The following is a 108,636-nucleotide window of genomic DNA, read 5'->3' as shown; positions in this document are numbered from 1 at the left end:
TGCTGCTTCCCAATTCATTCATTCAATAGTATTTACTGAGCACTCACTAGGTGCAGAGCACTGGACTAAGCGCTTGGAATGGGCAATTCGGCAACAGATAGAGACCATCTCTGCCCAATGACGGGCTCACTGTCTAATGTCACTGCCACTTGTCAGCTGTGTGACTGTGGGCAAGTCACTTCACTTCTCTGTGCCTCAGTTACCTCATCTGTAAAATGGGAATTAAGACTGTGAGCCCCACGTGGGACGACCTGATTCTCTTGGGTCTACCCCAGCGCTTAGAACAGTGCTCTGCACATAGTAAGCGCTTAACAAATACCAACATTATTATTAATCGGGGGAGACAGATGGACAAAAACAAGACAACATAATCATGATAAATAGAATGAAGGGGATGTACAATAAATAGGGTAATAAATAATATATCCAAATGAGCACAGTGCTGAGGGGAGGGGAAGGGAGAGGAGGAGGAGCAGAGGGAAAGGAGGCAGAGCAGAGGGAGCAGAGGGAAAAGGGGAAACTCAGTCTGGGAAGGCCTCTTGGAGGAGGTGAGCTCTCAACATCTCTTCCACATCGCCTCCGAGGTTGGCAGAGCCCGGCCAGCCGGCGCCTGCCGAGGATCACAATTCCTGCAAAACCTCACCGTAGGCACAGCCCCTCCAACGTGGCTTGGTGCAAAGAGCCCGGCCTTGGGAGTCAGGGGTCGAGGTTCTAATCCCCAACCCGCCGCCTGTTGGCTCTGTGACTGGGGCCAAGTCACTGAACTTCTCTGGGCCTCAGTGACCTCATCTCCAAAATGGTGGTTACGACTCTGAGCCCCACTTGGGCCAGCCTGATCACCTTGGATTTATTCCGGCGCTTAGAACACTGCTTGGCACATAGTAAGCGCTTAACAAATACCAACATGAGGAGAAACATGGCTCGGTGGAAAGAGCACGGGCTTGGGAGTCGGAGGTCGTGGGTTCGAATCCCAGCGCTGCCACTTGTCAGCTGTTTGACTGTGGGCAAGTCACTTCACTTCTCTGTGCCTCAGTTCCCTCATCTGGAAAATGGGGATTACGACTATGAGCCCCATGTGGGACAATCTGATTACCTTGTATCTACCCCACCGTTTAAAACAGTGCTAGGCACATAGTAAGTGCTTAACAAATACCAACATTATTAAACATTATTATTACTACGTGCCAAGCAGTGACCTCATCTGTAAAATGGGGGTTAAGACTCTGAGCTCCACCTGGGGCAACTTGATCACCTTGGATCTACCCCAGCGCTTAGAACACTGCTTGGCACATAGAAAGCGCTTAACAAATACCAACATTATTACTAATATTATTACTCTGTGTCAGTTTGTTACACAACTCCAATTTATCAGACTTCAGCTCCGCTCTACCGAATGAGAACAAAACAAAATAGGAGTACTTAATGGGCAATGAAAGCAATTGTGTAATTTTCCCTTTTAAATTTGTAAAATGGCTATAAACGATGACAAATTTAGTGACAAACAATTACAGGATTGTCAATTATAATACGTTTATTTGAAAAAGCAACCGCCTGAATGAGGATTAATGGTTTACAGCTACAATTACTATACAGTAACAGACTTTACACGCTATGAGCTATCAAATCCATTTCCTCCTCCCGTTTCCCTCTTTATTTCCTCCACCTTGCCCTCATTCCCTCTGAGCTCCTCCTCTAAGTGGACATCCCGTTTCTGGCGATTCAAAATGAAATTTGGGCACATTTGCTTTACAGCCAAATTGGACTGCTGGTTGCAAAAGACTTCAAGATGAATCAAACTTCCAAACTCACCTGGGCCAGATGGCATTTACTGGCTTCTCTCACTAACATTTTCCACTTTCTTCCTATTGCCAAATATACTGTTTCTTGTCTACAATTTCACTAGTCAACACTTGTATGCCCAAAGGATTTATGATCCTGAAGTAGCCCAGTGAAGATTTCTAAAGCAAATGCAGTTGGGAACCTATAGGGATTTCGTTAGTTTAAAATTGGTCTACTTACAGTTCCCCAAAATACAGAGTGGGGAGCTGAAGAAGGACACCTTTTTAGTTCACATAGAAACTGCAGGGCGAGAAAACGTTACTGCTGAGCTAAGAATTGAAGGCTTGAGAAGTTATTTCTTTATTCTCCCCTTGGTGCATGTCGCTTATTAATCCTGCTACACTGTGCCCTAGGGGAAACATGACTGGAAGGGGAGAGAAAGAGCGAGAAAAAGTGAGCAAGTGGCTCTGCTCAAGCCACTACCAGGATTATCAATTGCACCGCACAGGTTCCTGATTTTGGATTCTCAGGGCCCAGGATCAACTGTTGTTCTCGATGGGAGACTCCATAATCATCATCATCACTACCAATAACAGGCAAACTAGTATATAATTCACACACGCCCAATGTGAAAGGTCATTTGAGAATGAGGCTCCTATATCTCTTTCTTTTGGGCCTGAAAAAACATGTCTTTCTAAAGATAATTAATAATTATGAAAAAAAATAAACATAGCACATCTAGGGGCGATTTATTAAAAATTGTTCCTATAGAAAGTCAACCTGGTAGAAATAATAGCTTCTAACCTGAAAAATTCATTGAATACTTTAAAGGTTTTTAACTAAAGTCCACCTTGACTTCAAATTATGGGCCCCAGCCCATTTGTAAAACTGGCTAGGAAATTCACAAGAAACTACGGTAATTAGAGACTTCAGATCCAAATATTCTAACCTTTATGGATATGAAATCAATCTACATAAAATCAAGTGGATGCTCAGAAAAAACCCTCCCCAACTTGCATGGGGCTGGATAGTTTGGTCTGAGCTAAGACAGAACTCCTTGAATTGAGAAGTTGTGGCATCATCAATGTTTTTATCAGAAAGTGATTTTATTGAACACAATGGACCATCTGCTGAAAAAAAAAAAAGCCACAGTACTACAATATCTGTATGCAATTCTATATTTTTAAAATCTCAGCATACTGTCAGCTTGGGGAATATTAAGTGCTGGAACTGGCTCATTAGTACAAATGATAGTATTAAAGTTAGCATAAAGATTAGTGTTATGCTAGTATTTTTTTTTAATAAATCCCAAGTATACTGAATTTTCCCCTAGGTTATTATCAAAAAGTACATTTTACTTCTCAAAGATGCTAGATTGGCCAGGAGAAAAGTCTCCTTTATGAACAACCCATTCCTAAAATGCTATATGCTTTAGCCCTGTCCTCTTGATTAATCTGCCTCATTCCCTCCAACTTTAGTTTTGCTCTTTAGAAATTCTGTCCAAGCAAACCATTCCCAAGTTAATGAATGAGGATGCTTCTGGCTTAAACTATTTCACAACACTTGCTGCAAAGAAAACTAAGCAAAACAGCAGAGTAATATCAGTCTATGCACTAAAAAGTCCCCATCCATCTGAAATAAAAGTAGAGTTGTAAGTCATATTAAGGGCGTTGTTTTGCTTAGTGACCATGCAATCACCTATTCTCATACTTGGAAGCAGATACCTAAAATGTCTAGATATTAGCATTTATGCCAATTCTACATACTTATGAAAAATACATATCCAACAGACCTCCAAGATTTTTTTTTCTTAAAAAAGATATTTCTTGCCAAACTTTCATTCTTTCTGTGGTTCTTCAGCTTCTGTGTCAGTTCCGGGCAGTGCAACATTTTGCCGGTATATAAAACAATTGGTTTCACCTCCCAATTCTGCCAGTTGTTCCAAAGAAGAAACACAGGGATAGTGATCCTTTAACATGGCTGGTAGTTTACAGGTCTTGTCCTGAAGACGGCGAGACCGCCTCACAGGGGTGAGGAACTTCAAATCTTTAACTGCAGAATCCGTTTCTTCCAACTGCATCTTCTTCTTCACGCTTGAAGGGAACACACACATTAGCATTTATCCCTGTGCCAAGGTATATTCATGCACAACCTTAGGAGCAGCATGAGCAGAGGCCTGGGAGTCGGAAGGACCTGCTTTCTCATCCCGGCTCCGCCACTCATCTGCGGTGTGACCTTGGGCAAGTCACTTAACTTCTCCGGGTCTCAGTTCCCTCATCTGTAAAATGGGGATTAAGACTGTTAACCCCATGTGGGAAATGGACTGTGTCCAACCTAATTAGCTTGTATCTACCCAGTGCTTAGTACAGTGCCTGGCACATAGTAAGTCCTTACAAAAATGGAACTCCTAACATCTCCCGAAAGAAACAGTTCTCATTGCAGAACTAGCTTTGAGCCAAACAACAAAGATAGAGAATGAACAATTGCCAACTGTAAAATAAACAAATGTTGGAAGTTCACCTCTCTATGAGGCATTTGGGAAAAGCCTTAAATTTACCTCCTAATTGATCTTACCTCTGCAAGTATGGTGTGGTCGACACATTGTATTTAACTAAGAAAGCTCCGTCAGTTTCTCTATCGGGAGTCTTCAAACTGTTAATGGAATCTTCTTGGGTACCATCATCCTGCTGCTCCTCAGATTTCATGGTCACTCTCTTTCTGGAACTCTTATTTTTCATTTTCAAGTCTTTCTCCTCAGACTTCAAATTTGCATCAATGTCTCCTTCATTTGCTACTTCACTGACTTCCTTAATTCCTTCTTCAGTTGTATTAATCGCGTTAACACTCTCCCCTAGAGAGAACAGGTTTTCAGATGATGCCATAAGCCAAAGTTAAAACATTAAAATATTTCCAGTCAAAGTCATACAAGGGCAGACCAGATTTCCAAAAAGGACAAAGAGGATCTAAGGGGAACCCCAGAATCATCCAAGAGCTCTTCACTGTGCTTCCTGAAATGCATAGCTACTGACTTAAATGCATATCCTCAATCCATTCCCTTAGCTCCACCCAAATATGATTTAAAAAATCATATTTATTAAGTGCCTATTATGTGCCAGGCACTCTACTAAGTACTGGGGTAGATACAAGCTAAACTAGTTGTGGTTGTTGTCAAATGCTGTCGAGTCATTTCTGACCCATGGTGATTCCACGGACACATTTCCAGAACGTTTTATCTTCATCGTCTGGCATGTAGTCCATAGACCATAGTTCTTGGTTAAAAATACCAAAGTGGTTTACCATTGCCTTCTTCCGTGCAGTAAAAACTTGAGTATCTGCTGTTGTCTTTGATCAACAATTTAATCACTTGACTCTCTGATGCCCTGTTCCCCAGCACACAAGTCTTTAATTTTTTTAGTCTCAAGAAGAGGAAAGTCATCAAGGAAAGATGTGGTTCTTACTCCCATTGAGAAGGGGAGACAGGAGAGTCCAGGGACATAAAGTCTGTTTGAACCTGAGGCTCTAGGGAAATCCAGTTGCTGTTGGTGCTCCAGAATTCCCTGCCTGTTCTACCCATTTCTCTGCCTTGGGTCTCGTTCCATTTACATTGCCTCTGAGCTGACAGTTTCATAGCCCTTCTCCTTCCTAAAATCCAGGAACACTTTAATCAAATATATTACAAGCAATAGGCAGGCTCTTGGCTGCAAGCAGCAGTCACAAATCTGAGTGACACCAAAGGATATCAATCGTTTTAGGAGGTTGTCAATAACTAGAATGAGGTCCCTTACAGCGGTTGAACAGATTAACACCCACACTTGTTTTTGCTAGGTCATAACCTGTTTCCATTAAGAAAAATAATGCCTAGAATTTCACCAGACTTCAATCAGTGGTATTTATTGAGGGCTTACTATGTGCAGAGCACTGTACTATGAGCTTGGAAGAATACAGTTGGTTCCCCGCCTACAGTGCGATTATAGTTTAGCGTTTTACCATTTGTACCCAGTCACTGTAAATGCATTCCTTCCTGACTTTACTCTGAGGTTTTGGGTCTTGCCAAAATGTGTCTATTCATGGGCACGATCAGATAAAAATCAAAATGGAAGGAAATTTTAATAAAGAACTAGCCCAAGGGTTATTTTTCAGCATGAAAAACAGAAGTCTCTAGCTTACCAACATCAGTCTGCGCAAGGTTCTTCTTCTTTAGAATGTCAGTAACTGTGTGCCGCAGCTCTTCAATAGGCTTAATACAAAGAATTACTTCTTATAACGCAGCCAAAAACCAGACAGAAAAATGGACATTTTCAAATAGTAATTGAGCTGCTCAACTTGTGAATGTTTACACCATTCTGAGATTTCAAATTCTGAAATCTAAGGCACAAAACTCCATTTGGAAGACAAGGACTTCTCACGGGGCGACTTTTTTCTTGATTCAAGCTGGCACATATAGAACTGCAGCTACCAAATAATGACTAAAGCATTCAAATACATGAAAACATTCTTCCAGATCAATGGGTTTCCTAGGGGCACCGCCAACCATATGACATAGAAAGGCATTCAAATGGTTTCGGTGTAGAGTAGCAGACTGTATCATTTAGTTTCTGGTAAATTTCAAGCTAATATTTACTGCTACCTTCAAGATGGTTATTTTTTGATAGCTCTCTTCCTCACCACCCCCACCCTTCATGTTCCCTCTATTACTGACTCACATATTCTCTGGATTCCTCCATTTTTAAAATTGGCTAAAACAACTCTTTTAAGTGTTCTCATAGAGTGGAAAGACAAATTAATTTGGCCTTTGTTTCCAGAGATGCACTTAAAAGATGACTGCATTACTCAGTCACACAAAGTCACACACACACATGCACCACACACACACACACACACAAGGCAAACAGGGCCACTAACTGAGGCAGATCAGGATAAAGACAGGATCTTCATAAACTAAAGAAATTTTTTTCATATCCTAAACATTGGGAATGACTGCATAACATTTTGTTGCATCCTAAGGACACATGGCTCAAATATTTGCATCACTTCATTGTTCACCGCCTACTTTATTTTTTAAAAGAAAAAAAAGCATTAATGAATTTATCCTTCAGTAAGGAAGTATTGGTTGTAGACCCCGACTTTGTAACATAATTCGATCCATTCCAGTTCTCACCTTAGCCCCTGCCAGCAAGGCCTTCTCATAAATGGAAATGAGATCTTCAATAGGATTTGTGATCGGTTCAAGTCGTGCGAGACATACCCAGTATTTGACCAGTTTTCTGGCATCGGGAATATTTTGAATAACCTTGTCCAGTATGTCGAGTACTTCTTCTCTTGGACATCCCTGAAGTTGGGGAAATGCAGTAAGATAAATGTCTCCATAACATGCTTCCAACTGTCCATTTACTACACTACAACTGGTATAAGGAATGTGGAACATAAGTGAAAGTCCCTGATGATTCCCTTTTCTCCCCTCTCAAAACTTCTCCCAGAGGAGCTCACAAACTAAGGAATTTAAGTTCAATTTTCTCTTTCCACCTTATATTCTGATTTGTTTAGACACATGGACTATTAGAGCACAGAGCACAGTTCTGAGCACTTGAAAGGAAGAGAGGTAGTTCAGCAGAAACAAAACAGAGCCCTCCTTAGCCTTCTCTTCTCGAGGCTAAATGGCTCTGGCTCCTTGAACTTTTCTTTAGGTGGTCTCATCTATTAAATAATTTTTTTCCCCACTTCTCTAGGTCCTCTAATAAGAACTGAATATGACAGCCTCTTGGATGACATAGCGCAACCACCAAGAATAATAGGTTGGCTTTTAAAAATCCAATCATGTTGATGGCTTATTCAGCTTCAGAGGCTACCACTTCCCTTGCTTCAGGGAGTAAAGTGGAGCACAAAAGTTGATCATTCAAGCCCCATTGGAGTCAGAGGAACTGGATTCTAATCCCAACTCTGCCACTTGTCTGCTGTGTGACTCTAGGCAAGTCACTTCACTTCCCTGGGCTTCAGTTACCTTATCTATAAAATGGGGTTTCCAATACCTGTTCTCCCACCTGCTTAGACTGTGAGCCCTAAGTGGGACAGGACTGTGTCCAACCTGAGTAACTTGCATGTATTTAACCCAGAGTTTAGTTCAGTGCTTGGCACATAGTAAGCACTTAACAAGTACCATAATTATCAAGTATTATTATGTGGGGCAGGGTTTTTTCAGACTGTGGTTTGTAATTTACAAGATTTCTTGACTCCTAAGAATTTCTAACCATAAGTGTTAGTAGAGGCAAAATAAGCTACATTTTAAAACAATTTTAAAGATGGAAAAATAAGTTATTCTAGAGATGGCTATTTATAAGACATCCTCAGTGCTTTTAGACTGTGTTAATGCTAAATTCTCTCCCTCTGAACTGTATGCTCCTTGTGGGCAGGGACTGTGTCTCCCCACCATTGTACTGTACTCTCCCCAGTGTTCTGCACTTAGTACAGAGTACAGCACTCTGCACACAATAAGTGCTCAAATACCATTGACTGACTGACTGTACTCCAAACTCTTAAAATCTTGTGAGGAAAAGATAGATTTAGGGCCACCAAAAAAATGTGAGAACCCCTAAAATGTTCAAAAGCAAAAGATGATCTCCCAATTGCTTGGTAGTTTAAATCAATTGTAATACCAGTTGTGTTATACAGTAAATATTGAAAAAAATCTTGTTACCTCATTAATTAACTTTAGGCATTCAGCAAAAGAACTGTTAACTTTTTCAGTAAATAATACTTGCTCCTCCTCTTCTACAATGGTGGTCCAGAATGACTCCACTTGTTGTTCTTTCGGCTCAGATTGAGCCGGCGGCATAGAAATAGGAGGTCTTTTTAACACTTTTCCCTTGGAAGCTTTCCATTCAGCCAGGCGAGCTCTACAATTAGAAAAATATTAACTCAGTATCTCCTAGACTCAGTTTGGTTTTCCCTAATCTTTTGGCCAGGTCTTGAATGACCTGATTTCCGAGGGTTCATTATCTGCTCAGAGGGCAGGCCCCTAGGCCCTTAGAAAACTAGCTCATTCAAGCTGTACATTTCAAAATTAGTTATCGTGAGCCCAAATCAACCCCAGCCCTTGGCACAAAATATGTGCTTCCTAAATGCCACAATAATAGTACTAATATTGTCAAACATCTAAAATCTTCAATAAGTTATTGAACACTCCTGCACACCTATCAGGAGTCTGTAATCACGGGCAACATTCATCATGCCACTGACCAAGAGGAACAGCAGAAGAACCAAGAGAAAGCTGGTCCAGGAGAAGAGGCCTTGTTGACCTTTGACTTTCCACGACGTCCCACCCGCTTTCTCCCTGGCACTCCTGCTTCTTCTCCCCAGAGCTCTGTGGTCTGCCCTGCCCGGGGTCCTTAGACTGGTATCAAAATTTAAATTTTTTTCAAGAGACCCAAGGAATTCCCAAATAGAAAAAGCACTTGTAAGCACTAGTGAGCACTTGGTCTTGACACACAGTAAGTACTTAAATACTATAATTACCATTATTATTACTATTATTATTAGAGAATTCCAGTTTATACTGCACAAACAGTGCTTTAGTTTTTAGGATTTAGGTCTGTCTTTCCAAAAAGATCGCTTTCGAATTTGACAACCTTACACTGCACACCACAGTCATCAAATGCTCATGCCCCAAAGACAGCTTACAGATTCGTCCTATGCCAATATACGGTTCTCAAAACTGAATATGACATCATCCAACAAATCTTTAAAAACAACAACAACCCAAAAAGCAGTCATTTTTACCTTCTCTCTTCTGCTGATTCTTTTGAGAGAGTAGACCTCCGAATGCCCATTGATTTTGCCTGCAACGTTGAAGGAGCAGGCTGGGCTGGAGCTCTGGATGTGACAGGCACTGCTTCCTTTTTTCCCAGCCCATCTGAGGCATCGGTCTTGGCATTCGCCAGAGCCGGTTTTCCTGGTGGCGGTCGCTTCTTGACATTAGACAGAGTTGGCTTCACCTGGGATGCAGGTGGCCCTTTCTTGACAGTAGATGGAACTGGATTTGACAGTAAGGGCCTTTTTGTATGAGGCTCTTTGGAGGCAGTGACCTGGACAGAGGCCCTATGGATGGTTTGTTTTGGTATCGGGTCAGGGTGGTTCCTAAGAGGAGGTCTCACGAGAGATCTGATCTGGGAGGAGCCGATGCTCCCAGATTTCGTGGAAATAGCCTCATTTGAGATTCTTCCACCTTTGACGGCACCGCCGCTGGCGGAGGGAGGTCTCACCGCTGGCTTAGAAACGATGGCCGAAGGCGTCGCTCTGGTCAGAGAATGCTCATCCTTGCGTGGTGGTGGCTTTCGAAAGGAATTTATTTTAGATTGAACCACCTTGCCGCGATAGGAGCCAAGCACTGGTTTCTTTGGCAAGTTAACATCAGATTTCAGCTTTTCCGCAATCAGCTGTTCCTCTTTTCGATTTCTTTTAATCAAAAAGGCCTGACTAAAGGACATACGTTGAACTTTGGCATTGTTCTCCTCAGTGAGGGACACTTGAACAATCTGACTGGAATCCCCAATATTTTTTGAGCTTAGAGCTGCAGATGAGTTGGTCAATACAGTAGTGGCTTTTAAAGGAGCCCCATTTCTTTCCATGGTCTGGCTGTTTTTGTCCAGCTTTGTCCTGTTAGTATTTTCTTTATCTTCCTGAAATGAATTGAGAGAGATTAGTTCCTCACATTTCTTCACTTCCATTAAAAAGAGGCCCAGGTTAAGAGATAGGAGCAAGGTAAAGAACAAAGCGGAGGAAAGCAGAGATTTCGATACAAACTTTGCAACTTACCATTTTGGTTTTAAGCTTCAGAGCCTTCGTTGCCATTTGGTTTTTGTTCTCACTTGCTTTTTCCTTCCAATTATTGTTGCTTTAAAAGAAGAAAAAGGATATCACTTTTTTTGTTTCTCTGGAGGAAGCATACAGGTCTAAGATGCCTATAAAAGTCTATGGAATTAGGAATACACCGTTTGGCCAGAACAGATGTTTTTAACGTTTTGGTTTGGAAAAAGGTGGCAAAATAAGGGAATGCCCTTCCAATAACCTGGCACTGTCTGGATATGGTATGGAGCAGATCAGGAATTAGTGTGCAGCACAGCTTCCAAGTGACAACTGACAAACCTTCAACAGGAGTGCAGTCAAAAAATAGAATCCTCAAAATCCATACTTAGGGCTCAACATCAATTAGGAATACTATCAACATAACGGTGTTTTTTCAAGATATACTTTGTCCGACTAGTTGCACAAAACAAGTGAATTAAAATAATTATGTTTCACCTCACCTGACTTTTATCTGCTTTTCCTGCCTATTTAAGCCAGAGAAGGTCTTCCTCCGTGACAGATATTCCTCAATTTTTTGCTTTCTTTGCTCTAATTGAAAAAAAGAAACATGTACAAATTATGTTTACCTCCAAACAAGTACCTCAGCACAACCAAAAGACAACAAAATAGGACACTCCCATCTTAAATACAGTACCTCTGAAGTCAAGTTGGCAAGGCTCACAGTAGGATAAAAGTTAGGGTCTCATAACAATCATGATTAAAGAATAATTCACTAATACTAGAGACTTTAAAAAATATTAGTTAAGCACTCACCTTGTGCCAGACACTGTATAAACCTCTGAGACAGATACAAGCTAATCAGGTAGGACAAAGTCCAGGTCCCATAGAGGCCTCACAGGGAGAACAGGCATTGAAACCCCATTTTACAGAATGAGGTAACTGAGGTCCAGAAGCAAAATGACTCGCCTAAGGTCACACAGCAGACAAGTGGCAGAGCTGGGATTTGAACCCAGGGCCGTACTCTATCCAATGGGCTCTGAAGGTGAACGTCAGGTAATATCATCCCTCAGGAGCCTCGGTGGCCAGTGGCAGAGACAGGAGCCCGGATGCCCCCTTCTACTGGAATTTCACCCGCAACAGTCTGCTGTGCGACTTTGGGCACATCACTTGATTTCTCTATGCCTCAGTCACCTCATCTGTAAAATGGAGATTAAGACTATGAGTCTCCTGTGGGACAGGGACTGTGTCCAACCTGAGTAGCTTGTATCTACTCCAGCACTCAGAACAGCGCCTGGCACATAGGAAGCGCTTAATACCATTAACAAAGCAAAACAAAAAAAAGTCACCCGCCAGGACAGGCTGGGAAAGCAATAGGGCCCGAGAAGGCCCCCAACCCAGATCCCTCCTCCGTCTCCTGCTCTCTGGAGCAGAGCAAAGTGCTCCCAATCAGTGGTGCTGAGGAGTAAGGGGAGATGAAGGTTAAGGGCCTATATCACTTATGCACTTGAGTCCCATCCTCCATAAGCACTCAGGTACTCACCCCACAACACTTATGCACATATTTTTAATTCTTATCCCCTCCCCGGAATTTATTTTAGTATCTGTTTCCCCCCTAGGTTGTAAGCTCCTACTGAGAGCTCACCTCCTCCAAGAGGCCTTCCCAGACTGAGCTTCCCCTTTTCCTTCTGCTCTCTCTCTGCCCCCCCTTCACCTCCCCTCAGCCCCTTTTCCCCCTTTCCCTCTACTCCTCTCCCTCTCCCTTCCCCTCCCCTCAGTACTGTGCTCCTCCACTCAATTGTATATATTTTTTATTACCCTATTTATTTTGTTAATGAGATGTACATCCCCTTGATTCTATTTATTGTTCTTGTTTTAATGAGATGTCCATCCCCTTGATTCTATTTATTGCTACTGTTTTTGTCTGTCTCCCCCGATTCGACTGTAAGCCTGTCAGTGGGCAGGGATTGTCTCTGTTGCCAAATTGTACATTCCAAGTGCTTAGTACAGTGCTCTGCACCTAGTAAGCGCTCAATAAATACTACTGAATGAATGAATGAGGGCAGGGATTGTGTTTATCAATTAGTTTGCACTTTCCCAAGGGTTTAAGCACTGTGCTCTGCACAGAGTAAGCACTCAGTAACTGAATGCCAGTCAATCGAGGGTATTCACTGAGTGCTTCTCTCCCGTATGTCAGACAGGATAAATCAATTAAATGTATTTATGGAGCCCTATTGTGTATTGACGTCTGACTCCCTCCCTTTGCTCTTCCTCCCCGTCCCCACCGTGCAGCCCTTTATTTATATATCTGTAATTTTATTTAATTGATGTCTGTTTACTTGTACTGATGTCTGTCTCTTCCCCCTCAAGACTGTGAGCTTGTTGTGGGCAGGGATTGCCTCTATTGCTGCCCTGTACTTCTCCGAGCGCTTAGTACAGTGCTCTGCACTTAGCAAGCGCTCACTAAATACGATTGAATGAATGCCTCCCCCCCTACACTAATAATAATAATTATAATGGCGTTTGTTAAGCGCTTACTATGTGCCAAGCACTGTTCTAAGCGCTGGGGAGTATACAAGGTGATCACTAGACTGTGAGCTCGTTGTGGGCAGGGATGGTCTTTCTTTATTGCTATATTGTATTTCCCCCATTGCTTAGTCCAGTGCTCTGCACACAGTAAGCGCTCCATCGTTGGGCAGGGATAATAATGTTGGTATTTGTTAAGCGCTTACTATATGCAGAGCACTGTTCTAAGCGCTGGGGGAGATACAGGGTCATCAGGTTGTCCTACGTGAGGCTTACAGTCAGTCTTCACCCCATTTTACAGGTGAGGTCACTGAGGCCCAGAGAAGTGAATGATAATAATAATAACGTTGGTATTTGTTAAGCGCTTACTATGTGCAGAGCACTGTTCTAAGCGGTGGGGTAGATACAGGGTAATCAGATTGTCCCACGTGAGGCTCACAGTCTTAATCCCCATTTTACAGATGAGGGAACTGAGGCCCAGAGAAGTGAAGTGACTTGCCCACAGTCACACAGCTGCCAAGTAGCAGAGGCGGGATTCGAACCCATGACCTCTGACTCCCAAGCCCGGGCGGTCCCTATCAGTTGTCCCATTGTACAGTCCAAGCGATTAGCACAGTGCTCCGCACTTAGTAAGCGCTCACTAAATACGACTGAATGAATGAGTGGAAATACTATGGAATGAATGGATCCCGCAAGCGCTCAGTACAGTGCTTCGCCCGCGGTAAGCTCAGTGGAAAGAGGCCCTGCTTGGGAGTCAGAGATCATGGGTTCGAATCCCACCTCTGCCCCTTGTCAGCTGTGGGACTGTGGGCAAGTCACTTCTCTGGGCCTCAGTGACCTCATCTGTCAAATGGGGATAATAATAATAATGTTGGTATTTGTTAAGCGCTTACTACGTGCAGAGCACTGTTCTAAGCGCTGGGGGAGATACAGGGGAATCAGGTCGCCCCACTTGGGGCACACAGTCTTGTCCCCATTTTACAGATGAGGTCACTGAGGCACAGAGAAGTAAAGTGACTTGCCCACAGTCCCCCAGCTGGCAAGTGGCAGAGCTGGGATTCGAACTCATGACCTCTGACTCCCAAGCGCAGGCTCTTTCCACTGAGCCACGCTGCTTCTCTAGGCAGTGGGGGATGAAGACTGGGAACCCCACATGGGACAACCTGATGCCCCTGTGTCTCCCCCAGCGCTTAGAACAGTGCTCTGCACATAAGAAGCGCTTAACAAACACCAACATTATGATTATTAAATACAATTGAATGGAGGCACAAGCCTGGAAGGAAAGCGTGACCCCCCTCGCCCCCCGACCCACCTCTGAAGGAGGGCTGAGCCCTCTGGCTGGCGGGCAGCTGCAGGGCGTCCAGTACGCTCATAGTCGCCAGGGCGCGCGCAGCCCCCGGCTCTTCGGTTTGAAGCCAGCGACCGCGAGCCGCCCGCCCATTGGCTCCACGGCGACATGAATGGACCAATGGGGTGGGCGGCCGGCGGCGGGGGGGCGGGGCTGCCCCTCGTCTCGCGGCGGGCGGGGATGGACCAATGGGGAGGGCCGACGGCGGCCGGGGGGGCGGGGCTCCGCCTCCGGTCTCGCGGCGGGCGGGGATGGACCAATGGGGAGGGCGGCCGGGCGCGTGGCCCCGCCTCTAGTCTCGCGGGAACGAGCGCCGCGTTTCAAACCTAAAGAGCCGCCGGCGGGGGGCGCCAGCCTCTCTAACGGCTCGGGGGTGGGGGCAAGGACCTGCCCACGGCTCCAAGGACACCAATGCTGTGCAAGATGCCCGGGATCCCCCTGTCATTGTGATGGCGGCATCTGCCACCCTGCATTATCCCATTCTTTATGGCCTTTGTTAGAAAAGCAGCGTGGAAAGAGCCCGGGCTGGGGAGTCCGAGGTCATGGGTTCGAATCCCGGCTCTGCCACTTGTCAGCTGGGGGACTGTGGGCAAGACACTGCTCTGGGCCTCAGTGACCTCATCTGTAAAATGGGGATTGACTGGGAGCCTCACGTGGACAACCTGATGACCCTGTATCTCCCCCAGCGCTTAGAACAGTGCTCTGCACCTAGTAAGTGCTTGAACAAATACCAACATTATTATTAGAGAAGCAGCGTGGCTCAGTGGAAAGAGCCCGGGCTGGGGAGTCCGAGGTCATGGGTTCGAATCCCGACTCTGCCACTTGTCAGCTGTGGGACTGTGGGCAAGTTTTCTGTGCCTCAGTTCCTTCATCTGTAAAATGGGGATTAAGACTGTGAGCCTCACGTGGGGCAACCTGATGACCCTGTATCTCCCCCAGTGCTTAGAACAGTGCTCTGCGCATAGTAAGCGCTTAACAAGTACCAACAGTATTATTATTATTACTTCACTTTTCTGTGCCTCAGTGACCTCATCTGTCAAATGGGGATGAAGACTGGGAGCCTCACGTGGGACAACCTGATCACCTTGTATCCCCCTAGCACTTAGAACAGTGCTTTGCACATAAGCGCTTAACAAATACCAACATTATTATTATTAAAAAGCTCTATTGGGGGTCAAGCATTCATTCATTCAATAGTATTTATTGAGCACTTAATAGGTGCAGAGCACTGTACTAAGCGCTTGGAATGGACAATTTGGCAACAAAGAAAGACCATCTCGGCTCAATGACGGGCTCAAAGTCTAAATCGGGGGAGGGAGACGGACAAAAACAAGACAATAACAACAAGCAGCGTGGCCTAGTGAATAATAATAATTATGGCATTTAAGTGCTCATTATGTACCCCGGACCTATAATAATAATATTTATTAAGCGCTTACTTTGGGTTAAGCACCCTTCTAAATGCTGGGGAAGATACAACATAACCAGGTTGTCCCCCTTGGGGCTCCAGGCTTAATCCACATTTTGCAGATGAGGTTACTGAGACACAGGGAATAATAACAATAATAATAATGGTACTTAAGCGCTTGTTATGTGCTCCGGACCTCTACTAATAATAATGGTATTATTATTATTTATTAAGCGCTTACTATGGGCCAAACACCATTCTAAGTGCTGCGGAAGATACAGCGTAACGAGGTTGTCCCCCATGGGGCTCACAGTCTTAATCTTCATTTTGCAGATGAGATCACTGAGGCCCAGAGAACAATAATAGTGGTACTTAAGCGCTTATTATGTGGCCCGGACCTCTAATAATAATATTATTATTATTATTAAGCGCTTACTATGGGCCAAACACTGTTCTAAGTGCTGGGGAAGATACAACGTAACCAGGCTCCCCGTGGGGCTCACAGTCTTAATGCCCATTTTGCAGATGAGGTCACTGAGGCTCAGTGAAGTGACTTAAACAAAGTCACACAGCTGCCAAATGGGGGAACGGGGATTAGAAACCAGGACCTTCTGACTCCCAGGCCCATTACCTCATCTGTAAAATGGGGCTCAAGAATGTGAACCCAATGTGGGACAGGGACTGTGTCCAACCTGACTAACTTGAATCCATCCCAGGGCTTGGCATATAGGAAGCACTTAACAAGTACCATAATTATGATAAACATAATATGATATTACTATTAAGATAAGCAGATCCCCCCCAATTATTATTAGTTACAAGATCAACAGATTCTCACATGAGGGGTCACAGACTAAGTTGGAAAAGGAATAGGTGGGCAATCTATTTTGCAGATGAGGAAACTAAGGCACAGAGAAGTCAAGCGACTTGCCCAAGGCCACACAGCAGTAAGCGGCAGAGGTCGAATTAGAACCCAGAACCCAGGTCCTCCGACACCCAGGCCTAGGCTCAGGTGGAAATGAGGCCATGCTCTTTGTGTCAAGCAGCCCGTGAGCACTGGGGTAGAACCAAGATCATCATGATGGATTTCATTCATTCAATAGTATTTATTGAGCGCTTACTATGTGCCGAGCACTGTACTAAGCGCTTGGAATGGACAATTCGGCAACGGAGAGAGACAATCCCTGCCCATTGACAAGCTCACAGTCTAGAGAAGCAGCAGAGCTCAGTGGAAAGAGCCCGGGCTTGGGAGTCAGAGGTCAGGGGTTCGAATCCCCACTCCGCCACTTGTCAGCTGTGGGACTGTGGGCAAGTCACTTCACTTCTCTGGGCCTCAGTGACCTCATCTGTAAAATGGGGAATAAGACTGTGAGCCCCACGTAGGGCAATCTGATGACTCTGTCTCTCCCCCAGCGCTTAGAACAGTGCTCGGCACATAGTAAGCGCTTAACAAATACCAACATTATTATTATTAATCGGGGGAGACAGACATCCCTGTCCCACCTGGGGATCTTTAAGGGCGGGGATTGATTGCACGATTCTATTTTTCGCAGAGCTCCTCAACCTCACTGCTTGTCTCTTGACCAGAAAATTCAGCTCCATCCAGCTCTCGCCGGGGCAGCCGGCAGGGACCGAGAAGGTACGGGAGCCAGGCTCCAAGTCCGGGGACGTGCAGCGTGATGGGGTGGAAGGAGCAGGGGTTTGGGGGGTCAGGGGTTCGAATCCTGCTGTGCGGTGGGAGCTTGCGCAAAGCAATGGAGGCGTCGGGGGGCGGGGTGGGGTTAGAGGACGGGGGGCGGTGCCGGCCGGGGCCCGTGGCCATGGATCGGTTCTCGTGGACGAGCGGGCTCCTGGAGCTGCCCGAGGCTTTGGTGGTGCAGCAACGCGGGGTTCGCCTTTACGACGGCGAGGACCAGGTACCCACGACCCCGGGGTCCTGCCCGGACCGGCCCAGCCCCCCCCTTAGGACCCCCCCCCGGCCCTCCGCCCCTTCCCCCCTAATCGCCGGATATCTCCATTTCTCCCTCCTCTTCCGTCCCCTCCCCTTCCTCCCCCTTCCCCCTTTTCGGTTGCCTTTTTAATAATAATAATAACGACGGTGTTTGTTCAGCGCTGACTAGGTGCACAGCCCTGTTCTCAGCATTGGGGGAGGTAAAAGGTCATCAGGTTGTCTTGACCCCCGTTTTCCAGATGAGGGAACTGAGGCCCAGAGAATAATAATGCTGGTATTTGTTAAGCGCTCACTAGGTCCCGAGACCTGTTCTAAGCGCGGGGGGAGACACGGGGTCATCAGGTTGGCTCACGGTCTTAACCCCCATTTTAGAGATGAGGGAACTGAGGCCCAGAGAATAATAATAATGTTGGTATTTAAGCCCTCACTAGGTGCCGAGCCCAGTTCCAAGCGCTGGAGGAGACACGGGGTCATCAGGTTGTCCCACTTGAGGCTTACGGTCTTAACCCCCATTTTAGAGATGAGGGAACTGAGGCCCAGAGAATAATAATGTTGGTATTAAAAGCTCACTAGGTGCCAAGCACTGTTCTAAGCGCGGGGGAGACACGGGGTCATCAGGTTGTCCCATGGGAGGCTCACAGTCTTAACCCCCATTTTAGAGATGAGGGAACTGAGGCCCAGAGAAGTGAAGGGACTTGCCCACAGTCCCACAGCTGACAAGGGGCGGAGCCGGGATTCGAACCCATGACCTCTGACTCCCCGGCCCCGGCTCTTTCCACTGAGCCACGCTGCTTAGCCATGCTGCTTCTGCTCTTCTAAATGCTATTTTTTTAAAAAACCCTACTAGGTGCCAGCCACTAGACTAAGCACCGAGGTAGAGTGAGCTGATCAGCTTGCACGCTGTCCGTGTCTCTCATTCATTTATTCCTACAATCCTATTTATTAAGCGCTTACTGTGTGCAGAGCACTGAGCTGAGCACTTGGGAGAGGACACTAGAGCAAAACTGTAAGATTGTCAACTCCTGGAAGCTCCCTGTGGGCAGGGAAGGGGGCTGTTGATCGCCACGTTGAACCCTCCCAAATTCTTAGTACAGTGCTCCGCACCCCGTAAGTCCTCCATAGAAATGTTAGTGCTCAAAAAATATGACGGAATGAACGAATGGATCCAGTCATTTTTATTGAGCGCTTGCTGTGTGCAGAGTGCTGTGCTAAGCGCCAGGGAGAGCACACTCTAACAGCGGAGATCACTGGCTTCAATCCCATTTGACAAATGAGGTAACTGAGGCCCAGGGAAGTGTAGGGATTTGCCCAAGGTCACGCAGCAGACCGGAGGAGGAGGTGGGACTAGAACTCAGGTCCTTCTGAGCCCCAGGCCCGGGCTCTAGCCACTAGGCCACACTCCTTCCCCTTTGACACCAGAATCCGTGTTCATCGTCCTCGTAATGATGCACTTACTCAGTGCTAAGCACTGTACCAAATGCTGGGGTAGATAGAAGATAATTTAGCAATGTGCAGATTTATTGATCTGTGTGCAGGCTTACATTAGACTGTAAGCCCGTCAATGGACAGGGACTGTATCTGCTGCCGATTTGTACATTCCTAGCACTTAGTACAGTGCTCTGCACATAGTAAGTGCTCAGTAAATACTAATGAATGAATGAATGCAGAGGTATTTGAGTGCTTCCTGGGTGCAGAGCACTGTTCTAAGCATTTGGAAGAGTACACTGATGCAGAGCTGGTAGACAAGTTCCCTGCCTGCGATGAGCTTACAGCCTAGAGGGGGATACAGTAATATAAATAAATAAATTATGGATTTATAGATAAGTGCTATGGGGCTGAGGGAAGTGGGGAATGAAGGGCAGAGCATGGCTTCTAATCTCAACTCCACTTTCCTGCTGTGCGGCTTTGGGGAAGTCAGTCAACTTCTCTGTCTCAGTTTCGTCATCTGTAAAAATGGGGATTCAAAAGCCACTCTTCCCCCTACCTGCACTGCGAGCCCCACAGTGAGCAAATCCACGTGCCAGGGTGAAGCAGAAGGGAGTGGGAGAAGAGGAAATGAGGGCTTAATTGGGGAAGGCCTCTTGGAGGAGATGGAGCGGGAGGGAGTTCCACGCCAGAGGCAGAAAGCGGACAAAGGGTTGGCAGTGAGATACCAAAACAAGGAAGCACTTATTAAACCCTTGGCAGAGTAATGATAATTTGTTAAGCGCTATGTGCCAAGCACTGTTCTAAGCGCTGGGAGAGATACAAGGTAATCGGGTTGAGGCTCCCAGTCTTCATCCCCATTTTGCAGATGAGGGAACTGAGGCACAGAGAAATGAAGTGACTTGCCCAGAGTCACACAGTTGACAAGTGGCAGAGGTGGGATTAGAACCCACGACCTCTGACTCCCAAGCCCGGGCTCTTTCCACTGAGCCGTGCTGAGTACAAAACAGTAGAGTTGGTAGATCCGTTCCCTGCCCACAAGGAACTTACAGTCTAGAGGGGGAGACCGACATTAAAATAAATTACAGATAGGGGAAATGGGAGAGGATAGGGAATTGTACCCAAGTGCTGTGGGGCCAAGGGTAAGTGTCAATCGCGTGATTAAGGGGTACAGACCCAAATGCACAGGCGATGCAGAAGGGAGGGCCGACAGAGGAAATGAGGCTTTGGGGAAGGCCTCTTGGGAAGAGATGTCATTTTTGCCGGGGTTTTGAAGGTGGGGAGGGTGACCGACACAGCCAAACCCATGTGGGGCTCACAGTCTAAATAGGTGGGAGAATGGGTTTTGAATCCCCATTTTACAAATGAGAAAACTGAGATAAAGAAGTTAAATGAGTTTCCCAAGGTCACACAGGAGAGTGGAGTTGAAATTAGAAGTCGGGTCCTCTGATTTATTAGGCCCATGTTCTGTCCACTAAGTTACACTGCTTCTCGTGGCCTTGTCTCTCTTTCCTCTTCCTCTTTTATTTTTCTCCCCTCCTGCCTTTCTCCTTTTCTCCCTCCTCTGCACTTCTTCCCTTCTTCACGCAGATTGAGTTTCTCTTATCTCTGCCCCTTTCCCCCCCGAATCTTAGTTTTTTCAATCCTTGAGTTTATTCTTTATTCTTTGCCAAAGGAACCTAAGCAACCGTAGACTGCTTGGTTGAATTGGCTCTTTGCATATTTAAAAATTTTATTTGTTGACCACTGCACCTTGAAGCACTACACCCTGTCATCCCTCCACACCCAATTGGGTTTAAATAATAAACCATATTTTTTGTTTTGTACAGCATTGTTTCCAACGTGCAGTGATTATTTTTGGCTTCCCGTCCACGTTACTGAAATAATAGTTAAGGCAGCACAGCTTGTTGTGTACGATACAGTAATTGCAAGTGTTATTTTTTCACACTGGGAGGTCATGGTAAAGGTGACCATTTTCTTTGGCTTTATTCACAAGCGCCTGCTATGTTATAGAGTTAATCGTAGGACTTGCCAATTTCCATCTTTTTTTTTCTTGTGAAGGGCTATGGAAAAAGGGATTATCTGAATCAGTGATAACTTTAACCTGGCCTGGCAGGGTTGAATTATAACAACTTTTATTTAAAAACAAAATGAACATGAACAAAATGAAAATGAACTTTTAAAAAATAGTATCAGTGAATTCATTTTGCTGCAGGTTCTTTTTTCTCTCTCCATAGTCCGAGGTATCTCCTTAGTACAAATGCCAGGATCTCTTTCTTTTCCTCCTTATCCTCCTCCTCTTCTCCCTCAGTGATATTTATTGAGCACTTATTGCAAGGAGAGCACTGTTCTAGGAGTGTTTAGGAGCACACAAAAGAAATGAAAGGTGCAATCCTGCCTTCAAGGATAAATTAACAGGGAGAAAATGAGATAAGTAGAGAAGTGCATAAATCAGTTACGGATTAATCAATCAGTGGTATTTATTTGGTAATAAATTACCTAACACTTCCCAAACACTTGGGAAAGTACTATACAACAGAGATGGTCGATATCTTACCTGCCTACAATGAGCTTACAGCTTTAATAAATTGTTACTAAATCAATAGGTAAATTAACGAGTACTAAAGTGACTAATGGAATGGTATGTTCGGAAAGATCTGGCTGTGGGGCAGATAGAAACTCAAATTTTTTACATGGTCAAACAAAAGACTATTTACTTTTTTTTGTTGTTGATTTTTAAATGGTATTCGTTAAGCACTTACTATGTGCCAGGCACTGTTCTAAGCCCTGGGTTAGATACAAGGCAATCAGTGCAGACAGTTGGACACAGTACATGGCCCTCATAGGGCTCACTGCTTTCATCCCCTTATTACAGAGTGACTTGCCCAAGGACAAACAGCAGACAGATGGTGGAGTCGGAATTAGAACCCAGGTTCTCTGACATTCAGGCCTGTGCTCTTTCCACCAGGCCTGAATTACGTAACGGAATTAGGTAATTACATAACGGAAGCTTCTTTGAAAAGCCACTGACACTCCAGACTCAATTTGATGGAAAAAAAAAGCCACACACACAGCCCTCCCCCTTACTCTCCTGCCACTCCCGAAATGTTTGAAATGGTACCCTGAGGGCCGGAAAGTAATGAACCTCCATATGTTTTTCAAATGCAACCAAGGAAAGAATGTAAGTTTCATGTGGTCAGAGAATGTGTCTACCATCTCTATTATAATGTAATCTCACAAACACCCAGTACAGTGCTCTGCATGCAGTTAGGATTCAATACATTTGATTGATTGATTTAGGTGCTAAGGAGAATCTGGTTCACTGTGGAATTACCAAAGATAGTTTTGGGCCTGGTTTTGGGGTACATTAAAGGTTACTAGTGTGTCCTCTTGTTCTCTAGGTAAAGTTTGATGCTGGTGCCCTTCTACTCAGTACACATCGATTGATTTGGAGAGATCAGAAAAACCATGTAAGTACATATTTCTTTCTCATATTTCACATATACTTTCCCTTTTTGAAGCCTGTTTTTTTCAGCGTGGCTCAGTGGAACGAGCATGGGCCTGGGAGTCAGAGGTCATGAGTTCGAATCCCGGCTCTGCCACTTGTCAGCTGTGTGACTGTGGGCAAGTCACTTAACTTCTCTGTGCCTCAGTTACCTCATCTGTAAAATGGGGATTAACTGTGAGCCTCACGTGGGACAACCTGATTACCCTGTATCTACCCCAGCACTTAGAACAGTGCTCTGCACATAGTAAGCACTTAACAAATGCCAACATTATTATTATTATTATTAAATCAAATCAGTTCTTGATCCATTTATGAATTTTCCACATTGTGGTTTGTTCTCTGTCGGGGTTGGGACACGGGCAGAGGTTAGGTAAGCTTAGAGGGGTGGGGGTCCTCTTCAGACTGAGACCCCCCCAACCCCCCGCCCCCAGAAGGGAGGGCGAAGCCAGAGCTTCCAAAGATTCACATTATTAGGAGAACCAGCCCCTCTTCCTGGTTAATGAAGCCAACTCACATCTGAACCCGCCACAGATCTTTGGCCCAAGACTGAAGATCCAAATCTAGTCCAGCTGGAACAAGAGGAACCAGTGCCATACAGGGGCTCACTTTAGTTGGGGCGGTGGGAGGGGAGAGCATAAATGCCACATGCATTTGCGGACTTTTAATCCCAGCAGTCCAAAGGACAAACTTGAGGTTTAGAAAAACCTTGAAACCATGCAAGTCTCAAGAGGATTGGGAATGTGGCAGGAAATCCCCTGCCCAGTCCAACCCACAGGCCCCATGGGCCCAGAAACACCAGCTCTGGAAGCTTACTAGTCAGTCGTATTTGTTGAGCGCTTTCTGTGTGCAGAGCAGTCTACTAAAGGCTTAGGAAAGTACGATGTAACAGACATTCCCTGCCCACAACGAGTTTACAGTCTAGAGGACTGTAGTAAACCGGAAAACAGTCAAGATGGAGGGTGAATAGGAAATTCCCTCTTTTATATTTCAGTGTAGAAAGTGACAGAGTGGTGGTTAGGCCAGTGTCTGCCTTGGGAAGGGAGCTTTCTTATACTCCGCTCACATTCCCACACCAAAACAGCGCTTAATTCATGGTTGATGAAGATGAATGGTCATATGACGATGATGATATGTGTTAAACACTGACTGTGTGTCACACACTGAAGTAAGCACTGAGATAGTTATGAGATAATTAGGTGGGACACAGTTTCTGTCCCACTTGGAGTTCCTGATCTAATGACTTTAGTCTTCTGGTAGAAAAGCCAAAAATGGAATCTGAGTTCTTCCAGTTTCTTCTGGGTCTTGTTGCTTCTTCTGTTGTTAATGTATTACCTGTTTTCTTACAACTGTTTTGGTTTCAAAAATAATTAGTGGGGTGTTTTTTTTTAAATATTTCAGCTTTTGCCTGAAAGCATAAAACAGATAACCTGTTCTTAATGTTTGTTGGTATAAGTTTAGTAATTAAATATTCTTAAGGAATTATGATGCTTCTGGCTTTAAAATAAATATGCAAATAAATATACTGTAATGATCATTTCTAGTATTGCCCTGAAGGTATTATTTTGGATCATTCTGAACCCCCAAAACAACTATTTTAGTTCTCTAAAATTCTTAGGAATTGAATATTTTTATTAGGTATGCCAGTATAGAAAGAAATGCATGTTTCCTTTCACACTACTTTTTATTGTTTTTAATTTTTTTCAGGAATCTTATATTTTTTCACAGCAGTACCCTAAAGATCATTTTAAAGAAGTATTAATATAACAATTGAACTCTGTAAAAACAAACTGGTTTGATCCAACCTTCATTGAAGTGTTACTTCCGGACAGCATTTAAAAATTTACAGATGTTAATTCAGAGACCAAGCATTACCAAATTTTGTATTTCCATTTGATAGACTTATTACCAATGAACCAAGAACATTTGTTTTAATTCCTATACCCATCAACAAATATTTTGAGCACCTCTTGCATGCATGGCAATGTAGTAGTACCAGGAAGCAACCAATCTCATTTATGTCTTTTTTTTAATATCAATTATTTCTCAGGAATGCTGCATTGCTATTCCTCTTTCTCAGATTGTATTCATTGAAGAACAGGCAGCTGGCATTGGAAAGAGGTAAGACGGTGTTATTCCAGGTATCCCTCACATGTAACTAACTGCCATTGTATTTTGAGAAAAGGCAATGAAAAGCAAACCTACCTTTATATACAGTAAGGGGGCCTTCAAGTCCCTTCAGAAAGCAGATAAAAAATAATTATGGCATTTATTAAGCAATTATTTATCATTAATTATGGAATTTGTTCAGTGTCGAGCACTGTTTTAAGCAGTGGGGTAGACACAAGTTCATCAGGATGGACACAGTTCTGGTCTCACATGGGGCTCATAGTCTAAATAGGAGGGGGAATGGGTACTGAATCTTCATTTTACACTTGAAGCACAGAGAATCAACCAGTCGTATTTATTGGGTGCTTACTGCGTGCAGAGTACTGTGCTAAGCACTTGGAAGAGTACAATATAATAGAGCTAGTAGACACGTTCCCTGCCCAGCATGGCTCACTGGAAAGAGCACGGGCTTTGGAGTCAGAGGTCATGGGTTCGAACCCCAGCTCTGCCACTTGCCAGCTGTGTGACTTTGGGCAAGTCACTTAACTTCTCGGTGCCTCAGTTCCCTCATCTGTAAAATGGGGATTAAGACTGTGAGCCCCACGTGGGACAACCTGATTCCCCTGTGTCTACCCCAGCACTTAGAACAGTGCTCGGCACATAGTAAGCGCTTAACAAATACCAACATTATTATTATTACAACAAGCTTAAAGTATTAAGGAGTTAAGTGATTTGCTCAAGGTCACATAGCAAGTAAGTGACAGAGCTGGGATTAGAACCCAGGTCCTCTGACTTCTGGGCCTATGATTTTTCCACTAGATCAAGCAGTTTCTCAGAATTATTCTCATACTATACATAACTAGTCATTACCAGTAAGCTATAAATAAAATGATTATGCTTCATTTGCAGTCAATCATAAAGTTTACTTCTTAACTTGTATTTTTTTTCTATTCAATACATTCTACCAATACAAAGAGATTCATAGACAATGTTTTAAATAATAAATTCAAATGGCTTGAGTTATCCAAATATGCAAACAGTATGGGGTGGGGGGGCCTGATGGATTTTTTTGACATATGAATTTTATGCATTTTTTCATATGGATTTTATTCCCAACAAGTGTTCATTAGGTTGAAAAGAAGTGGCATTCTGTGCAGGAATCTTCAAAAGACACACCACATATGCACTTCTGAGGGAATGGCCCGTTTTACTCCAACAGAGCTACAAAAAAAAAAAGAGAGAGATGGAATAGAAATGGCTTAGTATTTTTGAAAAGCTGTAAAGTAATAGTGTTTTAGTCCATATTATAGTTGTCATTTTTCCATTATCGGGAAACTTTAGTCTGAATTACTTCACTTTCAGAATTAGTGGTGTCCACAGCTGAGGGTTAATTGTATCCCACTTATAGCTTCTATCTCCCTTTCCTGAAATCTTAGCAAAAATAGAGCACCAAGTATCCATCTCTCTGCCGCATTGTACATGTAACATAAACATCTTTTTACAGCCTCAAATTATTAACTAATTTGTTGTTTACCTTGGAGTGAGAGAAACTATAATGCTTCTGTTTGGTCCTCACAGGCTGTTTTCTATTTTTATTCTTTTATTCTAAATAATCTGCACCACATTATAGATCAGCTTTTGACAGGTCCACAGGCATACTGCTGTTTGTAATTTTTTCATTTCTCAGATTGCATTTTGCTTTTCCTCAAAAAACGCCATCCCCATTTTGATGGGTTTAGCCATTGACTTGGTTGCCTTGCTTAGTCGTGATTTTGGAAGCCATATAACATTGCTTTTACCAATTTGTTTGTAATACATGCGTGCCCCCCCACCCCACCGGCCCCCACAGGTTCATTTCAGTAGAAAGAAATGAAAGAAACTACCCTTCCTTTCCAAAATCTTAGAACGAGTCGTCTACAATCGATGCCTAGAATTCCTTAACTCCCATTCTCTCCTAGACCCCCTCCAATCTGGCTTCCGTCCCCTCCACTCTACCGAGACTGCTCTCTCTAAGGTCACCCATGACCTCCTTCTTGCCAAATCCAATGGCTCCTACTCCATTCTGATCCTCCTTGACCTCTCTGCTGCCTTTGACACTGTCGACCATCCCCTCCTCCATACCTTATCTCACCTTGGCTTCACGGACTCTGTCCTCTCCTGGTTCTCCTCTTACCTCTCTGGCCGATCATTCTCGGTCTCCTACGCTGGAGCCTCCTCCCCCTCCCATCCTTTAACTGTTGGAGTTCCTCAAGGGTCAGTTCTTGGCCCTCTTCTGTTCTCCATTTACACTCACTCCCTCGGTGAACTCATCCGCTCTCACGGCTTTGACTACCATCTCTACGCAGATGACACGCAGATCTACATCTCCGCCCCTGTCCTCTCCCCCTCCCTTCAGGCTCGCATCTCCTCCTGCCTCCGGGACGTCTCCACCTGGATGTCGGCCCGCCACCTAAAACTCAACATGAGCAAGACTGAGCTCCTCATCTTCCCTCCCAAGCCCGGTCCGCTCCCAGACTTCTCCATCACCGTGGATGGCACGACCATCCTTCCCGTCCCGCAGGCCCGCAATCTCGGTGTCATCCTTGACTCGTCCCTCTCGTTCACCCCACACATCCTATCCGTTACCAAGACCTGCCGGTTTCACCTCTACAATATCGCCAAGATCCGCCCTTTCCTCTCCACCCAAACGGCTACCTTACTATTACGGGCTCTCGTTATATCCCGGCTAGACTACTGTGTCAGCCTTCTCTCTGACCTCCCTTCCTCCTCTCTCGCCCCGCTCCGGTCTATTCTTCACTCCGCTGCCCGGCTCATCTTCCTGCAGAAACGATCTGGGCATGTCACTCCCCTTCTTAAACAACTCCAGTGGTTGCCTATCGGCCTCCGCTCCAAACAAAAACTCCTCACTCTAGGCTTCGAGGCTCTCCATCACCTTGCCCCTTCCTACCTCTCCTCCCTTCTCTCTTTCTACCGCCCACCCCGCACGCTCCGCTCCTCTGCCGCCCATCTCCTCGCCGTCCCTCGGTCTCGCCTATCCCGCCGTCGACCCCTGGGTCACGTCCTCCCGCGGTCCTGGAACGCCCTCCCTCCTCACCTCCGCCAAACTGATTCTCTTTCCCTCTTCAAAACCTTACTTAAAAATCACCTCCTCCAAGAGGCCTTCCCAGACTGAGCTCCTCTTCCCCCTCTACTCCCTCTGCCATCCCCCCTTTACCTCTCCGCAGCTAAAGCCTCATTTTCCCCTTTTCCCTCTGCTCCTCCACCTCTCCCTTCCCATCCCCACAGCACTGTACTCGTCTGCTCAACTGTATATATTTTCGTTACCCTATTTATTTTGTTAATGAATTGTACATCGCCTTGATTCTATTTAGTTGCCATTGTTTTTACGAGATGTTCTTCCCCTTGACGCTGTTTAGTGCCATTGTTCTTGTCTGTCCATCTCCCCCGATTAGACTGTAAGCCTGTCAAACGGCAGGGACTGTCTCTATCTGTTGCCGACTTGTTCATCCCAAGCGCTTAGTACAGTGCTCTGCACATAGTAAGCGCTCAATAAATACTATTGAATGAATGAATAGAAAGAAGTTTCTGTAAAAACTCAAATTATCTGACCTGTAAAGGATCCAAAGCCATTTCAAAAGCTTACTCTTCCAGATAATTGAATTTCTGCAATCAGTTCCCCGCTGCTCAACTTTTGGGGTCCTTCGAGAGGCAGCAGTAAAAATATAGTGGAAATTCACTGTTCACCTGTAAAATGGCGATCGAATATCTGTTCTCTCTCCCTTTGACCCTGGGAGCCCCAGGTGGGACAGGGACTTTGTCCAGCCTGATCATCTTGTATCTACCCCAGTGTTTGGCACAAAGCAAGAGCTTGACATATGTTATTGGTAGTAACAGAAATAGTACTAATGATAAATTCACAGAATTAAAGAGCCACTCCAGGTGGTAATGGAGGTTTCCTTGCCCAGGTATATTGGAGCTGCAGGCACACCTGTGCCTCTACTAATCAGGTTCTGTAGTTTGGAATCCTGGTGGTACCTGACCTGTGGTATTTATTAAGTGCTTCCTATGTGTTAAGCATCGGAGTAGATACATAACAATCAGGTCAGACAGTCCCTTGTGGGGAGTTCTCCATCAAAGGGAGAGAGAGAATAGGATGTTCATCTACATTTTGCGGAGGAGAAAACTGATAAGAGATAACAGAGAAGTTAAGTAACTTGCCCCAGGTCACACAACAGGTAAGTGACAGAGCCAAGATTAGAACCCTGGTGGTCTGATCCCCAGTGCTACTCTCTTTCCACCTAGGCTAAACTGCTTCAGTGACATAACTAAAGCATTCCATAGCAAAAAACAGGCCCAGATGTGACAGTGACTCAGTTCACTGGACTCCCAGTTGTGTCTGATCCATTGCCTTTCCCCAGGAGAAGGAAGAAGGGAAAGGAGACACAGCCCTAGGGTGACCACACTGTGCTGACCTGGGTTGGAGGAAGTGGTCAGGAGCCATCAGTGAGCCTAGCAAGCCCTCTGCAACCCCAAATCCAAGTTGAAACATCTGCAGTGTCCCTGGTAGATACCCCACTCCAGGGCACATACGATATAACATGGTCAAGCCACATCATGACATCAGCACCCTGGGTTTTGTACTCTGGTCTATGTACTCTGGGTGTGTATATATTTTATTTTAGTTTAGTTTTTAATTTTTTCATAATTTTAATAATTTAATAAATAATTATTTTATTTTAATATTTTAGATAAACATTTTAGTTTACCTTATGGGAACATTTTGAATTCTGGGTTTCAGTATCCATATCATATGTGGAAATGTTTGGGGTGTGAAGAAATGGTGGAAGGAATGGGTGGAACACTTGATTTATAAAGCAGAGCCAATAAGTGGTATCTTTTTCTCAAATAATGGAAGAGATTGGCACAGTCTAGTTGCTAAGGCTGTAACATTTCAGGGGTTGTTTTTGCTATTGGGTATCTTTCCAAACCATGTTGTTGATGGAGCAGACTGTCCCATTCCCATTGAAGTCCGTGCAAAACATTAGTTTTGGATGAGTTCTTATAAATGTCATCTGGCTAACGGGGAAGCGATAAGTTGATGTCCTATTAATGAGGCTATTTTGTTTTCATGTGTCAAAGGTCATGTGTTTTGGCCACGGTTTTAAGCCACTAGGCTCCCTTGAGAATGACTTTTCAGGAAACGGCTTAATCGAGTTCCAACACCCAGAACTATGCATCTGGACTAAGAGGAGTGTGGCCTCATGGCCAGAGAATGGCCTGGGAGTTAGGACCTGGGTTCTAATTCTGACTCTGCCTCTTTTACTGCTGTGTGACCATGGGCAAGTCACTTTACTTCTCTGTGCCTCAGTTACCTCACATGCTAATAGGGATTAAAACTAAGCCCTATGTAGGACATAAGTCCCTGGTAGGACATTCATTCAATAGTATTTATTGAGCACTTACTATGCAGAGCACTGTACTAAGCGCTTGGAATGTACAATACGGCAACAGGTAGAGACCATCCCTGCCCAATGATGGGCTCACATGTACTGTGTCCAACCTGATTAGCCTTGTTATCTACCCCAGCGCTTAGTACAGTGCCTGGCACATAGTAAGTACCTAACAAATACCATTAAAAAAAGAGTAAAATCATCTTGGAGAGAAGAATCCATTTCTTGTAGTTTGTGGTCGATGAGGTTAAAGGCTATTTATTTGTGTAAAGCAGTAGAATTAAGTCTCAAATACTGCCCCAGCTGACGAAATGAACCTTTGTGATGGGAGTCTTTGATATTTTTTGTGTGTCTTTTATCACAATTGTAACATGAGCTGAAGCACACTGGAAAGTGGATATTCTCGTAGAGAATGAAGTAATGAATGCGTGTTCCTTTTTTAGCGCCAAAATAGTGGTTCATCTCCATCCAGCTTCTTCCAACAAAGATCCAGGTCCATTCCAGAGTAGCAAGAACTCCTACATTAAGCTTTCATTCAGAGAACATGGCCAGATTGAGGTAAGCTGCCAGAGAGGCCAGGTTTTTTTTTTTTCTTAATGGTATTTGTTAAGCACTCTATGTGCTAGACACTGTTCCAAGCGCTGGGGTAGATACAAGCAAATCAGTTTGAACACGGTCCATGTCCCACATGGGGCTCACAGTCTTAATCCCCACTTTACAGATGAAATAACTGAGGCCAGAAGAGTTAGGTGACTTGCCCAAGGTCATAGAGCAGACAAGTGGCAGAGCCAGGATTAGAATTTAGGTCCTTCTGACTCCTAGGCCTGTGCTCTATCCACTAGGCCACACTTCTTCACTGTGTTGCCCTGATGATGACAGCTCCTGTGAGTCAGTGTGTGAGCCTCAGTCCTCAGGCTTCAGGATTAGGGACCTGAGCAGAGGAGTTGATTCTAGTTCTTTCCCGACACTACTCACAGTCTCTTTTTCCCTGACCATCGTATTGCTGTTGGGACACCGAGTGCATTAGGTGAGGAGGCAGACAGGTGCAACATGTTGCAAAGTGCATATGCAGTTTTTGCCCCTGTTAGCCAGCTTTGGGCTATGCCCCCTGGGACTGAAACCCAGGTTTCCTGTTTCCCAGAGCAGTGCTTTTTTCACTGAGCCAACACCTCGGCAGTTCTGTTAGGGGCATATTGTCTGTTTGGCCCGATACATTTTTTTTTATTTCCAGTATCCTTCACTTAATGGAAATTGGGGTTCACAATGAAATGTTTTTAGAGCACAAACATGCGTACAGTGGTCATAAAACTTACCCAGGTTGTCCATGGCTGTACTTCAGTGACTGTTTAAATCCTGAATGGAGCCCATCTAAAAGAGAGAAAACTGATATTAGAGAAGCTCAGGAGTCAACACCAGAATTTAAGACCAGTGCACTTTTCAGCCGCTCTCATGCACACATACATTCTCTCTCTCTCCAAGTGATATAATTTTTGAAACTGAAGAACAACTGTCTAGTTAGGGATTGTTGGTGAACCTTCTCAAATATGGACATAAAATATGTGATTTGAAATCTAGGTGAGAGGAAGACATTACTTTTTGCAATAGGAATGCTAATCTCAGAGTCCTGGCCAGATGTCAACTGGGTGCTTTTAGTTGCATTCTTCTGACCTCAAATTTCAACTAGAAAAGTTTTCTCTACTTCATTTTTGAAAAATGGTTGTCTCTTGTTGCTGGCACGTTCGTTTCAGGCTAGGTTAAGTGACTGCTAAGTGGAAGGGTGCTTGTTTGAAACAGCCTCCTTATTGCACTGCTGTTCTTGTATGAAGAGACCACCTTGGCTACAGGACAATTCCTTTTACTGCTCTTTGTCTTATGTGATTGACCCAAAGAAGGAACTCTGTTTAGTGTCTGTGAGAAGTCTATGCTATAACTAGTAATTTTAGAACTCTAATTGATCATTTTTCTAAGTCGTGGATCAATCAGTCTTAGATTTGGATTAATGGATAAAACAAAAGAATGAAAGTGAGGCATAAACAAACTTATTAAACACCTTTGTTTATAGTTTTATAGGCGTTTATCAGAAGAAATGACCCAAAAGCGATGGGAGACCATACCAACTGCCCAATCTCTCCAGATCAATAGAGGATCACAGGTATTTCTGAAATCCGTGTGCTGTTTCTGAACTTCTACTGTTTTCCCTTATATTCACTAATAAAGAACGTGGTTATGAGCCATGCCCCTCAGAAGCATAAATGGTCCAAACACTGCATCCTTTCTTTTTCTCCAATAGACTCAACTGTGGAAGATTTATAGTTGGCTGTGATAATGGACTGGCACTGGCAGCTGTGAATTTTATAGCTCTGGGAAAAAAATTTTATAGATTTAAATAAAATCCCACTTGGTAGCCAATATAAATGGGGATGATGTAACCAAATCCCCCCCCCCCCAAGCCCCGGCTCCTCCTCCTTATTGCACTGACTGATTCTTCTACTGCCCTTGGAGTTAAAAATGTAAATGATAAGGGATATATGATCAGAGAGTTGCCATGCAGTTTGGTTCAAATTAATCCTTGTGAATGGGTGATTGTGCAGTCTCAAATAGCACATGCAATTGCTTATAAGTGCCTAAATTGGGGCTATAAACCCTGTAGCCCCTTATAAATCCGATATTACCTTTCCACTGAGAGTTCCAGTAAAAGTAATAAATTGGAGGATTTAATCTCGTTCCTTAACGTATATGATAAATTTACATTCTCAGCATATCATGAATAGTTTATCTGTTGACTTCAGGTCCTGAGGAGGCACAAAATAGATGAAACAAGGGTTTGGAAGGAAGTTAAATGGCATGCTTTATTAATTACAGCCTTCCCATTGTACTTTGTTCTTTGTGGGTCTTTTCTCCCTTACAGAAAACACAATGTGGTGGGTGAAAAGCTGTGAAATTTCCTTCCTGAACTCTTTTTATTTTCATTCTGTATTTTTGTTTTTCAGCCGGGAAGAATAAGGGCAGTAGGAATTGTAGGGATTGAGAGGAAACTGGAAGAAAAGAGAAAAGAAACTGACAAAAACATTTCAGAGGTAACTATTTCTAGATTTCCACCTCGACCCTCTATTTGACCTTCACGTGCATTTATTAATCAATCCATCAGTGATAGTTATTGAGCACCTACTAATTGCTGGGCACTGAACTAGGCACCTGGGAGAGTACAGCAGTAGCGAGGCACATATTTCCTGCGCTCGGGGAGTTTACAATTAATGGAGGAGACAGAAAAATATTATTTACAGAGAGTCAAAACTGGAAGAACTAGAATAATGCCAGAAATAGTACAGATCCATCTGGATGGACTACCTGGACTAGTAATTGAATGTGCAGATAGATACTTGGATTGTAAAAAAAAAAAATACATCTGTGGGCAAGAAATCTCTTCCCAGATTGAGGGGTAATGGGGAGGGATTCTAACCAAGGTCCAAGATGGACTGCCTGTGAGAATAATTAACCACTTGCCCGATTAAGCTGAGGGCATCCCCAGGCATCAGAGTGAAGGAAGTGTGTTAGAGTTGTGGTAAGCAGACTGGGGTATAATCAACAGCCTCCACTGAGGTCTGTAAGTATAAGCTCGTTGTGAGCAGGGATTGTCTCTCTTTATTGCTGTATTGTAATTTCCAAGCGCTTATTACAGTGCTTTGCACGTAGTAAGCTCTCCGTAATTACGATTGAATGAATGACCCCAAGGGGTCAGCCGGTCATGGAGTTAAGTGAGACTGGGAGTCAGCCAGTCGTGGAAGGAAGTGAGCTCTGGCACAGCCTCATCCTGCTGAGCTAAGAGTGAAGACTGGATGTAGCAGCAGGAAGTAAGAGGAAACTAGGAAACTGGAAGCCAGAACTTGGCCTTTTTTTTTTTAATGGTATTTAAGTGCTTACTGTGTGGCAGGCACTGTACTATGTGCTGTGGTAGATACAAGGTAATCAGGTTGGACACAGTCCCCGTCCCCCACAGGACTCACTGTCTTAATCCCCATTTTACAAATGAGGTAACTGAGACACAGAGACGTTACGTGACTTGCCCAAGGTCACACAAAGATAAGTGGCAGAGATGGGATTAGAACCCAGGTCCTTCTGACTCCCAGTCCTGTGCTCTATCCACAAGGTCACGCTGCTTCCCTGCTTCTGTATCCATGCCTTCATTTAGGTAGAGCTGGGACTAATTTCATAACTCAATCTGCTTCAGGAGATCTTATAGTCTCAAACAAGGTTAGTCTGGATATTAATGAGCAATTTAACCTGAGCAGTCCCTTTTCTAGAAGGATCTGAATTCTCTGAAGTTGCATGTCGTTATAGATAAATGTTCCAAAAAGGGCCTTTCTGGCAAGACAGTGTGCATTTCACCAAGTTCTCTTAAAAAGGCAGTGTTGCACTCTTGCAAAACCCCATGTTTAGAAATACTCACATTGTGGTGGACGGATGGAGTCTTCCATTAAGAATGATAGATGAGCCTGGGCCTGAGATTTTAGGACCAAGAACGTATGTGAAAGAATTGTGGTAATAGTGGTTTGTGCGGCATTCCCTCCCGCCCCCTCATTCCTACCCATATTCGACAGATAATGACTCTTCTCCCCCGATCAAAGCCTTATTGAAGGCACATCTCCTCCGAGAGGCCTTCCCCGACTAGAGGCCTTCCCCGACTAAGCCTTCCTTTCCTCTTCTCCCACTCCCTTCTGCGTTGCCCTCACTTACTCCCTTTATTCATCCCCCCACCCAGGCCCACAACACTTATGTCCATATCTGTAATTTATTTATAGTAATGTCTGTCTCCCCGTCTAGACTATAAACTCACTGTGGAAAGGGGATGTGTCTGTTTACTGTTATATTGTACTCTCCCACGAGCTTAGTACACTGCTCTGCACGTAGTAAACGCTCAATAAATGATGGAATGAATGAGCGAATGCCCATTGTGTTCCGGCTGAGGCACGGAACCCGACGAGATACCAGTAGATGGGAAGGGGTGTGTTCTGCCTCTTGTCTGCTGTATGACCTTGGGCAAGTCACTTCACTTCTCTGTGTCTGTTACCTCATCTGTAAAATGTGAGACTGTGAGCCCCACGTGGGATGGACTGTGGCCAACCCGCTTTGCTTGTATCCACCCCAGCATTTAGCACAGTGCCTGGTCTGTAGGAAGTGCTTAACAAATGTCATTATTATTATTCTGTATATTATCCAGTGCTGCTTACATGCATGCAGTTTCTACCAATACGAAAACGTGAGGCGAACAGATTCATATTGTCAAGTGAACATTTCCTCATTCTCCAAATGTTCTAGCCAAAATGTGTAGTGACAACACATGTTCCGGCAGAACTAAGTGCACATTGTTAACAGGCAAGTAGTGCAGTCTAGTGGAAAGGGCATGGGCTTGGAAGTCCAAAGACCTGAGTTCCAATTCCGGCTCGGGGAATAGCTTTCTATGTGACTTTGGGCAAATCTCTTAATGTATTTATGTCTCAGTTTCCTCATCTGTAAAATGGTGATTCAGTGTCTGTTTTCTAAGTGACTTGCCCAAGGTCACATAGCAGACAAGTGGCGAAGCTTACCGTGTGCAGAGCACTCTATCAAGCACTCAGGAAAGTACAGTGTATCAGAGTCGATAGATATGTTCCCTGCCCACAAGGAGCTTACAGCTAGAATCTAATAATTGCAAATCTCTGGAAAATAATAATAATCGAAGTATTAAAATAAGTTAGCCCAGAAAGGGAGAAATAAGTGTTCCTATAGTCAAGGAAACTACGTGAACATCTTTTTTTAAAATACTCCTGAGTCTTCCTCTTCCAGGATTTCAGTGGGAACTGCAGTTGTCCAGGTGGTAAAAGGAAAGCTAGAAAAAGAGTCAGCATTCTGGTGCCGGGGGCGGGGCAGGTGTGTGCCTGGGTGTTTTATAGAGAACTCAACTTCGACTTCATGTTCAGTCACGCTAGGGATGGTGATTGGTATTTGTGTGGGTGGGTGTGGCTGACAGACCAATGCTAAAGGCCAAGAGTCCCTGCCAGGTAAAACGTAATGCAGACAGCAGCACACGGCAATTAATGCCAGGATACCACAATAGCATATTCCTTTTCTTTAATCCTCGGCAGTTGACCTTAAGATAGTGGAAAGAATGTGGCAGTAGTGAAATAAAGAACTTTTCATTTACACATCTGCATGGACTGTGACTAGAAACAGCCCTTCTTGCAAGTACACACCTAGAGTTACTTCTCTCTAGGATCTTTGAAGTGAAAATTTAAAAATTACACCCAGTTCCTCTGGAGTGATTAAGTCACCAACCGCGTCGAGAAGCTGTCCAAGTGTAATATGCCTGTGGGTTATTAACTAAGAAAGTTTTTACCTTTGTAACTGATAGTATTTTGCCAGTGAAGTTTGTGAATACTTAGATGTAAAAATAAAGCAAAAAGGGTTGTCTTGTTAATTATTGTTTATTAACAATGAACTTCCGCATATTTTTGTATGGTTAGAGGAAATCCATATGTTTTGTGTTTAGCGTCTTTGAGTCGGCATATGTGTGCATTTGTTGTTTGCAGTATTCAAAGGAAAGCCTGGTTGGTGTTTTTTTCCCCCCCGCTTTAAATGTTACAGATGACTTAATTTCAGAGCGGGTGCCCCGGTTTTCCCACAATAGGTTTCCTGCAACTGCTGTTTGTTGCTGATAAGAATCCAGTGTTTTAGCCTTTTGTTTATCTGAGGAAATTCCTGTTAGGTGTGTGCACCTTCCGCTTTGTTTCCAGGCCTGCCCTTGGTGAATCGGTTATCAGAGTTATGCCCAACGCATTACCCATGCAACAAAAACTTTTTACGGATGGGGAACTCAAGTCACCCTGTGCATTTGAGGTGGATATGAGCTGACAGACCAAAACTTAAATTCTTGACATTCAGTACTAGGAATTATTTTAATTGAGAACAAGATGGATGAATGAGATAAGAATCTCTCTTTTGTCCAACTGAAATTTCATTTTACTGTTTCCTTAAGAGTAGTACTATAGAAATTGCAAGATCATGTCTTTGTTGCAAGAAATTTCCCAATAGAATTAAAAATTAAGCCTCATTCAGGACTGTCCATAGCAGTTTTACTAATTAATGTTTTTATTCTAGGGGTTTAAAAAAAAAATAATAATTGGTGGATGACATGGCCATCCAGTAGTCAAAGACCAAAGCCAAAGGTCTTTATAAAAACACCTACTCTTAATGAGAAAAAGGTGATGCCAAAATAAGTCTTTCTACAGTATTTTGCCAGTTCTGGCAACGAATTGAGTACATTTGATTCTTGTATTCCTCTCAGGAAATAGTGTCAGCAATAATTCTTTTGAGTGGGAAAAACCAAATCATTGTATTCTATTATTGATTATTTTATAGAAATGTGTTTAGCCACGTTTTATTCCCTCGATGCAGTTGAACTTTCTTGGAAGGGAGAGGTGTTAGATTTTATCTTTCTTTCACAGATATGTTACTAGTTTGCTCTGAATTTGAATCATTCTTTTTCAGTTTAATATTTGATTTCATTATTACAGCATCAGCTACAAATATACCTAACTTTTCTTTGCAGAACACTATACATTATTTTTTTAACTAAAATTTTCCCAAATTTGTAATTAAGAAGATAAATTGAGAGAAACCTTACTTGACTATTTAAAACATCACAATTTTTTGGTAGATTCCTTTTAAATGTTCATTTCTCATTTCAGGCTTTTGAAGATCTCAGCAAACTAATGGTCAAGGTATATCATTTGCATATGTTGGCATGTCTTAATTCAAATCAATTTTCTTGTTTTTAAACAAATGTTATAAAATTGTATCTGTGAATCTGTGCATTTTCCTAGGCTAAGGAAATGGTGGAGTTATCAAAGTCAATAGCTAATAAAATTAAAGATAAACAAGGTGACATCACAGAAGATGAGGTAAGATATTTTTACATTTTCTAAGTTTTAGAAGCCAAATCTCATGTGTCTTTGACATTCTACATAGTCTAAGTAAATAAGTGTTTTTGTGGTCTACCAGTTTTCCTTATTTATGCAGTATTTAATGACCTGGGGTAGAATGGAAGTTACTGGGAAAATGAGGGTGTTATTTTAGCTCTAACAAGGTTATCAGTTAGGTAAAACTTTTTCCTGTACTCCAAGCCGTAAGTGGCTAATTCGTTTCCCTGGAGAATTGAAAGAATTGGCTTTACATAAATTTGGCAGGGAGTCACTTCTTTAGCTATAAGGGTGCCAGAAATCTAGACCTTAGATTTCAATCCAACTTTTACGGTGCCACAGGGTCTGTGTAATATTTAGCCTTAAGTCATATATATTCATTGTATTCTCTCTGGATGGTAAGGTATAGATGACAAGGAGGGAAGAAATTGGCAAGGGAGAGGAGAAAAATCTTAGTCCGATCTTCAGCATTGTTGGAAATCCTCTCTATTGAAGTGGAGAAAACCAAATCAAAAGCAATACAGTGAAGTCACCTCCCAGCCATTTGAGTGTTGGACTGTGGACCTTCCCTCCTCATCCTTCCTTGGTGCTGGGTCTGGAGCAAAGTTCCTAGCACAGGATGTCCCTTCAGGCCCAATTTGGGGTGGGAAGAAGGCTAAGGGGCCGGACTACCTGCCGAGCCAATACTTCCGCCCCTTCACCTGCCTCCCTTATATCTTCTGGGGCTTCCCAGGGAACTTTTTTGTCCTGTGCCATGGGGATTAGGCCAGGGCTAATTGCCCCAGTTCACATGGATTAGATCTGCAGTTAATAATAATAGTCATAATTGTGGTATTCATTAAGCACTTACTACGTGCCAGGCACTATATTAAGCGCTAGGATAGATACAAGGTAATTGAGTTGGACACAGTCCCTGTCCCACGTAGGGCTCACAGTCTTAATCTTCATTTTACAGATGAGGTAAATGAGGCACAGAGAAGTGAAGTGACTTGCCAATTATCCAAAAGGAATTGGGGACTCGTGTAGAAATTAGAGGTTTGAAACGGAAGTGACTGCTTTGATCATCCTTTTTTTTTCTCTTCTCTCCTGTTAAGACTATCAGGTTTAAGTCCTATCTGTTGAGCATGGGTATAGCCAACCCAGTTACCAGGGAAACATATGGCTCAGGCACCCACTATCACATGCAGCTGGCAAAACAACTGGTTGGAATACTACAGGTGCCCTTAGAGGTAAAAAAAAACAAAAACTCCAAAAGTATCCACATTGACCTTTTTAAACAATGCATGTATTCAGCAGTCAAGAACCCTGATGAGATTCTCTTTTCTAAAGCAGCCAACTTAAATAATATAGTACATCTATTTTCTTTCTATCTAGAATATTTACCTGGTCTGAGTGAGAATTTCATTACTAAGAATCTTCTCTTGGTTTTTCATATGCAGCCTCTGTTCTGGATATTTCTTCAAAGATTATAATTAGCTCTTCAATCACCTGATTCAAGCAGGGTGATTACTTTCCTCTGTGTACAGGGTGAAATGTTTCCTTGTGTATCCAGAATATCTTTAATTGTTGTTATATACTATCCTGAAAATATGGTAAGACTGACTTAAAACAGAGGTTGTAGAAGAATTCATACAGTAATTTCATTCTACTTAGACTCTCTGGCCAAGACCTAAAGGGCTAACTTTTTAAATGAATCAGATCCTTAGAAATGTTTTGTATAACACTTTGGAGTAATAATGTCGAGGATTTTATTTGGAGTTTGACATGACCTTGGTTTCTCATTTTCCCATAAGCATATTTTTCCGAAACACCACAGCTTTGATCAAAAAAAGTATTTTTTATACTGAGTATGGACATACTGAATATGTGGCACTGAATTTTCTTCTTTCATATTTAGGAACGAGGAGGAATAATTTCACTTACAGAAGTGTACTGTTTGGTAAATCGGGCTCGAGGAATGGAGGTGAGAAAATGCATCGTAATCATCGTAATCATGGTAGTTAAGCACCTACTGTGTGCCAAGCACTGTGCCAAATCCTGGGGTTCATACAGTATAAGGAGGTCAGACCCGATCCATGACACACATAGGCCTCAAACTCAGAGAACAGGCATTTCATCCCTATTTTACAGATGAGGTCACCGAGGCATGGAGAAGTTTAAGTGACTTACCCTTCTGACATTCTTTAAGTGAATCCGGACCTTCTAGAAATACTGCTGCCCAGCACAAAGCAGGCTGGAGTAATAGTAATGGCAATTTTTGAGCTCCCCAGTATGTAAATGTTCTGTACTATGCACTTGAAGTTAATCAGTAGTATTAATTGGGCAATTACTCTGTGCAAAGACACTATATTAAACACTTGAGAGAATACAGTAGAGTTAGAAAACTATTCTGCCATCCTGTGATTCCTGCCCTCAAGGAGTTTACAATCTAACTGAAACCCTGTCCCCACCCCCGGGAGTGAGAGCTGTCAAGCAGCAGTTTTATTTTCATTCTTTGACTCTCAAGCCTCTGTCCCCAGGCCCCCTAAGAATGTCTAATGAGAAGCATGAAGTTGTCATGGTCTGGCTTCAGCCCCCCTCACGCCTTCTCTTGCTCCCTCTGGAAGTCTGATGGAGAATGAGTCAGATAAATGCCTCACTTCTCTACCCATAGGTCTTTATGAAACTGAAAGGGTTTTTTTTTTCTTTTTTTAATAGCATTTGTCAAGTGTTTATTAGGTGCCAGACACTATACTAAGCACTGTAGATACAAGCTAATTAGGTCGGACAAGTCCCTGTCCCACATGTGACTCAGTCTTATTCCCCATTTTACAGATGAGGAAAGTGAAGCGACTTGCCCAAGTCACACAGCAGGCAAGCGGCCTAGCTGAGATTAGAACCTAGGTCCTTCTGACTCCCCGGCTTATGCTCTATTCACTAGACTGCGCTGCTTCTCTGCTGGAGTTCTGCTCCAAGTCAAAGTGACCCTGTGTGGTTCAGTCTCAGCCTGGTCATCCTCAGCTCACTGGGAGGCTGGGGGTGGTTCTGGGACTGTCCTAAAGAGTTGGGAACAGTTTGTTTGCTCCAGAATTTAAGGCCTGCCTTAACCCTCCTGGGGGTTCTGTGGACTGGATGGTCACCCTGGAGGCCAGCACGGGATTGAGCGAGGGGGAGTGCATTCAGTTGGGCAGTGTCTCCAGATGGTCAGATTTTCACCCCTTCTCAGGTCACCTCTTCCCATTCGGCTGGGTGTGTCAACCAGAACACCAGAAGTCCAATTATGTCTGTTATCATCTTCCTGTCCGTTTATTTATTAAGTTGAACTGAGTTATTCATTTTCAAAATGGGTAATGTGCTCTTTTCTGAAAACAGTTACTCTCCCCAGAAGATTTAGTGAATGCTTGTAAGATGTTGGAAGCCCTGAAATTACCTCTAAGGTAAGGACTTTCTCTGTAGATTTCTACAGGTGCAGTGCATGTGTATGATTGGGTGTGTGAAAATGTAATAAGACTGGGTAAAGAGTTGTGTGTAAGTGTAATAAGACTGAGTAAAGAGGTGTGTATAGAAGTGTAATAAGACTGGATAAAGTGGTGTGTATGGAAGTGTAATAATACTGCGTAAAGAGGTTTATGTGTAAGTGTAATAAGACTGGGTAAAAAGGTGTGTATGGAAGTGTAATAAGACTGGGTAGAGAGGAGAAACCCAGCTTTGGCATGCCAGCACTTGATGTCCAGGTCTCCTGAATCATTCCTGCTGATGAGAGGGGTGTGGTATGTTGGTAGAGAGGAAAACCTTCCTCCTCAAGGACTCCAGTTTTGTTCCCTGCAGGAGTCAGTCTTATGAAACCAGATAGCATTGAATTCAAATGGTTCATTTCTCCCTTAAAATCCAGATATTTTCAAATCTCTTATCTCTCTTTGTCCTCACAACAACTCTGTGAGGAAGGCAAGAGCAGGAATTACTGTCCCTGGTCTGGGGATGGATAAACAACGGCCCAGAGAGGTTAAATCACTTGCTCAAAGCCACACTGGGAAAGCCGGGGGACCCCACAATTTTTCTAGGCCACACCGGTTTTGAGGTGAGGATCCGATGAAGTGGTAGTATTCTAGCAGCCCAAGAAATCCTCCGTCCCGTCTGTGGACTCACATTTGCTTCCCGTGGCTTCCTTGCCAACTCTGAAGAAGGTACTTTACTAGCTTTTGGTTTTCCATCTGTCGGTCATATTTATTGAAGGCTTCTTGTGTCCAGAGCAACGTACTAAGCCCTTGGAAGAGTACAGTATAACAGAGTTGGGAGACACATTCCCTATCCACAAAGAGTTTACAGTCTAGAGGGGGAGACAGACATTATGTACATTTCTGTAATTTATTTATATTAAAGTGATGTGGGGCTGAGGGAGGGTAGAACAGAGGGAGAAATTCCAAGTGCGAGGACAACGCAGAAGGGAGTGGGAGAAGAGGAAATGAGGGCTTAGTCAGGGAAGGCCTCTTGGAGGTTTTGAGACTAGAATAGGAGTTGAGAGCTGTGGGTTCTGTTTATTCTTGCCCTGCTGACCTCCTTTGGACCTTGGAAAAGTCACTTAATGGGTTTCCTCGCTGGCCTCTGCATTTCCCCAGTGAACTCTTAAAGGCTGGAACAGATCCCATTGTGAGGAGCCAGAGGTCTGTCCAGAAGGACGACTCAGGTGTTTTTCCTGACCCTTAAAGGCTTCTGTGTTAAACGCTTATCCCTTTTTGTAATCAAAATAGTAGGTATAATAGTAGGCATAAATATACACTCCCTCCTTCTTACTCCCCATTCCATCAGCCACCTTCACCCTTTCCCAAAGCCAGGGTTAGGGTGGCCAAAATCCTCTCATGAAAATGATGGGGTGAGGTGATGGTGGAGTGAGGCTTACAGCCTCCCAACTTGTCAGCGGGCCCTTGGCAAATTCGTAGAAAAACCACGAGGCCCGTGTACCCAGGTTTCCTGTCAAATTTCCAAATTTACACCGTCTGCTCCACCCGGGGTTTTCCATGGTCGATAGGCAAATGCTTCTTTTCCTTGAAAAGTTTGGCATGGATTTATGATATTAGAAAACTGAGGATATTGTATAGGTGATATTTTTCTGATGGGTCTTTCCCAGGCTTTTTCCTCAGGTTCTGGTAGATCATCTTTCCCTTGATTCTTATGCTTGAGGAGAAAAAAAATTGTAGGCTTAACAGTCAGGCCTGAATTATATACTAGGTTTGATTTCTCTAAGATTCTAAACACTCATGTTTACTGGAGAGAAAAGGATAGTGTTAATGGCCTTCAACCAAAAAAACCTGTGTTGATTTGGCAGTGTATTTAACGTTATCTTGTTAGCACTGGATTTTAAAAAATTTCTAAGGTTTTAGGCTACACATTTATGCTGAGATTCCTAGTTACTCTATTCTTTGGTCTTCTGTGTGTCATTTCATTGTCAGTACCACCCCGCATGGATATGTTGTGGTTTTTTTTAAGTTGAATTCTCACTGTGGCTCTGGATTCCAGATGACCCATCCTTGTCGGTCTTGTTTCCAGGCTCCGGATTTTTGACAGCGGTGTCATGGTAATCGAGCTTCAGACCCACAATGAAGAGGAAATGGTTGCTTCGGCTTTAGAGACAGTATGTGAACTTAATTTCCATCAGTTATGAGTCTGCTAAGAAAACTTAAGCACATTAGTTGGAAAACCTGAGGAACAGGATTTTCGTTTGTGCTTACGTGCATTAAAGAACAATTTATCAGACCCATGCTTTTTAGCGTCAGGTTATTTATAGAGGAATAAGGTATGTTTTTCTTAAAGCCTCTCCTAAAACATCAAATTATTCCAATAATCCCATTGGGAAAATTAAAACAAAATGATGATATAGCAAAAAGCCTAGCCCTGGGATCCAATTTTTAATTTGATTTACATAATTGACTTTCTGTCTCTGTCCGCATTGGCACTCCTATGTTTGTGCTGTTACTGCCAGGTTCCTGCCTCTCACAGTGAGGAGAGTATAGTTAAGGGTGGCTTAACTGGCCTAACTGCCAGTGTTGCTCACCAAAGAATTACACATACTCTGTGTATACTGCCTTTATAAGCCCGGAGGTAAATTGGTGTAATCTGAACAAATCATGTTGGGTGACTTCTGAGGTAAATTTATGATGTGGAAATCTCAAGAATTTGGATTCGTTTCCAACACCTACCATTAATAATAAGACCCAGCCCAAATGAAAAAACTAAAATACAGTCATTCAGAAGACACCTTTCCCTCTTCCTTTTGGAAATGGAATCTTTCTTTTGATGGTATCAGTCAGTGGTGTTTAATTGAATACTTACTCTGTGCAGAGCAGTAGTCTGTCTATTGGGGAGAGAAAAAGTAAAAGTCCCCGCCCTCAAGGAGCTTATGATAATAATGGTGGCATTTTGTTAAGTGCTTACTGTGCGTCAAGCACTGTACTAAGCATTAGGGCAGAGACGGTGTCAGGAGATGGGACAACAGCCCCTTCCCACATGGGATTCACAGTCTAAAGGGAAAGGAGAACAGATATTGAATCCCCATTTTACAGATGAGGAAACTGAGGCACTCGCACAAGGTCATGTAAGCAGGCAAGTTAGGGGGTGTAATTAGAATCCAGTTCTCCTAACTCCAGTGTAATGAGAGGATAATACAGTACCACGCTAATATTTCCAAGGCAATATAACTTGCTTGGGGTATTCATTTCAAGTATTTTTTGGAACCTTTACAACCTGGGTAAACTCACTAGTGGTGAACAATGTTCATTTTTACCTGTTATTTTTTAAATGCTAACAGTAGTGCTTGTGCATCCAAATATTTTTCTTCTTTCTGATAGGTGTCAGAAAAGGGATCCCTCACATCAGAAGAGTTTGCCAAGCTTGTCGGAATGTCTGTTCTCTTAGCCAAAGAAAGGTAAATAAGACCATTCTTTTTTTTATTGTTATTATTTCTTGTGGTGCTTGTCTCTTTCTAGTTTACCATAAGCACTAATCAACTGTTTTTTCTTTGTTGTTATCCTCAGGCTGCTTCTTGCTGAAAAGATGGGCCATCTCTGCAGAGATGACTCGGTGGAAGGCTTGCGATTCTATCCAAATTTGTTCATGACACAGAGCTAAGGATTTTGTTCTTATAATTGCTTTTGTGCATTCTTCTTCTCATGCAAAGGGCAAATAAGTCAACTGAGAAACAAAACCTTGGCCCCACTGGGAATTTTACGTCTTCTCCTTGCTGTACATCAACCATTTTGAACATTCTGATGCAGTAAAATGCTTCTCCATCTCTTCCAAAATAAAGTGTCTCAGGACGCTTTTTGGGATGAAAATGGGAAGGTGCTAGAGGTCAAAGAAAGCAAAGTAAATATTGTGTAAGTCTGAGAAAAGATTATTTGTTCTTCACAGTTGAACTTGATACACCAGACCAACCATTTTGTGAAAAGGGAGGTCATTTTGTATGAAATAAAAACATAAAGGATAGTTTGAATCATGCTGGCGCTGAAGGCATGATTTAAATGGATTTAAATCTATCCATGTCAGATGTGATTTCTGGGAACACGCCATATCTGCAGGAATAAGGGATGGGTGACCCCTTTTGGGACAAGATAGATGACAATGAATAAAATGAGGTGCTCCCCCACCCCCCCAGCCCCAGGGCTCTTCGAAGGAATCACAGGTTATATCTTCTGGCCAAATACATATCTCTCTTGGAAATAGAACCTTTCCTTTGGCTGGCATTTACCCTCTCATGCATTTATTCATTGTTGTTGTTTTAACCAGTGAATTTGAAGATTTCAGCAAATCCATCTGACTTCTAAATCGCAGTGTATTTTTTCACTGGATTGAAAGGGCTGTTCAGACATGCCCTGAGAAAACCACTCCAAATTTGGAAAGTTAGAAGATTCAGGGATTTTTTTTTCCAAGTCTGTTGAGAACACCTCTCTCCTGTATACTATTAAAGAGATAACCGAAAGTTGAATGGAAGGCAAGAAGGCAAAAGTCTGATATTTGAAAGTTGATCTGGCAGTAGTTTGAAAAACCATAGTTAGGGGTTGGGATTTCTTGATTTATTTTATTTTATAATGAATATATTTCCAGACCATCATATGTCAGTTAATCATTAAATGTGACTTTTCCCCCCTGCTTGGTAGGATATATTTGTTAGAACCATAAGTGCAAAAAGCCCTGCCTTGGAGCATTTGTTGATCTATTTATTAAGTGCTTCATAACTGGGCTCTTGGGAGCAATAAAGACAAGAGCCCTTTTCCTTAGGTTTATGATAATGGAACTTCTCTGGTCATTTATTGTCAAGATAATAGTTTTTATTTTATAGGTTAAATTAATTGGTAGCATAATGTACATATTAGTAAATCACTGTCACAAAATAAAACAAATTGATTTTTTTCTTTATCCTCTTTCCAAAAAAAAAAAATACATCCAAAGGGAGAGTCAATCAGAGTTTTTCCTCCAAAGAAACTGGAACCCAAAAGTATACTCTGGAATCTCTCAAAGTACTAGGTCCCACCATCTTATCTCCCAACACCTCCTGAGGAAGAGGAACCAAAGGATAATACAGTGGTGGCAGCCAGCACCTTAAGGAACCCTTCAGGAAATTGCCGCTTGGCTTCCATTGATGGAGGCCAGTGCCAAGAAGCCTGATAATAATATCACTGCTATTGTTGGAAAAATCTTTTGCTCTTAAGGAATATTGACAATTGTAGTAATAGCAGTCAGATTTATCTAACGCCGAAGAATGCAACACACACTACTAAGAGCGTGGGGAAAGTACAGCAGAAGCAAAAGATACATTCTGTGCCCATGAAGAGCCCACCATCAAAATTCAAACTATTTGGTAAAATAGCCTGTAAACGTGAACATAATGTAAGTGATGGACTCCAGGTTGGGGTGTGTGAACAGCTGAAATGGGAATAAAATACCAGTCTTGAGTCCTTATGACTTTGGATATTGTTTGATATTTAAGTCACAATTTTATTCCCCACAAAGATTGACCATTTCAGTGGTCTGAAATGTTTTGATACAGTCTAGAGTAGCAACTAATCTTTTTAAAGCTTAAAGGACCTTGGCTTATGGAAAAATAATTCCTATGGAAAAGAGCCTAAATGAATTATAAAACTGAAACTGGAGATTTACCCAATGAGATAAAGCTCTCTGGGGAGTAAAAATGGGCTTTTGACAATTTTATCTAAGCATTTCAGCAGGACTGATTAAATCTAACAAGTCCAGAAATGGTAAAAAATACTTTTAATTGTAAAGTTAATTAAAATCAAAATAAAAGTGTAAACTGCAAATGCCCCAAAATGTATTCTAGATATATACATTTCACACTTCGCTGCTGGACAGACTCCCCACCTCCATACGTCTCTGGTGATGGGGACTGTAAGCCCATCAAAGGTCAGGGACTGTATCTGTTACCGATTTGTACATTCCAAGCGCTTAGTACAGTGCTCTGCACATAGTAAGCGATCAGCAAATACTATTGAATGAATGATGAGGGAAAAAAAATACCAGAGCTACACATCACAGGTCCTGAGGTTTTTAAGGGGTGGGGAGGCAGGGGGGTGATTGAGCTGAGGCTGTGGGCCTGCAAGCCCTTGGCCAGCAATGCAACTGCTAGGCTTTACCTGATTAATTTTTCTTCCCAAAAGTCATACCCTCCCCTCACCCTCACCCCCACTGCCACTTGGATACCCCCACCCACAGCACTTCAGTTCAAATTTCATTAAAATATCCTCTCTCCGTGTTTCTTTTCTAGTTGTAAAATTTGTCTGATTCCCCTGCTACATCAGAAAGCCTTGCAATCAGGTAATCAATTAGAGGTATTATTGAGTACTTACTGTGTGCAGAACACTTTACTGAATGCCAGGGAAACTGGGTATAGGGATGGACTAAGGTTTTTACAGACTAGAGAGCAGGGACTATCAACAAACTATTGTACTGTCTTAAGCACCGTGACCTAGTGGAAAGAGCAGGGGCCTGAGACTCAAAGGACCTGAGTTCTAATGCCAGTATTGCCTTTTTCCTGCAGGGTGACTTAAGGGAAGTCACTTGTCTGTGCCTCAGTTTTCTCAACGGTAAAGTGGAGATTCAATATCTGTTCTCCCTCCTGCTTAGACCGTGAGCCCCATGGGGTGGGGGTGGGGGGCAGGGAGGCCAGGGAGAAGAGGAAGAGAGGGAAGGGGAGGAAAGGGAGAAGAGGAAGAGAGGGAAGGGGGAAAGGGGAGGCAAGGGAGAAGAGGCACAGTAAAGAGAAGGGGAGGTGAGGGAGAAGAGGAAGGGAGAGAAAAAGGAGGGGAGGGAGGGGAGGGAGATGAAGGGAGGGGAAGAGAAGGGGGTGAAGGGGAAGAGGGGAGGGAAATGAGGAAGGAAGGGAAAGAGAGGGGAGGGAGGAGAGGAAGACAGGGAAGGGAGGGAAAAGAAGGGGAGAGGGAAGGGGTGCTGCCCCGTCGTCGAAAGAAGGGAGCGAAGTGTTGTCCCGCCCCGCAGCCTCCGAACCCGTGCGGGACCGGCCGTGCGGAGGGAAAGAGAGAGGGAGGGCGGGACCGCCAGCCCCGCCCCGCTCCTCCTCCTTGCTCCTGCCCGGGTCACCCCCGCACCGCCCCGCCGGGCGGAGATGCTCCGCGGGGCCCGACCCGGACCAGGCAGACACACCGACACACAGACAGACAGCTGACCGGCCCGAGGACAGGGCTGCCCCGCACCGCCCCGGAGCACCGGAGCGGGGGCGGAGAGGTAAGAGCCCCGGGCCTGCTGCCCTCCCTCCCTCCCTCCCTCCCGGGGACCCCCAACCCGCACCTCCTCCACACCCCAACACCAGACCCATACCCCGCCCCCCCGCCACGCTCTCTTTCTCCCTACAAAGTCCCCTCTTAAACCAAAGATGCACTGAGCACCGACTGTGTGCAGAGAGCTGGGGCGAGCGCTTGGAAAAGACAGCTCGCCAACAGAGAGAGAGAACCCTTGCCCACAGCGGGCCTGTCCACCTTCCTGGCTACCTGCCTCGACCACCTGCCCATTTGGGGGATTGGGGACACTTTAAATAAAACCTGGCACGGAAAGTGAGGGGACTGAGGGTCTGCTCAATGTGCCATAAATAATGCAAGCACTCCCTTAGGAAAGGGAAAAATCCCACCGGGGTTTGGAGACTAAGTGAGGGAGGCCCAAAAGTAAAATATACCGGATTTCGTTGGTAATCCCGGGTCTTCCGCTGTAGGGAACAAAGTAGAAGATGGGCTCGGCTTGCCTAAATTGATAATACTAAGAATGGTTATCTGTACAAGCGCCGGGGTGCATACAAGCAAATTGAATGGGACACAGTCCTTGTCCCACGTGGGACTCAGGCTCGATCCCCATTTTACAGATGAGGTCGCTGAGGCACAGAGAAATGAAGAGACTTGCTTGAGGTCACTCAGCAGACAGGTGGCGGAGGCGGGATTGGAACCCATGACCTTTTGACTCCCAGGTCCGTGCTCTATCCGCCGAGCCTTGCCGCTTCTCTAATTTTAGGAAACCAGCAGCTTGAAGATATTGCTCTCTAGCCCCTAAGCACCCCACTTTTTTTTGGATCAAGCCTTTACAGCCTTGGGGCTGGAAAGGAGAATAATGCAAGGAGAATATCGTTAAAAAGTTTAGTTTTGAAAGGAGAACTGTTAGCAATGTTCCTTTTTAATGCCTCATATATATTCTATCTCATTCCCTTTCTAAAATGTTTAGTTTTCAAAGAACTCTCAGCAACGTTCCTTTTTAAAGCCTCATTCATATACATTCTCTCTCACTCCCTTTCTCTTTTTCCCCCTGGCAGAGATCCTGTCTGCCAAATCTATTGTACTTACCTAAACACCTGGTACAGTGCACTCCACACAGGCAGTGCCCAATAAAAGCTATTGATTGATTTCTTTCTCTGTCTGTCTCTTTATCTCTTCCACACCCATCCAACTCTGAGACGATAAACCAGGTTCTAGGCATTCTTGTAAAGATAAATGAAGTTGATGAGAATAAGCAAGCAACCTGAAAGAAACGAGCAAGCAATTTAAGCAAAGTTGCCCAAGAATTTACCGAATCTGTGGCCTCTTTTCTAGTTTGTGGAATATCTGCTTTTAATAGGGGCACTTGAATTGGCACGAACATCAAAGATGCATAAGGATCTGGTTATTGAAAATATTTGATGGGTAACTGCAATTTCTGAACAACCTTAATCCTTTAGTAAAATGCATTATTATTATTAAAGTCATCAGTATCATCCAGGTCTTTCCCCCTAAAGAAAAAGGAGAATTAAAGACAATGTTTTCATTCCCTCAACATCTCCACCCATATAGATCCCCCTATTTAATTTAATCATCAAGTAAGATGAGAGAGTGATGCATTTAATGTACCAGTTTCTTAATTCAGAAGAAGTCGGGGATGATCCTTTTGTCAAATTTCTAAAAAGTTGAATTGTTGAGTATTTCAGTCCATGCATGTGAAGGGAGTGTGAAAAATACATTTGAGTGCCAAAAATGTGATGCATGAATTGGGGGAAGAAATCAAAATATATGTACAGTATACAAATAGAAAACCTTGAAAGGATAAGGCTTTGCAAATATGAGTTTCTGAAGTTCATCTAATAGAGCAATTTTTAGATGTCCCTCAGACTGTAAGATTGTTGTGGGCAGGGAATGCCTTCTAGACTGTGAGCCCGCTGTTGGGTAGGGATTGTCTCTATCTGTTGCCAAATTGTACTTTTCAAGAGCTCAGTACAGTGCTCTGCACAGAGTAAGTGCTCATTAAACACGATTGAATGAATGAGTCTATCATTGGGTCAATACTGTTCTATTGTACTCTCCCATACGCTTAGTACAGTGGTATTGATGTGCCAATTTTAGCAGGCATCTCTTCAAATCTGATAACTCCAGGTAAAATAAATCGTGAGTCTGTATTAGGTTAGTGTTAAGGGAACCGTTTTGGAGAGGAAAACTGATCAAAAAAACCTAGTCAAATATTTATTTATAGTATAGCTATTTATTCTTTCAATAAAGACAAACATCACCTTAAAACAAAAGTCCAGTGGAGCACATATTTAGTTGCAAAACCATATGAATTTATTTGATTTAGCCGTCTTTCAGTGATATGTAACAACCGTACAGAGATGATGCACCAGTCTTTGGAGAAAAGAGAACATTTATAGGGCAAAGCAGGAAGGCAGTCTAGATATTTTGAAAGGAGCTTTTTCCTGGAGTCAGATCTATCAGAGTGCTGTTTTAAAGCAAAGCTAATTTATTAAACAAAAAGGATAAGATGAAATTGCATTTCCTTGGTACACATCATGTGAAGTTTGAGTTAAGGACTTTTTATTTTATCCCATGACCAGTGTTTTATGAATTACATTGAACAGGTGTTGTCTTTTTTCTGCAGGTGACATTTCAGGTGTTCTTGAAAAAAGTCATATGATTTAAGTGTGAGAAAGGACATGAGGATTCCAGCAAGTTGGAGTTCTGCCCGTCAGAATGAAACAAATGTTGAAAGACTTTTCAAATCTATTGTTAGTGATGCTCTGTGACTATGGTAAGTACTGTTTATATAATATATAGTAGTACAAAAGCCTAAAGCTAATTGATAACAGACTTTCAATGTGAATTGTATGAGGGAAGTGCTATCAGCGGATGATCTCTTTATCATTTTTCAAAATCTATTTTAAGAATGAACTGAATTCTACCCTGCAATTTTGTTGTGACAGGCAACGTAAAATCTATTCTTTGCAGCCCACTTACTCTATTCAGATGATTTCAAAGTGTCCTACCGATTTTAGAGTAATCTTCCACACAGGCCTCGGAAGATAGAAAATTATCATCACCCCACTTTTAAGAATGAAGAAATTGAGGCCCAGAAAAGTAGAGACCTCAACTCCTTCTTGTAGATCAGTGATGTCCTTGAGGCAAAACTCAGGATTCCTGTCTCACCTCTGACTGTTAGACCCAACTCCGGTTACATTCTGCCTGGCCTTTCAGTCACAGAGGATTTCCCTCAATTGTTACTCTGTCAAAAAGAAGGAACAATGGAGATTCATTCCATCATGAGTTTCAAGTGAAAAACACTCTGACTCAAAACTTCATTTAGTACAGACTTTTAACCTAAATGTTAAAGGACCTACTGTCTCCTTTTGGTGAAATTTCTGCCTTTGACTCTTGGACACTGAGTTGTTTTTTTAAGAGGTGGATGAAGATGGATTCAAATGTCTTGAATAAAGTTTAGAGATTGTTAGTCTGTTGAATTTCCACCTTTGCTGGAAAGCTTGAAGGTCCCATTTCAGTGTCACATTTTACTGTTCTGTGGGATAAAATGGGGCTAGGTGGTTGCTAAATGTTAAAGGCTGGGAGACAATTGACCTGAAAATAGAAGATGTGGCTGTTTTCTTCTCTCAGAGGGGCCCAGTGAATTAAAAGGACCAGTCAAAACTCAGGCCTGTTAATTGATAGCCTTTTCTTGCTGTTAATTTCCTGTGTGATTTTTGAGCAGCTCACTTAAGCTCTCTCTACCTCATTGTTCTCTCTAAAGTTGAGATAACATCACCAATTGGCACAATAGGGTTGTTTTGTGAAAGGCCAACAAAAGCTATTGCAACCTAAATGTTAACTAATATTCATCCCCAAACAAGAATCAAAAATAATGTTGAATTTAAAATCAGCATCAGTAATACTTGTGTGCATTTCAAAAGCCAGGTAGCCAAGCCATTATTTGTCTATTTGACAATTAATGCACTATCAACCCAGAAATATTACTCAAGGTCTGAGAGCTGATAATTGTATTGCTGAATCCTGTCTCCTGCAATAAATATTTGGAGAAAGTTCAGCTGAGAGAAATGAGGATATTTATGACTCTCCTTCTCCACCTCTCCTGTTGTAGCCATTCTGGCGAGTCCAGATTAAAAATGACCTGATCTTGAGTGGGTGAAGTTTGAAAGACAAATATTGGTTGCCATGTCTAGAATGGGGCCAATTACTCTGTCACCTTCAACATCTCTAGGAACATGGAACAGGAACATCCAGGAGTCAGAGGACCTGGGTTCTAATTCTGCTCTGCCATCTGTCTGCTGTGTAATCCTGGGCAAGTCACTTAATTTCTCTTTGCCTCAGTTACCTCATCCGTAAAATGGTTAAGACTGTGAGACACATATGGGACAGGAACTGTGTCCAACCTGATTAACCCCAGTGCTTAATACAAGTGCAATGAGTACAATATAAGCGCTTAACAAATGCCATTAAAAAACAAACAAAAAATACCCAAGATTAAGCTTATTACTAAAAACTCTAGGAATTGTGCCTGAGTTTCCTGAAGCTTCCCCTTGTTACCCAGAGCCTTCAGAAGGAGACTAGTAGGGATGTGGGGAAGGAAGTGCTTAGTACAGTGCTGAGGATACAGTAAGAGCTCAGTAAATGCCATTGATTGATTGAGATGAAGGCTAACTAGACTCACGCAGCTCAAAAGTGAACTTGGAGTGAAGCAAGCTGAGGCCTAGGGGTAGAGAGGAGGCAGAGGGCACGAGGAGCGAGAACCAGTGGGAAAGGAGACCAACAGCGATAAATTTTTCGAAGAGTTGGGAGGGAGGAGAGAGGTGAGAAGCTGGAGGAAGTGGGGCAAATGGGGCAACCATCCTGTGGGACCCAGAACCACCTTAACTTTGGAGAGATCACCTAGCCCAGACTCCCACCAGCTCTGTATCCCAAGGCCAGTTCTCAGATGGACGAGTGACCCCTTCTTTGGCATTCTCTTTCAGTGCTCGGCGAAGTGGAGCATCTCCTCCTCGGGCAAGCGGGACATGTAGCTTTAAGCAACGACACGGTGTCGGTAACTTTCCAGCTGTCCGACGGTAGCAATGGAACCGTGAGGAATGTGTCAGTCCTGCTGCTAGAGGCCAGCACCAACCGGACGCTCAGTACCAAACGCCTCCCGACGAACCAGTCCCGGGGCACTGTGGAGTTTGAGTGTTTCCATTTTAGACACGCCGGAGACTATCGGTTCGCCATGGCCTCTGACATCATGGATAATTACACCGGTGTGCCCCGGTTGGAGAGTAGTGCCCACCTGCGGGCGGAGTGGCCAGTCTTTCACATCGACTTGAACAGGACATCGGGGCCAGGGGAGGATGCCCTAGGGGTGGGGGTTTTTACCCATCAGCCTCTGTGCCCGTTCGCTGTGGGCAGGCCTGACATTTTTCTGGACATCGCCTTTTCCAGTAGCCCCCCTGACCCAAGAACCAGCCCAGACCCCCAGCCACTTGGAACAAGAGCCAGCAGACGGATTGTCCTGTCTCCGGCTCAGTGGGTGGAGTTTGACTGCGCTTCAGGGGATCGAGGCATCTATGTGACCGTGGCCCTGAGACTGCAAGACCCCGGCTCGGTCATTACGTCGTCGGGGCCCATAGACCTCGTGCACAGATTTGGATACAAACTGGTGGCGGTGCCGGAACTGACGTGTGAGTCGGCGGTGGAGGTGGTGGTTGTACGGCCGCCGTGTACCCAGGCTCCGGGGAAGATTGCTGTGTATAAGGAGGCTCCCAGGCGGACTGGGGAGAGAGCTGCCTGGCTAGCAGAAGCCCAGTTGCAGCCGCAGGACCGCAGAACCACGTTTAACTGCACTTTGTTCGACGTGGGGAAAAACACATACTGTTTTGAGTTGGACTTGGCCAACAAAAGCCCAATTTCTTCCAGGGAGAAGGAATGCATGGTGATCCAGAGAAACATTGGTTTGTATTGCGTGCTCGCTTATTTTTTTAATATGGTATTTGTTAAGCCCTCACTGTGTGCCGGGAACCTGTGAAGGGCACTTCCCTCATTTATTATTGATGTGGGTTGGGCCGAGATTCCACCAGCTACTGACTAGAAATTACTATTCTGTATCATTTTTATTCATGCTTTTGCTGCCTGAAATCACAAAACAGAGACAGGCAGTCCTGGGTAATAATAATAATAGCTATGGTATTTGTTTAGCACTAGCACTAAGCACTGGGGTTGATACAAGCAAATCAGGTTGGACAGTCTCTGTCCCACATAGGGCTCACAGTCTCGGTCCCCATTTTACAGATGGGGTAACAGACTCAGAGAAGTGCAGCAACTTGCCCAAGGTCACACAGCAGATAAGTGGAGGAACCAGGAATAGAACCCAGGTCCTTCTTACTCTCAGGCCCCTCCCCTAGCCGCCAGACCACACTGCTTCTCCAGTTCTTGAACTCAATCAATCTATAGTATTTAGTGAGCACTTACTGTGTGCAGAGCATTATGTATTAATACATTAAGTATTATGTGCTTGGGAGAGCATTCTTGAATTAGAACTAGTCAATCAATTAAATTGAACCCCTTTTAGCATCTAGGTGATCCTTTTCATTTAACAACACGATGACCAACTCTCATTACTTATTCCTCCCAACACCCTGTCATTCTTATACATATTCCCATTTTTGAAGAGAAGAAAACTAAATGTATTTAGGGCGGATTAGATTAGAACTCAGAACATCTGAATTCCCAACCTGGATTATCCCTCTGAGTCTTGGAATCCATTGAAAGCCTACCAGCTTTGGCTGGAGGTACACGTCATTAATATATCACTAGCTGATGGCTTTAAGGAGGTGAAGGAGGAAGTGGGATGAGGCAAAGAATGAGGTTTTATAGACCACAAACTCCCTGCCCTCATAAATTCATTTCATACGGGTTTGAGTTTCTTTGGCTGGAGAACAAATCTTTGTTCCTGCACTGGCAAGAACCTGGTGTCTAGCCATGATTTTAGTGAAAAAGTTCTGTAGACATCGCTCTCCCAGAGGAGACTTTCAGAATTGACTGAAAAAGGAAATGCACTGAGGTGAGTTTTTCCTTTGATTTGGTCTGAAGTTGAACTGAAACTGATGTCCTGGGCTGGAAATAAGGTGGCATATCATGGTTAATAAAATCCATTTTACTGGATCACTGGAGGTTGCTGTGTAAAAGTTACTGAGTCTGTAATATGTATGACCCTGACTCAAACTTTAACTTTTCTAGACATTTACTTGAATTTTGGTTTGTTCCTTTTGGAATGGAACTAGGTCTTTGTAACTAGTGTTTGCCGTTTAGGATTCTATGTGGTCAGTGCCTTGAGCACTTAAGAATTCACTTATCAAGAACAGAGGTGGTAGTTTTTAAATTCACTTAGAGTGCTCATCCCCCTCTGGATGAGAGATAAGCGTTGATAATATTCATCATTAAAATATCGCCACTGTATCCTTGTGCACTGTTAGCCCACTGATGTGGCCAATGTAATTCTGTTAGATGGTATGATATCAGCATCATCAGAACTGTATTCACTAAGTACCTACCTCGGGCATCGCACTCTATTAATGTTGATGGAAATGACAAGAGAAGTTTAAAATAAGGTCTGAATTACTACAAAAATTAACATTCAGCCTTGGAAAATCCTAGACTCTCATTTAACTTCATAAAGTCATAGGTTCAAGGGAAACCTTGCAGAGATATCTAACTCCATGGTCGATGCATTTCATAGTAAATATTATTATCTGGTGATGACCTCACAGATTATATGTCTTTCACTCATTGCTCTCCTGCACGCACTCCATGCTCCTTCCTACCCTCTTCCCCTCAAGTTCTCTCCCAAAACAAAACAAAATCATTCATTACTATCCAAGAGAGATCATTCAGTAATGGGGACTTTCAGAAACCTTTCAATAAGCCTTAATTTTATAGCATGAAATCCTAAAAGATAGACTGTCACCTCTCCCCCACTTTCTCCCATGCATCTAACCTACTCCTATTTATCCATCATCTCACGTTTGTTTTTCTTTCTTTTGTCGTTCTAACTTTTCAGTCTTTCTTCTCTTCTTGCCCTTATATGATCTCTTGGGATTTGAGTGCAAATATTGGCTCCCTGGTTCTACAACTTTAGTGTATTGTCCTCTCCCAAGTATTTAGCACAGTGATTTGGACATAGTAAGTACTCGGTAAATACCAATGATTGACTCTGTGTGTATGTGTGTGCGCAAGTGCGTGCATGCATTTGGTGCTAGAGAGTTCATTCAATTGTATGAGCGCTTATTGTGTGCAGAGCACTGTATGAAGCACTTGGAAAGTACAATTCAGCAATAAAGATTGTATTTATTCTCCCTGAGCCCTGTGGAGAATTGGTGGAGAGCTCTCCCTGACCACTGGGGATTCTATGGAGAGCTCTCCATGGGCTCTGGGATTCTGAGGAGAGCTCTCTCTGGGCCCTGTAGGTTCTGTGGGGATTTGGTGGAGAGGTCTCCCCAGACTCTCGGGATTTTGTGGAGAGGTCTCCCTGTATCCCTTTGGGTTCTGTGGGGATTTTGTAGAGAGCTCTCCCTGGGCTTTGAGATTTTGTGGAGGGCTCTCCCTGGATTCCAAGGGGAACAAAATGAAGGCAACTGAGCTGAAGCTTGTCCTGGATATTGGAATGTTATCTTCCAGTAGTGGCTGTAATGGCATTTATTGACAATCTACTAAACTCAGTGCGCTGTTCTGACTGTTTGTGACTGTAAAGGACTAAGGTCCAGGGAAACTCAAGGATGCATTTAACCTACATTTTTGATGGTAGCGTTATTGTCTGTGCACCCTAAAGGCTTTGGAATGGAATGTTTTTAATGTTAGTTGGTCCCCGTGCCCCTTCATTGTCATTAGGGTGGTCCTGGTTAGGGCAGCATCTCTGTATCTTGAGGAGCTACAGACCACATCCTGGGTGAGCTTGTAAATTTAATTGTTTTCTGTGGAATTCTTCTGGCTTGGTCTAAGGGGATTTTACCCCAGTTTTGCAGTCTTCTCCATGGAAGGAAGATATTCCTAAAGTGGTCTTCCTTAATTGTCTTTCTCATATCCCAGTTTGGGAAAAGGATGGTACAACTGTTTCTCTCCCTGACATGGGGCAGATCAATCAGTGGTATTTACAGAGCTCTTATCGTGGGCAGAGCACTGTACTGAGCACTTGGGAGAGTACAGTAAAACAGAGTTGGCAGATGTGATCCATGCCTACAAAGACTTTACCATTTACAGGCAGATTGATGGCTTCCCTCAGAGAAAACCAACCAGACTTAGCATCCCATGACCTTGTGTCTCCACAGAAACCTGGAGCCTGTGGCAGTCCTGGACCCCTTGTAGCGTCTCATGTGGCGAAGGAATCCGTGAGCGGCACAGGATATGCCTCACTTCCACCCCGGCTAAGCCAGGCTGCATTGGAATCACAACGGAAGAGTCCCTGTGTTCCCTAGAAGAGTGCTCTAGTATGTGTCATCTCCACTTCAGCTTTAAATAACAATGATTAATAATAATGATGGAATGTGCTAAGCGCTTACTATGTGCTAAGGCACTGGACTAAGCGGTGGGGTAGATACAAGATAATCAGGTCAGACACAGTCCCTGTCCCACCCAGAGCTCCTGGTCTAAATGGTGAGGGAAAACAGGTATTGAATCCCCATTTTACAGTTTAGGAAACTGCGGCCCAGAGAAGCTGAGTGACTTGCCAAAGATCACCCAGCAAGCAAGTGGTGAAGCCAGGATTAGAACTCAGGTCCTCTGAGTCCCAGGTCTGTGCTCTTTCTAGATCACTCTGCTTAAAGCAGAGACTGGTCCCTGCTCATGAATCCATCACAATCGAGCCTGGACAGCAAATATCACAGATTCCCATTACTGGCCTTAAACCTTAACTGGATCCTGATGTGGGGAAAACCCAATTTTTTTCAGCTTGCCCTTTCTGCTCTTTTTAGTCTTCACCTGCAAATAAAAATCTGATTATCTTGGATCTACCCCAGAGCTTAGTACATAATAAGTACTTAGCAAATGCCATCATCTAAGGTTTGATCCACAGGCTGTTGGAAATTACTGAACTTCTAAAAAAAAAAAAATCTCCTCAACTAGAGGCAGAGGGAGAGGACTGTGTTTGAAATAGGTGGAAATAGTTGAAGCTCAGGTAAGTAGCTAAGGGATAGGCCATATAGGAATATAAAAGCAGTGCCATTTCTGGGTCACATAAATCCTGGTTGGCTATGGACTGTCTTCTAACTCTATTGCACTCTTCCAAGAGATTAGTATAGGGCTCTGCACACCTGCTATTGACCGATTGGTCAGTCCACCAGCCCAGGATTCTGTACTGGACAGTGTCATCAGGCCACCAGGAGTCCAGATGTGATAGTTGCTCTCCTTGATAGCCATCCTAATCAATCAGTGGTATTTTCATTCATTCAATAGTATTTATTTAATAATCTAATAATAATCTTGGTATTTGTTAAGCGCTTACTATGGGCAGAGCACTGTTCTAAGCGCTGGGGAATACAAAGTGATCAGGTTGTCCCACGTGGGGCTCACAATCCCCATTTTACAGATGAGGTAACTGAGGCACTGAGAAGTTAAGTGACTTGCCCAAAGTCACACAGCTGGCAAGTGGCAGAGCCGGGATTCAAACCCATGACCTCTGCCTCCCAAGCCCGGGCTCTTTCCACCGAGCCATGCTGCTTCTCCTGTGCAGAGCACTGTACTGTGCAGAGCACTGTACTAAGCGCTTGGAATGTACAAATCGGTAACAGAGACAGTCCCTGCCCTGTGATGGGCTTACAGTCTAATCGGGGGGGACAGACAAGAACAATGGCAATAAATAGAACACTTACCTTGTGCAGAGCACCAAACTAAGCACTTGGGTGAGTACAATGCAATAGAGTTGGTAGCCATGTCCTCTGCCCACGTGGAGCTTGCAGTCTAGAGGGGGGGGACAAGAAGAAGAAAATCTACCTTGTTAAACTTATCCCTCAATATCGCCCTTTCCCTCTGATTCATAATTGATCCCTCATCCATCAATTTATCCAAACTCCTTTTGAACCTACTGACATTTTTAGCCTGGACCACTCTCTGGAACTGCAGCGGAGAGACGTTTGCTTCTTTGATTATCATCAATCCATGGTATTTATTGAGTGCTTACTGTGGGCAGAGTACTGCACTAAGCGCTTGGGACAGTACAGTGTAATGGAATTGGTAGACATATTTCCCACCTACAAAATTCCCCTCATCCCAGAAATGAGAGAAGGGCCACCATCAGTTCTGCGTTTGCCCTTTCCACACCTTTCAGGGTTTTAATAATAGTGGTGTTTAAGTGCTTAGTTTGTGCCAGGTGCTATACTAAGCCCTGGGGTATATACAAGATAATCAGGCTGGACACGGTCCCTGTTCCACAAGAGGCTCACAGTCTTAATCCCCATTTTACAGAAGAGGAAACTGAGGCATAGAGCAATGATACAAAGTACCCAAGGTCACACAGCAGACAAGGAGCAGAGCTGGGATTAGAACCCACGTCCTCTGATTCCCAGGCCCACGGTCTTTCCACTAGCCCATGCTGAGTCTCAGATTTTGATTTTGTCCAACTATTATTTAGACATCAGGTAAAAGGGGGTTGTAGTCAGTGGCTTCCTGGACAGTGTTCTTGGTCTCAGCACTCCTAAATCAAAACCCAATAGGAGGCATTTAACAAATACCAGTAAAAAAAAAAACCCAAAAAACAAGAATTGGCAGACATTCCCTGCCCGCAAGCATGTGACTGTTATATTCATCCCAGCGCTTGGCACATAGTAAGCGCTTAGCAGATACCAAACTAATTATGCCTTCTGATTGTTGTTGCAGCTGTGAAAACTTCCAGCTCGCCACCTGTCCAACCTGGAGGCCCCCAGAAGGCTAACAACTTGGTGACGGTCACAGGCATATCCCTGTGCCTGTTCATCATCGTCGTCACCGTCCTCGTTACCCTGTGGAGGAAGTTTGGGCGGACTTCCAAGTGCAGCCCCCCCTCCCGCCACAACTCCATCCACTCTCCCGGCTTCCGGAAGAACTCAGACGAAGAGGACATCTGTCCGCCGGGTGAGCGGCGGGAGAGTTTCTCTGATGGGGGCGAGGGGCCCCCCGGGAATCCCGGAGAGCTCAGCATCCCCCTGACCTACCGGAGGAGCCTCCAGTTGGCCTCGGAGGAGGACGCCTCTGGCAGCGAGAGCTTCCAGTCCAATGCCCAGAAGATCATCCCCCCTCTATTCAGCTACCGCCTCGCCCAGCAGCAGCTAAAAGAGATGAAGAAGCAGGGCCTGTCTGAGACCACCAAGGTGTACCACGTGTCCCAGAGCCCCCTGACAGACACTGCTGTTGGCGCCGTGGCAGAGGTCCCCTTGGGTCCGGATCCGGATAGCCCGGAGGAAGCCGCGGCGGCGGCCAAGTTCAGGATCCGGTCGCCGTTTCCCGACCGGCCGGCGGGGCCCTCGGGAGAGAGGCCGGTCTCCAGGCTGGATCTGGCCCTGCCTCAGGTCCGGCCCCCGGCGACCCCCGGCAGCCAGACCCTCCTCCGCCGGCCCCAAGTGAAAGTGGCCGGCGGCCGCGGGGGCCGGTCGGAAAAGGGCTACCCACGCGGCTCCCACTTCCGGAGGGCTGCCAGCTTCCACGAGGGCAGGCAGGCCCGGCCTTTCCGGGAGAGGAGCCTGTCCACGCTGACGCCTCGCCAGGCTCCCGCCTACAGCTGCGGGCCCCGGGTCGAAGGCCGGTTCCGGCCCCGGTCTCGAGGGCCCCGGCCGGGCCCGGGGAAGCCCGAAGGCGCCCAGGGGGGCGAGCCGGGCGGCGAGCCCTTCGGCGCTCCCTCCAAATCCCGCCCCGTGGGACTTCCGGCGAGAAAACCCGACCTGATGGGCGAGCGGCCGACTGGGCTGGCGGGCGGAGCAGAGTGGGCCGAGCCCCCCAGAACTAGAAGGGGCCCTTCGCCAAATGCTAGGAGTGCCTGGAGGAAAGAGCCCCTCCTCACAGTCACCGCCCCCAAGGGGACCTCTCAGCGACCTAGCCCCCTGAGCCCCTCCGAGGCCAGGAGAGACAAGCCCCAGGGCTTCACCTCGCACTCAGGCTACGCATTCTACGACAACACGTCCTTCGGCCTCTCCGAGTTGCAGCCGAAGATGCTCGACCTGCCTGGTTATTTTGGGTCCAATGAAGAAGATGACGAAACCACCAGCACCCTGAGCATGGAGAAGTTGGTGTTTTGAGTGATGCCGGGAGAGCCTCCAGAACTCTTTGAACTCCCAACCAGCCCTCAGCTATGTTTGTCGGGCAGAAAGTTTCCTTACCAGGTGTCCCGCTGGACCCCCCCGAGAAACACGAAGAAACTCACAGGACAGGCTCTTTCTAATGTCTTTTTTTTTTTAAACACTTAAAAGGAGTTTTTCCTCCTGAGCTTATTTCTATTGTCAGTCTATTAATGTTAGTTCAATTAAAAAAAAAGCCATCGTGGAAAGAGCTTCATCTCTCGAGGTGGGGAACGTTCCGAAGTTCAGCTTGGGAGCGGGGGAGTGCCTTTAAAAGAATGTCAGTGGCTTTGATCTCCCTTCCTCTTGGAAACACAGATCCACCTTGGAAAAATGAACGGAAATCATTGGGAATGGAGATATTTGTCCCCACCTCTTCCGGCCCAACCGTAGCAATCTTCTGAAGGAAGTTTGAGGTCGGGTGTGGTATCCAATTACGCGGGAGCTGTGGGCTGGGCTCATCCGCCTTGAGAAGAAATCAAAGCTGTCCTCAGAGTAGATGTGGGAAAATACTACTAATAGTAGGAGGAGTAATAGTGTTTAGTGAGCACTTACTAGTTCTCTGTATTAAGTACTTCTACTCCTCCTTTGCTTTAGAGAATGAGAGAAGGGTGGGATGGGAGGAAGGCAACCCTACCTCATGTTTTGTGCCTGGTCTGCCTAACTGGGCGAACCTCACCTCTCTGGGCCTATTTCCCGGTTGAAAAATGGGGATTCTCACCTCTCCCTCTCCAATGGGACAGCACAATGCCACTCCCGTAAACACTACCCTTTGGAAAGTCTCTCAGCAGCCAAATGTAGATGTCCAGGAAGCAGCACCTGGCCCCACGCCCCGGGGGATTCTGTGTTGGCCTAGGGAAGATACCAGGGGCCCATTTTCGTAGGCAAGGGTCCTTGAACCACCATTCAGCTCTAAATGAGACTGTTTCTGTCCAAAATAGGGAATCCAGGGGCTGTGGCAACTCGGGCTCCCCAAACCCCCGGGATTCCTGGGTGTTGGGTGGTTTCAGAAGGGGCCTGGCTTATCCCATCCCCTTTCCTATTGGATACCCAGTTGTATGGGGAGGCAAATCCTCAAAGACCAAATTGGAACCAGCCTGGAGTGTTTTCTTCTTTGCTCTTCCTCTCATCCTCTCGAGGTGCCCTCAAGCCTCCATGGGATTTAGGTGAACCCCTGCACTTTGTGGCCTGGAGGTGGGTCGGAGAGCACTTTGGAAATTAAAGCTAAAAAAAAAAAATAGATCTCAAGCTGTGCTAGCTACTTTCCCAGCTGGGGATGTAAAGTGGCTCCTTTCATTTGCCCATCTCTTACAGTCACTTCCAAATTTTCCATTTTACCAGGTTCTCAGAGCCATAGCACCTGTGACGCTACACTGGACAGGGTGAAACTCTTCAGTGTTCATTTCTTCATCTTATTTTGGAGAAAACTACACACACACACATGCACACACACCCTCTTTGACCTGAATGATTTTTGAGAGATCAGTTGAGGTAGAGAGCCATGAAAGAAAGAGGAAGAAGATTGAAGGAGTTGGGATGAGTGGGTGACAACTGGCAGTGATAGACATTTCCACTGTGGGACTCAGCCCCGGAGGAAATGCACATTGGAGGGATTGCAAGACAGAGTAATCCATGAGAGGAGACTGACTCTGAAGAGTCAGGAGACCTAGCTTTTAAACCCACCTCTATCACTGGCCTGCTGTGTGACCAAAGGCAAGTTATTTAACCTCTCTGTGCCTCTGTTTCTTCCATAAAATGGAGATAAAACACCTGCTCTGCTCCGCTTAGACTATGAGTTCCAGCAAAGGCAGGGTGGGTCAGAAACTTTGATATGATTATTTTGCATCTTCCCCAGTGCTTGGCATCTAATAGGCACTTAAATATTATTATTATTGGAAACAGAGACATCAACATTGCCTAGGTGAGAGTCTCCCACCAGCTACCAAATCATTCCAACATCCTCTCTCTAGTTACAAACTCCAGTTCAACCTTCTTGTCCTCCAAAACCAATCTTAAACAACACATCCATATTCCTCAGCAGTGCTTTCTCATATCAAGTAAATCCCTTTGACAGTCTTCTAAAACTACTCTTCCTCCCACAAAAGTGTGTGGCTGACACAACAAGCAGAGGGAAAGCATTTTTTCCTAGCAAGAAGTAGAATGCACAGCAACTAGGAATATGGTAACGTCTGCAAACGGGATCCAGGAAGTTTTCAAATTTTCTCATTTTGGCAGTACTTCCCCAGTAGTCATGAGTTGTTCTGACTCCTGATTCATAAGGACCCAGATTTTATGGACCATTAAATTGTTTGTAGCTTATAAATTGGGCATTTGGGAAGGAACTTTTTTTTTCCTTCATTTCTAGGGCCTGAGGTCACAGCAGGCAAATGGCAGAGATTGCGATTAGAACTCAGGTCCTCTGACTTCCAGGTGGGTACTCTTTACACTAGGCTATTTTGCCTCTCAATTTACCTTAAAATTCCACAGCACAGAGCCTTGACTTCCTTTCAGCAAATTGATTGATGATATAATTATCATTGATCTTCTATATGACAACTTTTTACATGAACTGGTTTTTCAAACCGAGCTCAATTTAGCCTTTTTCTTCTGACACTCGTTATGAAAAATAAGTCTTATTTCCTGGGTCAACTCACTTTCGGATTGGTAAGGTGATACACGGGATCCCCTGCCTTCATTACTGTGGTGCATTCATTCATTAATGAATTCATTCAATCGTATTTATTGAGCAATTATTGTGTGCGGCACACTATACTAAGCGCTTGGGAGAGTACAGTACAACAATAAACAGACACATTCTCTGTCCACAACGAGCTTGCAATCATAGGAGGGAGTAAACTTCCATTGAGAAGCACAGGTGTTTTGTACTATTAATCCTCACTCCATTTTACTCTGAAGTGCTCAGTACAGTGCTGTGCAGAGTAAGCACTCCTCCTCCCTTCTCTCTTTCTACCGCCCACCCCGCACGCTCCGCTCCTCTGCCGCCCACCTCCTCACCGTCCCTCGGTCTCGCCTATCCTGCCGTCGACCCCTGGGTCACGTCCTCCCGCGGTCCTGGAACGCCCTCCCTCCTCACCTCCGCCAAACTGATTCTCTTTCCCTCTTCAAAACCCTACTTAAAAATCACCTCGTCCAAGAGGCGTTCCCAGACCGAGCTCCTCTTCCCCCTCTACTCCCTCTGCCATCCCCCCTTTACCTCTCCGCAGCTAAAGCCTCATTTTCCCCTTTTCCCTCTGCTCCTCCACCTCTCCCTTCCCATCCCCACAGCACTGTACTCGTCCGCTCAACTGTATATATTTTCGTTACCCTATTTATTTTGTTAATGAATTGTACATCGCCTCGATTCTATTTAGTTGCCATCGGTTTTTACGAGATGTTCTTCCCCTTGACGCTGTTTATTGCCATTGTTCTTGTCTGTCTGTCTCCCCCGATTAGACTGTAAGCCCGTCAAACGGCAGGGACTGTCTCTATCTGTTGCCGACTTGTTCATCCCAAGCGCTTAGTACAGTGCTCTGCACATAGTAAGCGCTCAATAAATAAATACTATTGAAGTACCACCCTCCCCCAAAATGTGTGTTTCTAGGTTGGGACTTGTAGCTTTATGCCAAACAAAATCTATGAAGCTCTCTCTGGTTACATCCGTGAAGCTGCTTGAACTGTTTCTCAGTGTTAATTCACTCGGTCATATTTCTTGAGCACTTACTCTGTGCAGAGCACTGTACTAAGCACTTGGAAAGTAAAATTGAGCAATAAAGACTATTTATCGAGTGCTTACTGAGTGAGAGCACTGTACTAACCACTAGGGAGAGTACAATATAACAAATCCATCAATCAATGGTAGTTATTGTGTGCACAGCACTGTTCTAAGCACTTGAGGGATTACAAGAGAATTAGCAGACACATTACTTGCCCAAAATGAGTTCACAGTCTAAAGGGTGAAACAGAAATAAATAAATAAATCATGGATACATACGTAAGTGCTGAGGAGGTTGGTGAATAAAAAACAAATCAGGGCAAAGCAGAAGGGAGTAGGAGAAAAGGAAATGACTTAGGGAAGGCCTCTTGAAGGTGACGTGCCTTCAATAAGGTTTTGAAGATGGGGAGAGAAATTGTCAGATACGAAGAGGGAGGGTGTGCTAGGCCAGAGGCAGAACGTGGGCAAGAGATCGACAGCGAGATAGGTGAGAAGGAGCTACGGTGTGTAAATTGGCATTAGAGGACCACAGCGTTTATGACCTGGGTTGTAGTAGGAGAGCAGTGAGGTGAGTTAGAAGGGGGGCAAGTTGACCGAATGCTGTTGTCATAGTGTTGGTTCCGTACAGGTTTATCTAATGGCAAAGACAGGGTAACCACCAACAAAGACTTGGAATCCAAAGTGGTGTCTCTCAAATGGTAGAGTGGTGGTGAAGGCGGAGGGGGCTATTAGAGAGGGTGAGGAGAGCCTCTCTGGAAGAAATGGATAATGGCTCACTTCAACCACCGGGTGGCAATAAACCCCACTGGTTCAGAAAGTCAAGAATTTTTTTCCCTTCTCTGCATACCATGCTGTGGCCATCTACCCCCGAAGAGGTGAGCCTCTGGTCCCAGGACTCTGAATAGAGAGGGGCCCGGGTCCCATAATACAGTATCCCTGATAGCCCTACTCAGTTAAAGTACTCTAACCTGCACAGAGGTTAACAATACATCCAAGCCAAGTCTCTGCAGGGGCTATCTTCCTCCCACTGTTATGCATTTCGGTAGGGTCTGAACCGTACCTTTCTCGTCTCTCCCAGCTCTTTTGTTACCTTTTTCAAACAAGTCTTCCAGCTACAGAAACCTTTCCTTTGGTCTCTCCTGTATTTAAATCCAAATTCCTTACAATGACATTCTCCTGCCTGCTCTTTTCTGGCTTTTTTCCCTAAGGTAACCTACTCTTCCATAGTTGGGCTTTTGAGTTAGTCCTAAACAAGAAGCCTCTGGTCTGTTCCACATTTCGCCCGTACACTTGAATTTGCTCCCTTTAATCACCCTTCCCTCAGCACTCGGCTCTCTCTCTCGCTATAATTTAATTCATAATTAATTTAACATCTGCCCCCCACTCTAAAAACTATAAGCTTGTAGGGAATGAATCTACCAACTCTATTATATTGTACTTAAGCATTTACTACAGCACTCCAGAGTATTCATTCAGTCGTATTTACTGAGCACTTACTGTGTGCAGAACACTGCACTAAGAGTTTGGAAAGTACAGTACAGCAATAAAGAGGGACGATCCCTGCCCACAATGAGCTCATCGTCTAGAAGAGGGGAGAAGTAAGCGCTCAATAAATACAATTGACTGATTAATTGCTAGAATGCTCCCGTCCAAGTGCGTAGAACCATGGTTAAAATTGAATCAACTCTTACTTGGAATTTTCCTAAGCTCAATACCCCAAATCGGAGGTCTTGGAGGGAAACGATGATGATGGTACTTGTTAAGCACTTATTAAGTGTTAAACGCTGGGGTAGGTTCAAGTTAATTACATCAGGCACAGTCCCCTTCCCACCTGGATACCTCAGAGTTTAGAACACTGAAGCAGAATAAGAGCTCAACAAATAGCGTTACAAAAAAAGCTATAAAAACACACATACCGCGGTGGGGATAGAGGGCTGAGTATCCAAGTGTTTTGGGCCTCAAATATCTCACCAAATCCCGCCTCTATATCATTATGAAAAGAAAGAGAGACGATTCCGTTTGGGAATAGAAGGAGGCTCACCCCGGGAATCGCTGGGCCAAGGGTCGGGGCTAAGCATCAGGGCAGAGCCTGTAGCATTCCCGATCTTTCCAGGCCGAGGCCCGGCCCCTCCAGCCGGCGGGAATGTCGCCGACAGGTCCTGTGGGGATGGGACTTTAACCCACTCCGGGCCCGGGATGGGGTCCGGCGAGGGAGCGGGGCTTGGGCGTTGCCATGGACACGGGTTCTGTTTGAGGTCCGGCCTCTTCCGAGTCCAGGTGAAGCCCCCCGGGTGGTCCCCCTTTGGTCGGCCAGCTGCCCCTCCAGACCCCCCCTCCGGGGGGTCCTGTGGGACCAGGGTGGGGGAGGGATGACCACTGCAGGGAGGGATGGACCGAAGGACTAGCTCAGGGAGGGAGGGAGGCTGGCTCCTAGCACCGGCCCGTGGGGAGGGGGAGGGAAAAAAAGGGGGGAGAGGAGAGGAAAGGGTGGGAGGAGGAGGAGGAGGAGGTGGGGTCTCCCTCTGGTCCTCCCTCCCCTCCTGAGGCCAGGGAAAGGAAGGCCGTGGCCCTCCGGGAAAGTTTAACCCAAGGCACGAGGCCCAGCCTGCCCCCTGCCTCAGTCTCCACACCGGCCTCCGACCCACCGACCACTGCAGCAGCCCCCGACCCCACCGGCTGAAGGTACCAACCCGGAGGCACAGGAGTGGGGTGAACCCCAGGGCATCAACGAGGAAGTCTGGACTAGGGAGAGGAGAAGGGGAGGGGGGCCAGGGCATGGCCCACTGGTCGGGGAGAGGGCAGGGGCAGAGAGGGGTAGGTCTGGGGATGGGGGATGTCAGGGAGCGGTAGGACTGGGGCAGGGTGGGCACTGAGAGGGGTAGGCCTGGGGCAGGGGGAGGGTGAAGGGCAGGGTGTGAGTGTGATAGGGTGGTTAGGGTATGTGTGGAACAGGGATAGAAAGGATTGAGGGGGACCAGTTGAAAGGGCTGTATGTAGTAAAACCAGCCACCGAGCTTTCTTGGAAAATAATAATAATAATGGTATTTGTTAAGCGCTTACTATGTGCCAAGCACCGTTCAAAACCCTGGGGTAGATACCCGGTCATCAGGGTGGCCCACTGGGGCTCATGGTCTTTATCCCCATTTTACAGATGAGGTAACTGAGGCACGGAGAAGTTCAGTGGTTTGCCCAAGGTTCCATAGCAGACAAGCGCGGAGGTGGGATTAGAACCCAGGTCCTCCGGCTCCCCAGCCCGTGCATTTTGCAATGAGCCACGCTGACAAGCCTGCCTGTCCCCAACCTAGTCCTGAAAAGGGGGAGGGAGGTCCCGGCTCCTTCCATGCAGAGGGTCGACTTCGCCTGCCTCAACCTACGCTGAGGGTCCATGAGATTTCTTCTATAGATTATATTGAGGAGCAGCATGGCCTAGCCGGAAGAGCCCGGGCTTGGGAGTCAGAGGACATGGGTTCTAATTCCACCTCCGCCCTTGTCTGCTGTGTGCCTTTGGACAAGTCACTTAACTTCTCTGTGCCTTAGTTACCTCATCTTAAAATGGGGATTAAGACTCTGAGCCCTACGTGGGGCAATCTGATTACCCCTTAACTATCCCAATGCTTAGAACAGTGCTTGGTGCTAAGTGTTTAACAAATACCACAATTTATTATTATTTTTAGATACCCCTGTGAGCTCATTGTGGGCAGGGATTGTCACTCTTTATTCCTATATTGCACTTTCCCAAGTGCTTAGTACAGTGCTTGGCACACACTAAACGCTTAATGAATACAATTGTATGAAGGGATGGTCCCACCCCATCAGCAGCCTCAGCTACTTCCATTGTACTGCATCCGAAAGTGCAGTAGGTTGAGATGATTAAGCTAGTGGTTCCTGGGTGGGCCCTCCCACCCAGAAACCCACTCCAGAACTCAAACGTGTTAGCCAGCTGCTTTTAAAAGGCGTTATTTAGTACTGCTCTGAACTGTAAACTGGGCGTCTGGCAGCTTGTGCCTTCATGCAGCTGAGGCTGTTTCGCTCCATCATTTAACCTCTATTAGCCTGGCATTTTTCACCTGACGGTGCTCAGATCTTGCTTCTAACTTCCAAGTGAGGAGAAAGCAAATAGTAAGATCTCTAGTCCCCATTCCTCCCTGCATTTTGGAGGAAAGCATGCATCTGTGCATTGAATTTTGCTCCAATTTGAGGATTTCATGATTAAGAATTATGTTTGCAAATGAAATTGGATACCAACACTTTATTCTGTCCCTTTCTGAACATTTATATTAAAAGAAATAGGGGATGAGCTTTAAAATTGTTTTTGCTCTGTTAGATTTACATCTCTGAATTATTTTGACTACTTTGTCTCTCTGCTAGAATGCTAAGAGGGGAAGTAGAAAACTGGGTAAATTTACTTGCCTTGGTGAGTTTGTAAAATAAGTAGTCCCCAAATACCTGTGGATGCCTAATTTCTTGAATGCTTTTTGCCCCTTTTCATCTTGTTTTAGGCAATGCTGTGTATCTCTGTCTTAATTGCTCTGTAGCTAAGGTGGTACTCGGAAGAAAGACATGTCGGTGGTGGAATATCTAAAACCAGAAAGTAAACCTGAAGATACTGAGTAAGTACTTGTAAGGTATTTATTGAGCACATACTAAATACAAGGCATTGCCTAATACAGCAGCGTTAGCAGACATGTTCCCTGCCCACAGGGAGCTTACATTACAGTCTAGAGGGGGAGATGGACATTAATATAAATAAGTAGTTTATAACATCTAATTTAAAGATATGTGCATAAGTGCTGTGGGGTTGAGGGTTGGGGTGAATATCAAATGCCCAAGGTCATAGATCCAAGTGTAAGCAGAATTCATTTATCCTCTCTTTAGATCCCAAGAATTGAATTCTTAACTATTTAGTGAAGGATGTTAGACTGAGGTTTTTCCTTCCTCTTTGTTTAATTGGATCTGGAATGAGGAAAACGATCTTTCAGATGGCAAGGCTAGTGTTCAAAAATAGTGAGATGGAGATTTTGACTGACTTAGTAAAGATAATTTCTTTAAAAGTAAGTGTGGTTTGATACTTTGTGCTTAATTGTATTGAAAAACAATTTTTATAGTGTGTAGAAATGTGATTATGATTTTTATGCCAAAATTATCCTATGCATTTATGTGGCCATCCTACTTGGTACAGACAGCATCAGATTAATTTTCTTTCAGTGCTGAATACGTATTTGGGAGGAACATAGAAATCCACCATTTACTGTGTCTTCATTACTGACTTGCTGAGTGACCTCTAACAAACTTATGCTCATGTGTCTCAAATATTTGTCTTTATCTGATTTGCCTTCTCCACAGCCCCTAGCACAGTACTTGGTACATAGAAAGCTCTTAACGAATACCACAAGAGAGAGTTCTTTAAAAGTTTAAGGGCATGTTAGGCGTTTAAGAAATAGACCAATATTTCAGGTACCTAAACTTTATAAATTCCTTTGCTGATGCACAGAATTTGTGTCCATTGGCTTATAGCAATATGTGGTCTAAGTTCTCAAAATATTTTCCTTTTTAAAAGGGTGTGATATAATACACTTTAAAAAAAAGCTCATAAATGAACTCTAACCTAGCAGTTGATGGGCTATAAATGGGGCTGCTTTTTAAAAAAAGTCAATGCTTGCTTCTAACATTAAAGAAAAAACAGATCTCCAGCAAGCAGATTTTAACTTTACATTCTGTATGAAAGTGGTCTCCTCAAGGTTATACAGTTGATCTCCATTTGTGTTGATAGCAAATCAAGCAGGACTTTCAAGCCTGTTTAACAGAAAATAGGAGACATTATGGAATGAAAAGTTCCTTCAGGTAAAACATATAATGACTGGACTCCATTGCATACTCTCATAGGCAGTTTATATGAAGGATATTTAAAAGTAAATTTAGTCAGTCTTTAAGCATTTGATGGCTATTGGCTAATTTATTATTCCAAGTTCTGTTTCCCAGAGCGTCCTAGGTTTACGATTAAACAGGTCTCCTGGAACTGCCCCCACCTTCTTCCCCCACAGTTTGCATGCCCCACATCCCTCCTCACCTTCAAAGTTTCCTAAATAGCCACTTCCTTCATTATATTTCTGTGGACATCTCATTCTATCAGTCATTTTAACCCTCATATGTGTATCTGCTTAATTATTTCGATTTTTGCTATTGGCAGTGCTGCCCTGACCCTTTTACCTTCTGTATGTTTGAATGTCTCACTCCCTAGCCTAGAAACTCCAGGAGAGCAGGGGCTACGGCTTTTATTTTTAGTGCGTGTTCCAAAGTACCTTGTACACTGTCCACCATAAACTCAGTGATAGAAAGAAATGTCGAACACTCATCAGGCTGCGGAAGCTCTGTCCCTTTTATGCTTTATGTTTATGGTATTTAAGTGCTTATTATGCACCAAACACTGTACTAAGCACCAAGGAAAAATAAGATCATCAGGTACTTATGGGGCTGACAGTCTAAGTAGGAGGGAGAACAGGCATTGAAACCCCATTTTTGCAGACTAGAACCTAGGTCCTCTGCCTCCCAGGCCTGTACTCCTTTCACTAGGCCACACTGCTTCCTCCAAACCAATCACAAGTTAGTAAAGACTAAGACTAAAAATGCCCCTTTCTGAAATCTCCAAATGGTGGGCATCATGGGGTGGAATTGTTCTTCAGGATGAGTCTTTGGAGCAGGTTCTTTAACATAGGTAGGCCCCTTGCACAGTTCCATGGTCTACTTTACTATCAGGTGCGGCTTATTATTAACATTTCATGGAGGAAACCATTTTGAAATGGTCTTTGAGAGGAACAACATGGCCTAGTGAATAGAACCTGGGCCTGAGAGTCAGAAGGACCTGGATTCTAATCCTGGATCCACCACTTATCTGCTGTGTGACCTTGTATAAGTCTTTTAACTTCTCTGTGTTTACTTCATCTGTAAAATGGGGATTAAGGCTGTGACCCCCATGTGGGATATGGACTGTGTTCAATCTGATTAGCTTGCATCTACCCCAACACTAGTACAATGCCTGGTGCATAGTAAATGCTTAACGAATACCATTTTAAAAAAATTCCACAGTTAATTTAGACCTATATAAAATGGGTTACACAAGTTAAGTTTAGCTATCTTCAGAATTTGGCTTCCTTAGGTCCATCCAGAACTTAGTTTAAACATTAAACTTCCTTTCTTTAAACTTCCTTTCTCCGACTTTCTGTACTTTGAGCTGTGAGAGAGGATTTTGATTTGGTTGTTAATTGCGGCCTGCCATAGTCCTCCTGCCTTTTTTAGGTACTAAACAACTAAGACTGTACAATGGTACAGCTTGATACTGGTCCTGTTTTCCAGTATCAATCAATCTGTGATATTGAGCCTTTACTGTATGAAAGGCACAGTCCTGAGCATTTGGTAAATTACAATATAACAGAGTTGGTAGACATGTTTCCTGCTTACATTGCAGAGGGACCGGAACTGCTTATTGATCAATAGTATTTACTGAGCACTTACTGTGTACATAGCACCATAATAAGCACCAGTGGGAGAGTCAGTAGAGTAACTATATACATGATTGCTGCCCTTGAAAAATCTAACTTCTGAAATGACTTTATGCTTTTTGGGTACCTCTGCAAATACTGGCCATTTTGTGTATAGTTTCAATTAGATGAGTATGGAAACAAAAATTTTGATCTTCTAGAATGAACATAAGGTATTAAGCACCGGGGTTAGATACAAAATGATCAAGAAAGGTGGAGTTCCCATCCCACATGGGACTCATAACCTAAGAGGGAGAGAGAGCAGGGTTCTTATCCCCATTTTACAGATGAGGATTCTGAGGCCCAGTGAAGTTGTGACTAGACTGAAGTCGCCCAGCAGGCCAGTGGCATAGCTGGGATAGGGGTCTGGGTCTCCTGATTCCCGGGTGCCATTTCCACTAGACTGTGCTGTCTCTCTAACTTCTTTTTTTCTTTTAAAAACAATTGATCTCTCGTTAGCTTGGTGAGTAGCATTTTTTATTTATTTTTGTTTCTTTTTTGCTGAGCAGCAACAACAGCAAAACCTGGACAGATTTTCCCCCTGTTGACAGTGGGAGGTGTTTCCAGGTTCAAAAGGTTCACTAAGTCTCCGTGGGCTTTGACTCTTATCTTTGACAGCCTTGTTTTTGGCAGATATTGCAAAGGAGGCTCTCCCTCAGGGATTAAGTCCAGGTCTGAGATCGAGTCTTCCCATTGCAACCCAGAAGATTGCTTTTGATGACTTAAAGGGAAAAGAAGCAGCATGATTTAGAGGATAGAGCATGGGCCTGGGAGTCAGGAGGATCTGGGTCTGTCTCAGCTCTGTCACTTGACTGCTGTGTGACCTTGGTCAAGTCACTTCACTTCTGGGTCTCAATTCTCTCCTGCAGAATGGGAATTCAATAGCCTTCCTCTCTCCTACTTGAACTGTAAACCCCATGTGGGACCTGATTAAGAGAAGCAGCGTGGCTCAGTGGAAAGAGCCTGGGCTTCGGAGCCAGAGGTCATGGGTTCGACTCCCGGCTCTGCCACTTGTCAGCTGTGTGACTGTGGACAAGTCACTTCACTTCTCTGTGCCTCAGAGAATGTAAAATGGGGATTAACTGTGAGCCTCATGTGGGACAACCTGATGACCCTGTATCTACCCGAGCGCTTAGAACAGTGCTCTGCACATAGTAAGCACTTAACAAATACCAACATTATTATTATTGTACCTACCCCAGCACTTAGTACAGTGCTTGTCTTATGGAAAGCACTTAACAAAAACCCCTATTATTATTATTCAGAAATAATTTAGGAGGTATTCATTCCTTTCTGATTCTAGCATTTTGAAAAAGTAGATAAATACAGTTTATGGGTTTGGGCCTATTCCTAAGACCTTGTTAAGGCTGTCTCCCATCTTGCAACCTCAAATGCAAGCGAAAAGGAATTCAAACTCTGTGGTTATAATAAGGTTAGATTCCTGACGGATCTAGGTGCTACCTCCTCCCTACAGTAAGCGCATAGTTCAGTTCTAAGCGCTTGGTTTACAGTGCTTTGCACACAGTAAGTGCTCAATAAATACGATTGAATAAAAGAATGCTGCCAGTGCTGAAATCTGATCTGGGGCCTTAGATCACTTGGGAGCAGTCCAGAGACACAGAGCTTGCCAGGAGCAGGGAGCCTTGCACTACCTAGTGACTGGCAGAGTGGAAACAGAATGCCAGAGCTTTGGGTGATGGGCAGGGAACCCTGTTTCTGAGTAATAAACAATTCAGCCTGATTTTTCCAGAGGTCTCAGTTACCTGCTACTCATGATAAAGTCCGTCAGCATCCTCCTTCGGAAAGGGCAAAATAGCATTCGTGCTTTCCCTTGTTCCGGCAGGAAATATCTGACTTCGTATTTTATCTCTGTTGATAGCTCCCGGAAGAAAAAGGAACACGTTGTGGATATTGAGGCGAGCAAAGAGGAGTTGACCACCAAGACTGAGTAAGTTGATGTAGTCAAGGGGCTGGTGAGGGGGAGAGGGAAGAAGATGGTGTGACACTTGAAAACCTCACGTAGATGAGGGACTGTCATTACCTTTCAGTCTTTAAAAAAGCCAAAGCTTGGTCCCATAACCTGAAACATCAGACCTAAAAACAGTTGCTGCCCAGTTAGAAAATGGGACGAATGGTCAACTTAGTGGCTGCGCGTGGGGAGAATTGGGCCAAAACGGAAGGAGCTTGGTTTTATTTTGGAAAATGTGCCATTGGGCCTTTTCCCTGTGAGGGATTGAAGGCAGGGCCAGCTCTTTGAGACTCCTCAGTGCTTGACCTCTCTGTGACCTGCCCCATCCCACCAGGATTGAGTCTTCCTCCCAGTCCTAGTCTGAATGCTATCGACCCAAAGTGAGCATGCTTGTTCTAAAGAAGTCCTGCCACAAACTCACATGATGACTAAAGCCACAAGGAAAAGAAAGGAGGATCAGAGTAGATTCAGTATCCTCTGAACTTGTAACCCTGGAGATTATGATAGATAGTAATTATGGGTATATGTACTAGTACTTATTTTTGTGGCTGCTTTTTGAATAGAGTTGAAACAGGTTCTCTGGTATCTGATTCTGTGTTGTGAATTCGTTGACAGTGCCGAGAATAAAAGGAAGTCCTTTTTCAAGATCAAGTCCTCTTCTAGTTTTAGAGCATCTATATCCGCCTGGCATAAGTAAGTTGAATAGAGATTAGAGATTCACTAGGTGCCTGGAATGAGTAAATTGCTTTTGTCTAAAGGAAGGGGATTGAGATGACCTGAGCTCCTACAGATATCAGGGAGACCCCTTTGACCTAAGACCATCTTCATCTACCCAGAGATGATGGGATTCTGACTTTTTCTAAAATTACCTATCTCCATTCAGGAATATTTAGGGCTGAGAATATAATCTTCTCTGCCTAATTTCAAGGGATATAGGTCACTGGTTCTCAATAGTAAACATTTGCTATCACCTCCAAAACATTGTTAGTGACATATTTAAAAAATTGGGTTGGAACCTTTCCTCCTGCCTCAGACTGTGCCCCCTGGATTGTAAACTTCTTGAGGGCAAGAATCTCTTATCTACCAACTCTATTAATCTCTCCAAGCACTTAGCACAGTGCTCAGCATGCAGGACGTACTCAGTAAATGCCATTGATTTTTTTTTTTCATCTGGGACCTATTTGGTCTGTGTCTGTTTGGGAGGTAGGAATGGAATATAAGGCAGGGATTGATTGGGAGAAACCAAAACTCATTATTAATCAATGATCAATAATAATTAATAGTCAACATTTATTGAGCACCTACTATGTGCAGAGCTTTATACTGAGGACTTGGGAGAGTATGATAGAGTTAGTAGACACAGCCTTTCCCTCAAGGACCTTGGTCTGGTGGGGCTAGATACACCCAAAGTAGTTTTTAGATAGGAAGAAGAAAAAGAAAATGAATAGATGGTTATATGGATAAGTAAGTGCCTTGCCTAAGGTCACACAGCAGGCAAGTAGTGGAGCTGGTTTTAGATCCAGGGCTCCTGACTTCCAGTTATGTGGTCTTTTCACTAGGCCACACTGGTGGGGAGGTGAGGCAGGTCAGAAAGTTGAGGTCAGACAGTAATAAGTCAGAGTTGCTGAGGTTAGAGATGACATTATTTTAAGGTGATTAGAGGTAATGGATACCTGGGCAGGTGAGGGGTTGAGGTAGCTGAAGAAGGGGTCACCAGAGTTGAGAAGTGGAATCCTCAACTAGGAGGTTAGAATCCCCAAAGATCGGAGGTGAAGGGAGTGGGAATCGGAAGATAAGACAAGCATCAGATTGGTAAAATGTGCAGAAGTGGGAACAGGAGAGCGGACCCTAACAGTGACTTGAAGTTTAAAAAAAAAAAAAGTCTGGAATTTTAGACTAGTACTTATTTTCCTGGATACTTTTAAAGATAGTGGAGTTTAAGTAAATTCTTATGGTAAGTATCTGATTCTGTTTTAAATTCATTGGCAGCTTCCAGAATAAAGTGAGACCCAGTTTTGATGTCAAGTCCTCTGTTAATATTAGAGCTTCAATAGGCACCTGGCATGAGTAAGTTACTTTTTTTCTGAAGGAAGGGGGAATGTGACACTCTGAGCCCTTGTAGACATTGGGGTGACCCTTTAAATGACTTGGGACCATAGTGGGACTTGGAATTTTGAAAGGTTTTCCAAAGAGGCCCATCTCTGTTGAGTGATTTTAAGGAAGTAGAATGGGATCTCTTCTTGACCTAATTTCAAGGAACACAGATTACTGCTGTTCAAACAAAAATTTGGTGGGACCATGTTTAGAACCACTGCTAGACTGGTTCTTCACATCTGGGGTTCCCCTTTGGGTAGATTTAAGGGAGCAGGAAAGGGAGAGAGCTGAGAGAAAAAAGTGTATGAAAGTTGGCACAAAGTTGCCACACCCATCTGTTAACCTCACTTAGCCATTTCACTTATTCCTGATCTGCTTTCTGATCTATCATCTCCTCTTCTGCTTTCTCCTGGGTCAGTAAATCAAGGCTTTGTTGAGCGTCAACTGTGTGTGTAACACTGTTCCAAGCACTTTGAAGAGTAGAATTAGGACAAACAATCTGAGCTAGAGATGTTATTTTTTTGGCATCAATCCCAGAGGTGGTGCTGTGAGGATGTCCAGGGGTCTAAGAACATCACCCATCTCCTTCCTTGTACCCCTCTTTGAGGGAGTATGTGTCCTCCACCCAGCCCAGTTTCACAGCAGAGGACAGCTTGCTCTCTTTCCTTCCCCCTCCTTCTGTCTCTCTCCCTCCTCTCTCTCCCTCCTTCCTTCCTTCTCTCTCTCTCTCTCTCTCTCTCTCTCTCCTTCCTTCTCTCTCTCTCTCCCACCTTCAGCATCCCCACTCTCAAACATGAGCAGACCTGAGAGGCAATACAGAAGCACGGGGTGGAACTTCTGGGGACACAGCTAGGGTGATTTGCCTCCCCCAGGCAAATTTTGGTTGGGTGGAGGAAAGAGTCCTTTTAAGGCCAGGCTGCATGGCTGCTGAAACAGGCTGGGGCATTTTGGAGGGTTGTTGGAAACAAGAACTGGTTCTGAAATGCCTAGACTTGATTTTCATTAAATGCCTGGATTTGAGCCTATACATGGGGAGCTGAAGCTGTAGCATGTTGTGGCCCCTGGGAGAAGGGGCGGATACGAAGGAAGGGTCAATGGTGACGGTTCCCTCCCTGAAGCCACTCTGCCCTGCAAGTGCGAGCCCAGACCATTAAGTCCTGAGGTCAAGGCCTGACTCCATGTTGAAATTTATTGGCAGATTTCAGAAGAAAATGTCATCCCTTTTAAGGGTTGATGATGGAGTTGATCAAGAATCGGACACCTGGTGTCAGTAAGTGGGCTGGGGGAGACTGAGGGAGTAGGTGGACTCAACCTAATAATTATAATGGTATTTATGCACTTATTATGTGTAAAGCACTGTTCTAAGAGCTAGGGTAGATAGAAGCTAATCAGGTGGGACACAGTCCCTGTCTCACAAGGGGCTCATTTATAATCCCCATTTTACTGATGAGGTAACTGAGGCACAGAGCAGTTTAATGACTTGCTCAAAGTCACACAGCAGACAAGTGGCAGAGCCAAGATTAGAACTCAGGTCCTTCTGACTCCCAGGCCCGAGCCCTATCCACTATGCCTTGCTGCTTCCCTAATCCCTAACCCTTTCAAAGTGAGCCTGAACCAGGATTCTTACAACAGTGGTTGCTGAAAGATTATGGGAAGCTGCCTAGATGTGGAAGGGAAAAAATTACCTAGATTCTGAATGGAGAAATGGAAAGCTACCACTCTGCTACTTGCCTGCTGTATGACCTTGGGCAAATCACTTATCTGTGCCTCAGATTTCTCACCTGTAAACTGGGGATTAATACCATTTCTTCCTCCTCCTTAGGCTGTGAGCCCCATGTGAGACAGGGGCCTCTGCCATTTGTCTGCTGTGTGACCTTTGGCAAGACATTTAACTTCCCTGTGCCTCAGTCTGGGGCCCAGAGAAGTTAGGTGACTTGACCAAGCTCACACAGGAGGTGAGTGATGAAGCCAGAATTAGCACCCAGGACCCCTGACTCCCAGGCCCTGTGCCCTTTCCACTACGCCATGCTAGCTTGATAAGATTTTTGTGGCCTAGTATAGTCACAAGAAATTTCAGTGAGCCATTAATGCAAACCATGTTGCTTGGACAATGATTCATTTCTAAATATGCACTGATGAAGTCATTAGGAGTGATTAGGAGTCACTGAAGCATGGTGGCTATTGTAACTTCCTACTTCATTCAGGGGCAATATTAGGTAAAGATCTGACTTTTATAGGTGCCATGGTTTATCATCTTTGAAAAATAGATTTCCTGTTATACTGTGTACTCCCAAGCACTTAGTACAGTGCTCTGCACACAGTAAGCGCTCAAGAAATGACTGATTGATTGATGGTCAATATCCTATTCATTTGTAGGCTTGGATTTATATTGAGACACTGTGGCCCAACATATTTTAACTGAATCTCCGTGATCTCTGAGCTCTAATGTTGGCTATGGTTGCTTCTGTGATTGAACAATTGACTCCACATAAAAGAAAAGCAAACTGAGTAAAATCTAGGTAACATCCTTTGGGCTAGGTCTATACTGTTTAATTAAAATACTGTTAAAACAAATCTCACACCAACCAGAGTGGAGGGACCCTTCTTTGGTGGCATTTTTCATTTTTCTCAATTTATTGAACAGGTCATAAATGCTAGTAATGCCTTTTGTCTTCATAGGCTCCCTCACCAAAAAGAAGTTTTAGAGTTCAGCTAGTGAGCTATTACTGTACTGTATACCTGACTTCAATAAGCCCTGAAGAGGGAAATTTTAGTTTTATTACACTTCACAGACTTTTTGTACTGTATTAAACTCATTGTATTTCTCTGAAAATTCACCACCATTCTCCCCACCTTCAAAACCTTATTAAAATCACATTTTCTCCAAAAGACCTTCCTTGATTAATCCTTCTTTTCCCCTCCTCCCTCTCCCTTCTGCATCACCTGTGCATCACCTGTACCTTGGATCTGTACCCTTTAAGCACTTCATATTTGTCCCACAGCACTTATGTACATATCTGTAAGGTCTCTCTCCCCCTCTAGACTGTAAATTCCTTGTGGCAGAGAATGTTTTAGTATACTCTTCCAAGTGCTAGTATAATGCTCTGCACTTAGTAAGTGCTCAATGAATACCATTGATTGATTCCCCCTCCCTCCCACCCCTACCCCACTATCAGGTCTGCATTCTTGACTGGTTCTTGACAGACTTGTACTACAGCCAAGAAATAACTTCTATTGAGCTCAGTTTCAGCAAGGCTTTTTCATTACCTGTATTTTGAAGCTATTCTAGCATTCAAGCTTAATAAATTATTTCTTTAAAGAAAAATGCATTTTTGAGCTTCCTTTTGGGGGCTGAAAATTCAATAGAAATCATTGTTGAAATCTGCAATTAAGCTGATTTTTTTTCTTTTCAACAGAAATCTTAAGGGAAGAATTAGACCTTGTGTAATGTCCTTTCCATACAGGTATGTGAAAATATAAATTCATGCGGTAAGATATGATCCTTAATTTCAAGGCCCTCTTAATGGAAAAGAATTTGGTCACTAGAAAATCAGTTCTCAACCTTCATCCCTTGTAACAGCCCTGGTGTGTAATACATAATCTATTGACTGTCACCCATCAGAAACCCTGATAAAACTAGATATGCCGGATGTGAGCCAAGAACTTTGGGAGAAACTAGTCATCTTGCGCTGCAACAGGGAGGGGTTGCAACAGTAGGCTTGAACTCAGAGAGCCTTGGTTAAGTGTACGAAAGATGATCTCTTTTTTATTTAGTTTAGGTCAAGCCATCTGACTGTAAGATCACTGTGGGCTGGGAACAAGTCTATCAACTTTGTTATATTATACTCTCCCAAGTGCATAGTACAGTGCTCTGCACACAGTAAATACTCAATAAATATGATTGATTGTTATAAAAAAAACTTGGGTAATAAATAATTACCAACTCTGTAATCAACCAAGTGTTTAATACAGACTCCCCCTCTAAACTGTAAGATTGTTGTGGTCAGGGAATGTGTCTGTTATATTGTATTCTCCCAAGCGCTTAGTACAGTGCTCTGCACACAGGAAGCTCTCAGATACGATTGTCTGACTGATAGTAAGTGCACGATAAGTACCATTGATAATGAAATAGAACACTTGTTGGGAAACTTAGATGTGAAGATAAAAGATAGGTTAAAAGTTTACTTGGAGAGATAATTGCTAACAGTAAAAACCTTATTGCCCAAACCACTCACCCCTTTCAACACCACTTCAGTGTGATAGTGAGGAGGTGCCCACACCCTCAGCTGTATTTCTTGAAGCAGCTGTTGGCTGCCATCTTATCTCATCATGTGTCCTGGAAACCACCCTCAATTTCATGCTCTGTATTCAGAGGAAAATGATATTGATGGTAGGTCTTAGTAACAGTTGGAACTTGGTGCCTCTGCAAAAGTAAGCCACTCTGATATGTTCCCCCAGCCCTGAGTGGCAATTGTTACTGCATCCTGCCTTCATTACCATTTTACTTGAACCACCAATGAAATCAATGGTATTTATTGAGCACTTGCTGCATGTAGAGCACAGTAAGTAAGCTTGGAAGAGTCTGGTGCAACAGAATTACCTATCAGGAAGTTGAGGGCAGGTTCTGGGCCCCCATGGAGGTCACGTGGTCTCATGTACCCATATGGTAATCTAAATCCTCTGCCAGAAACAAAACAACAAGCCACTTCCCAGGAGTCTGCCAAATTATCTTCTACTTAGGGTAGATAACTGTATGGGCATCACCAGACTTGTACCCTGGCCCGTTCTTACCAGTTCACTTTTCAAAAGTTCTGGTTGTCTGGATTGTGTTTCAGTCCCACAGTTTCTTGTGGCTCATTTCCTTCTAAGCTATCTATCTATCTAAGGGATCATTGATCAGACCCAGGTGGAGATTTCTTGTTTCTCTATGTGGTATTTTGGACAAAAACGGCCCATCTTGCAAGAATCCTGCAGTTGTCAGGGCTTCCCTTAGCTGTGGTTTATTTTAACGATCATCTCTCCCAATAGATTGTAGGTTCCTCTAGGGCAGGGATTGTCACCTACCAATTCTATTATATCCTACTTTACTAAACACGGAGTACAGCACTCGTCACACAGTAAGCATTCAGTAACTCCTTTTGATTGATAAAAATCCATTATTGAAAATACAGAAACCACGATCATAGTCCTCTAGATCGTAAACTCCCCCATTAGATTGTAAGGTCCTTGAAATTAGGGATCATATATGTTCGCTCTAGGGAGCTTTCCCAAGCACTTAGTACGGTGCTCTGCCCACAGAAAGTGCTCGGTGAAGATCCTAGGTTGATACTTTCTCCTTTCTTACCGCTATTTTAATTTTTGTAGAATATTTGGAGTCTCGCTGATCTTTGTGGATGTTGCTTTGCTGATTGTAATCTTAGTGACAACCAGCAAAAGCATAAGGATTCCCTTCGCATACCGGGTCGTGTCTCTACTGATCGCTCTTTTTTTCCTTTTTGATGTTCTCCTTCGAATCTTTGCCGAAGGGTAAGGTTGCGTTAAGATTATGGTATTTATCTTAGTAATATTTCTGAATCATTCTATACGAGGGTCTTCTCAAAAGTCAGTTTACCGGGTAACTAATCACTCACCCGACTTTAAAAAAAAAAACCAACAAACTAACATTTGTTCAAAGTTGGTTTTGGACTTTTAATTTCTATTTACTAAATACTGAGTTTGGCCTACTATATTTGCAGTCACACAGTTTGAGAAAACTTCACTCACTGGTCACTTCTCTTTTTTTCTTTAGTTTTAGCCTGGAAAATCTCTTAATTTAAATCACTTAATTATGAAGTTGGATCGTGGGAAAGTGACCAATGCCTGGGTTTCTAAGGACTGCCAATTCCCAAATATTTTTTTCTTTGCATTTCAGATTCCGAAATTACTTTTCCATCAAACTAAACATTTTGGATGCATTCATTGTTGTTGGCACTCTGATGATTGATATTGTTTACATTTATGTTAATACTGGGGGAGTTAAGCAGATCCCCAGGTAAGTAGTAGAAGCAGCATGGCCTAGTGGATAGAGCTTGGGCCTGGGAGCCAGAAGGATCTGGGTTTTAATCCCTGCTCTACCACTTGTCTGCTGTGTGAACTTGGACAAGTCACTTGACTTCTTTGTCCCTCAGTTACCTCATCTGTAAAATGGAGATTGACTGTGAGGTCCATGTGGAATTTAGACTGTCCCCGATCTGATTAGTTTGTATCACCCCCCCCACCACCCGCCCACCTCCCATGCTTAGTACAGTGCCTGGAACATAGTAAGTGCTTAACAAATACCATAAGCAGCACAGTGTAGTGGATAGAGCACGGGCCTGGAAGTCAGAAGGTCATGGGTTCTAATTCCAACTTGGCCACGTGTCTGCTATGTGATCTTGGGCAAGTTGCTTGACTTCTCTGTGCCTCAGTTCCCTCATCTGTACAATAGGGATTAAGACTATGAGCCCCACATGGGACAGGGACTGTGTCCAACCCAATTTGCTTGTATTCACCGCAGCGCTTAGTACAGTGCCTGTTACATAGTAAATGCTTAAATGCCACAATTATTATTATTATTATTATAATGTTATTTTAAAAAGGCAGTACAATGGACCAACTTCTGAGGAATATGTTTTTATGGGGAAAGCAAATTCAAGGAAACCTCCAGCTAGTCTTTATATTGGAAGACATTGCTGACTGAAATAGTAAATCTTATGAGCAGGGCTTACTCCTGAGGTGTTTTCCTCATAGCGGTGAATTGTTGAGGTGATGATCTGATGTTCCCCAGTCTTCAGAAGAAGGGAAGCCACAAGGCTGTAGTGTGATTTCAGATCAGCAGAATTCCTCTAGTCTTATAAAGCAGATTTGAAAGGCAGATAAATGAGAGGGGCCTTCCTAATTCTTAGCCCACAGGAGGAGACTCTAGCTTCTTTAGAACAGGGATTATATTCATTCATATTTGAGTGGTTACTGTGTGCAGAGCACTGTACTGTAAAGAGCTTGGGAGAGGACAATATATCAGTAAACAGACACATTCTCTGTGCATCATATCTACCAATACTACTTTATTGGATTCCCCCCGAGCACTTAATCCAGTGCTCTAAGCACAGTTAATGCTCCACAAATACCATTGATTGATCGAGAGCTACCCTGCCACCTCTGATTCTGTTCAGGAGCCACCGGCCCAGCCCGGTACCCAGGAATGCTGGGGGGATGGAGAGGCGTAGCAAACTTTCAGAGAAGGGGCAAAGCCCTGGCCCATGTCCCCACCTCACCTTTCCCACCACTGATTTTTGAAGCAAAATTGGTCTTTTCTGGGTCTTGTTTTGTTAGGTTAGCAATCCTCCTTCGCCCTCTGAGAATTATCATTTTGATCAGAATTTTTCGCCTCGCCGTTCAGAAGAAACAACTTGAAAAGGTGACCAGGAGGATGGTAAGTGGACATGGCTTGGTGACTGTGAGTGGCGGGATTGGCTAAGGGGCGAGGGAGCACCGGGGAATAATAATAATAATAATGTTGGTATTTGTTAAGCGCTTACTATGTGCCGAGCACTGTTCTAAGCGCTGGGGTAAACACAGGGGAATCAGGTTGTCCCACCGGGGGCTCACAGTCTTAATCCCCATTTTACAGCTGAGGTAACTGAGGCACCGAGAAGTTAAGTGACTTGCCCAAAGTCACACAGCTGACAAGTGGCCGAGCAGGGATTCGAACCCATGACCTCTGACTCCAAAGCCCGTGCTCTTTCCACTGAGCCACTCTGCTTCTCTAAGCGGGGGCTGGGAAAACAGGCCAGATTCCAGAGTTCTCTGAGAGGTGAAGGCACCAAAAAATGTCTGCTCTTACTATGTGTCGCTTTGAGGGTCTCTGGTCTGGAAGATATTCCTTGGGGATCAGTGAGGATTAGGTGTCCTGAAGATTTTCTGCTTTTGTTGGTTGCTGTGGGCAGTCTGCCTAGTTCGACAATGTCCATCCAGGTGTGTAATGGCCCTATGCCTTCACTGCTCTTTCAGTGGGGAAGAATGCAGCTGTCAGAATACAGCAGAGCAGGCAGCCCTAAGATTCATTCATTCATTGTTGTATTTATTGAGCACTTGTGTGCAGAGCACTGTACTGAGCACTTGGGAAAGTACAATGCAGTAATAAAGAGAGGCAATCCCTGCCCAGAATGAGCTTACAGTCTTGGAGGAGGGGGTTTGATGAGAGAGATTAGTACAGAAGATACTTATTGTGTGCAGAGCATTATATGAAGTGTTTGGGAGAGTACAATACAACAGACTTGTAGACACGTTCCCTTCCCGCAACAAGTATACAGTCTAGAGGAGATTATTAGAGGATCAAATTCTTGTATGAAAGGAGGGAAAGTTAGCATTCTCCTTAAGAAGGATGCAAGAGGTCCTAGTATACCAACTCCGTTCTGTTGAACTCTCCCAAGCAGTTAAAAGAACGCTGAGCACAGTGAACACTCAAAAAATACGATTGATATTGGCCTTGACAGCAGACATACAGTTAAGGTATCTAATCAAGATTTTTTTCCCCTCTAGACTGTAAGTTCCTTGTGGACAGGGAACTTGTCTGCCAACTCTGTATTTTACTCTCCCATGTACTTAGTGGGTGCATCTTATGGTACTAAGTACCTTTGATAGTACAAAAGGATAATGAGATGTTCCCTGCTCAGAAGCAATCAATGGTATTTATTGAGTGCTTATTGTGTGCAGGGCACTGTACTAAGCACTTGGGAGAGTACACTGTAACAGACACATTTCCTGCCCACAACAAGCTTACAGTCTAGGTGTATATTCTAGTGGTGGTTCTGTCTTGGTTATTGGAGCAAGCCACATATTTTTGTAAACATATGAAAAGCTGGGTCTCTACTTATTTCTCAAAGATAGTTTGAGAGGGCCAAGCTCGTTGCTATCACATGTAAGTTCAGGAAAGGCACTTTGATGAATAGTGGATCTAATGCAAATGTTTTTTCATTTTAAACTTTAAGGTTTCTGAAAATAAAAGACGCTTTCAGAAGGATGGATTTGACCTGGACCTCACCTATGTTACTGGTTTGTTCAAAATGATAAAAATTAACTTCTAACTGGAAATTGGTTCTTATGGGCTTGCATTTATTAACTTTGTAAAGTGACCTTTGGCTAATAATACAGTGTTAATCTCCTTCCTTCCCAAGTTTCTATTCGGTCCAAGTCAGCTTCCTCTTTCAGAGCATGCTTAAACCAGGAGGACTTTCCTCATGGAATCAATGGAGAAAGCTACCTTCTCCCCCTACCAATCAATCAGGGGCATTTATTGAGCACTTAATATGTGCACAGCACTGTTACTAAGTGCATGGGAGAGTATAGTACAACAGAATTAGAAGATATATTCCCTGCCCATAACTTTTCTATTTATGGTGTTCATTAAACACTTAGTATGTGCCAGACACTTTACTGAATGCTGGGGTAGATATAAGGTTGAACGCAGTACATGTCCTTCATCAGGCTCAAATTCTTAATCCCGATTTCACAGATGAGGTAACTGAGACACAGCGAAGTGACTCGCTCAAGGTCACACAGCAGACAAGTGGCAGGGCCAGCATTAGAACCCAGGTCCTCCTGACTCCCAGGCCCATGCTCTAGCCACTGGACCACACTGCTTCCCTATAATGAGCTTTCAGTCTAAAGGGGGAGACCCACCAAGAATATAGCCAGGGAGGGGTCTGTTATTTCCCTTTTCCCTCCCTGCCTCCCCCGGGCCACACAGTTTTCCTGCCTTTCTATGTAAGGAGAACTTTCTGCCCCCTGCGTGGCCTACACAGTGGGAAGAAAGTAGTTTCCGGATGAGGAAAAGATCAAGGCTCTGAGCTGCAGAGATGAAAGTGCTTCGAGTGGAAGTATAATTGAGGTTTTCAAAATCATGAAGGGATCGGATGCACCGACAGTGGAATTCTTCTTCATCAAATTCCACAACCATACAATTAGGGCATAAGTCGTGGGCAGGCAAAGTATCTACCAAGTTTGTTACGCTGTACTCTCCTGGCTGCATAATACAGTGCTCTCTTCTCAATTTAATGTGATTGACAGGCAGCACTCACTGTAACTTGAAGTTTGAAAGTTCAAAACAAAGAAAAGAGGAAACTTCACACAATGGGGGTGGAGGATGAGCATTTAGAAAATAGGGATAAAATACCTTCTTCCCTATGGTGTGAGACAGTGACTGTGTCTGATATGATTGTCCTGTATCTACCCCAGTGTTTAGCACAATGCTTAGCCCAAAGTGAGTGCTCAATACCATTATTAGGCAGCCACTCTGTAATCAGTAAATACCAGTAGGTTCCAGAAAGATTTGGGTATATTCATGGATAAGCCCTGAATGAGTCCATTAAAGGGGAAAAATTAGAAATGTGCTTTGTGTGGTTGTCCAAGATGGCAAGCAAGTATTTCGTGGTGTTATTGTAGACAGGATACTGGGCTGGAAGGATGAATGGTGAGATAGCTTTTTTGTACATCCCCCAAACCAAAAGCTTTCTTTCACGTGTGGATCTTAGAAATGATACAGCCAGTCGAGTGCTATCCAGGTAAAGAGGGTTGGGTGAGTAGTGAGAATCTGAGCAGAACAGTCTGATAATTGTCACATCACCTTTTTCCTGTGTACGGCTCCTTACTGAAAGAACCATCCCACTTTAAAGGTGTTGAATCCCCTCTTATAATGGTATTTAAATGCTTATTCAGTGCCAAACTACCATCGTTAGCCCTTAGGTAGATATAAGATAGGTCACAGTCCCTGCCCCCATGAGGGCTCACAGTCTAAGCAGGGGGGAGAGAGAACAGATATTGAAAGTTTGTAGGTAACAAAGTGGTTTTCTTTATTGATCAATTGCAGTTCAGCACTCCCCAGGCACCAAATCACTTGGGTGCTTTCCCCTTGCTACCCATTCCCCTCTCCCTTAGCAATGATGCTAATGATGCTATTTGTTAAGCACTTAACTATGTACATACAGTATCCTCCATTAGAACGTTAGCTTCTTAAGGGCAAGGATCATGTCTAGTAATTCTGTTGTCTTCTCTGAAAACAGTAGACAGTGCTGTTAACTGACACATCATTTTGGAGTTGTAGTGAAATTCGTAACGAACATCTTGTGTGTTTTTTGCCTCCCAGCTCGTATTATTGCAATGTCGTTCCCATCTTCAGGAAAGCAGTCTTTCTACAGGAATCCCATTGGGGTAAGGAGATGTTGTTGATGCTAACTCATGACCAATTTTTCTCAAAAGTAGAAATATTTTAACTGAAATAAACTGGGGAAATTTTACTTTCATCTCTCTCTAAATGGCACCTTTAAATCGTTGAGACACATAGGAAAATATCTGCTGCCTGTGCTCTGTCCAGTTCTACTGATAAATAGAATTATTAATCAGTTATATTTATTGAATGCTTACTGTGTGCAGAGCATGGTTTTAAACACTCGGGAGAGTATAATTAACAATGTAACAGACACATTCCCAGTTCACGAAGAGCTTACAGTCCAGAGGGGAAGATAAGTCGTTTCTGTTGATCGATCTGACATTAAGGTTGAATTCATCAAAACGAACGAGAATTTGAGACCCAGTAGGAGATTAATCTCCAATTATATATCTGATAAACGCTTATAGGTTTTGTTTTGCTGGGTCTGCTTTTCTTCCATGGCCAAGCAATCAATGGTATTTATTGAGTGCTCACTTGAACCGAGAGTTTGCATCCCTTCCCATTTCCATAATTTCATTCATCCTGTTTGCCAGTTTTTTTTTCCTCTCATGAATTAGAGACTGGGTTTGGCTTAAAGCTTTTTAACAACCTCTATCCTTGTCCTTCCACTCTCGTAGCTCCCTGGCAGGTCTATATTTATTGATTCTCCTTTCAGTTTATTATTGAAAGGGAAGCAGCGTGGCCTACTGGAATGAGCACGGGTCTGGGAATCAAGGGGCCTGGCTTCTACTCCTGGCTCTGCCACTTGCTTGCCATGCAGTCTTGGGTGATTTACTTCTCTGGAAATTCAGTAAAATGAGGATTAAATAACTATGCTCCCTTCCCCTTAGTCCCAGGTAGGATAGGGCCCGTGTCTTATTTGACTCTCTTATATCTGTCCTAATGAAGTGATTAGCGCCTACTTTCTAAGTGCTTAGTACAGTGCTCTGCACACAGTAAGAGCAGGTCTATATTTATTGATTCTCCTTTCAGTTTATTATTGAAAGGGAAGCAGCGTGGCTCACTGGAAAGAGCACGGGCTTTGGAGTCAGAGGTCATGGGTTCGAACCCCGGCTCTACCACTTGTCAGCTGTGTGACTTTGGGCAAATCACTTAACTTCTCGGTGCCTCAGTTACCTCATCTGTAAAATGGGGATTAAGACTGTGAGCCCCACGTGGGACAACCTGATTCCCCTGTGTCTACCCCAGCGCTTAGAACAGTGCTCGGCACATAGTAAGCGCTTAACAAATACCAACATTATTACATTATTATTACAGTAAGCGCTCAATAAATAAGATTGAATGAATGAAGTACCTAACAAATACCACAGTTATTATTTTTTCCCCCATCTACCTCTGCCTTTCCCTTGTTGATTTCTAGGGAAAACCACAAGAGGGCACCTCTTGCTTTCAAGTGAAACTTGGTGATGAAAGTTTGAGATTGAGTTTAGTTTAGGGAAAGTTTACGGAAAGCTCCTCCTATCAAATAGGGTCCGTCCCCTCTTTCCTTCCTAAAAATAAAATATAGCACCTTAATAATCTTGTGCCTTCATGGGGAGGGGACTGTCATCACTGTCATAAAATGATTGACTACCTCTAGACTGTAAGCCCGTTGTGGGCAAGGATTGTCTCTATCGCTGTATTTTACTTTCCAAGTGCTTAGTACGGTGCTCTGCACACAGCAAGTGCTCAGTAAATACAAATGAATGCATGAATGACTAGGCCCCTCTAGACTGTGAGCTCATTATTAGCGGGAATGTGTCTGTTGTTATATTGTAGTCTCCCAAGCACTTAGTACAGTGCTTTGCATACCGTCAGCATTCAATAAATACGATTGAATGAGTGAATGAAATGATCATAGGGAGGGGGGCTAAGAACCCCAAGCCCCCGAAGGACAAAACTTAATGATATTTATTGAGTGCTTACTCTGTTCAGGACACTGTACTGAATGTTTGAAAGAGTACACTATAGCCGAGTAGATAGGCCAGTTCCCTGCCAACAGGGAGCTCATGTTCTAGGGGAGGAATAGATCCTGTTGTAAGATGAAATGGAAGAAACACTCTTCTCCAGAATCCTGTCATAGAAGGAGGGTGGTAGAAATGCCTCCCAGAATCCTCTTCTGGGAGAAGGGATTGTGGTGGCCATAGGGACTGGTGGCTCTTAGGCCCAGAGAGTACCCAAAGGGCAATTCTGGGTTAGTTCTGGGTTTTGTTTTTTTAAAATGGTTACTTGGTAAAAGACTGTTTTGGTGTCCCAGGAGCAGCAGTAGGTCACAGCCTTCCTAGAGCTCATCCATCAGGGAAGACCTGCTGGTGGTGGTGTTGGTGAGGTGATGGACCTTATATAAATATACTATAAAGTATACAATATAAATGACATATTAGTGTCTGTCTTCCCCCTCTATCTAAGCTTATTGAGTGCAGGGAACCTTTCCTCCCAACTCTGTGGCGTTGTACTCACCCAAGCAGTTAGTACAGTGCTCTGCACACAGTAAGTGCTCAAGAAATACCATTGATGATGATGAAAGGGTCAAGCAATTTCCTAAAACAAGGAAACTTGTTCCTTTTGTTAACAAACCATGCACTTTCCCATCAGGAATACTAGTGTGTTTACTAGGAACGTAAGCTAATGATTCCCTCTCGGTGATGTGGTAACTGTCCAAATTCTGCTCTTCAACTTGGGTGAGAAGTGAATACTCATTCTTTCATTCAATCAATCAATCGTATTTATTGAGCGCTTACTGTGTGCAGAACACTGAAGCATACAGTGACAGCTTTTTTTGTTGCTTTCTAGGAAGTTGTGAGATTTCTGGATACCAAACATGGAAACCACTATAAAGTCTACAACTTGTGCAGTAGGTATATGCGTTGAATCCGGGCCATGATGATACAGTTCACGACCCAATGGAAAGAGCAAACGACCAAGAGTTGGGAGACTCAGGTTCTAGTCCCAGTTCTGCCACTTGCCTGCTGTGACCTTGGGCAAGTCCCTTCACTTCTTTGGGCCTCTGTATCCTCATCTGTAATATGAGGATTTGACACCCTTTCTCCCTCCCCTTTAGACTGAGCTCCATGTGCGAAGGGGACTGTGTCCGATCTTTGAATCTATCCCAACGCTTAGCCTAATGCTTGGCACGTAGTAAGTGCTTAACGAATGCCACTGTTGCATGGCTTAGTGGATAGAATGCGGGCCTGGGAGTCAGAAGGGCCTGCGTTCTAATGCCAGCTCCGCCACATGTCTGCTGTGTGACCTTGGGCAAGTCGCTTCTCTGTGCCTCAGTTATCTCATCTGTAAAATGGGGATTAAGACTGGGAGCCCATGTATCCAACCTGGTTAACTTGTATCCTACCCCAGTACTTAGAATAGTGCGTGGGACATGGTAAGTGCTTAAGAAATGCCATTACTATTATTATTATTATCGTTGTTTTTACTATGATTAGTGTTGGCTGCAGCCTGAGATCAGGTAGGCAACAGGAGTCGCTGTAATCTCTTGAGGATTTTGTGGGGGGGGAGGTGGTAGCCATTGGACCCATTCTGGCCTAGGCATCTCTGTTTGGGCCCACAGGCATTGAGGTGAACAGCTATTTACAGAGCATACAGATTCATGGTGTTGGAGAGGGACTTTGACGGGTCAGAGTCCATCCCGATATGAACACAGCTCTTTGAACTCTGAAAAGAAAAGCCCAAAATTCAGATGGTGGCTTCATATCCCAGAGGACGATGCTCCCGGGGCCTGGTTACTCACTAGAAGTTGATCAAACATTTTTGGGGGGAAGCCTCAACTCTCTAAAATGGACGTGGTCTCCCCACAAAATGCCTACCTTGCTTCCATGGTCCTTGGAGAGTCTGTTTCATCACCACTCCAAATAATTCTTCACAAGTGTCATGAGCTCGGTTATTAGCTGGAGCCAGTAAGACAGTATCTAAATGCAAACTGCCAGAAGATTTTTTTTTTTCCAGTAGAAAAACGGAATTTAAAACCAAGCCCAAACTTTACTTGTTGAATTATTGTCCGGGTTTGAAATTGTTCACTTTCATTTTGTAGGTGAAAAAGACTATGACCCTAAATACTTCCATTACCGAGTGGAAAGGATCTTTATCGATGACCACAACGTCCCCTCTCTAAAGTGAGTTGAGGCGGAAGTTCCCTCTAGACTGCAAGGTCTTTATGGGCAGGGAGTGTGTTTCCCGACTCTGTTGTATCGTCCTCTCCCAAGCGTTTAGTTCAGTGTTCTGCACACAATAAGCACTCAATAAATACCAATGCCTGATAAGGGGAGGGGAGAGGTCTTAATGCCAAACTAAAAGAAAAAATTCATCCTTAACTAGCGAGATCCTGAAGTTCACTGCCAGTGTACGTGACTGGATGCAGCTGGATAAACAGAACATTATTGTAGTCCACTGTAAAGGAGGCAAAGGTAAGAACCCTCTCTTCTTTGAGCTGTGTTTTTCTGGCTCTATCAAGCCTCCTGCCATGAGGTTGTGGTTCTGGCAGAGCTTTACATTATTTTACTCTGCACAAATGAAGACTTCCATTTCCTGGGCATCAGGGATAGGGAGCTCTTGTTCTTCCTCGCCACTTCCTGTAGTAAGCATTTAGTTTTCTGCGACAGTCACTGGCTTAGGGTTTGGCCACCTTTTCTACTCGGTGTCGTCATCTGGTGAGGTTTCTTGGCTGTCGATTGAGGAGATGCATTCCTCTCCCCTCGATTCTGCCTCGGGGCTGGGCCTTCTTGGCAGTGGAGCAACATGCTAAGGATCGGCAGAGAAAGACCCTCTTCCCTCTTCTCGCTGGGAAGCGGTGTTGGCTTAGTGGAAAGAGCGTGAAGCTTGGAATCAGACAGCCTGGGTTCTATTCCTAAAGGGCCACATCGATGTTGTTGGTGGGAATCACGACTGGAAAATGTAGCCTCCCATTGGTGTTGCTCTCATGTAGTTTGTTGCTTCCTCCTTGGCTTGAGAAGCAGCATGGCCTAATGGATAGAGCACAGGCCTGGGGGTAAGGACCTGGCTTCTAATCCTGACTCCACCACTTGTCTGCTGTGTGACCTTGGGCATGTCACTTACCTTCACTGTGCCTGTTACCTCCTCTCTAAAATAGAGATTAAAACTGAGCCTTGTGTGGGACAGGAACAGTATCCAACCTGATTATCTTGTATCTTCCCCAACTCTTTGTACAGTGCCTGGCAAATAGTAAGCACTTAACAAATACATTAAAAAAAAATTAGTAGTGAGTCAGGCAATCTAGGTTCAAATCCCAGCCCTGCCAGTTGCCTGCTGTGAGACCTTGGGCAAGTCCCTTTACTTTCTCAGTTCCCTCATCTGTGAAGTGGGGTTTAAGACTGTGAGCTCCATGTGGGACATTGTATCCAACCCAATTTGCTTGTATCCACCTCAGCATTTAGTTCAGTGCCTGGCACATATTAAATGCTACCCCCCCCAGTTGTTATTGTTATTACTAAGCGCTGGGATAGATTCAGGCTAATCAGGTTGGACACAGTTCGTATCCCTCATGAGGCTCACAGTCTTAATCCCCATTTTACAGATGAGGTAACTGAGGCCCAGAGGAGCTGTGACTTCCCCAAGGACGCACAGTAGACAAGTAGCAGAACCAGGATTAGAACTCAGGTCCTCCGGCTCCCAGGCCTGTGCTCTTTGCACTAGGGCTTGCTGCTTTCCTGAGTTCAAGATGCACGTTTAGGGCAGATGTATGCAGTCAAAAATCTTAGCAGGCTTTTATCTTTTCAAAATCTCTTCTTTGTGGAAGGATGCTTTCATTCAATATAATAATAATAGTATTAAGCGCTTATTGTGTGCTAAGCACCAGGACAGAACATTGGGGTGGTAGTTAGATGTGGTCGCTGCCTCTCAGGTGCTCACAATCTAAAATGAAGCTTAATTTTATACTGCCTTCTAAGGATGACAGTATAGCTTTGGACGTAAACCCCTCCGCTGCCCTTTGGGTGGATTAAAACCTTAATGACCCTCCTGTTGACCCTCTTGATCCTACAAGGACATCAAAATGAGTTATAGAATTACACTCTTGTGTGTCTGGATCATCTGGCGGTCAGACTGGCTAAAGGCTATTTGGGGGTGCCTGCAGCGTGGCTGGGGTTATGGGAGTTGGGGGAGGAGTAGGGACTTTTTAAACAAAAAAACAAACCCCAACTCATTTCCTCCTCTAGCTCTGTTGCAATATTTATAAGTTTCTCCTCAAGTGTCTAACTATGCCACCATTCACATTAGCGGTGAGTGCAAACACGATGTCATCCCGGGCAGTTTGTTGAAGTGGGAGGAGGCTAGGCCTTGCCCTGGTTTTTTCCCAGAGGCTCCTTCTGACTCCGCTATTTGGAGAGCAGGATCGACCACTTCTGTTCAATCGGGCCATGAGCCCTCGCTCCCCGCCGGAGAAGAGATGGTGGTGATCCGGTGATCCAACCGACTCCTCGCCCCCTCCCACCACCCACCCACTCACAGGCAGTAAGAGCCAGGTGACCTTTGGAACATTGTGAAACATCTGAACTGAAAGCCAAGAGTGGGATCTGGAATGACCATGGGTAGGACTTTACGCTTACTCTACCACGATCGCCACTGCAAGCTTTTGAATATTGGAAGCTCATCCCCCCCACCTCCCCCCTCCATTTTAGATCTGGTGGTGCTTCAGAATAATACTAATGATGGTATTTGTTAAGCGCTTATTATGCGCCAAGCACTGTTCTAAGCACTGTTCTAAACTGTTCTAAGACTGTTCACAGGAGTTTACAGTCTTAATCCCCATTTTACAGATGAGGTAACTGGCCAAATCACTTCACTTCTCTGTGCCTAAGTCACACAGCTGACAAGTGGCAGAGCTGGGATTAGAACCCATGGCCTCTGACTCCCAAGCCCGGGTTCTTTCCACCAAGCCACGCTGCTTCTCTTGATAGCATGGGTGTAGCCCTTCTTGAGAGCAGGAGAGAAGTGTGGCCTAGTGGATAGAGCAAAGGCCTGGGAGTCAGAAGGACTGGGGTCCTAATCCCGGCTCTGCCACTCATCCGCTTTGGGACTTTGAGCAAATCACTTCACTTCTCTGTGTTTCAGTTCCCTCATCTGCTAAATGGGAATTGATTGTGAGCCCCATGAGGGATAGAGACAGTGTCCAACCTAATTAGCTTGTATCTACCACAGCGTTTAGTACAGTGCCTGTCAGAGAGAAAGTGCTTAACAAATACTATTTAAAAAACCCCAAAACTTCGATTGCATTTTCCGAATGCATAAGGCAACACCTGGCTCGTTCCAGGGGGCTTAAATGTAGTGGTAGAAGAAAAAAAAAAATTTCCATTTTCATGCCCCTGAAGTCAGGGTAAAAGCTAAAAGCTGTGAAAACTGACCTTTCTGTAAAAGCCATGTCGGATTGCTTCTGATGGGTGTCTCAGACAAACTATCGTCGGGATTAAGTGATGTGTCCAAATGAACCAAAAACATTTTCCTGTCTTTGGAAAGAAAAATGGCATGACTTTTGCCTCTCCCGCTTTTATAATGCATCTGAATTTGCTTGCTATCATCTTCCTGCCAGCACTTAAACTGAAGGTGTGGGAGTGAGAAGAAGCATGGCCTACTGGATGGAGCATGGGCCTGGAAATCAGAAAGACCTGGTTCTAATCCTGGCTCCTCCACTTGTCTGCTGTGTGACCTTGGGCAAGTCAATTCACTTCTCTGTGCCTCAGAGATTTTACCTCACCTGTAAAATGGGGTTGACTGGAGCCCCATGTGGGACATGAACTGCATCCAACCTGACTACCTGCATCTATCCCAGCGCTTAGTACAGTGACTGGCACACAATAAGCACTTAACAAATACCATCAAAAAGCCCCCCCAAAACTGAGGCCGCCCTGTGCTACGTTCTCTGACACCATCCCTTCCATAGAGTGTTGGGGCGGCATTCCGTTCAACAAGCCACACTTTCCTTCCTTAACTTCTTTTTCCTCCTTTTACAGGTAGGACTGGAACTATGGTCTGTATCTGGCTTATTGCCAGCAACCAATTTACAAGTGCACAGGTACGAAACGAACTGTTTCACTGCCGAGGACTGTCATAATTGCAGGAGACGGATGAGAGAACTTGGCAGTGGTAGAAAACCATCGATTAGAAATCTGGAGCCTGGCTGTCTGGCTTCTAAAAATCAAAACATTTTTTATTAAGCTCCTCAAGGATGGGGACCGTACCTACCAACTCTGTTGTACTTTCCTAAGCATCTAGTACTGTGCTGTGCACGCAGGATGTCCTCAGTAAATACCACTACGGCTTGAGTCATTAGCTGCTCTGTCTGTTAGATCAGGATAATATGGCTCATCTCCTTGCTACCTCGCTCACAAGGATTGGGGCACGATTAATGAAAGCAAATCTCAAAGCAGGCCAGCGTCCCAAGGAGCAAAGTTCTCTACAATAAATAGAAAATGTCATTACCAAACTAGAGGAAAGTGCAGTCTTAAAATCAACCCAGTTAGGACCCCAAGAAAGCCCTAGAGAAAGAGAAAGCCATAATCAAGAAAAGCAGCACTGCCTCGTGGAACGAGTGTGGCCCTGGGAGTTCTAATCTCAGCTCCACCTCTTGCCTTGGGCAAGTCACCTTTACTTCTCGGTGCCTCAGTTCCCTTATCTGTAAAATGAGGATTCAATACCTGTTCTCCCTCCCCCATGGACTGTGATTCAGGGACTGTGGATGACCTGACTATCTTGTATCAACCCCGTGTTTAGCACGCTGTTTAATCCATAGTAAGCCCTTAACAAATATCATAGTTATCATTTAGAGCATACTATCCAACATCATTAGCTTTTGAATTGTGAATTTTGATAGCCTCAGTTTTAACTCCCCAAAACAGTGAATGGAATGGTAACTGATGTCATTCAAAAGCGGCTTTGGGAATACCCTCACGAGAAGATTGTGCAGAGAAAAGATTCAAAGGCACACTGTTCTAGCCACAGCAACTTGATTGATGTGTGCCTTTTTTTTTTCCTGTAGGATAGCCTGAAGTATTTTGCAGAGAGACGAACAGATAAAGGAAGTGGTTCTAAATATCAGGGAGTTGAAACTCCTTCCCAGGTGAACGTTCTTTCTTTTTCCATGACATGGGACAGAAAAAAAATTGCCTGTTGAGAGATTCTTCCTCAGGTTCACCTTTTAGAGATCATTTTCCTGTGGCTAGGGCCTCTAGAGGCATTGACCCTGTTTCCTTCCAAGTAGCCTCTTGTGGCTTGGGGATCTGCCCAAGACTTTCCAGGTTTGGAGTCTTCAAAGCCAATTTTTCTTCCCATGAGGAGCCCCCCTGCCATTTTCCTTTGGCTGTTTTCCTTTGGCCACTTTTCCTTTGCAGACTGCTATAAGACAGGCTGATATGCAGCCAAAATAATAGCCCTCAAATCTGCCAAGAAAAACAAAGCTGGGCCTTCCCATTTGCTTCCTTAAACTTCCGTGGCTCATCTGCCTTCTCCATTTTGTTGTTGCTTTTTTGGACTGTGGGCCTTTCCAGAGAGCCAGAACAAATACCCTTAAGATGCAAGTGTAATAATGTATTAATGCTTCATTGATTTCCACCCCCAACCTCTGCAGGAACTTGTTCCGCAGATGGATCCCTTCCCCGAATTGGGTGGCCTAAAGTTGCATTTCCCAAAGTTGAATCTGAAGACACGTTAGATCAAAAGCAGTCGCTTTTAGAAGTTCTAGAAGTTTTCAGGGCCAGAGCTTACTCTCCCCTCCTTCAAAGCCTTATTGAAGGCACGTCTCCTCCAAGAGGCCTTCCCTACAAAGCCCCACTTTCCTCTCCTCCCACTCCCTTCTATATCACCTTGACTTGCCCCTTTGTTCTTCCCCCCTCCCAGCCCCATAGCACTCCTATACATATCTGTAATTTATATTTATGTCTGTCTCCCCCCACCCGCCCCATCTAGACTATAAGATCATGGGCGGGGAATGTCTGTTTATTGTTGTATTGTACTCTCCCAAGTGCTTAGTACAGTGTTCTGCACACAGTAAGCGCTCAATAAATATGAATGAATTGGAGAAAAGATGGGAGAGTGGGCTGTGGAGGAGGATTGAACTGTGGAAAAAGGAAGAATTCAATAGGAGAGAACGAGGACCTGAGATGGGAAATACAGAGATGCCCAGTCTGAGCCATGTGGGTGAAAGGTGAAATTTAGGTCCTTTTTATTTTATGGTATTTGTTAGGTGCTGCACTAAGTACTGGGGTTGGTACAAGATAATTGGGTTGGACACAGTCCCAGTTAAATAGTGAAGGAGTCCCTGGGCTGAAAATGCTAACACAATACTTAAATTGACCTTTCTGGTGCATTGCAGAGTAGATATGTTGGCTATTTTGAGGTCATAAAGAACAAGTACAAGTGGAATCTCCCAGCAAAGAACCCGCTGAAGATTAAAACTATCAAAATCTTTTCAATTCAAGGTAAGTGCCTTGTGTGTGACTTGTGTTGAAAAGAAACTACTGACCCTTAAAAAATCCTTTTAACACACATATATTTAGTGTGCCCATCAGTGAGAGTGACTTCTGCCAAGGGCAGATGGTTGCATGATCAGAGATCCAAAATTCTCCTTTTTCTTTGCACTGGAGGAGATGCAGAATTTAAAGGGAGCTCTCTTGTGCTTTTCCTCAGAAGTTTGAGATCCTCAATAATAATTTCGGTATTTGTTAAACACTTAGTATGTGCACTGTGCTGTTCCAAGTGCTGGGGTAGGTAGAAAATAATCAGGTTGGACACAGTCCCTATACTATAGAGAATTAGCCTCTTGGAGGAGACGTGCCTTCAATAAGGCTTTGAAGGAGGGGAGAGTAAGCTCTGGCCCTGAAAACTTCTAGAACTTCTAGAACTATAGAGCATGGGCTTTGGAGTCAGAGGTCATGAGTTTGAATCCCAGCTCTGCCACTTGTCAGCTGTGTGACTGTGGGCAAGTCACTTAACTTCTCTGTGCCTCAGTTACCTCATCTGTAAAATGGGGATTAAGACTGTGAGCCCCACGAGGGACATCCTGATTCCCCTGTGTCTACCCCAGCGCTTAGAACAGTGCTCGGCACATAGTAAGCGCTTAACAAATACCAACATTATTATTATTATTACTACAAGGGACTCTGCCTCAATAGGAAGGACAACAGGAATTGAATCCCCTTTTTACAGAGGAAGTGAGGCACAGAGAACTTAATTTGCCTAAGATCACAGAGCAAGCAAGTGGCAAAGTTTGGATTAGAACTCAGGTCCCTTGACTTCCAAGCCTATGTTGAATCAGTCAATGATATTTATTGAGCACTGTGTGCAAAACACTGTACTGAGCTTTTGGGAGAGTGCAATAAGAGAGTTTACAATCTAGAGGAGGAGTTTATGCAAACCCTGAATATCCCTTCTCACTAACTTGAAACCAGAAGTTTAGAATCAGTGATATCTTGAATTTTTCATGTTTCCATTTTCCCAACGTTTCCTTGCCAAGTACTTTGTCCTTACAAGTCAGGGAATTATTATCCCCATTTTACAGATTCGGGGGGAGAGGAGGGGGACAAGAGGCTCAGATAAACTCTATATGACTGAAGAGAAGGCTAAAGAGATTGAGGATATCATAACAAACTTCAAATAGATTAAGGGATAGTGCATGGTTGGTGAAAAGCAGAGCTGCCTTCCATTTCTGCTGAGGAAAGGACATTGGGTGGGGTTTCTTTGAAGATAACATTAGTGAAGCTAATCTTTAGGTAGGTGTGGTGAAAAGATTCCTCCCTGAGAGCCCTTTTAATCACCCTTTCACCAATTGTGCTGTTTCCTTTGCAATTTGCCCCATTTTCTCTTAGTATCACTCCTAGTATCACTAATTTCTTCTTCTCTTGATTGCTGGACCACAGAATTGTCTGCAGTGGAGCCTCATCTGAAATTGGGGGTGGCTTCTGAAGTCTTGTCGAAAAAGTAATAGTCTTGGATAATAGTTGGAGGGATTTAAGATATGATCTGAGAAAGGACTTCCTGACTCAGATTTAATAATGTTGGTATTTGTTAAGCGCTTACTATGTGCAGAGCACTGTTCTAAGCGCTGGGGTAGATACAGGGTAATCAGGTTGTCCCACATAAGGCTCACAGTTAATCCCCATTTTATAGATGAGGTAACTGAGGCACAGAGAAGTGAAGTGACTTGCCCACAGTCACACAGCTGACAAGTGGCAGAGCCGGGATTCAAACTCATGACCTCTGACTCCCAAGCCCATGCTCTTTCCACTGAGCCACGCTGCTTAGATCGTATTTATTGAGCTACTGCTGTGTGCAAGGCCCTATACTTAAGGGTTTGGGAGAGTGCAATAAAACAGATACATTCCCTGCTCACTTGGAGACACCTCCTTTGGCTAAGGGTCTCCTTGAGGCTGCCTGGAAGAGGAGGATGGCTAGCTGATGGTTAGAAGTCTCTCCCAGCTCTATGACTCTTTGCTAGGGTCAGGCTGAGCGACTCTCGAGGGGTCAGAGAAGCCTCAAGTTGACCAGTAAAGAAAACCCCACTTTAAAACTCCTCAAATATCTCCATGGTATTGAATGGCACAGGCAGGAATTCTTCATGCTGAGGGTGAAAGTGGGGCAGAGATATTAAGGAGCTGTGGGCAGCCAGGCTTGAGAGACAGGCCAAAAGCCACCACTTGAGGGTCTTTGGTTGGAAACTGTCAAGTCTTGGCAGAGAGCTGGAATGGGCACCGCTCAAAACCACCACGGGGCTGTGCAGAGGAGAAATGAAGGGTTGGAACCCCTCCATCGCTTCATCGAGTTGGGGCCTGCGTTGGTGAGGATTATTTCCTCTTTTCAACAAAGAGGTTGGTGCCTGCTGAGGTGGTGCAATGTTGGTATTTGTTAAGCGCTTACTATGTGCAGAGCACTGTTCTAAGCGCTGGGGTAGATACAGGTTAATCAGGATGACCCACGTGAGGCTCACAGTCTTAATCCCCATTTTACAGATGAGGTAACTGAGGCACAGATAAGTTAAGTGACTTGCCCACAGTCACACAGCTGACAAGTGGCAGAGCGGGGAGTAGTTTGAGGAAGGTTTCACCCTAACTCTTTGTTTCCTTTCAGGGGTGGGAAAGGGTAATGGAAGCGATCTGGAAATCGAGATAATACTACGAAAGCAAGTTGTTTTCCACTGCGAGTGTCAGTCTTCCATAAACTGTAAGGTGAGTCCTGAGACCAAGAGGCAGATTAAATGAACAAACATCAAAACAATGACTGGTTTCCTGCAGCTGCTGAAGTTGGTTTTAATTGGTCGGGTGTTTCTGGGAAGCTTACTGGTTTCACTGAGGATATTTTTTTTTAGTTTAGAAGGCTTGTATAGCACCCTTCATTCTTTCACCCTCTTGTCCCCACCCCAGAATTCCTCAGAGTGGACTGAGGAATCGTAAGACTTTTAAATGGACCACCAAATATTCATTTTAGGTCAACGTTTTCTTATCCCTTGTCTTTTTTGGTGGGGCAGAGGAAGGAGTACTATTGCTACAGGTTTGTAAAACGGTTTGGAAGGTTCCTGAGTGTGAAATATGCTGCTAGGTCTAAGGGAAAGTTTCTCAGTGCCATCACTTAGTATTGTGCTTTGCACACAGTAAGAGCTTAATAAATACGATTGAATGAATGAATCAACTCCTAGCTCAAGCCCTCCCTCCTTTCTGAAACCCCTTCCTCATATCCCACAGACCTGCATTCTCCCCATCTTCAAAGATCTGCTGAATCCTTTATCCTCAAGAGAGTCTTCCTGAACTAAGCTCTCAACTCGCCACCCCTTAAACACTTCAGAACACCCCCATAGCAATACATATCCGTATACCTTGTTGCTTCTCCTAGCTGTAATTTATTTTAATACACATCTTCCCCGCTAAAATATAAGCTCCCTCAACCTCGTTCCCACTCTATACCCAACCAGCCCTAGCCCTGCTGCCAAATTCTTGAATTTTGAAGCCAGCCCACCTGATCCCCTTCACGTAACTGGTGCGTCTGTATCGTTTCAAGTGGTTCCGTTTCCTGTGTCATTCCCAGTTGTTTCACGATGTTGACGCAAACTCAGTCATAATCGGTTTGGAAGGCTGCCCGGTTCTGTGTGGGGATGTCAAAGTAAAATTTCTATCCAGTTCGGTAAGTACAACCAGAAACAACCCGTGGGGTGCCGCCTTTCGCCTAATCGGCAGCGCGGGGCTTCAACTTTATCCACTATTCCAGAGGGAAGGAAGAGAACGTATCCTGAGAGAAGCAGCATGGCGTAGTGGATAGATCACAGACCTGGGAGTCGGAAGGTCATGGGTTCTAATCCTGGCTATGCCACTGTCTGCTGTGTGGCCTTGGGCAAGTCACTTCACTTCTCTGTGCCTCAGCTACCTCATCTGTAAAATGGTGATTGAGACTGTGAGCCCCACGTACGTCAAGGACTGTGTCCAACCTGATTTGCTTGTGTCTGCCCCAGTGCTTAGAACAGTGCTTGGCACATAGTAACAAGTAATTATTATTAGTATTACTAGATGGGGCAAGGGGTGGATGGATGGCTGGTTATTATTGTCATATCCTTTAAGCACTTAGTATGTGTGTCAAACACTGTTCCAAGTGCTGGCTGGGGTAGGTACAAATTAGTTAGGTCGGACATAGTCTGTTACCTACTGGGCTCACAGTCTGTGTAGGCTGCCTGGGAAGACAGGATCAGGACTCAAAGTGCCCTTGGTTGGTGTTGCCAGGCCCCCTGAGACAGACCCTTTCCTCTGCTCCCCTACCACTCTATGTCAGTCTAGAGCATTTATTATGCCCTTCCTGTGTGCAGAGGACTGTATTAAGTGCTGGGAAAGAGTTCACAGTAGAAATTAGACAGGGACCCTGTCTTTCTAGGGCATCCGAATCTAAAAATTACTGCTACTATTTACCGTCCTGCTGATCTTTAAGAGCGGAGGATTCTGGAGTGAGAAAGAAGCATCTTCCAGTTGGAAAGCTGATGTGTTTAGGCTTCTTTGGCTTTGGTGCTTAACCTGCAACAATCACAAAGGATGAAAGAGACCAATTTAGAGTCCATTTGAGAACTTTAATCTTCTTAAAGTCAAAATAATTCACAGCATTGATAGCATTTACTTTTTTAAAAGCAGCGTTAAAATCATTCTCCTTTTAGGAGCTTCCCAAGTTGTATGATGACTGCCCATTCTTCTTTTGGTTCAACACAGCTTTTGTGGAAAACAAGAGGTAGGTTGGAGGGGGCAGAGTTGGGGTGGGGTGGTGAAGCGACTTGGTCATCTTGACACTTATTGATAATGCTGAGGCAATGGAGATGAGCTCAGTGAACAAAAATATTAAAGCTCCATAGAACGGTATCCTTATTTTCCCACCGTCCGTTCACTCCTAAACAACAATGTACAGAAGCTGACTTAGACTGTGAACCCCACGTGGGACAAGGACTCTGTCCAACCTGCTTATCTTCTATCTGTACTGGGGTTTATGTAGTGTTTGACACATAGTAAGCGCTTTACAAATACCCCCGTTGTTGTGCTTCATTGAACTCTAAGGCCTGCAGATATGCAATCCTCCACCTGCTGGTTATGTGATCTTGGGCAAGTCTCTCAACCTCTCTGCGCCTCAGCTTCCTCATCTGTAAAATGACAATTAGATACCTGTTTGCCCTCTCCCGTTAGATTGGGAGTCTCATGTGAGTTGGGGACTGTCTGATCTAACTGTGTTATATCTACCACAGTGCTTAGCATGGGGTGCGGCACATACTGAATACCACAGTTATTATTTGCTAAAGATTTACTAAGTGCTTACTGTGTGCCAGGCACTATCGTAAGTGCTGGGGTAGATACAAGCAAATTGAGTTGGATGCAGTTCCTGCCCCGTGTGAACTTTTTACAGATCCCCATTTTACAGATGAGGTAACTGAGGCACAGAGAAGCAAAGTGACTTGCCCAGAAAAATGGCAGAGGTGGGGTTAGAACTCAGGTCCTTCTGACTCCCAGGGCTATGCTCTATCCACTGAACCACCCCACTTCTCTAGCAAATGCTACTGTTACTATTTTCAACTCCCCTTCCGCTCTCTTGCGTTTTAAAACATTCTGACCTCAAGAGGATGGTTCACTTAAATTGTGACCAAGTTTGATTCCTGAAATAATTTTAAGATAGTCATTCAGGAAGGCATCCAGGAGCAGGGTCAAGCTACTACGGCACAAAGTGAGTGTGGTTGGAAAGAGAGGCCACTTCTACCACCCTTTATTATTCCCCACCACTAATCCTCTTTTCATGGAGGTCCTGTGACAGGGCAGAAGGTAAACAGATTGCCTTCAGCACTCCTACCCTGCCTCTCAACTTTCAGCCTGAAAGTTAATGTTATCTTTGTCCTTTTTAGGCTTTATTTGCCAAGAAGCCAGCTGGATAATCCTCATAAGGCCAAAACATGGAAAATATACCAAGAAGACTTTGCAGTGGAATTACTCTTTAAGGAACCAGAACCCAATTGCTAAAGTCTACGTAAGCTTCATTACCCCTCCTCCAGAGAACCCTACTCCATTGCATCGGACACTGTTTCTTTCTGGTGCCCCTGTCTGTTACCCGTGTCAGGCACGTGAACTCAATTAAACACTCCAAGTGAACTAGCACAGATCTTTTTTTCTTTCCCCTTGACTGATGTCATACTCTGCAATAAGTTGGCACGGCATTCCCAGGCTCAGAGGTCAGATCAAGCATCCTTTGATAAGGAGGTTCATTAGTAAAACATGTTGCTGGGGACTTTCTACAACAGTGTTTCTTTCTTGGCTTTCCCACCATAATTTGCTTCAATCCAGACTTCTCCCTCCTTTTCTGCTGCTGGATGTGTTTTCACAACTCTTATCTCAAAGGTCCTTCCTACTTGTCCTTCCTGCTTAAAACCCACTTGCAAACAGTTGCCCTCTTAGGCAATGCAACCGGAGGCCAAAGTCTGAACAGGCAATCTAAAAGTCAGTTTGGACACTTTTGCATAATCCGTGTTTGTCTCACTTCTGTTAATGAATTTGTTTTTGCCAGTTAATGGTAGGTGGGGATTTACTACTAGAATTTAATGTTGCAGTTGGAACTGGAAGGACTGAAAAGTTTGAGGTTGAGGTATATACAATCAGGGCTTTTTTTTGCCCCCACCATGTAAATATGATCTTGTCAAGGACGGCAGCATCAGAGACTGTTGGGTTGTGATGGGGTGGAGGCAGTCTATGTTGAGATTCCACATCAAACTTACTTCCCGGGAAGTGGAATTTGCCAAACCATCACATTATTATTATTATTACTACTACTATTCTCTCTCTTCCAACCAGCCCTGCCTACCCCATCCTTAACGGTGGAAGCACTTTCCGCTGAGTGTCGATGCACTGATCTCTGGCCAAACCGGGAATGTGAGTTTTAGGCATAAAACCTATGTTGCAGGTGCCAAGCAGCCCCTTCCCAGGGGCTGGCAAATTATGTGGGCAAATTACGAACAATTGGGGGATATTTATTTAAGTGGCTCAACTTGGAGAAAAAGTGAATTTTATTTTTTTAATTTTTTTGGTGTGGTGGTATGGCATAGAAGTATTCCCAGAAACCTCACCAGAAGATTTTTGCTGCCCCTGTAGGTTTCCCTCCCACCCCAATCCACTGCCAGCTTGCCCACACTTATGACCACATTCCCAGGACTGTGACCTATACAGGTTTCCAGAGTCAGATGTGGTCTAGAAGAGCGAGCAAGGGACTGGGAATCAGAAGACCTGGATTCTAATTCTGGCTCTGCACTTGCTTGCTGGGTGACCTTGGAGAAACAGCGTGGCCTTGAGGAAAGAGCATAGGCCTAGGAGTCAGAGGATCTGGGTTCTAAACCCAACTCACCACAGATCTGCTTTGTGACCTTGGGTAAGTCACTTCACTTCTCTGGGCCTCGGTTACCTCATCCGTAAAATGGGGATTAAAGCCGTGAGCCCCATATGGGGCATGGATTGGTCATCTTGCATATACTCCGGTGCTTAGTGCAGTTCCTGGCACATAGTTATTGCTTAAATACTATATATAAAAAAAGTCACTTGACTTCTCTGGGCCTCCGTTTCCTCATCTGTTCTCCTTCTTCAGAAAGTGTGTGAGCCCTGTGAAGGGCAAGCACTGTGTCGGAGCTGATGGTATTGAATCTCCCCCTGTGCTCAGCATGTAGTAAGTGCTTAATCAGTACCACTATTGTAATGGAAATAGTGGTGCTCTGTTCCTTATCTCCACAAACAAATCCTCGTTGTTAGGAGGGTGTTTAAAAGTGGGCTGTCCCCTTGGCCAACGTGGACAAAAAAATTCATTTAAAAAAAATTCCCCAGCCCCACGTGAACTCCTGCCTGTTTTGGCAGTGAGTTTTATTCGTCAGCAGGGCTTTTTATTCGTCAGCAGGGCTGGCTCTGCTTTGCACGTAGCACAATCTCAGCTCATGTACTAGCGAAGCAGCATGGCCAGGTGGATAAAACGTGGGCTGGGAGTCAGAAGGACCTGGGTTCTAAGCCTGGCTTCACCAAATGTCTGCTGTGTGACCTTGGGCAAATCACTTCACTGGACCCCAGTTACCTTCTCTCAAATGGGGATTAAGACTGTGAGCCCCAAGTGGGACAGGGACTTTGTCCCACCCGATTTGCTTGTATCTAGCCCAGCACTCAGAACGGTGCTTGGAACATAGTAAGTGCTTAACAAATACCACAATTATTGTTGTTATTACACCCTTTGTTTTTTGCTATTCTAGTCGGTGGCTGGTGCCAACTGTCTCTTCTAGGACTGTAATCTTCCCATACTTGGGGGGAAAAAAAAACCTCTCAGGATTTATCAATCCTGCAGCCCAAGGCCCACCAGAAATACGGACCTTTAACTCCTACGCATCTTGGTGAAAGTACATTTCGTGTGTTCAGTATGCCGGCTTTGGGCTGCGGTGGGGCAATCTCTTATGAGGTCAGGCCTGGTAAGCTCAGTGTCATTTTCTACTGCTCCCAGAACTAATGGCCCTTGTCCAAGACTCTCTGAGCAATACAGCTCAGACCAAGCAGGGACGTTAGTGTTCGAGCTGAAATGATGTAGTAATAATAATAATAATAATAATGTTGGTATTTGTTAAGCGCTTACTATGTGCAGAGCACTGTTCTAAGCGTGGGGGTAGGTACAGGGTAATCAGGTGGCCCCACATGGGACTCCCATTCTTAATCCCCATTTTACAGATGAGGTTACTGAGGCCCAGAGAAGTGAAGTGACTTGCCCAGTCACAAAGATGACAAGTACAGAGCTGGGATTCAAACCTCTGACTTCCAAGCCCGGTCGCTATCCACTGAGCCTCGGGGTGAAGCTGCCTCAAGAGGAGGGTGGGTGAGCGAGACAGGAAAACCAAACAAGGGTCAGAGCTGACCTACTTTGATCAACAAAGGTGAGGACTGTGGCTGCCTGCGGGTTTTATCGTTCAATCAATCAGTGGTATTTATTGAGCACTTAAAGGAAGCCGCTCTTCCCCCTGCTTGAAATACAGCCAAAGATAAGGAGAGCAGCCCGACTGGTTGCTCAAAATGGGTCTCCCAGTGCTAAAATGGAAAGAATCTCATCATGATTATTTAAGTGCTTATTGTGTGGCAAGCACTGTTCTAAGCACTGGGGTCGATACAAATTAATTCAGGTTGGATGCAGTCCCGGTCCCACATGAGGCTCACAATCTAAGAAGGGGGTGGGATTGAATCCCCATTTTACAGTTGGGGAAACTGTGACCCAGAGAAGTTAAGTAACTTGCCTATGGTCACAAGACCAGGTCCTCTGACTCCCAGGC

At 44.3% G+C, this 108,636-nt stretch overlaps 4 protein-coding genes and 1 pseudogene across 18 annotated transcripts; 4 read left to right on the top strand and 1 right to left on the bottom strand.

Moving 5' to 3' along the window:
* Positions 1 to 1,513: 1,513 nt before the first annotated feature.
* Positions 1,514 to 17,679, bottom strand: CKAP2 (cytoskeleton associated protein 2). The gene is made up of 10 exons (XM_029048535.1): positions 17,427 to 17,679; positions 14,414 to 14,545; positions 11,079 to 11,166; positions 10,588 to 10,666; positions 9,553 to 10,451; positions 8,471 to 8,669; positions 6,938 to 7,108; positions 5,947 to 6,016; positions 4,354 to 4,630; positions 1,514 to 3,872 (listed from the first exon to the last, which is right to left on the bottom strand). The coding sequence occupies exons 1-10, from the start codon at positions 17,677 to 17,679 to the stop codon at positions 3,617 to 3,619; spliced, it is 2,424 nt and encodes an 807-aa protein (XP_028904368.1). The 3' UTR covers positions 1,514 to 3,616.
* On the top strand, positions 17,647 to 46,635 carry VPS36 (vacuolar protein sorting 36 homolog). The gene is made up of 14 exons (XM_029048262.2): positions 17,647 to 17,773; positions 22,635 to 22,703; positions 24,789 to 24,859; positions 30,741 to 30,855; positions 32,360 to 32,449; positions 33,288 to 33,374; positions 38,022 to 38,054; positions 38,157 to 38,234; positions 39,347 to 39,481; positions 40,150 to 40,215; positions 41,604 to 41,668; positions 43,776 to 43,860; positions 45,074 to 45,150; positions 45,260 to 46,635. The coding sequence occupies exons 1-14, from the start codon at positions 17,678 to 17,680 to the stop codon at positions 45,351 to 45,353; spliced, it is 1,161 nt and encodes a 386-aa protein (XP_028904095.1). The 5' UTR covers positions 17,647 to 17,677; the 3' UTR covers positions 45,354 to 46,635.
* Positions 46,636 to 48,787: 2,152 nt separating this feature from the next.
* THSD1 (thrombospondin type 1 domain containing 1) lies at positions 48,788 to 63,264 on the top strand. Of its 2 annotated transcripts, XM_029048255.2 has the most exons (5): positions 48,789 to 48,980; positions 51,639 to 51,788; positions 53,998 to 54,966; positions 58,336 to 58,494; positions 60,878 to 63,264. In XM_029048255.2, the coding sequence occupies exons 2-5, from the start codon at positions 51,731 to 51,733 to the stop codon at positions 62,266 to 62,268; spliced, it is 2,577 nt and encodes an 858-aa protein (XP_028904088.1). In that variant the 5' UTR covers positions 48,789 to 48,980; positions 51,639 to 51,730; the 3' UTR covers positions 62,269 to 63,264. The 2 variants fall into 2 exon arrangements, with proteins under 2 accessions (XP_039770893.1, XP_028904088.1); XM_039914959.1 differs by lacking the exon at positions 58,336 to 58,494 and having other exon boundaries at positions 48,788 to 48,980.
* Positions 63,265 to 68,249: 4,985 nt separating this feature from the next.
* On the top strand, positions 68,250 to 105,457 carry LOC100082460 (phosphatidylinositol 3,4,5-trisphosphate 3-phosphatase TPTE2-like). Of its 14 annotated transcripts, none has more exons than XM_039914962.1 (22): positions 68,250 to 68,296; positions 70,519 to 70,629; positions 75,434 to 75,502; positions 76,139 to 76,216; positions 77,513 to 77,590; positions 78,816 to 78,887; positions 81,034 to 81,081; positions 82,982 to 83,143; positions 83,529 to 83,648; positions 84,968 to 85,067; positions 86,626 to 86,689; positions 88,779 to 88,843; positions 91,635 to 91,695; positions 92,887 to 92,968; positions 93,171 to 93,259; positions 96,818 to 96,879; positions 97,843 to 97,923; positions 99,175 to 99,280; positions 101,925 to 102,022; positions 102,876 to 102,971; positions 103,984 to 104,054; positions 105,208 to 105,457. In XM_039914962.1, exons 2-22 carry the CDS (start codon positions 70,580 to 70,582, stop codon positions 105,320 to 105,322), a joined length of 1,767 nt encoding a protein of 588 aa, XP_039770896.1. In that variant the 5' UTR covers positions 68,250 to 68,296; positions 70,519 to 70,579; the 3' UTR covers positions 105,323 to 105,457. The 14 variants fall into 14 exon arrangements, with proteins under 14 accessions (XP_039770896.1, XP_007666739.1, XP_007666742.1 ...); XM_007668549.3 differs by lacking the exon at positions 68,250 to 68,296 and adding an exon at positions 68,600 to 68,701; XM_007668550.3 differs by lacking the exon at positions 68,250 to 68,296 and adding an exon at positions 70,049 to 70,138.
* LOC114805951 lies at positions 85,975 to 86,166 on the top strand (annotated as a pseudogene).
* Positions 105,458 to 108,636: the final 3,179 nt, after the last annotated feature.

This window comes from Ornithorhynchus anatinus, chromosome 20 (genome assembly GCF_004115215.2).
Source record: "Ornithorhynchus anatinus isolate Pmale09 chromosome 20, mOrnAna1.pri.v4, whole genome shotgun sequence".
NCBI lineage: Eukaryota > Metazoa > Chordata > Mammalia > Monotremata > Ornithorhynchidae > Ornithorhynchus > Ornithorhynchus anatinus.
The sequence above is the reverse complement of the archived record's forward strand: the minus strand, read 5'-3'. Positions and strand labels throughout refer to the sequence as shown.

What these genes read in the sequence shown, in the direction of transcription:
- VPS36 (XM_029048262.2), top strand. Translation starts at nt 17,678, where the DNA reads ATGGATCGGTTCTCGTGGACGAGCGGGCTCCTGGAGCTGCCCGAGGCT. An exon ending in TTGCTTCGGCTTTAGAGACA is followed by an intron (nt 43,861 to 45,073) that starts GTATGTGAACTT and finishes TCTTTCTGATAG; the next exon opens with GTGTCAGAAAAGGGATCCCT. An exon ending in GTTCTCTTAGCCAAAGAAAG is followed by an intron (nt 45,151 to 45,259) that starts GTAAATAAGACC and finishes TGTTATCCTCAG; the next exon opens with GCTGCTTCTTGCTGAAAAGA.
- CKAP2 (XM_029048535.1), bottom strand. Translation starts at nt 17,679, where the DNA reads ATGGCCACGGGCCCCGGCCGGCACCGCCCCCCGTCCTCTAACCCCACC. An exon ending in TTCTGGTCAAGAGACAAGCA is followed by an intron (nt 14,546 to 17,426) that starts GTGAGGTTGAGG and finishes GTCGCCGTGGAG; the next exon opens with CCAATGGGCGGGCGGCTCGC. An exon ending in GAAAAGCAGATAAAAGTCAG is followed by an intron (nt 10,667 to 11,078) that starts GTGAGGTGAAAC and finishes CTTCTTTTAAAG; the next exon opens with CAACAATAATTGGAAGGAAA.
- THSD1 (XM_029048255.2), top strand. Translation starts at nt 51,731, where the DNA reads ATGAAACAAATGTTGAAAGACTTTTCAAATCTATTGTTAGTGATGCTC. An exon ending in AGTGATGCTCTGTGACTATG is followed by an intron (nt 51,789 to 53,997) that starts GTAAGTACTGTT and finishes ATTCTCTTTCAG; the next exon opens with TGCTCGGCGAAGTGGAGCAT. An exon ending in TTCCCTAGAAGAGTGCTCTA is followed by an intron (nt 58,495 to 60,877) that starts GTATGTGTCATC and finishes TTGTTGTTGCAG; the next exon opens with CTGTGAAAACTTCCAGCTCG.
- LOC100082460 (XM_039914962.1), top strand. Translation starts at nt 70,580, where the DNA reads ATGTCGGTGGTGGAATATCTAAAACCAGAAAGTAAACCTGAAGATACT. An exon ending in TCTATATCCGCCTGGCATAA is followed by an intron (nt 76,217 to 77,512) that starts GTAAGTTGAATA and finishes ATTCATTGGCAG; the next exon opens with CTTCCAGAATAAAGTGAGAC. An exon ending in AAAAGGTGACCAGGAGGATG is followed by an intron (nt 85,068 to 86,625) that starts GTAAGTGGACAT and finishes TTAAACTTTAAG; the next exon opens with GTTTCTGAAAATAAAAGACG.